At 39.2% G+C, this 144,179-nt stretch overlaps 5 protein-coding genes and 1 long non-coding RNA gene across 6 annotated transcripts; 3 read left to right on the top strand and 3 right to left on the bottom strand.

The window, feature by feature from the left end:
* Positions 1–5,014: 5,014 nt before the first annotated feature.
* LOC104239622 (cysteine desulfurase, mitochondrial) lies at positions 5,015–6,743 on the bottom strand. The gene has a single exon (XM_009794300.2). It carries the CDS (start codon positions 6,707–6,709, stop codon positions 5,339–5,341), a length of 1,371 nt encoding a protein of 456 aa, XP_009792602.1. The 5' UTR covers positions 6,710–6,743; the 3' UTR covers positions 5,015–5,338.
* Positions 6,744–7,412: 669 nt separating this feature from the next.
* LOC104239621 (uncharacterized) lies at positions 7,413–10,932 on the top strand. Its single transcript, XM_009794298.2, has 2 exons — positions 7,413–7,762; positions 8,475–10,932. Exon 2 carries the CDS (start codon positions 8,509–8,511, stop codon positions 10,660–10,662), a length of 2,154 nt encoding a protein of 717 aa, XP_009792600.1. The 5' UTR covers positions 7,413–7,762; positions 8,475–8,508; the 3' UTR covers positions 10,663–10,932.
* Positions 10,933–68,384: 57,452 nt separating this feature from the next.
* On the top strand, positions 68,385–71,837 carry LOC138885314 (uncharacterized). The gene is made up of 6 exons (XM_070166251.1): positions 68,385–68,835; positions 68,953–69,103; positions 69,281–69,403; positions 69,592–70,534; positions 71,102–71,366; positions 71,503–71,837. Exons 1-6 carry the CDS (start codon positions 68,385–68,387, stop codon positions 71,835–71,837), a joined length of 2,268 nt encoding a protein of 755 aa, XP_070022352.1.
* Positions 71,838–81,067: 9,230 nt separating this feature from the next.
* On the bottom strand, positions 81,068–81,882 carry LOC104235823 (uncharacterized). Its single transcript, XR_713280.2, has 2 exons — positions 81,596–81,882; positions 81,068–81,502 (listed from the first exon to the last, which is right to left on the bottom strand). It is a non-coding gene; the product is annotated as an uncharacterized lncRNA (long non-coding RNA).
* A 753-nt stretch (positions 81,883–82,635) lies between these two features.
* On the bottom strand, positions 82,636–86,385 carry LOC104235828 (cytochrome c oxidase subunit 6a, mitochondrial). Its single transcript, XM_009789658.2, has 4 exons — positions 85,970–86,385; positions 85,165–85,271; positions 83,861–83,903; positions 82,636–82,876 (listed from the first exon to the last, which is right to left on the bottom strand). Exons 1-4 carry the CDS (start codon positions 86,085–86,087, stop codon positions 82,842–82,844), a joined length of 303 nt encoding a protein of 100 aa, XP_009787960.1. The 5' UTR covers positions 86,088–86,385; the 3' UTR covers positions 82,636–82,841.
* Positions 86,386–104,884: 18,499 nt separating this feature from the next.
* LOC138885313 (uncharacterized) lies at positions 104,885–106,246 on the top strand. Its single transcript, XM_070166250.1, has 4 exons — positions 104,885–105,064; positions 105,259–105,600; positions 105,649–106,079; positions 106,165–106,246. Exons 1-4 carry the CDS (start codon positions 104,885–104,887, stop codon positions 106,244–106,246), a joined length of 1,035 nt encoding a protein of 344 aa, XP_070022351.1.
* The last annotated feature ends 37,933 nt before the right edge of the window (positions 106,247–144,179 follow it).

Here is a 144,179-nt window from a genome sequence, read left to right as displayed (position 1 = left end):
AGCTAGAAGGCCGAATATGAGTCTACCTCCGCCTAAAGCTTTTATTCAAAAAAATGTATTTGTGTTAAGAAATTTATTTAGAATGTGTATTAAATTTAAAACCTAATCATTAACGTATGAAATTATCGTTCTAAAATTTAGAATCCGTAAAGTTGAAATCATGGCTCCGCCTCAGTTTAGTCCTAAGAGTGTACCCCTTCCCTGGCTTCAATCAATTCAGGAACATATTCCTGCCTGAATCCAGTGAAAATTTTTGTATGTACTGAGACAAACGTGTTGGCTGATCATCATCATATATTAGTTTCGCCGCAAAGCGGCAACACAACTTCACATGGTGGTGCACTATATCGTCTTCCATTGGCTGTCAAATTCGCTACATGTTCAACAACACCACTTTCATCATGATTATTAAGCTTCCTGCATATTTTGGAAGTACTTGAAAGGTTGGTGAGCTTTCTTGTATGAAAATGATCCTAGTGTCAGGAAGGCATTACTTCTTCAAGGTGAGTCAGGGAAGCCTAAAAGAAACTAATTTGAATGTAATTACGATTCATTATATAATTACTTTACCTGTTAGTCTAGCCAAGTAATTGAATTCGCTCAAACTATAGTTTTCCTTCAAAGGAACGTGATTACACTTGCTTATGCTAATGTGGGAAGAATATGTTAGCTGCTTAATTGCACACCCCTCTGCAGGTGCTACAGCAGAAAGAGCATTTGCCTTTCGCTCTAACTATGGTTTACCTCACCTTTTATTTTATTACAAAAGATCCTCTGTAAGTGTTACTAAGCTAACGGAAGATGGCATTAAAGGCCAATCCAAGACTTGAACTTGATGAATTTAACTTTTAAATTAGTTAGCACAAACCTATTGTACTCAAAACACAATATTATTAAATTTTGTATTTTGCCTTTTCACATATACATCCAATGTTTGTGTGGAAACGATTGAATTCAATACCGTAGCTTAGGGGTGTACAAAGGAAACCGACAAACCGCACCAACCCGATAATTCGAGTCGAACTGGAAAAAAAATCCGACTATGATTTAATTTGATTTGGTTTGGTATTGAAAAAAAAACCCGACCATAATTGGTTTGGTTTGGTTTTAACTAAAGAAAGTCAAACCGAAACCAAACAACCCAACATTGCATATATAGAAATTTTAGATATATTTAATATATAAATATACTTATTGTGATCTAATTTATAAATATGTTTTAAACTTTTGCATAATTTTATCTTTTAAGGTATTATTTCAAAGTTGGACTTAGAACTTTTGAATGTTCTAATAAGTTTTATAGCCATTAATATTAGTAACTTAAATAATGCTAACAAAAGCCCAAACCAAAATTAAATCAATACTAATGCTAACAAAAGACATTCAATTTAATACTATGAACAACAATGTATTGAATATTTATTTTTATTTTGCAATAATTTAGATAAAAATGCATAACTTATTTTTATTTTTCTTTAGCGTTAAGTCATGTAACTAATACGCCCTTATTAGTCTACTTATTTTAGCATGACTTAGTACTTTTAGATTATGTTTATTTTTATTATGGCTTTTTAGTTAGCAATATTTATATTACATAATTTTATTGTATTTTTATTGTTGAATATTTTAGGATAATGCCATGACACATCTTATATTTTGTATTATTTTCTTGAAAAATACCTTATATAGTTGGATCTTACTAGGATTAAAGAAATATTTTGAGAACAAGTTATATGTTTTGTGCTACGAAGATTTTACCGGGAAAAAACCCCGAAAAAACCCGAATAACCCAAGATTGAAAAATCCGAGTTTTATTGGTTTGATTTGGTCTTTAAATTTAATAACCCGACACAATTGGTTTGGTTTGGTAATTACAAAATCCGAACCAACTCGACCTACGTACACCCCTACGCGTAGCTAATAAGCCACATGGATGGCAGCGTCCTCCGGACAGTCGTACATTAGACGGATTTGCCATGCTAAGTTGGCAGATTCCCGTGGATGTTCTACTGTGACAGAGCATATTGTTTCCAAAGGAAAATCATAAGCACAAACATACAAACATATGACGAATTCGATCACATGTCCAGAAAGTATTGAAGAGTAACATATTATTTCCATCTTCCAAAAGTCCAAATTAGAGGTAATTAATCCTCACAATGTAAAGAGCCAGGTTAATCAACATGGAAGGGAAGAAAAATTCAACAACATTTATTCATAACAAGCGTCGACTAATGATGATAATCCAAATAAAAAGAAAAGTAAGTCTATTATGACCGGTTATCAATGTAGAAATTCTTGAATAACCTGTCCTGTAACATGATCAAGTCCATCCTAAGAATGATAAATGCTATTCCATTTTTATTTTATCTTTTCAAAGTTTTCTTGCCCAAACAGACATGAAAAGCTGCAACCCAAAGCATTTTTGCTCTATAGGCTTTTTACAGGAAGCAATCAAATCATCAAAACCTTCACCTACTCTTCAAATGACGGACAAAATCGACTCACCTTTAACCAATGTACTTTTGGAAAGAGTGGAAACAAAGCAATCTTTCGTGAAAGTCTCAGCTCGAAAATGACCCCTAATTCCAGATATATTAATGAAGGTAACATTAACTTGTCACGCATAGCATAGTACTCTTCATACATTCTTGAGTCATTCACTTCTTAGATAGTATATTACTATTCATCACCTACGCTGCTACGCTCGAAGAATACAGAAACAAGGGTGTAGGATAGAATACTTGAGTTCCAATTGAAAACAGACACAAAATATTAGTGGCCAGAAGCATACCATAGCTTGTTGACACTTCAAAGGACTAGAGATAGCTCGAAGAATCTATTTGCCAACAAGTAACCAACCCCTCAATGATAGGCAAGTTAGGCAAGGATATCTCTTTTTTTCCTTTTAACCTAAGAAACTGGCGGTTGATCTAGCGATGACAAACTATCAGTGACCTCCTACATAACATATGCGAGCCTTATGTGGACGATTTGGTAGTCTTTTCAAAAGAAAAAACCAACCACATCAAAAATTCACGTAAGGTCTTCGAAAGGTTAAGAAAACATCAATTGAAGATGACCCGGAAAAAATGTGCATTCCGGATTGGGCGGAGGCCTTAAATAAGTATTAGGCAATAGCATAGCTATTATTGACCCGACCCCTATTACATTACTTAAGCCTATTCTTTCTTCAAGATACCAAATGAACAGCCAAAAACAGGCTGTCCCTATTGTATTTTAGATAGTCATCTACCATGCTCTTCCGTGATCGTAGGTTGACTCACCCATGCATCCCGACTAAGGTCTCACAGATGTGCACTTCCCTTATGCATCCAACTGCTTCACTAACGTGAATTGGTTATGCAGAAAGGTAGGTTTGTTATATACTCTCACTACCAACCGGCAGACAGAGACATCATCTGTCTTCTTCCTTCCAGCAGCCTTGTGAACCCTCATTGGTAGCAGCTGTGAGGCCAGAAGGCCTCCAAAATACTTCTCAGGTGACGGGATCTACAGTTCTTTACAGAATGCAGCATGCAGCATACAGCATACAGCATACAGAGGGCCCATAATTGATGGCATCAAGAGCCCCTTTTTTCTTTGGATAAAGGATTACCGACACCAACTTGTACACCTCGACTAGTTCACTTAATGAATGACCTTCAACCAGCACGTGCCGATAATCCTATTCACCAAGACTTAGATCGAGAAAACTCGCCCAGCAGTCAGTAAATCCTGTTCACCTTGACTTAGAGGGATCGAGAAAACTCGCCCAGCATATTCTCACCTATGCTCAGATTTGAAGCTTATTCCTCTATTTGTGTTTCTTTTCCTAGTTTCGACTCGATTACTTAATCACCAATTCTCCTTTGAAACCTTCTATTTAATGTTGAGCCAAATATGTAAGCCATGTATCTGGGAGATCTCCCGTGATCCACAAAGCTTAATCTACCGTAGACCTATGCTGAGAGCACTCCCCCATTACAGTTTACATACAATTGGAATTCAAGGAATAACATTTGAAGAGCAAAACGTGATGAGGTTTTCAAGATTTCTAGCGCAGGATCTGGCTATTCTTAATTTAAAACATAAATGCCTTAAAAAGATCAACAACCTTGCATGCACCAAGATTAAGCTTATTAAAAGCCAGCAAACATCTCTTTCTTCACAAGGGCGCTCCCCAGCATGATATCGATACAACCAACACCATAAATCCATTTAGCAGCCTTGACCAGTAATGACCACCAATGTTACATCAACTAACAATAATGGCAATGCATTAATGAAGATCCACTTTTACCTTACAATGTAAGACTACATTTACAAGCTCACCAACAACTAGCCTCAGTACAAGGGCAAATGGTAGATGCTGGTAGAGGGAGGATTTCATTGAGAAATACAACATGAAGATATAATAACATAAGGAAGCAACTAGAACTAGCAGAAATCAAACTTCAATCATGATTTGAAATAGCAGGAACACACACAAATTCACTAGATGAAAGCATTAATAAGGCAAATGTTGACACCTAATTGAGATGTTTCACTGCCATGACATCAAATCTCGAAATCTTCAAACGTGAATCCCTCAGATTAATTTGTCATAATTTCACGAGTTTCAGTTATTTGCAAAAACTAACCAGAAGCAAAGCATCTTAAACAAAGATGGCCTCAAGCAAACAGCAACGAAGGACACAAGGCAAGGCCACCATAATATCCAAACCAACATAATCAAAGGGTACAAGCAACATTCATTCTGTGTCCCTTGATATTCCTCCACATAGCACATAACTTTGTTGAATTTAAACCACCGATGGCGATGAGATGATTAAAGTCTCTGCTATATCACAGGCAATCATCCAATCTTTGGCAATTATCCAATCTTTTTATACCCTGACATGTAAAGTATAGGCCAGTGCAGAATTGTCGAATGCAGTAAAACAATGTAAATTATTTCCTAAAACAATCAGAAACACCATAAACTTTGCTGAAATAATCATGCAAACACAAATTGGTCTAAATCATAGTATAAGCTTTTCAATGGTCGCGAGCAAAACTTAAACAAAGGGCAGAAACAACCCATCATTTATACTAGAATAGATGCTATGCTCTGTCACTAAAGCACAACTCTACCACTATATCATGCACAATTACAGTGCCAACTTAGAGTAGATGACAGTAAACATCTTATTGAAGAAACTTAGCTCATAACAATAGCCTTGAAATTCAGGGACATGTACTAGATATTCTGAAGCAGAACCTGGACCGTCAACTTCATTCCACATCCCCATGTAGTGGCAGTTATCGTCCCAATTCCAATCAATCAGCAATCAAACTAATGCTGCGCCCACTGGATACTCTTTATATCAATCCCCTCTTTAACCATTTCATAAAGCGGGCTCATTTCCCTCAACTTCTCAACCTGTTTGACCGTAAGATCCATCGCACGATCAATCTCTTGCTCAGTAGTAAACCTCCCAATTCCATATCGAATCGATGTATGGGCCATGTCTTCTTCAACTCCCAACGCCCTCAACACATAGGAGGGCTCCAAACTTGCACTGGTACATGCACTTCCACTTGATACAGCAACTTCCTTCAAACCCATCAACAAACTCTCACCTTCCACATATGCAAAAGATAAGTTCAAATTCCCGGCATATCGCCTTTCAACACTTCCATTAACAACAACCCCATCAATCTTAGACCTTATCCCATTCAGCAACCTCTCTTGCAAACCCTTAATCCTCTGGCCATCATATTCCATCTCCTTCATTGCAAGCTCACAAGCTGCCCCAAACCCTACCACCAACGGAGTAGGCACTGTCCCACTCCTAATCCCTCTCTCTTGTCCACCCCCATTCATCTGTGGCTCAACCCTAATCCTCGGCCTACGCCTAATATACAAAGCTCCAACACCTTTCGGCCCATAAATTTTATGCCCACTTAACGACATCAAACTTATATTCATCTTCTCCACATCAATTGGAATCTTCCCCAACGCTTGTGCAGCATCAGTATGAAAAGGAACACTAAATTCTTTGCAAATTTTTCCAATTTCCTCCATAGGCTGAATCACACCTATTTCATTATTCACCATCATAACTGATACCAAACCCGTATCAGGCCGTATAGCAGCCCGAAGCTTTTCTAGGTCCACAAGTCCATCGGACTCAACTGGAAGGTAAGTTACATCAAAGCCCTCTTGCTGTAAGTGACGGCAAGAATCAAGCACGCATTTATGCTCCGTTTGAGTAGTAATAACATGTCTCTTCTTATCCCTATAAAAATGTAAAACCCCCTTAACTGAAATATTATTGGACTCAGTAGCACCGGAGGTGAAAATTATCTCCTTGGGAGAAGCATTAATTAGGGCTGAAACTTGGGCTCGGGCTGCCTCAACGGCCTGATCTGATTCCCAGCCGTAAAGGTGAGTTCGGGAATGGGGATTTCCGAAACGGGAGAGATGGTAAGGCAGCATAGCGTCGAGAACCCTAGGATCAATAGGAGAAGTTGCTTGCATATCCAAGTACAGAGGTCTACCGGAGATTTTCACACCTTTCATCGTGATGCCCGTAGTTTCTTCCTCGTACGGTTCCACAACCGCCGCTGCCACCGTGGAAAACGGGCGGAGACGGCCGTGGCCGCCGCAGGGTTTAAGGATATTACGCTGTAGCGCGGTGGTTAGAAATTTCGAGAACATCATTTCAACTCACCGGTTTCTGACTCAGTTTTTTGTTTAACATACTAAATACTGTATATATTTATTATTTATAAAAAAAAAAGGTCACCGAATCACCGACGAAAACTGCCTTCGTTATTCGGTCACACGTGGCAGTTTCTCCACTGTACATTAACTCATTAACCCTTTGGTCGATTGCAACGACGTCGTTATCTTCTGTAATGGCGTCGTATTAGTGTCAATTTGTGTGTTGACAATTTTAGGCTTGTGGGAAAGGGAGTGTTAAGGAGATGAGAGATGCCAGTGTAAACGCAACAGTTGTTTAAATTATATAAAACGAGGGGAATATGTGTGGTTTTTAAGAGTCCGTTTGACTTAGCTGATTTAGAGTAGTCGATAAGTATTAAGTGATGAAAAGCACTTTTAAGTGCTGAAGTTGATTATTAATAATAAGCAGTTGAAGAACTGGGTATACAAAGAGTTTTGTTTTAAAAAAAAATATTTTAGGGATAGAATAGTAAATATTTTTGTCAAACCTAAAGTGCTTTGATAAGTTGTGGAGAATAACTTACGGCTTTTGGCTTATTTTTAGCTTATAAGCACTTAAATTATAAGCACTTTTAATTTTAACAAACGCGTAGATAAAGCCAAAAAATAAGTTTGACCAGCTTATAAACTTAGCCAAAAACCCTCTAAATACGTAATAAAGTGAGAAAAACTGGATCTTGATCTGAACCTAAAAGGAAAAAAGAAGCATTTAAGTTTCAGGGGTCACGTCTTCACCTCTTCTGATAGTTCGTGATTCAACCTCTACAAAAACTACTGGCTACCCATAAAACACTTAAACCATTTCTCTTTGGCTTTTTCAACAATATTGTTTATGGGGTTCCGGTAATACAATTATAGTATTGTTATTATTACTAAGTTTGTGGTTTAAGGATCTTATTGAAACTTTGTACCTTTTCTTCCATTCTAATCATTTGACCAAATTTGCCTATAAAGTTACCTACTTTTGCTTATTTACAATAGGGATCTTGAATCCAGACGCTGAGACTCGCTTCTATTACTGCATATCAGGTATGCTCTTTCTCTTTTAGTATTGTGGAAAGATTTCTAATTTATGTTTTTTTGACTTGTTGGTAAGGGTATTTATTCACGACTGTTCCGTGCTTATATACAAATTCACATCTTTTGAGAACAATGTGGGCGTGTATTTCTGAGTGTTCTTTAATGGCTGCAGTTTCAATTGTATGTTTTTGCCAGCCTTTTGTCTTTAAAAATTTCATGCTGGTTTGCCTTCAATATGTAAAATCATAACTTGATTTTACATAATGTAACACGTCAACATTTCTATGAATTGTACTTGGAGAGGTTTTGTTTGGGTCTGATTGTTGAGGTTTTCTTTGGAGTTGAATAGATGATAAAAACCTGTTTTTTTTTTTTTCACTTCATCGAAAAATGAATGTTTTAGCTACTCTGAACATGTTTAGATCTGGATGAAGTAAATAAGTAGCAAGTCAGATCCAGCAAAAATAACCAATTCCGTAGTTTTAACTGAGTTGATTATATTGGATTGTCTAACAGATTAATAGTGTCTGCAAATTTATCTAAACTCTTGGTCTCTGTTAACCAGTGTCGCTGTTTTGTTTTCTTTAGATGTACCCATCTTTAGTGTTATTCTCTTGATAGGTCAGTATTTTTATCAAGAGAATTTTTTCTCTAGATTTCATGGATTCTTGCTCTGGCTCGAGCCCTTAAATTACCTTTTATTTTTGGATCTTTTTTGAAGTTGTGGTAATTGGATTCGGAAAAAGATCATCATCATGTTCAAGTATTCACCACGTAGAAACCAGAGAAATAAAGGATTCAAGGTGAAGCATGCCGTTCAGATATGTGTACTTGTAGGTGTTTGTATCTGGCTGCTTTACCAAGTCCAGCACTCACGTACCAAGAAAGCATCTTATGAACAAAATACAAGTGTTTCGGAGAAGGTACAGAGTGAGAATGATGTTATCAGGTTAGGAAGGAAGGATCTCCAACCTCAAGAGAGGGAAGAAGAAATTGACGATGAGAAGCTGAAGGAGGTGACAGAGGAAGAAGAGGGTAAAAGTTTCAACGACGACACCAAAGTGGACGAGCATGATCTTGATCTAGAAAAATCAGCACAGGATACTGAGCAGAAAGGGGATTCAGTGGATGAGGATGCAGGGACGGAGAAAATCCAGGAGAAGGAAGCGAGAAGAGAAGACAATGCTGAACCAAAAAGCAAAGAGAATACTGAAGAGGGCAAAGGTGATAGTAATGAGGAAGCCACTGACATGAACACCAACAACAGTGAATCTAGAGAAGAAGATAGGGAGAAAGACCAGGGAAAGCTAAGTGGCGTTGAGGGTGAAGAAAATAAGGACCAGGAAATAGAAAAGGAAGACAAAGATGTAAAAGAAAACAATGACAAGGAAAGTGAAAGTGACGATGGTAAAGAGAAGGAAACTGAGGGAAACATTGATGCAGAAACTGATGTGAAGGAAGAGAAGGTAGAAAGTGAAGAGAGTGGAGGTGAAGAGATCTCTAAGAATCAAAGCGAAGAAGCAGTTGAAAATGAAAGCGAAAAGAAGTCAGCAGAGTCGGAGGAAAGTAATGAGGAAAAAGTAAAAGGATATGATGAGAGCAAAGAAGAGAAGAATGAGGGAGATAGTAGAGAGAACGATGAAGTCAACAAAGAGAAGGAAGAGAACCAAAACAAAAATGAAGAATCTGGCTCATTAGGAGAAGATAAGGTTCATGATGAAAGCGATAGGACTAATGAGGCTGCAACAGTAGAAAATGGCAAGGAAGAGAGTTCATTGGTCAAAGAGACTTCAGATTCTGAAAACATGACAGGAACAGAAGGAGATGGTAATGTAGCCTTGAACAATGAGGAGCAATCCAAGAAGGGAGAAGATGAGTTGCAGGACAATAAAAACAAGAACGAGGGAAGTGATGAAAGTCTGAAGAAGTCGGAGGCAGATGCTGGAGAAAATAAGATGATTGAACAAAGTAGTTCTGCAGATGCGAATGCTGCTGGAGAAGCGAGTAATGGAAGCAACACCGAGGACAATTCAAATCCCGTGGCAGGAAACAATGAAGCCACTAGCCAGCAGACAGAAACTGGCAATGCTGCCTCTGAGACCAATCAAAATGAGAACAACAGTAGTGATAACTCCAATGCTGCAGCTGGAACCAATGAAGCCAATGAACATCAACAAGGAAATGAGAACTCTGCCTCTCATACCCAAAATGAGAACAACGCTAGCGATAACTCAAATCCTGCAGCAGGAAATGAGAACAACTCTAGTGACGACTCCAATTCTGCAGCAGAAACCAATGAAGCACAGCAGCAGGACAATAACAGTTCTGCCTCTGGTACCACACAAAATGAGAACAACGCTGGTGAAGACTCCAATTCTGCAGAAGGAACCAATGAAGCCAATAAAAAGCAGCAGGAGAATGAGAAGAACTTAGCCAATGAGGCTGCTTCTGTTGGAGATGGCACACAGAACATTTCAAATGAGCAGCAGTCTGAGAAAAGTGATTCAAACACCTCGGCAAATGAAGAATCAGTAACAAGTTCAAACAGCTCTGAATCTGTTGTATCAGTTGACCAAAATGGCAATTCTGTTACAGCTGGGGCAACTGAGAAATCAACAGGAAGTGGGAGCGACCAAAATGAGGCAAACCAGAAATCAGATGCTAATTCAGATCCTGGCTCTGAGAATAAAATCAATCCCTCAAATGACAATGACGAGACAGACACAGATCAAAACAAATCGACTGATACTTCCAGCTCAAATGGGAATTCTGATGATAGCCAGCAAAGCCAAGTCGAGTCAACAAATTCTGCAATTCCTCAAGAAGAGACAGAGGCTCGTACGGATCTGGGTACATTGCCACAGACAGGAACCGAGGGGAACAGCCATGAAGAAGCTGCAGCAGAGTAACATAGATACCTCTTATAATTTCTTTGTTCAAGGTTTTATTCTACATTCTTTTCTTTTGTTGCCTTATTTTAAATTCTAAGGCAAATGTGAAAGTAAGATAACTTGGGTTGCTTGCTGGTCAATGCTGAAGAGCCCATTATGTAACAAATATAAAGTTCGATGTTGCGCCAGAACTTTGTGAATTGGTTATCTCTATCGCATAAGCGTGTATCTGCATGTCTGAATCTTGCAATGTTCCATTGTTAATGATAAGAGTCCATCTTTAGAGCATACTGCCAAAAGCATCTGATTTATCAATTTTGATCATTGATAATGGTTTATTGCATTTTCTAGAAATTTTGACTCTTATTAGCTTTTTAATGAACTCGCCAGTAATCTCCCATTTACATTTGGTGACCGCTTATGTCGTAATTTGATAATCGCCTATTTGTAATGTTATATTGAAACGACGATCACAAAGATTGCTTATTTGTCGATTTTATGTTTTGGTTGATGATGGTCCTTGAGCCGAGGTCTATCAGAAATAATCTCTCTACCTTCTCAAGGTAGGGGTAAGGTTCGCATATATACTACCATCCCCAAATCCCACTTGTGGGATTATCAGAAATGTTTTGGTTGTTGATGCTGGTAATACGCCTGATAGGGTGAATAAGATCAAGCTTAGAAACTGTTTGCTTTAACATTTTCAGAGACTACTGCCTTTCATGTAAAAATGTGAGTGGATCATTTTCATTATTTTCTAATTTGGACATGCTATGTTCTCTACTTTTTCGGTTTGCTTAGCTTCTACAAAAGTAATTATACCTACTTGTGGCATAGGTCCTGAAACACTATCGGAGAAGAGGTGCTACCTAAAATGAGAGCACCTCCAGTTTATGTGACTTTGCTATAGTCAAATCCCAAATTCCTAATCCCCTGGTCGTGGACTTGATTGCTTAACTAGATGTTTGTGGCATGAGATTGCCGTGGACGTGCTTAAAAGATACAGCACTATTCATAAGCAGTTTTTGAATTAGTGTCGCAGTTTGTATATCAATAAGCTTGAACAAGCCTGTGTATAAGCTATTTGAGGCTTCACTTTAAAATACCAGCTGTCACACCTCCTTTTTGCGCGCCCCGCCCCGAAGGGTAAAAATGCGAGGGAGTTTTTCCAATTTAAGTGACAATATTCGAAATGGGATTATTTATTTAATTCAGAGTCGCCACTTGGGAAAGGTTTGGCTTTTGGTGTCCCAAGTCACCGGTTTATCTTGAATCCCAAATCGAGGAAAATATTCGACTTTTCCAAATGAAGTCTGCGAACCAGAAATTCTAAGTAAGGAATTCTGTTGACCCGAGGGAAGGTGTTAGGCACCCTCGAATCCCGTGGTTCTAGCACGGTCGCTTAAATTGTTATAATGGCTAAATATTTGATTTAAATATATGTTATGACTTACGTGCTTTTATTAAGTTTAAACCGCTTTTATTATTATCATTTATTTTTATAGAATTGCAACGTCGTGAAAATGCATCTCGAACCACGTCACAATCAATGCACCCGTGGTCGTCGACACATTTTGACTCCGTTGAGATTCGGATTTGGGTCACATCAATGTGCACCCGTGTTTAAGAAGGTTAAATTATTAAAGGTGCGCCTAAAGCAACTAGCGTATTGTTATTTTGGGAAGGCCGTAAAATTCGCTAAACGGCCTGTCCCGAATTCTAAGTATTTTAATATATACATTTAGAGGGCCCCGCAGCTTGTGCATTTTTGTTTGTCGAGGCTCGTCTCATTTTTATTTAAAAGGATAAACCTACAGTGACTATATTTTCTATTAAGTTCATCTCTAAAATAAAAGAAAATTTCTTAATTATTTACATGCTGAAAAACGTAACTTATTTATTAAGTTACGACTAATGTGAACGGAAAATTGCGATCGCGTTTGTACAAGGAAAAACTGCTTTAATTCTACATTCTATTATTTACTAATACTAGAGCATGAGATAGATACACAATAATATCAAAAACAGATTAATTCAACTAACATTATTAGATGAAGAAGTTATATATATGCAATCCATTACTTATTAATAAATCGACTACATTTTTATATAAAGAAAGGAAAATTATATTCAAACAACAAATCTAAACAGTTCAGATTCAACAGGAACAAAGCCTGATTAATATTTCATTTTTTGCTTCAAGCCGAGATTGTACAAATGTGTACCTGGAAACAGCAGTACAAGAACAAAAGAAGTAGGAGTCAGCGACAGTAATAACGCGGCAACAGCAGGTTCAGCAACACCGCAAAACCAGTAAAAACCAGTAGAATAACCCAGTAACAGATTGAAAACTCAGCAGTGCAAAAGTACAATCGCAGTCAAAGCAGAAGAGAGAAAAGATACGAGATGCAGTAGTTTCTGACTTTTGAATGACACTCGAAGAAAAGCAAACAGAATTGTTCGAGTGAAAGTTCAAATTGTCTTTCTCTTTTATTATCACAAACTCTCTCCCAGTATAAAAGTATGTCAACTCTCAAGTGTAAAAAGAATCTGTCAACTCTCTCTAAAAATCCTCTCAATAATATTCAACTCTTTTTTCTCCCCCCCCAAAAAATCTCTCCTTTTAATGTCAAGAATCACTCTATATATAGCAAGACAAGTCTTCAATTCCCAACCCCCAAATTATTCCCCCAATGGCATGCTTTGTCCCACTATCAAATGTCTTCTTTATTTTAAAACTTTGTCCCCCATGCCTACATTAAATAAATGTCACATTACCAACCCATTACAATATGTCCCCCATGCCTACATTAAACAAGTGCAAGATTCCTCCCCATTATGTTTTGTCTTGTCCCCCATTATATTAAACAAGTACATCAAAAACCCCACCCCATTATATTTGTCCCCCATGCTTAACATAAAGAATCAAAATAATGTTCAATTACCAAACTACCCCTCCGACCTTATTGCAATTACAAATCTACCCCCGAATGCAATGCAATTTACCAAATTACCCCCATCAGCTCTAAACACTCAATTAATCATAACTTGACCAAAATATGATCAAGATGACCAATTTCTCAACAATCTTCAACAACAATTATATGAACACCATGAACAACACAACTCAAAATTAATGGAATGAATTAACCATATCGGGAACCAATCCTAGTTAATTTAGACCATGAATGTATGAGCAAGAACACAACAATACAAACAACAAAATACTAAATTAACAAATCAAAGACAAACATAAACTCACATTAAATCACTGAATTTAAACATGAACTTCAAACAAAGATGAACATGAATTAAATCTGTTTTTTAGCAACAAACATGACGGATTCTAACGATTCAAACAACATTAATATTTTCTGGAAAATACATAACACATGAAACAAATTGAAGAAATAATTAATTAAATTTCAATTTGAATCTAACAAACATTAAACTAACAAATATTCACTTCAACAATAATACGAACATGAAATAAACATGAAAAACAAGTAATTAATCTTTCATTTGGAATCTGAAAAATTAATTTAACAAACAACACATGAACATGAACTAAAAATTAATTCAAACGATAAACAAAACAAACATTTGCCGATTTTAGATTCGAAAATATCAAAACAAAATACGGGCAAAAAATAAAACTCGAAAATCTACTAACCGGAGATGAACAACGACGAATTCGATTGTATTGACTATTTCGACAAACCTCAAATGGGAATAAATCTGCCCGGACTCGACAACGAACTCAACGACGAACGAACGAATGACCAAAGGAGATGGTCGTTTGGCATCGTTTGAAAACGAAGCAGAAGGCAGCAGCACCCCGAGTCGTCGATGCTTGCTCGACTGGACGGGCAGTAGTGAAACAAAGACGCGACAGCTGGGGACGGGGCAGTGCAGACTGGATGTTGCGAAGATGATGAAGGCAGCCACCATGGACGACGATGGCAAAGCCTGAAGCAAAGCCTGAAGCAGCCTGCTTGGTTGATGACAACGCAAACGGCGAGCAAGCAGAAAGCTCGACTAGTCGGGCAGCGTCAATGGCGGGAAGGCAGTGCCGCCATGGACGACGATGGCAAAGCTCAGAGACGACTGAGCAAACAGCAGTGACTGAATGGAAAAGCTCAGTTTAGGGTTTAAAACCCTAATGCTGGCTGAATGGAAAAAAGTTCAGTTTAGGGTTTAAAACCCTAATGCTGACTAAAGGAAAAATTCAGTTTAGGGTTTAAAACCCTAATGCTGATTGCATGGAAAAGCTCAGTTTAGGGTTTAAAACCCTAATGCTGGCTGAATGGAAAAAAGTTCAGTTAGGGTTTAAAACCCTAATGCTGATTAAAGGAAAAAGGTCAATTTAGGGTTTAAAACCCTAATGCTGACTGAATGGAAAAGCTCAGTTTAGGGTTTAAAACCCTAATGCTGGCTGAATGGAAAAGTTCAGCTTAGGGTTTAAAACCCTAATGCCGATTAAAGGAAAAAGGTCAGTTTAGGGTTTAAAACCCTAATGCTGATTAAAGGAAAAAGGTCAGTTTAGGGTTTAAAACCCTAATGCTGACTGACTGGAAGGAAAAGTTCAGATTAGGCTTTAAAACCCTAATGCTGACTAAGGGAAAGGTTCAGTTTAGGGTTTAAAACCCTAATGCTGACTAAAGGAAAGAGTTCAGTTTAAGGTTTAAAACCCTAATGCTGACTGAATGGAAAAGTTCAGCTTAGGGTTTAAAACCCTAATGCTGACTAAAGGAAAAGTTCAGTTTAGGGTTTAAAACCCTAATGCTGACTAAATGAAAGAGTTCAGTTTAGGGTTTAAAACCCTAATGCTGACTAAAGGAAAAAGTTCAGTTTAAGGGTTTAAAACCCTAATGCTGACTAAAGGAAAGAGTTCAGTTTAGGGTTTAAAACCCTAATGCTGACTAAAGGAAAAGTTCAGTTTAGGGTTTAAAACCCTAATGCTGACTGAATGGAAAAGTTCAGTTTAGGGTTTAAAACCCTAATGCTGACTGAATGGAAAAGTTCAGTTTAGGGTTTAAAACCCTAATGCTGATTAAAGGAAAAAGTTCAGTTTAGGGTTAAAACCCTAATGCTGATTAAAGGAAAAAGTTCAGTCTAGGGTTTAAAACCCTAATGTTGACTGAATGAAAGAGTTCAGTTTAGGGTTTAAAACCCTGATGCTGACTAAATGGAAAAGTTCAGTTTAGGGTTTAAAACCCTAATGCTGACTGAAAGGGAAAAGTTAAGTTTAGGGTTTAAAACCCTAATGCTGACTGGTTGGGGGGTAAAGTTCGAGAATGCTAGCTAGCCTCTCTTTTTTTGGATTTTCTTGTTTTAGTAGAAGATAAAGGGGAGTCTCGCGGAAACTTACCTTTCGAGTGAATTCCTTATTGTCAAAATATTTCTTGTACCCATGTACCTTCTTCTTTGGGTGACACCTGCTTCTTGCACGGTTGTCTTGGATTATACCTGTTTCAACTTTTCAAACAAAGAACAATTGTTAGTTCGGAAATGACGGTCGGTTTGGTGACATTGATCGTTCCTGTTGCTTTGTTGTGTCCTTATTTCAATTGCGAAGTCCCGCCGTTGATTGGATTCAAATGGCGAAACTCTTTTGACTACTCAGGCTTTGTATTTCCAGATTCTGTGATGATTTGCCTCGTAAGGCTCTTTTTTTTCTCTTTTTTTTTGTGTCCCATCTTCCTTGGAGATTCTCAACGGGGATTTTATTGGGGATACTCTGTGGGGATTTGTACAAAAGGAAGCTCTGTGGGGGGAATATTTACAAAGTGGATTCTTTGTGTGGATTTTTGTACAACGGGGCATGCTGGGGATTTGTTTCAAAGCGGGCTTTCTAGGATTTGTTGGGGTAAGCTTGTTGGGGAATTTTTACAAAGGGACTCGCTGGGGATGTGCTGGGGAAATTCCAACAGGGATTTTTTTTTATATTGGGGAGACTCTGTGGGGGATTGTACAAGGGGAGACTCTGTGGGGATTTGTACAGAACGGACTTGCTGGGGATTTGTTGGGGCAAGCTTGCTGGAGAATTTTTACAAGGGGAGGCTTTGTGGGGATTTCTTTTGTGGGGATTTCCTTCGTGGAGGCGATTAACCATGTGAAACCCAAACCTTTCAACTTCAATTGCCTTTATAGGCTGCCATGACCAGTCGAGGTCGTCTTGATGCCCCCTGCTGAGGCTGGGTGCCCTTTGCACATTAGCGTGTATCCAACGAAAGCCCTGTAAATCAGTCTTGCCATCCTTTCTTTGTCTTGGTTTTGGAACAGTGTTAGACCAAAAGGGATTCAAAGAGAAACAAATAATTGAATGGAGAATGAGTTTAAAACTAGAAGTGTCCCTTTCGGGGAAAGGAGAGAAGGACTTATCCGGAGTACATGCGGACTTCAATGAACATGACATGCCTTTTGGACTGGATGCCTGATCTGTGTAAACCGTCTGACTCCCAAAAATTTATCACAACTTTGCCTTGAATACCGAGGAACCTTGCTAGGACTCTGATGATGACGGTGGTTGTGAGGATCTCATTTTCGGTCATGGGCGCCCTTTGTGGGTTTTCACGAGCTGGCATTTTCATTTCGTTTCTTACCATCTCCTTATAGTGCCCGGGTGGGTGTTCACTAAACAAGACTTCTCATTTTGATTTTCTCTGCTTAGCGTCGCCTTACGGTGCCCGTGTGGGTTTTCACCAGCAAGACTCTCTCATTTTATTTCCTCATTTTGTTGTATCAGACCCAAATAAATCCATCCTCCCATTTTGAACCGCTTTGCCGATTGATCAGAAGGAGTTGAACAAGGTTTGGGGTAAAAGGAATTTGGATTGAACTACAACTTTAGAACCTTTTGGGCGGGATCATTGCCGAACCATTATAACTTCTGCCCCAGTTTCACTTTTGGGGGACTTCTTGTATTTTTGTTTTGGTGTGACTGAACCCCAAGGAGAGGTTGCCTACGTATCCTTTCGGAATCAAGTCAAACGTAGTTCAGGCCACTTTTGTTTTTGGATTTTTTTTTGTATATATATTTTCTTATTTTTCCAATTCTTTCTTCTTCTTTTTCATTTTTCTTTTTCATTTTATTTTCAATAATATTTTCAGGTTCCAAAGAGGGTAATCAAAGAAGAGTAACCAGCTCAAATGGGTTTTGCAAAGGGTTGATAGTGTTTGGGTAGCGAGAATGAAAGCCTTCGTCATCTCAAACGGACAAGATTTTATTATATAAAGGATCCAACATAGTACCTTTTGACTGCATTTGCATTGACAGTTATTTCAAGGACATTTCCTTCGATGTGTCCCGAGTACAACACACTCTTTTTGGCAGTACTCTTGTTGTAATGTATGGACCTTTCCAATTTCGGGAGTCAATTTTCCTTGAGTTGTTCCAACTCTTTGTCTTGTTTCCTTAAGCTATTCTTCATTGCGACCCAATTCTTGATTCATTATTTCGAGGTCTGACAGAGTTTTAAGATCCGGTCATGAAGTCCGCAAGCATGTCATATTATTGAAATCTGCATTTAACAGAAACTAAAAAGAGAATGAGAAAATTGACAAGATTTAAGAAAAGAGACATTCCGGGAAAATGAAATATCAATTTCATTTGATTTTCTTTTCTTTTTTTTTGTTTTTTTTTGTTTTTTTTTTAATTTTTGAAGATAGAAGGGTTTACATTAGAAAGTAAGACAATAAAGTAAAACATCCGGATCACACCCTGAGATAATCCAGATGCAGAAAGGATAGCAAGACTGGCTACCGAGACTCCCGTCTGATGGGGAACTTTCAGGCTTGACAATCGTTTTTTGGCCTTTCTTCTGTCTCAGCAATGGCTGCAATAGCCTTCAGTGCCGGATCAAATTCCTCAGCTTCACAGATCATTCCATCTATTGGCCCATTTGTGAGAGTAGGCAGGGGAATGTTCATTATGTTAGGAACCTTTTCGTCCCGGTGAACGATTCTTTCAGCTTCAATCAAGTCCTCAACTGCTATTTTGAGGGTCCAATGACCAACAGTCCTTTGTACCGTGCCCCACTGCTCCAGAGTGGCATTCACATCTAGTATCAGCTCGATGCGGGGAGGGGGGACTCGGTGTTTGGCCGATTTGGGGCCACTGGCTGCAGCAGACTTCGCCTGACTAGCTTTTGGAACAAGCCTGAGTATGATTCACCAATAGAGGTGAACTGATTCCTTTTGAAAGACTCTCTTGGGTGAGGATTGTACTGATGAACATTTGATTGGGGGATTATATGGAGCTTGGTAAGGATGGGCGTTTCTGGGAGGTGGAGCTCAGTTTTGTGTATAATGTTGTGGCCGCGTGCAGGGCTGCATGTTCATCACCGCATACCAACAAAACCAATCACCTGAACAGAACCTGGCTGATTACTCACACACACAACCTTGTTAGTTTTGAGGCATTTAATCATATAGGAAATCGCACGTTGGGATGCAATGCACCTAAACAGTTAAACGCTTCTACCATGTGTTTGAACGGGTTGCATGTTTCAACCCGGCCTTAAACTAGCCTTCTTCACTATGTACCTCTTTTCTTTTATTCCTACCTCTCTTTAACCACTCTTGATCTTGTTTTTGCCGCTCTTTTATTTTTTTTGCACTCTTTTTTTTTCTTTTTTTTTTTCTATTTTCTTTTTCACTCGATTTTCTTTTTTCTTTTCTTTCAGTTTTTTTTTTCAATTTATTTTATAGCTATGATCGAATCCGATGGAGATTGCCTACGTATCATGACCCCGCATGAATCAGATCTTGCGTAGTTCGGGCCGAATGAAAGGTAAAAGCAATGAAACATTTTTTTTCTTCATAATAAAAAATTGGGTTTCAACACTCACAAAATGCAACCGAACGGTTATTTTTTGCAAACGTGGCCCCTTCCAAATTTCACATGAATTTTGAGGCCGGGGAGGATCATTTTACAAACTTGTCCGTTCTTTTACGAAAATAACCTTTCGACAACTGAAAGATACTCTAAGGCTACTTCGGCAAGAACGGTTTAAGACGCGACCGAAGCTGGCTCGGCTCATTATGACAAAATTCAAACGGTATTCACCCGACCGCTCCCTCTTGCTTTTTTTTGTTTTTTTTTTCAAATTACAATAAAAACCTGGCGTTGCAAACACGGCCCTTCAGCGCCTCGGGGCGAAGATTTTTAAGGCTGTGTGGGTCAACTGGACAAAAATACTAAACAAGACCCAAATGTGGTTGTTTATGCAAAGTCAGCCTTCCGGTGTCCCTTTCGGGAACATTCGGCTATTTATGACAAAACAGCATCACCTGACTTATTTATGACTCTTTTTATCATTTTTCAAATTAGAAAACTCAATATTGCCAACACGGCCTTTCAACGCCTCGGTGACGAAGATTTTAAGGCTGTGTGAGTCAACTGGACCAAACCTTAAAAAATGACCCAAAGGTGGTTGTTTATGCAAAGTCAGCCTTCCGGCGTCCCTTTCGGGAACATTCGGCTATTTATGACAAAACAACATCACCTGACTTATTTATAACAGATTTAAAATTTGACATATGTTTTTGGCTATTTTTAGCAAAAGGGAAGGTTGAACACCACCCAACTTATTTATGGCAAAATTTAAAATTTGACACGTTTTTATTTATTTATTGACTTTTGGCTATTTTAGCAAAAGGTGGGGTTGGACCCGATGAGGGTTGCCTATGTATCTCACATCCGGTGAGAATCAAACCCGCGTAGTTCGGGCATCAAAAATGGAGTAACTAAACTAACCCTTTTTTGGAATTTTTGAAAGAAATGCTTTTAAAAGAAGAAAGAATTTTTTTTTATTTTGATTTTTGTTTTATTTTTTAAAGAAAGACTTCTAAAAAATTTATTTGCTTTTGACTTGAACTTTGGGAATTTTTTTTGTCTTTTTTTTTTATATTTTTTTGTTTAAAACACAAAAAGAAAATGTGTTTGATTGATTTTTTTTTCCATTTGTTTCACCTTTTCTACGGAAGAAAGAATGTATATTTTTTGATTTATGATGTTGCCTCTTAAATTTTGAAAGAGGGACTTTTAAGAAAATGATGTGGAATTTCTGAGTTTTATTTATTTACAAAAGCACTTCTAAAGAAAAGTCCTAATATTTTGGAATTCAATTTTTCAACTATTTTTTTTTTGAACATTTTACAAAAGAGAGACTAAAAAGCAAAGAGTATTTTTTTTGGATTTTTATTGCTGATTTTTAATTCTTATTTCATTATTTCACATGAAAGACTTCAGAAAGAAGGAGACTATTTTTTATTTGAGTTTAAAGAAAACTTCTATATTATTTTTTATTTCTTTTTTTTTGTATTTTCTAAAGAAAGATTTATAAAGAAAGAACTAAAGGAAAATATATTTTTTTTGATTTTTGAAAATTGGGGCCGAAACCGATGAGGTTTGCCTACATATCTCACATCCGGTGAGAATCAGACCCGCGTAGTTCGGTCAAATTAACCGAATTATTTTAGAACAAAATTCTTTCCTTTTCAACAAACAACTTTCCAAAAATAAAAGACTACTTTTCTATCTTTTTGTTTTTCTTTTTCTTAGTAAAGCAAATTACTGAAAACAAAACATTTTCCCTTTTATTATCGTAATATTTCAGCAGAGTTTTGACAATAATTGGGCATTGCTATTTTTCAAAGTAGAAAATTAGCCCTATACACTGTTATTTTTTTTTGTTTATTTTTCAAATACTCCAAAGTCAGGCAGCATGCATGTCCGAGAGAAATAAATGCACGGAAACAAATAGGATGCAACAGGATGGTCTTTTCATTTCAGGTTGCTAATCCTAGACGGACCCAACCCCTGTGTTGAGTCCCCTAAGTCAAATGCAACATGATGCAAATAAGCGTTCCTACTAGGGATCCGACATGAAGTCAAGTTATTCTAGGTTCGTAACCTGGGTATTTGTTCTAGATTGTGTACCCGAGCGGACAACTCGAGTCGAGGAGGGGGCTACGTACCGGGGACCCGCGAGATCGTCCGGCTTTGTAACTTGTCCGACCTCTTTCTTATTTCAGGTATTGACACTAACAGAATAGGGAGTCTCGACCAGCGAGCTTCTCCCCGGAGGTAAGAAGAGAAGGGTTTCGGCACAGTTTATATACAGTTCAGATAATATCAAAGCGGTAAAAGACAACATTTAGCACGTTATGCAAAAACATGTAATAAAGATCAGATAATAAAGCCAAATATAACAATTATTCTAAGCTCGAATTCTTGAACCCTGAACCAGAGATTATGGGTTCGTTTCCCCAGCAGAGTCGCCAGAGCTGTCACACCTCCTTTTTGCGCGCCCCGCCCCGAAGGGTAAAAATGCGAGGGAGTTTTTCCAATTTAAGTGACAATATTCGAAATGGGATTATTTATTTAATTCAGAGTCGCCACTTGGGAAAGGTTTGGCTTTTGGTGTCCCAAGTCACCGGTTTATCTTGAATCCCAAATCGAGGAAAATATTCGACTTTTCCAAATGAAGTCTGCGAACCAGAAATTCTAAGTAAGGAATTCTGTTGACCCGAGGGAAGGTGTTAGGCACCCTCGAATCCCGTGGTTCTAGCACGGTCGCTTAAATTGTTATAATGGCTAAATATCTGATTTAAATATATGTTATGACTTACGTGCTTTTATTAAGTTTAAACCGCTTTTATTATTATCATTTATTTTTATAGAATTGCAACGTCGTGAAAATGCATCTCGAACCACGTCACAATCAATGCACCCGTGGTCGTCGACACATTTTGACTCCGTTGAGATTCGGATTTGGGTCACATCAATGTGCACCCGTGTTTAAGAAGGTTAAATTATTAAAGGTGCGCCTAAAGCAACTAGCGTATTGTTATTTTGGGAAGGCCGTAAAATTCGCTAAACGGCCTGTCCCGAATTCTAAGTATTTTAATATATACATTTAGAGGGCCCCGCAGCTTGTGCATTTTTGTTTGTCGAGGCTCGTCTCATTTTTATTTAAAAGGATAAACCTACAGTGACTATATTTTCTATTAAGTTCATCTCTAAAATAAAAGAAAATTTCTTAATTATTTACATGCTGAAAAACGTAACTTATTTATTAAGTTACGACTAATGTGAACGGAAAATTGCGATCGCGTTTGTACAAGGAAAAACTGCTTTAATTCTACATTCTATTATTTACTAATACTAGAGCATGAGATAGATACACAATAATATCAAAAACAGATTAATTCAACTAACATTATTAGATGAAGAAGTTATACATATGCAATCCATTACTTATTAATAAATCGACTACATTTTTATATAAAGAAAGGAAAATTATATTCAAACAACAAATCTAAACAGTTCGGATTCAACAGGAACAAAGCCTGATTAATATTTCATTTTTTGCTTCAAGCCGAGATTGTACAAATGTGTACCTGGAAACAGCAGTACAAGAACAAAAGAAGTAGGAGTCAGCGACAGTAATAACGCGGCAACAGCAGGTTCAGCAACACCGCAAAACCAGTAAAAACCAGTAGAATAACCCAGTAACAGATTGAAAACTCAGCAGTGCAAAAGTACAATCGCAGTCAAAGCAGAAGAGAGAAAAGATACGAGATGCAGTAGTTTCTGACTTTTGAATGACACTCGAAGAAAAGCAAACAGAATTGTTCGAGTGAAAGTTCAAATTGTCTTTCTCTTTTACTATCACAAACTCTCTCCCAGTATAAAAGTATGTCAACTCTCAAGTGTAAAAAGGATCTGTCAACTCTCTCTAAAAATCCTCTCAATAATATTCAACTCTTTTTTCTCTCCCCCCAAAAAATCTCTCCTTTTAATGTCAAGAATCACTCTATATATAGCAAGACAAGTCTTCAATTCCCAACCCTTAAATTATTCCCCCAATGGCATGCTTTGTCCCACTATCAAATGTCTTCTTTATTTTAAAACTTTGTCCCCCATGCCTACATTAAATAAATGTCACATTACCAACCCATTACAATATGTCCCCCATGCCTACATTAAACAAGTGCAAGATTCCTCCCCATTATGTTTTGTCTTGTTCCCCATTATATTAAACAAGTACATCAAAAACCCCACCCCATTATATTTGTCCCCCATGCTTAACATAAAGAATCAAAATAATGTTCAATTACCAAACTACCCCTCCGACCTTATTGCAATTACAAATCTACCCCCGAATGCAATGCAATTTACCAAATTACCCCCATCAGCTCTAAACACTCAATTAATCATAACTTGACCAAAATATGATCAAGATGACCAATTTCTCAACAATCTTCAACAACAATTATATGAACACCATGAACAACACAACTCAAAATTAATGGAATGAATTAACCATATCGGGAACCAATCCTAGTTAATTTAGACCATGAATGTATGAGCAAGAACACAACAATACAAACAACAAAATACTAAATTAACAAATCAAAGACAAACATAAACTCACATTAAATCACTGGATTTAAACATGAACTTCAAACAAAGATGAACATGAATTAAATCTGTTTTTAAGCAACAAACATGACGGATTCTAACGATTCAAACAACATTAATATTTTCTGGAAAATACATAACACATGAAACAAATTGAAGAAATAATTAATTAAATTTCAATTTGAATCTAACAAACATTAAACTAACAAATATTCACTTCAACAATAATACGAACATGAAATAAACATGAAAAACAAGTAATTAATCTTTCATTTGGAATCTGAAAAATTAATTTAACAAACAACACATGAACATGAACTAAAAATTAATTCAAACGATAAACAAAACAAACATTTGCCGATTTTAGATTCAAAAATATCAAAACAAAATACGGGCAAAAAATAAAACTCGAAAATCTACTAACCGGAGATGAACAACGACGAATTCGATTGTATGGACTATTTCGACAAACCTCAAATGGGAATAAATCTGCCCGGACTCAACAACGAACTCAACGACGAACGAACGAATGACCAAAGGAGATGGTCGTTTGGCATCATTTGAAAACGAAGCAGAAGGCAGCAGCACCCCGAGTCGTCGATGCTTGCTCGACTGGACGGGCAGTAGTGAAACAAAGACGCGACAGCTGGGAACGGGGCAGTGCAGACTGGATGTTGCGAAGAAGATGAAGGCAGCCACCATGGACGACGATGGCAAAGCCTGAAGCAAAGCCTGAAGCAGCCTGCTTGGTTGATGACAACGCAAACGGCGAGCAAGCAGAAAGCTCGACTAGTCGGGCAGCGTCAATGGCGGGAAGGCAGTGCTGCCATGGACGACGATGGCAAAGCTCAGAGACGACTGAGCAAACAGCAGTGACACTGCTGGAGCAGGCTGAAGAAAATGAAGCAGTAGCAAACACACAAAACATGGCATCCATGGCGATGGGTTTTCCTTCCATTTTGGCCGAGGGTTTTCCGGCGAAACAACGGCGAAGCAGACGGGGAGGTCGACGTGGATGGTGGTGACGTTGGTTGTTCTGAGTAGACGAAGAGTTAGGTGAGGGCAGCCATGGTTGTGAGCTTGGAGTTTTGAGAGGATGAAGAGAGGAGGCGGATGAGTTAGTGTTTTAGGGTTTTTGGTTTTATTATTTTTTGTTTTTGTGTTTAGACCAAAAAATGATGAAAGGGGTTGGGTATTGGGTTAATGGGGCGGACCGGGTCGACCCGTGTGAAGTGGACTGGGTCGTGGACAATTGTTTGGGCCTGGGGTTGAAAATTGAAGAAGTGGCCCAATCCGATTTTTATTTGTATTTTTGTTATCTTTTCTTCTTTTATTTTCTAAAACTAAATTATAAAAATACTTAAATTATTATTAAGAACTAAATTAAGTTATAAAATCGCAAATTAACTCCCAATAACAATTAACGCACAATTAAGTAATAATTAAGCATAAAATTGTTCATTTGGACATTAAATGCTAAAAATGCAAAAGATGCCTATTTTTTGTAATTTTAATTTTTGTAAAACTAATTTAATTACTAACAATTGTAGAATGAAATCCTACATGCAAAATGCGACATATTTTTATATTTTTTATTAATTTAACAAATAAGCAAACACAGACAAATACAAATAATTATCCAAAAATATCACAAAAATACTCAAAATTGCACACCAAGGAAAATCATTTTATTTTGCATTTTCTGGGAGTATTTCTCATATAGGGCAAAAATCACGTGCTTACAGCTGCCCCTCTTTGCCCGAAGACACGAAGGGTTTTCGCGCAAAGATAAAGTGAGCGATTTTTGCCTATCCGAGTACTCCGTGTGAAGCATTTTTTTTTGAAAAAGATTTAACCGAACCTCTGCTTCAAAGGTTTCCTACATATCCCTGGCTAAAGGGGAATCAGGTTAATGTAGTTCGGGAAACTTTGGGTAGCTGGGACTACCATGGGATTGCAATGCTTGTTGTTACTGCTGTTGCTGTTGTCACCGCTGCTTTACTGACCGCCTTATTACAACCAAAGAAAAATTGAAACTGAACTAAACACTTATATGCATGTCAACTGCTAGTTACAAGATTCCTATCTATGATTCTTTTGCGACTTGATCTTGGGTCTTAGCTGATTCTGCTTGTAGACTCCGATCTGAATCTTGATGCTTGCAAGTTGTAGGTGCCTATTTATTTCTGCGATACTGAATAGGACGGGGTTGGTAGAACTCGGGACCTTGATCAAACCTTTGAACGATCCGCCTCTCGCCTTTCCGAATATCTCGGGACATCTTCTTTTTGTCTTTTTCTTCTTAGATTCTGAGTTGAGACTCATCTCGTGGGTTATTTCGATCCGTGTGGCTCGAGGTTAGACCTGCGGGAAAAACAAATGAACGAAAGTTTTTGCCCCAGTTTTACTAGGAAAATTTCGTGAATTATTCGCCAAGAAGTTCATAAAATTGATGAAAGAAGATATGAATGCTTAGTTCAGGGTTGGAGCCCTAATACCGACTAGCTGGGGAGAAATTCAGTTTTAGAGTTGAAACTCTAATACTGACCAACTGGGGAAAAGTTCAGTTTAGGGTTGGGGCCCTAATGCTGACTAAAGGAAAAGTTCAGTTTAGGGTTTAAAACCCTAATGCTGACTAAAGGAAAAAAGTTCAGTTTACGGTTTAAAACCCTAATGCTGACTAAATGGAAAAGCTCGGTTTAGGGTTTAAAACCCTAATGCTGGCTGAGTGGAAAAAAGTTCAGTTTAGGGTTTAAAACCCTAATGTTGACTGAAAGGAAGAGAGTTCAGTTTATGGTTTTAAAACCCTAATGCTAATTGTATGGAAAAGCTCAGTTTAGGGTTTAAAACCCTAATGCTAGCTGAGTAGAAAAAAGTTCAGTTTAGGGTTTAAAACCCTAATGCTGACTGAAAGGAAGAGAGTTCAGTTTAGGGTTTAAAACCCTAATGCTGATTGCATGGAAAAGCTCAGTTTAGGGTTTAAAACCCTAATGCTGGCTGAAAGGAAAAGAGTTCAGTTTAGGGTTTTAAACCCTAATGCTGATTGCATGGAAAAGCTCAGTTTAGGGTTTAAAACCCTAATGTTGGCTGAATGGAAAAAACTTCAGTTTAGGGTTTAAAACCCTAATGCTGACTAAAGGAAAAATTCAGTTTAGGGTTTAAAACCCTAATGCTGATTGCATGGAAAAGCTCAGTTTAGGGTTTAAAACCCTAATGTTGGCTGAAAGGAAAAGAGTTCAGTTTAGGGTTTAAAACCCTAATGCTGATTGCATGGAAAAGCTCAGTTTAGGGTTTAAAACCCTAATGCTGGCTGAATGTAAAAAAGTTCAGTTTAGGACTTAAAAGCCTAATGCTGACTAAAGGAAAAATTCAGTTTAGGGTTTAAAACCCTAATGCTGATTGAATGGAAAAGCTCAATTTAGGGTTTAAAACCCTAATGCTGGCTGAATGGAAAAAAGTTCAGTTTAGGGTTTAAAACCCAAATGCTGACTAAAGGAAAAATTCAGTTTAGGGTTTAAAACCTTAATGCTGATTGCATGGAAAAGCTCAGTTTAGGGTTTAAAACCCTAATGCTGGCTGAAAGGAAAAGAGTTCAGTTTAGGGTTTAAAACCCTAATGCTGATTGCATGGAAAAGCTCAGTTTAGGGTTTAAAACCCTAATGCTGGCTGAATGGAAAAAAGTTCAGTTTAGGGTTTAAAACTCTAATGCTGACTAAAGGAAAAATTCAGTTTAGGGTTTAAAACCCTAATGCTGATTGCATGGAAAAGCTCAGTTTAGGGTTTAAAACCCTAATGCTGATTGCATGGAAAAGCTCAGTTTAGGGTTTAAAACCCTAATGCTGGCTGAAAGGAAAAAGTTCAGTTTAGGGTTTAAAACCCTAATGTTGATTGCATGGAAAAGCTCAGTTTAGGGTTTAAAACCCTAATGCTGGCTGAATGGAAAAAAGTTCAGTTTAGGGTTTAAAACCCTAATGCTGATTGCATGGAAAAGCTCAGTTTAGGGTTTAAAACCCTAATGCTGGCTGAATGGAAAAAAGTTCAGTTTAGGGTTTAAAACCCTAATGCTGACTAAAGGAAAAGTTCAGTTTAGGGTTTAAAACCCTAATGCTGACTAAAGGAAAAGTTCAGTTTAGGGTTTAAAACCCTAATGCTGACTAAAGGAAAAATTCAGTTTAGGGTTTAAAACCCTAATGCTGATTGCATGGAAAAGCTCAGTTTAGGGTTTAAAACCCTAATGCTGGCTGAATGGAAAAAAGTTCAGTTTAGGGTTTAAAACCCTAATGCTGATTGCATGGAAAAGCTCAGTTTAGGGTTTAAAACCCTAATGCTGGCTGAATGGAAAAAAGTTCAGTTTAGGGTTTAAAACCCTAATGCTGACTAAAGGAAAAATTCAGTTTAGGGTTTAAAACCCTAATGCTGACTAAAGGAAAAGTTCAGTTTAGGGTTTAAAACCCTAATGCTGACTGAAGGGAAAATTCAGTTTAGGGTTTAAAACCCTAATGCTGATTGCATGGAAAAGCTCAGTTTAGGGTTTAAAACCCTAATGCTGGCTGAATGGAAAAAAGTTCAGTTTAGGGTTTAAAACCCTAATGCTGACTAAAGGAAAAATTCAGTTTAGGGTTTAAAACCCTAATGTTGATTGCATGGAAAAGCTCAGTTTAGGGTTTAAAACCCTAATGCTGGCTGAATGGAAAAAAGTTCAGTTTAGGGTTTAAAACCCTAATGCTGACTAAAGGAAAAATTCAGTTTAGGGTTTAAAACCCTAATGCTGATTGCATGGAAAAGCTCAGTTTAGGGTTTAAAACCCTAATGTTGGCTGAATGGAAAAAAGTTCAGTTTAGGGTTTAAAACCCTAATGCTGACTAAAGGAAAAATTCAGTTTAGGGTTTAAAACCCTAATGCTGATTGCATGGAAAAGCTCAGTTTAGGGTTTAAAACCTTAATGCTGGCTGAATGGAAAAAAGTTCAGTTTAGGGTTTAAAACCCTAATGCTGACTAAAGGAAAAATTCAGTTTAGGGTTTAAAACCCTAATGCTGATTGCCTGGAAAAGCTCAGTTTAGGGTTTAAAACCCTAATGCTGGCTGAATGGAAAAAAGTTCAGTTAGGGTTTAAAACCCTAATGCTGATTAAAGGAAAAAGGTCAGTTTAGGGTTTAAAACCCTAATGCTGACTGCATGGAAAAGCTCAGTTTAGGGTTTAAAACCCTAATGCTGGCTGAATGGAAAAGTTCAGCTTAGGGTTTAAAACCCTAATGCTGATTAAAGGAAAAAGGTCAGTTTAGGGTTTAAAACCCTAATGCTGATTAAAGGAAAAAGGTCAGTTTAGGGTTTAAAACCCTAATGCTGACTGACTGGAAGGAAAAGTTCAGTTTAGGGTTTAAAACCCTAATGCTGACTAAGGGAAAGGTTCAGTTTAGGGTTTAATACCCTAATGCTGACTAAAGGAAAGAGTTCAGTTTAGAGTTTAAAACCCTAATGCTGACTGAATGAAAAAGTTCAGTTTAGGGTTTAAAACCCTAATGCTGACTAAAGGAAAAGTTCAGTTTAGGGTTTAAAACCCTAATGCTGACTAAATGAAAGAGTTCAGTTTAGGGTTTAAAACCCTAATGCTGACTAAAGGAAAAAGTTCAGTTTAGGGTTTAAAACCCTAATGCTAACTAAAGGAAAGAGTTCAGTTTAGGGTTTAAAACCCTAATGCTAACTAAAGGAAAAGTTCAGTTTAGGGTTTAAAACCCTAATGCCAACTGAATGGAAAAGTCCAGTTTAGGGTTTAAAACCCTAATGCTGACTGAATGGAAAAGTTCAGTTTAGGGTTTAAAACCCTAATGCTGACTGAATGGAAAAGTTCAGTTTAGGGTTTAAAACCCTAATGCTGATTAAAAGAAAAAGTTCAGTTTAGGGTTTAAAACCCTAATGCTGACTGAATGGAAAAAGTTCAGTCTAGGGGTTTAAAACCCTAATGTTGACTGAATGAAAGAGTTCAGTTCAGGGTTTAAAACCCTGATGCTGACTAAATGGAAAAGTTCAGTTTAGGGTTTAAAACCCTAATGCTGACTGAAAGAGAAAAGTTAAGTTTAGGGTTTAAAACCCTAATGCTGACTGGTTGGGGGGTAAAGTTCGAGAATGCTAGCTAGCCTCTTTTTTTTTGGATTTTCTTGTTTTAGTAGAAGATAAAAGGGAGTCTCGCGGAAACTTACCTTTTGAGTGAATTCCTTATTGTCAAAATATTTCTTGTACCCATGTACCTTCTTCTTTGGGCGACACCTGCTTCTTGCATGGTTGTCTTGGATTATACCTGTTTCAACTTTTCAAACAAAGAACAATTGTTAGTTCGGAAATGACGGTCGGTTTGGTGACCTTGATCGTTCCTGTTGCTTTGTTGCGTCCTTATTTCTGTCGCGAAGTCCCGCCGTTGATTGGATTCAAATGGCGAAACTCTTTTGACTACTCAGGCTTTGTATTTCCAGATTCAGTGATGATTTGCCTCGTAAGGCTCTTTTTTTTTTCTTTTTTTTTTGTGTCCCATCTTGCTTGGAGATTCTCAACGGGGATATTATTGGGGATACTCTGTGGGGATTTGTACAAAAGGAAGCTCTGTGGGGGGAATATTTACAAAGTGGATTCTTTGTGTGGATTTTTGTACAACGGGGCATGCTGGGGATTTGTTTCAAAGCGGGCTTTCTAGGATTTGTTGGGGTAAGCTTGTTGGGGAATTTTTACAAAGGGACTCGCTGGGGATGTGCTGGGGAAATTCCAACAGGGATTTTTTTTATATTGGGGAGACTCTGTGGGGGATTGTACAAGGGGAGACTCTGTGGGGATTTGTACAGAACGGACTTGCTGGGGATTTGTTGGGGCAAGCTTGCTGGAGAATTTTTACAAGGGGAGGCTTTGTGGGGATTTCTTTTTTTTTTTTAACTTCGTGGAGGCGATTAACCATGTGAAACCCAAACCTTTCAACTTCAATTGCCTTTATAGGCTGCCATGACCAGTCGAGGTCGTCTTGATGCCCCCTGCTGAGGCTGGGTGCCCTTTGCACATTAGCGTGTATCCAACGAAAGCCCTGTAAATCAGTCTTGCCATCCTTTCTTTGTCTTGGTTTTGGAACAGTGTTAGACCAAAAGGGATTCAAAGAGAAACAAATAATTGAATGGAGAATGAGTTTAAAACTAGAAGTGTCCCTTTCGGGGAAAGGAGAGAAGGACTTATCCGGAGTACATGCGGACTTCAATGAACATGACATGCCTTTTGGACTGGATGCCTGATCTGTGTAAACCGTCTGACTCCCAAAAATTTATCACAACTTTGCCTTGAATACCGAGGAACCTTGCTAGGACTCTGATGATGACAGTGGTTGTGAGGATCTCATTTTCGGTCATGGGCGCCCTTTGTGGGTTTTCACGAGCTGGCATTTTCATTTCGTTTCTTACCATCTCCTTATAGTGCCCGGGTGGGTGTTTACTAAACAAGACTTCTCATTTTGATTTTCTCTGCTTAGCGTCGCCTTACGGTGCCCGTGTGGGTTTTCACCAGCAAGACTCTCTCATTTTATTTCCTCATTTTGTTGTATCAGACCCAAATAAATCCATCCTCCTATTTTGAACCGCTTTGCCGATTGATCAGAAGGACTTGAACAAGGTTTGGGGTAAAAGGAATTTGGATTGAACTACAACTTTAGAACCTTTTGGGCGGGATCATTGCCGAACCATTATAACTTCTGCCCCAGTTTCACTTTTGGGGGACTTTTTGTATTTTTGTTTTGGTGTGACTGAACCCCAAGGAGAGGTTGCCTACGTATCCTTTCGGAATCAAGTCAAACGTAGTTCAGGCCACTTTTGTTTTTGGATTTTTTTTTTGTATATATATTTTCTTATTTTTCCAATTCTTTCTTCTTCTTTTTCCATTTTTCTTTTTCATTTTATTTTCAATAATATTTTCAGGTTCCAAAGAGGGTAATCAAAGAAGAGTAACCAGCTCAAATGGGTTTTGCAAAGGGTTGATAGTGTTTGGGTAGCGAGAATGAAAGCCTTCGTCATCTCAAACGGACAAGATTTTATTATATAAAGGATCCAACATAGTACCTTTTGACTGCATTTGCATTGACAGTTATTTCAAGGACATTTCCTTCGATGTGTCCCGAGTACAACACACTCTTTTTGGCAGTACTCTTGTTGTAATGTATGGACCTTTCCAATTTCGGGAGTCAATTTTCCTTGAGTTGTTCCAACTCTTTGTCTTGTTTCCTTAAGCTATTCTTCATTGCGACCCAATTCTTGATTCATTATTTCGAGGTCTGACAGAGTTTTAAGATCCGGGCATGAAGTCCGCAAGCATGTCATATTATTGAAATCTGCATTTAACAGAAACTAAAAAGAGAATGAGAAAATTTACAAGATTTAAGAAAAGAGACATTCCGGGAAAATGAAATATCAATTTCATTTGATTTTCTTTTTTTTTTGTTTTTGTTTTTGTTTTTTTTTTAATTTTTGAAGATAGAAGGGTTTACATTGGAAAGTAAGACAATAAAGTAAAACATCCGGATCACACCCTAAGATAATCCAGATGCAGAAAGGATAGCAAGACTGGCTACCGAGACTCCCATCTGATGGGGAACTTTCAGGCTTGACAATCGTTTTTTGGCCTTTCTTCTGTCTCGGCAATGGCTGCAATAGCCTTCAGTACCGGATCAAATTCCTCAGCTTCACAGATCATTCCATTTATTGGCCCATTTGTGAGAGTAGGCAGGGGAATGTTCATTATGTTAGGAACCTTTTCGTCCCGGTGAACGATTCTTTCAGCTTCAATCAAGTCCTCAACTGCTATTTTGAGGGTCCAATGACCAACAGTCCTTTGTACCGTGCCCCACTGCTCCAGAGTGGCATTCACATCTAGTATCAGCTCGATGCGGGGAGGGGGACTCGGTGTTTGGCCGATTTGGGGCCACTGGCTGCAACAGACTTCGCCTGACTAGCTTTTGGAACAAGCCTGAGTATGATTCACCAATAGAGGTGAACTGATTCCTTTTGAAAGACTCTCTTGGGTGAGGATTGTACTGATGAACATTTGATTGGGGGATTATATGGAGCTTGGTAAGGATGGGCGTTTCTGGGAGGTGGAGCTCAGTTTTGTGTATAATGTTGTGGCCGCGTGCAGGGCTGCATGTTCATCACCGCATACCAACAAAACCAATCACCTGAACAGAACCTGGCTGATTACTCACACACACAACCTTGTTAGTTTTGAGGCATTTAATCATATAGGAAATCGCACGTTGGGATGCAATGCACCTAAACAGTTAAACGCTTCTACCATGTGTTTGAACGGGTTGCATGTTTCAACCCGGCCTTAAACTAGCCTTCTTCACTATGTACCTCTTTTCTTTTATTCCTACCTCTCTTTAACCACTCTTGATCTTGTTTTTGCCGCTCTTTTATTTTTTTTGCACTCTTTTTTTTTCTTTTTCTTTTTTTCTATTTTCTTTTTCACTCGATTTTCTTTTTTCTATTCTTTCAGTTTTTTTTTCAATTTATTTTATAGCTATGATCGAATCCGATGGAGATTGCCTACGTATCATGACCCCGCATGAATCAGATCTTGCGTAGTTCGGGCCGAATGAAAGGTAAAAGCAATGAAACATTTTTTTTCTTCATAATAAAAAATTGGGTTTCAACACTCACAAAATGCAACCGAACGGTTATTTTTTGCAAACGTGGCCCCTTCCAAATTTCACATGAATTTTGAGGCCGGGGAGGATCATTTTACAAACTTGTCCGTTCTTTTACGAAAATAACCTTTCGACAACTGAAAGATACTCTAAGGCTACTTCGGCAAGAACGGTTTAAGACGCGACCGAAGCTGGCTCGGCTTATTATGACAAAATTCAAACGGTATTCACCCGACCGCTCCCTCTTGTTTTTTTTTGTTTTTTTTTCAAATTACAATAAAAACATGGCGTTGCAAACACGGCCCTTCAGCGCCTCGGGGCGAAGGTTTTTAAGGCTGTGTGGGTCAACTGGATAAAAAATACTAAACAAGACCCAAAGGTGGCTGTTTATGCAAAGTCAGCCTTCCGGCGTCCCTTTCGGGAACATTCGGCTATTTATGACAAAACAGCATCACCTGACTTATTTATGACTCTTTTTATCGTTTTTCAAATTAGAAAACTCAATATTGCCAACACGGCCTTTCAACGCCTCGGTGACGAAGATTTTAAGGCTGTGTGGGTCAACTGGACCAAACCTTAAAAAATGACCCAAAGGTGGCTGTTTATGCAAAGTCAGCCTTCCGGCGTCCCTTTCGGGAACATTCGGCTATTTATGACAAAACAACATCACCTGACTTATTTATGACAGATTTAAAATTTGACATATATTTTTGGCTATTTTTAGCAAAAGGGAAGGTTGGACACCACCCAACTTATTTATGGCAAAATTTAAAATTTGACACGTTTTTATTTATTTATTGATTTTTGGCTATTTTAGCAAAAGGTGGGGTTGGACCCGATGAGGGTTGCCTACGTATCTCACATCCGGTGAGAATCAAACCCGCGTAGTTCGGGCATCGAAAATGGAGTAACTAAACTAACCCTTTTTTGGAATTTTTGAAAGAAATGCTTTTAAAAGAAGAAAGAATTTTTTTTATTTTGATTTTTGTTTTATTTTTTAAAGAAAGACTTCTAAAAAATTTATTTGCTTTTGACTTGAACTTTGGGAATTTTTTTTGTCTTTTTTTTATATTTTTTTTTTAAAACAAAAAAGAAAATGTGTTTGGTTGATTTTTTTTTTCCATTTGTTTCACCTTTTCTACGGAAGAAAGAATGTATATTTTTTGATTTATGATGTTGCCTCTTAAATTTTGAAAGAGGGACTTTTAAGAAAATCATGTGGAATTTCTGAGTTTTATTTATTTACAAAAGCACTTCTAAAGAAAAGTCCTAATATTTTGGAATTCAATTTTTCAACTATTTTTTTTGAACATTTTACAAAAGAGAGACTAAAAAGCAAAGAGTATTTTTTTGGATTTTTATTGCTGATTTTTAATTCTTATTTCATTATTTCACATGAAAGACTTCAGAAAGAAGGAGACTATTTTTTATTTGAGTTTAAAGAAAACTTCTATATTTTTTTTTTTTTTGTATTTTCTAAAGAAAGATTTATAAAGAAAGAACTAAAGGAAAATATATTTTTTTTTATTTTTGAAAATTGGGGCCGAAACCGATGAGGTTTGCCTACATATCTCACATCCGGTGAGAATCAGACCCGCGTAGTTCGGTCAAATTAACCGAATTATTTTAGAACAAAATTCTTTCCTTTTCAACAAACAACTTTCCAAAAATAAAAGACTACTTTTCTATCTTTTTGTTTTTCTTTTTCTTAGTAAAGCAAATTACTGAAAACAAAACATTTTCCCTTTTATTATCGTAAAATTTCGGCAGAGTTTTGACAGTAATTGGGCATTGCTATTTTTCAAAGTAGAAAATTAGCCCTATACACTGTTATTTTTTTTGTTTATTTTTCAAATACTCCAAAGTCAGGCAGCATGCATGTCCGAGACAAATAAATGCACGGAAACAAATAGGATGCAACAGGATGGTCTTTTCATTTCAGGTTGCTAATCCTAGACGGACCCAACCCCTGTGTTGAGTCCCCTAAGTCAAATGCAACATGATGCAAATAAGCATTCCTACTAGGGATCCGACATGAAGTCAAGTTATTCTAGGTTCGTAACCTGGGTATTTGTTCTAGATTGTGTACCCGAGCGGACAACTCGAGTCGAGGAGGGGGCTACGTACCGGGGACCCGCGAGATCGTCCGACTTTGTAACTTGTCCGACCTCTTTCTTATTTCAGGTATTGACACAAACAGAATAGAGAGTCTCGACCAGCGAGCTTCTCCCCGGAGGTAAGAAGAGAAGGGTTTCGGCACAGTTTATATACAGTTCAGATAATATCAAAGCGATAAAAGACAACATTTAGCACGTTATGCAAAAACATGTAATAAAGATCAGATAATAAAGCCAAATATAACAATTATTCTAAGCTCGAATTCTTGAACCCTGAACCAGAGATTCTGGGTTCGTTTCCCCAGCAGAGTCGCCAGAGCTGTCACACCTCCTTTTTGCGCGCCCCGCCCCGAAGGGTAAAAATGCGAGGGAGTTTTTCCAATTTAAGTGACAATATTCGAAATGGGATTATTTATTTAATTCAGAGTCGCCACTTGGGAAAGGTTTGGCTTTTGGTGTCCCAAGTCACCGGTTTATCTTGAATCCCAAATCGAGGAAAATATTCGACTTTTCCAAATGAAGTCTGCGAACCAGAAATTCTAAGTAAGGAATTCTGTTGACCCGAGGGAAGGTGTTAGGCACCCTCGAATCCCGTGGTTCTAGCACGGTCGCTTAAATTGTTATAATGGCTAAATATCTGATTTAAATATATGTTATGACTTACGTGCTTTTATTAAGTTTAAACCGCTTTTATTATTATCATTTATTTTTATAGAATTGCAACGTCGTGAAAATGCATCTCGAACCACGTCACAATCAATGCACCCGTGGTCGTCGACACATTTTGACTCCGTTGAGATTCGGATTTGGGTCACATCAATGTGCACCCGTGTTTAAGAAGGTTAAATTATTAAAGGTGCGCCTAAAGCAACTAGCGTATTGTTATTTTGGGAAGGCCGTAAAATTCGCTAAACGGCCTGTCCCGAATTCTAAGTATTTTAATATATACATTTAGAGGGCCCCGCAGCTTGTGCATTTTTGTTTGTCGAGGCTCGTCTCATTTTTATTTAAAAGGATAAACCTACAGTGACTATATTTTCTATTAAGTTCATCTCTAAAATAAAAGAAAATTTCTTAATTATTTACATGCTGAAAAACGTAACTTATTTATTAAGTTACGACTAATGTGAACGGAAAATTGCGATCGCGTTTGTACAAGGAAAAACTGCTTTAATTCTACATTCTATTATTTACTAATACTAGAGCATGAGATAGATACACAATAATATCAAAAACAGATTAATTCAACTAACATTATTAGATGAAGAAGTTATACATATGCAATCCATTACTTATTAATAAATCGACTACATTTTTATATAAAGAAAGGAAAATTATATTCAAACAACAAATCTAAACAGTTCGGATTCAACAGGAACAAAGCCTGATTAATATTTCATTTTTTGCTTCAAGCCGAGATTGTACAAATGTGTACCTAGAAACAGCAGTACAAGAACAAAAGAAGTAGGAGTCAGCGACAGTAATAACGCGGCAACAGCAGGTTCAGCAACACCGCAAAACCAGTAAAAACCAGTAGAATAACCCAGTAACAGATTGAAAACTCAGCAGTGCAAAAGTACAATCGCAGTCAAAGCAGAAGAGAGAAAAGATACGAGATGCAGTAGTTTCTGACTTTTGAATGACACTCGAAGAAAAGCAAACAGAATTGTTCGAGTGAAAGTTCAAATTGTCTTTCTCTTTTACTATCACAAACTCTCTCCCAGTATAAAAGTATGTCAACTCTCAAGTGTAAAAAGGATCTGTCAACTCTCTCTAAAAATCCTCTCAATAATATTCAACTCTTTTTTCTCTCCCCCCAAAAAATCTCTCCTTTTAATGTCAAGAATCACTCTATATATAGCAAGACAAGTCTTCAATTCCCAACCCCCAAATTATTCCCCCAATGGCATGCTTTGTCCCACTATCAAATGTCTTCTTTATTTTAAAACTTTGTCCCCCATGCCTACATTAAATAAATGCCACATTACCAACCCATTACAATATGTCCCCCATGCCTACATTAAACAAGTACAAGATTCCTCCCCATTATGTTTTGTCTTGTCCCCCATTATATTAAACAAGTACATCAAAAACCCCACCCCATTATATTTGTCCCCCATGCTTAACATAAAGAATCAAAATAATGTTCAATTACCAAACTACCCCTCCGACCTTATTGCAATTACAAATCTACCCCCGAATGCAATGCAATTTACCAAATTACCCCCATCAGCTCTAAACACTCAATTAATCATAACTTGACCAAAATATGATCAAGATGACCAATTTCTCAACAATCTTCAACAACAATTATATGAACACCATGAACAACACAACTCAAAATTAATGGAATGAATTAACCATATCGGGAACCAATCCTAGTTAATTTAGACCATGAATGTATGAGCAAGAACACAACAATACAAACAACAAAATACTAAATTAACAAATCAAAGACAAACATAAACTCACATTAAATCACTGGATTTAAACATGAACTTCAAACAAAGATGAACATGAATTAAATCTGTTTTTAAGCAACAAACATGACGGCTTCTAACGATTCAAACAACATTAATATTTTCTGGAAAATACATAACACATGAAACAAATTGAAGAAATAATTAATTAAATTTCAATTTGAATCTAACAAATATTAAACTAACAAATATTCACTTCAACAATAATACGAACATGAAATAAACATGAAAAACAAGTAATTAATCTTTCATTTGGAATCTGAAAAATTAATTTAACAAACAACACATGAACATGAACTAAAAATTAATTCAAACGATAAACAAAACAAACATTTGCCGATTTTAGATTTGAAAATATCAAAACAAAATACAGGCAAAAAATAAAACTCGAAAATCTACTAACCGGAGATGAACAACGACGAATTCGATTGTATGGACTGTTTCGACAAACCTCAAATGGGAATAAATCTGCCTGGACTCAACAACGAACTCAACGACGAACGAACGAATGACCAAAGGAGATGGTCGTTTGGCATCGTTTGAAAACGAAGCAGAAGGCAGCAGCACCCCGAGTCGTCGATGCTTGCTCGACTGGACGGGCAGTAGTGAAACAAAGACGCGACAGCTGGGGACGGGGCAGTGCAGACTGGATGTTGCGAAGAAGATGAAGGCAGCCACCATGGACGACGATGGCAAAGCCTGAAGCAAAGCCTGAAGCAGCCTGCTTGGTTGATGACAACGCAAACGGCGAGCAAGCAGAAAGCTCGACTAGTCGGGCAGCGTCAATGGCGGGAAGGCAGTGCCGCCATGGACGACGATGGCAAAGCTTAGAGACGACTGAGCAAACAGCAGTGACACTGCTGGAGCAGGCTGAAGAAAATGAAGCAGTAGCAAACACACAAAACATGGCATCCATGGCGATGGGTTTTCCTTCCATTTTGGCCGAGGGTTTTCCGGCGAAACAACGGCGAAGCAGACGGGGAGGTCGACGTGGATGGTGGTGACGTTGGTTTTTCTGAGTAGGCGAAGAGTTAGGTGAGGGCAGCCATGGTTGTGAGCTTGGAGTTTTGAGAGGATGAAGAGAGGAGGCGGATGAGTTAGTGTTTTAGGGTTTTTGGTTTTGTTATTTTTTGTTTTTGTGTTTACACCAAAAAATGAAGAAAGGGGTTGGGTATTGGGTTAATGGGGCGGACCGGGTCGACCCGTGTGAAGTGGACTGGGTCGTGGACAATTGTTTGGGCCTGGGGTTGAAAATTGAAGAAGTGGCCCAATCCGATTTTTATTTGTATTTTTGTTATCTTTTCTTCTTTTATTTTCTAAAACTAAATTATAAAAATACTTAAATTATTATTAAGAACTAAATTAAGTTATAAAATCGCAAATTAACTCCCAATAACAATTAACGCACAATTAAGTAATAATTAAGCATAAAATTGTTCATTTGGACATTAAATGCTAAAAATGCAAAAGATGCCTATTTTTTGTAATTTTAATTTTTGTAAAACTAATTTAATTACTAACAATTGTAGAATGAAATCCTACATGCAAAATGCGACATATTTTTATATTTTTTATTAATTTAACAAATAAGCAAACACAGACAAATACAAATAATTATCCAAAAATATCACAAAAATACTCAAAATTGCACACCAAGGAAAATCATTTTATTTTGCATTTTCTGGAAGTATTTCTCATATAGGGCAAAAATCATGTGCTTACACCAGCCAACATTCTTTGTACTTTGAGACAATAGTCATGTGTCCTTTGATGAATGACAACTCAATAGTGAACTTCTACCAGTTGTGCACTGTTTTTTCCTTTTATTGAGGCAATTTTATATTTTTCAGGTATTTTTCTTCCCGATATTAACGCCTTGCAGAGGAAGGAAAAAAAAATAGTAAATGGATACTGAAATTTAAATTTGAATATCGCCTACTCGGTTACTAATATTTGGTATTATTAACAATAAGTTTCTCTTTTATATTTTTATAGGTAAAATTACTCTTATACCCCTGTAAGCATATAAATTTAGTTGGATTTTAAATTACAAATTATTCGAATCATATTAAATTCAAGACACTAGTCCAAACAAATATTGTGGCTAGTAAATTGGGTTAATTATTTAAATTCAAAATATAAGTGTTGGGCTAGTACATTTAATTGGACTACAAATTAAATGATAAGCCCACTTCATTAGCCCAAGGTCCAAATGGCTATTAGCCCATCTTAAAGCCCAGGCTCATGCCACATGTCAAGTGATGTGGCAATCCAAGTCAAAAGAACGAGCCAACAAAATCATGCCATGTGTCAAGTGATGTGGCAATCCAAAACAAGTAAATGAGCCAATGAAATCATGACATGTGTCAAGAAATGTGGCAATTCAAGTCAAATAAATGAGCCAATTAAATCATGCCAAGTGCCTGGATGGTACTGGTCAGTTCAAACGGACCAATCAAATCGCAGAGCCACATCACTCCCTGCAACAATAAATAGAGGTCTTCATAAAGCTAGAAGATACCAGAAGTGATAACAAGAGGCAAGCAGAGAGCTCATGGATCAAACACCGCAGATTTCTCTACAAGCTACAAGTTCAAACACTCAAGCTACAAGTTCAAGTTCAAGATCAAGAACGAAGCCAAATCAAATACCAAGGCGTTCAAGATCAAATTACTTGTTCATGATCAAACCCAAGTTCAAGTTCAAGTTCAAGAAGGAGATTCAAGACCAAGCTTTACAAGCCCTTGAATCAAATCAAAGTCAAGTTCATTAAGATACTTTACATTCTTGAAGAATCAGAGGAATACCATAGAGATTGTAACACTTTTAGTTATTGAAATCAAATACTACATTTGTTACGCAATTTTCCAGTCTTGATTATTTATTTTTCTCGACGCGAAAATTTGTTGTTACAAATTTCTGGCACGCCCAGTGAGACAATCTCTACCTCTCATCTCTTCAAATTACCAAATTTCAAGAACACAGAAATGGCTCCTTAGAAGATCAACTTCAAACTCACTACTGCTAAGGCTATGGATTCCAAGTTTTCTTCTGATGTGGAAAACTTGTTGGATGCTACTATGGAAAGTGTAGGACCTGTCACTAGGAACAAAGCAAATTGGCTAGGACAAAAAGTATTTCAAATATCGTCTGCGTCGGTTCCTATCTTTGATTTTCAATCCTCAGAGGGGGAAAGATCCTTTCCAATTGAATTGGAAGAATGAGCAAACATTGTTGAAATTATTGAAAAGACATTGGCTCTACTTAGCCCTTCTAGATCTAAGGATCTCATCACACAGGGCGATGATGATGTCTTGATCACTGGATCTGCTCCAAGCACTCCACGTGAGTTGTTCCACTCAAAGTATGGTGTAAGAGAAAATCTGTGCTTTGCTCCACCATCCACGATGGTTATCCAAGCAATGGTGACTAATACCTCAACTGTTGAAGAACAACTTGCAAATTTAACAAAGGCAATTGAAGGGTTAACGAAGCATATGCAAGATCAAGATAATCAAATTGTCAATCTAACAGATACAGTTGAAAGCATGATGGAGGGAGATTCAAGTCATGCACCTGGAAAGCTCCCAATAATGCAAAATAAGGGAGACTCTTCTGCAAGGCAGACAACGGCTCCTAAAGAATTTCAGATTTCATCTTACGGGGTTATTCCCATTGACTAATTGAAAGACTTCTTTATGGGAACCATCAAAGATAAGTACGATGTTGCTGCCAAGTCTTCTCTCGTATATGCAAAGCGATACACTGCGAGAATTGGTAGTTTGAAAATGCCTGCAAGTTATCAACCCCTAAAGTTTTAATAATTTGATGGTAAAGGAAATCCAAAGCAACACATTGCACACTTCGTTGAAACTTGTAATAACGCTGGAACCTATGGAGATTATCTTGTGAAGCAGTTTGTCCGTTCTTTAAAAGGAAATGCTTTTGATTGGTACACTAATCTCGAGGCTGGTTTCATTGATAGCTGGGAGCAACTTGAACATGAATTTCTCAACCACTTCTATAGCACAAGGCGAACCGTAGTCATGGTTGAACTCACAAACACACGTCAGTATAAAGATGAACCAGTTGTTGATTTCATCAATCGATGGAGGAATGCAAGCCTTAACTGCAAAGACAGACTTAGTGAAGCTTCTGGAATAGAAATGTGTATCCAAGGAATGCATTGGGGACTTCGCTACATCCTACAGGGTATCTGTTACGCCCCGCAATATTACGTCAATATTACATCCCGCAGTATTATATTACGACGATGTTATGCTCTGCAGTAATATGTTACGATGGTGTTACCCTCTGCAGTAATATATTACGATGGTGTTACATCCTGCAGTAAAATATTACAACAGTGTTATACCCAACAGTAATACATTACGGTGATGTTATGCTTCGTAGTAATAAGTTACGACGATGTTGCACCCTGTAGTATTTTACGTTGAATTTGTCGTAAGGTAATTGGCATCAGTCCAAGGAAAATATTATTTGGAGATTATAAGGATTTGTAAGTGATAAATAAATTCGTGAAGGTGAGAGGGGAAGCAAGTCGAAGAAAATGAATTTTGTTAAAATTTGGTATTTTAGGATAAAATACGGCTCAAGCTAAAATACTCGGTATTTATGAACTAATACCATACAAGGTACCATATGACCATAATAGTAAGGCATATAAGGTATGTGAAAAGTGAGTAATTTTTTAAGTAATTTGTGATAATTTTTAAATTATGCGGGTAATAGATTAATTACCGGGTAACGAAATATTACCCCGGTTAACTAATAAGTGGATAAAGAACAAAATTAACCCCAAAAAAAACGTGGCATCCATGCCACTTTCCAAACAATGACTACTTAGTCATTTGCATATGTGACAACCTAATAAACTTGTGTCAAGACACCCCACCTTTTACACTTGTATACATATTAGTATATTGACATAAAAAGGGGGTTTTAGCATTTTAAAGCTTTAAAACGTCACTTTCTTGTCTTGAAAAATAAAGACCAACTCTTCTACCAAAAAAATCATTTGATATTTTAATTCCACTACCTATTGAAGAACCAACACCTAAAGGCACCATTTCTGTTGAAGAAAAGTCTACAACGTAAGAATTTCTTCTTCTACCAAAGTAAACAAAGACCAACAGCACGTTAGAAACGTTACCGTTGAAGCCTACAAGACGTTAGCAACAAGACTTTTTGCAATCAAATTTTCCTACGAGAATATTATACGCAGTTTTCCCTACTCCAGGTATGTTAAGGCCCTCCCTTCTTTCTTTTGGCATGGTCAAAACTATATTGAAGAAACGAGCAAATATACAGTTTCTATAAATTACTCTATTCATAGAAATAGTAGAGATGTCTATATTCTTGATTCCTCAGGAGAATTATCATTATCTTCTGTTCATGGGTCTCAGAATAATATGCAGTTGAAAAAAATTTATCCGGAAGAAATATTGAGATTATTATGTGTTTTTCATGCATTTCATACATGTGCATTGACCCATGACCAGATGGTGTTATATACGCGTATATATGTAAATATATGTATATGGGATATGGGAAAAGGTTACGGCGTTATATACGCACCATCATCTAATCAGCTGTTATATGATGATGATGTTGCCCACAATGGCTGAAATATGATTCAAACGGTGTTATATACGCATATATATGTATGTATATGTATATGGGATATGGGAAGAGGTTATGGCGTTATATACGCACCACCATCTGATCAGCTGGTATACAATAATGATTTTGCCCATAATGGCCGATATGATATGATGGGATGCCCTCAAAGGCTGATGATGTTATGAAACATGTACCTATATATGACATGACATTCATACGCATATGCATGACGCTAAAAGTAATTTATGATTTACAAAGTTATTCAGACTTACATGTTGAGTCATGTACTCTATATGTCTTCCATGTCTCTTATGTATTTATTTATGTGCCTTACATACTCGGTACATTATTCGTACTGACGTCCTTTTTGCCTACCGACATTGCATTTCATGCCCGCAGGTCCCGATAGACAGGTCGAGAGCCCTCCAAGTAGGCTATTAGCTCATTGGAACATGTTGGTGCGCTCCATTTGCTTCGGAGTTGCTCATTTGGTTAGTATGATTCAAACGTGTATTGTTTGGTATGGCGGGACTCTGTCCTGGCCTTTATGACATTTATGTATTCTTAGAGGCTTGTAGACATATGTTGTGTACATAAAAGATTGTACGGCCTTGTCGGCCTATGTTTTGAGTTTCTAAAGGATCATTTGGCCTATTAGGCCTGTATGTCATGTGTATATGATGATGTTATAAGAAAGATATGTTACATTGGTACTCGGTTGAGTAAGGTACCGGGTGTCCGTCGCGGCCCTTCGATTTAGGTCATGATAAAAGTGGTATCAGAGCAGTTCTTTCCTAGGGATGTCTACAAGCCGTGTCTAGTAGAATCTTATTTATGGGTGTGTCGTGCACCACACTTATAAGTAGGAGGCTATAGGGAATTTAAGATTGTCACTCTTTCTTCTTACTCTAGATCGTGTGGTAGAGCTCACTTATAAGAATTCAAGTCCCGAGCTTCTATTTTCATTCGTAATAAGACGATGCCTACGTTTAGAAAGATAATCAATAAGAGATATAGCTGTGGAAGTGTTGAATTAGAGGAACTCGACTTAGTATCATTCTTATGATAAGTAAATGTGAGGTCTTCAGCAGATCATGTGCATACTGAAAGATGTAAGCCTCTTGATAAGGAGCCTTAAGACAAGAATGCCTACCCACCTTTATGGTGAAAGACAATGAGAGATTAAGAAGATAAATACAAGTTTCAACAAGCAAAAGAAGCAAGATGAAGAAGGGTACGAGGCGCTCAGTTAATGAAGGTTAACAACGTTTATAATTGAGGCAGAGGAACATAAGCTTCTTGAGTTATATTTAACAGTAACAGAGGTATGTACAATTGGTCACACCCATTTCAGTTATGCCCTGTGGAGGAAAACATGTATAGTTAAGAGAAGGATGGGATATCAAGATCCGGCTGGGGTAAGAGTAACCAAAATTGGTAAATGTGCCATTTCCGAAGGGTATTACAAATGTGCTAATAGATCTTCTTGTAAGACACCCAGATGGTTCACCCTAGAATATTATGATTAGATGTGAATACTAGCATTCAGAAGATAGGCACTGAAAGCCTAGATGGGATAAATATTACCTTAAGTGTGGCTCTCATCCCTAGTAGAGCAAGGATGTTGAGCAACCCAAAGAGCCATTGGATGGAGCAAAGGGAAGCTAAGAGCAAAAGAATGTATTGTTCAAGTTTTCAGAATAAAGTGATAGGCATAAATGTTAGTGGGAAATAAGAAAAGAGTTAATGAAGCATTATGAGTAAGATGTGATATATGGATGACAACGGTAGATCAAAAGATGACAATGTTACAAAATCTATAGTCAAGTGAATGAAAAAACGAGAAGTGACAGGCCTTAGGAAAACAAAAGAGTATAGGCCATACAATCATGTACTCATTTTGAGAAATAAATTCGCAACTCCAGCGTGATTACCAAGAGGAAAAGTTAGACCCCAGAGTAATAGAACCAGTATGGATTGGTAAACAAAATAAACTAAACATGAATTAGGGACTGAGTGACTGGTGATAGTCGCCATCATAAGAACTTCAGATTTTGTTCCACTAATAATGGAATGTACGACAAAAGAAGATTCATGAGAAACTCAGAGAATGATCATTCAGGAAGACGCTTCCGTACAGCAAGCAATGTGATCAAAGTTCAGCTTAAGGGACTGTATGTGCCAGATATACTAAATTTCACCCTCGTGAGTAAGGGATTTTGCTATGCTTGGTACGGAAGTATTACTGCAATGCGAGTAAGAGTTATCGATGATGTGAAAGGATCTCAAAGATGAAAAGGTGAAACATCTATAGGCAGGTCGTCGTAGCTCCAACTTTTAGTACTCCCCTAAAGGGGGGAATATGGAATGATAAAAGGAAGAATGCGATAAAAATAAGAAAGGGATGAGATTGCACTTATCCAAATGCTACAGATATGCTACGATTCTAGAACATTGTGCAAATGCGACGTCAAGGAGAAGAAGTAAGGGCTCCTACCCGAGATGTTATTGATAATTAAGGAGCCAGTGCGAGACGTAAGTTAAGACCAAGGAAATAACCCAAGAAAGATTTCGTGGAATATTGACATGAGGATGGGCCAACGAGTAGTTAGTAGTTGATTCAGAAAGAGCCTAGTTATGGCTAGTCAAGAGGATACAGAACAAGACAGCAGGTCGTGCAAGATAAAGATAGTAAAATCCAATATAGTGAATTTAGCCCTACAGTTATGACATTGTAATACTTGAGAAATATTCAAATAGGAGTTGGGGTAGTTAAAGGTACCGTATGAGTGTTACGGAAATAAAGATAGTTCCACTGGAAAAATAGTCAAAACTTTAGTTCAGATGTAGCCGTACGAGCAGATGAGTATAGAGGTAAGTAACTAAGGATAATTACAACTGAGCACGAACATCAAAAATTCTATCGGGAATACGGTATAATAAGCTCACAGCTTTACGAGAGTCAAGGGTCCTCCCTAAGTACTATAACGAAAGACTAGCTGAGGAGATAAGAAAGAAGGCTTCAACCTAAGCACAACGACCTAAAGAGGAAATGGTCATGTAACAACAATCTCGCAACAACATTGTAAGCATTCCAAAGGAAAGTGGCACCTATCGGGCTAATGAACGGGAAGTAAGAATTAAAACTAATATTCGAGATCATATGAGTTGTGTGAAAACTCTGGCAAGTGTGGCCACTAAGATAAGCTAAATATGGACGCAACAAGGGACAAAAAGACCAGGAAAAGTAATTGCACACATTTAAAGAATGTTGAGAATGAACGAAAGGAATTATTCGATAAATGATCCTGAGTTACTACGTTATGGATACACTCAAGAATTTGGAGCATTATCTAGACAGCATATTTGTTGATAATCATACAGCCATAGAAGACTCCGATATAAGTTAAAAGAAAGAATTGAGCCCAGGGCCTATACAAAGGATTGAATTATTAGAAAACTGGACCATGGATATTCCATAACACCCATGAAAGGCTAAGGTAATAACTGATACGATGAGCCACAGATCGGAAGATAGCTTAAGCCTACGTAAAGGCTGATCAGAAGGAAGAGGAAACTAAAAAAATTACATCACCCAAATAAATCAGAAGTTTGATTATTGGACCCAGAAAAATAGAACCATCGTGATCGAGAACATTGCAGGATCTCCCTTAAAATCAGGGGTACAAAAGAGATAGAAGATGTGATGTGAGGCTTTAAGGAAAGTAAAGTAAATGTGAACAATGTACGAGATACTCAAAAGCAGAAGGTTGAGGATATTCCATACTTGGGATAGAAGGCTAGAAGTACGAGGATTCGATATCCAGGAATGATAGCGACATCGTCAGTGGCATATCTTCTAGTCAGTGATTTCTAGGTATCGAGAGGTCTAGTTAAGAAAGTAAAGAAGAGTTAGAGACGATGCGATGTCTCGCTTGATGTTCTAATATAACACAAGGAAATTCAAGAAAGTTGAAGGAAGATTACGAGTAGTATAAATAGATATGTATAGGTCGCAAGCTAAAGTATAGTAAATCAACAAATTTTATGACAGGATGTAAGAACGACAAAAGGCGAGTGAGAAGGTGACGAGAATGGATTAGTCCTCAGGAATAGGCCCATGAAAACAAGGGAGCTAATGGATTCTCTATGTTATACAAAGCTCACTATAGCCTTAATGAACTCAAAGGAGTCTAAGATTAATAGCATTTAGAAGGAATGAAATGCTGACATGGTAATAAAATGAGGATATAATTGTGACAGACAAAGAATGACGTTTGGGCCTTTGTTTGAATAATGATTTGAAAAAGAAAAAAAAAGAGAAGGAGAAAAGATTTCGCTGGCGGCACAAAATTAAGATACCCCCATAAGGTGAATCACATCGAGACACTATGAAATATGATTATGGGAATCACTTCGAATATACCCTAAGGGAACGTAAGCCCTATGGGAAAAGTATTTCGTAAGAAGTTTCAAGTTATCTGTTGTAAGTTGTAGATCAATATTGAGGTGAATCAACAATGGATGGACAAAAGTCACAAAGTATGAGATGAGATTAGGCCGTCATAATTTATACATATGGAATAAGCAACGAGAGTAAGCTAGGATTTGGTAGCAGACCTCAGCAACGATAAATTAAAGTAAGTGTTATCGCAGTAAATTCATACGGATGGCTAAACGGACCTATGCGATAAGATATAGCAATATTCATGAATTCAACAAAGTACCGAGCGAAGAACTTCAGTATACTCATAGTTGCCCAAAGGGACATCTTATCAAGTGCTACATATGAAGCCTAGAGATTGGACACACTTACAAGGTGAAAATCGTACAGGCAGCATGATGAAAGTTAGCAACAGTTACGAGATTGGAAGGATTCCGACTATAAGTTGTGGTGTGAGAAGGAGGTCTAAGGGAGGAATGCCCTGGACTTTGGATTTACTCATATAACGGTCGCCTAGATGGCAAGGGAAGTTCTAAAGTATTCGGAAGATATAAGTTATGAAAATGATAAATGCATCAGTCAACATTCGAGGATGAATGTTCCAAAAGGGGGAATAATGTTACGCCTCGCAATATTATGTCCCGCAGTATTATATTACAACGATGTTATGCTCTGCAGTAATATGTTACGATGGTGTTACCCTCTGCAGTAATATATTATGATGGTATTACGTCCTGCAGTAAAATATTACGACAGTGTTATACCCAGCAGTAATACATTATAGTGATGCTACGCTTCGCAGTAATAAGTTACGACGATGTTGCACCCTACAGTATTTTATGTTGAATTTGTCATAAGGTAATTGACATCAGTTCAAGGAAAAGATTATTTGGAGATTATAAGGATTGTAAGTGATGAATAAATTCGTGAAGGTAAGAGGGGAAGCCAGTCGAAGAAAATGAATTTTGTTGAAATTTGGTATTTTAGGATAAAATACGGCTCAAGCTAAAATACTCGGTATTTATGGACTAGTACCATACAAGGTACCACATGATCATAATAGTAAGGCATATAAGGTATGTGAAAAGTGAGTAATTTTTTAAGTAATTTGTGATAATTTTTAAATTATGTGGGTAATAGATTAATTATCGGATAACGAAATATTACCCGGCTAACTAATAAGTGGATAAAGTAACAAAATTAACCCCCAAAAAAACCGTGGCAGCCATGCCACTTTCCAAACAATGACTCCTTAGTCATTTGGATATGTAGCAACCTAATAAACTTGTGTCAAGACATCCCACCTTTTACACTTGTATACATATTAGTATATTGACAAAAAAAAGGGGTTTTAGAATTTTCAAGTTTTAAAAAAGTCACTTTCTTGTCTTGAAAAATAAAGACCAACTCTTCTACCAAAAAAATCATTTGATATTTTAATTCCACTACCTATTGAAGAACCAACACCTAAAGGCACCATTTCTGTTGAAGACAAGTCTACAACAGAATTTCTTCTTCTACCAAAGTAAACAAAGACCAACAGCATATTAGAAACGTTACTGTTGAAGCCTACAAGACGTTAGCAACAAGACTTTTTGCAATCAAATTCTCCTACGAGAATATTATACGCAGTTTTTCCTACTCCATGTATATTAAGGTCCTCCCTTCTTTATTTTGGCATGGTCCAAACTATGCTGAAGAAACGAGCAAATACACAGTTTCTATAAATTACTCTATTCATAAAAATAGTAGGGGTGTCTATATTTTTGATTCCCCATGAGAATTATCATTATCTTCTGTTCATGGGTCTCAGAATAATACGCAGTTGGAAAAATTTATCCGGAAGGAATATTGAGATTATTACATGTTTTTCATGCATTACATATATATGCATTGGCCCATGACCAGATGGCATTATATGAGTGTATATATGTAAATATATGGGATATGGGAAAAAGTTACGACGTTATATACACACCACCACCTAATCAGCTGGTATATGATGATGATGTTGTCCGCAGTGGCTGAAATATGATTCAAATGGCGTTATATACGTGTATATATATATATATGTATATGTATATGGGATATGGAAAGAGGTTATGGTATTATATACACACCACCACCTGATCAGCTGGTATACGATGATGATTTTGCCCACAATGGACGATATGATATAATGGGATGCCCTCAGAGGCTGATGATGTTATGAAACATGTACCTATGCACGACATGACATTCATATGCATATGCATGATGCTAAAAGTAATTTATTATTTACAAAGTTATTCAGACTTACAGGTTGAGTCATGTACTATATATATCTTCCATGTCTCTAATGTATTTATTTATGTGCCTTACATACTCGCTACATTATTCGTACTAACGTCCCTTTTGCCTGGGGACGCTGTGTTTCATGCCCGTAGGTCTCCATAGACAGGTCGAGAGCCTTCCAAGCAGGCTATCAGCTCAGCGGAAGATGTTGGTGCTCTCCATTTATTTCGAAGTTGCTCGTTTGGTTAGTATGGTTCAGACGTGTATTGTTTGGTATGGCGGCACTCTGTCCCAACCTTTATGACATTTATGTAGTCTTAGAGGCTTGTAGATATATATCGTGTACATAAAAGATTGTACGGCCTTGTCAGCCTATGTTTTGAGTTTATAAAGGATCATGTTGGCCTATTAGGCCCGTATGTCATGTGTATATGATGATGTTATAAGAAAGATACGTTACGTTGGTACTCGGTTGAGTAAGGTACCGGGTGCCCGTCGCGGCCCATCGGTTTGGGTCGTGACAGTTGATAAGTTAGGATTTTAACATGTTTTATGCCCCTACTTGCCTATGCTTTGATCATATATTATTACAAAATAGTCCTAAAAGGCTCACAAGTTGTTCTTGATCGCAGGTTTGATCGACAAAGTGACGAAATGTCAAAGATCGGCTCAAAAAGAAGTGAAACCTGCTCAAGTATCAAAGACCAAGAAATATTAAGAAAAGAAGGCCTAGTGCGGACCGCGCAAAGTGGAATGCGGCCCCACTGGGTGGTTCAGAGAGTTGGTGAATCAGGACTAGAAGAAGCGCGGCCGCAGTACATATCTCGTGGTCCGCGGTGAAGGCTCCGTAGCCGCACTACTCTTTTGTGTTGTCCACGGTCATGAGGTTCAGAGAGATTGAGTTTGCAAAGCTAGTGCCATGCGATCCACAGTCGTGGTTGTGCGGACCACGCCAGCTCCCTCCGCGGTCGCGGTCCATTCTACGCGGTTCGTATAGTCCAAGTTCAGAGAAGCAGGAGTGAGCCCAGTGTGGCCACGGTCCATTTAATGCAGCCCGCACTGACCCTGCAGGGGTATTTTTATCCAATTTTTCCAGCCTAGTATAAATAGAACATTTTACCATTTTTTAGGGAAGGAGATACATCAGTGGAAAGCTGCGCTCGTGATAACATATTTTGTAGCCATTTTTGGCACTTTTGCTTTACATTTACGATACATTCTTGTAATTTAATTTTAGCAATTAATTAATATGCTTAGTTCTTCATCTATTTCTTCAATTTCTTTATCTAGCAAGAGTAGCTAAACCCATTAGTTAGGGTTGTGGCTCAACCCTAGTGCGGGTAATTGATGGGTGTTGTCATCTAGTGTTAGATTGACTATGGGTGTTTGCTATTTGGGTTGATTTTATGTTTTAATCTAGGATTGGTGGTTGCAAACACTGATTCAACCTTTGTGGGTTTAACTCTTCTTAAGAAAGAGAGTCTATAACCCCAAAATTGACCCAACAAGGAATTGGGATGGACTCATGAGAAATGATAGTCCTAATTAACGGGTTAAACTTCGAGAGAGTAATTACCCTACTTGAACCCTAGTTGCTTGGTCTAATTTGCCTACCCATTTGGTCTCGAGAGAGTCAATTGGTAAAAGTCACTTTCTCTACCGAGAGGTGTGAGAGTGGGTAAAATTATGCAACGGTTATAGCATAAGCCCTAATTATGTCAATCGAATCTTAGTAACATCTACCCGTCAATTAGCCACCTAGGTAGTGTCACGACCCTAGTGCCCTTCTTCCCATTAGATACAACTTAGCAATATTTTCGTAGCATAATTTAGTGTTAATAAATAATTTTACAAAAATAGTTATAATTTGAAAACCCAAAAATGTTTGAAGTGACATTAGGAGTACAACCACACCTCTGGGATAGACAGACAATCCAACTTCACTACTAGCTCCCTGAGGAATTCGATCCCGACCTTCATATCGGGTAAACGCTATTGCGACCCGCTCTTCCTACCTTAGTGTAGCGTCGAGTTGGCAGTGATCACTTTTTGGCGCCATTGTTGTGGAGCTACGGTGTTGACTATCTGTTTATTTAGTTTTGTGTTTTGCTTCTCTTTCCTTCTTTTTTACTAATTTTGTTTGTGTCGATCAATCAGGTACAAATGGCTCTTAATGCAAATGACCCTCTCGGCAATGTGATAGCTGGGGAGGAGGTAGAGGATCTAGAACAAGAAGAGGTCTTACCTCAAGTTCCACGGAGGGGCCTAAATGCCAATATAAATGCAAATGAGAACAATAATATTCCAGACCCTTCTCCGCAACCACCGAGAGTGGCTCCCGGAGTTTTACCAGATCAAGGATACGCAAGTGCTATTGTGCCTCCCTAAATCTGGGCGGGGAACTTTCAAATCACAAATGTTATGTTGACCTTGCTCGAGCAAAGAGGGTATTTCACGGGCGCCTTCGATCAAAATGCCTACAAGCACTTGAAGGGGTTCGTGGATACATGCTAGGGTAGTAAGTAGACAAACGTGTCCGAGGATGCGTTGAGATTGAGGTTTTTCCCGTTCTCTCTTCGAGGTAAAGCATTGGATTGGTTAGAAAGGCTCCCTAATCATTCAATTACAACATGGGATGAATTGGCGGATAAATTTATTGCCAAGTTTTTTTCTCCAAGTCATATGGCAGCTCTTCGGGATGAAATTCTAGCCTTCAAGCAAGAGCCAACGGAACCTTTGCGCGAGATGTGGGAAAGATATAGAATAATGGTGAAAGAGTGCCCTAATAACGACATGACCGAGGCTATGATTCAACAAACCTTTTATCGGGGCATCATCACCATGAATCAATGCATTGTGAACCAATTGGCCGGAGGGAACTTTATGAAACTTTCTTACCAAGAGGCATGTGATGTACTTGATGAAATGGCCGACACCTCTTCGGCATGGCAAAGCGGAGCAAATGTGCCCCAAGGTGACCCTGCGGTCATCTATTTGCACAAGGAATTGCACGATCATGTCCAAGCTATTGCCGAGCTTACAACAACTATGAATCAATTGGCAAAGGTGCAATTGCAACAAGTCCAAAACCCGCACCAAGTCAATGCAATGGAAGGTGTTTCTATGTTGAAAAGGAGGCAAAGAGGGTAACATCCTCAAGGTAATTGTGAACAATATGACAACAACAATGATGGTGGTGGTTATTCAAATGAGTGCTATGATGACCAAAGCAAAGAGGTCCAATATGTCAATAACTACCAAGGTAATAGAGGAAACTCTTCGAATCAACAATGGTGTCCTCAAAGAAATTGGGGCAATCAACAATAAGGCGGAGGTAATTGGAATAACAACAATCAACAACAAGGTGGTGACAATTGGAATAGTAACAACCAAAACAACAATTGGGGTAATCAAAGCAACCAAGGGAATTGGAATGGTAATAACAATAATTAGGCCAACAACAACAATCAAGGAGGGTGGAACAATAGCGGGAACCAAGGCAACCGGGGGCAAGGCTTTCAAAGGTCCCCCATGTACCAACAACCGAACAATCCACCCCCCTTTCCTTCTCAAGGTACTAATTCTTCCGGGAGTGATATGGGGCGAATTGAAAGAATGTTCGAGCAAATGATGAAAAAGAACCAAGATTCTGATGCCCAATTAGCTTCTCATAATACATCTATCCGGAACTTGGAGGTGCAATTAGGCCAAATCTCTCAAACGTTGAATACTCATCCCAAGGGTGTGCTACCAAGTGATATGGTAGTGAACTCGAAGGGTGGGAATAATAATCATGTGATGGCGGTTACATCAAGAAGTAGGAGAGGCGGCGATGTGAATGCCTCAAAGCAAAAGCAAATTATGGAAGAAGATATTGAATTGCGGGATGATGATGTACCTTTGATTGTTGATGATGTGGTTAATCAAAATGTGAATAATGATGTGCGGATTGATATTGATGATGAAGCCGAGGTAGAGACTCAAGATGCCGTGAACCCGTCTAGGGAACACGTGATTGACATGCCCCCGCTGGTTGTACAAAAGGCCAAGGCACCTTTGCTTAGGCCACCTCCACCTTATCCTCAACGGTTACCAAAGCAAAAGAGTGACAATCAATTCAAAAAGTTCATTGACATGATGAAGAGCCTCACAATCAATGTGCCTTTGGTGTAGGCGCTTGAGCAAATGCCGGGGTACGCTAAGTTCATGAAAGATTTGGTAACAAAGAAGAGGTCGATGGAGTGTGAAACAATTAAAATGACTCATCAAGTGAGTGCCATAGTGCATTCAATGGCACCCAAGCTTGAGGATCCCGGAGCTTTTACTATCCCTTGTACTATCGGAAGTGCAAATTTTGCCAAGGCCCTTTGTGACTTGGGGGCTAGCATAAATTTGATGTCGTACTCGGTCTTCAAGACTTTTGGGAATTAGACAACCTCGACCCACTTCAATGAGACTTCAAATGGCGGATCGATCGATAAAGCGACCTATGGGCATAATCGATGATGTACTTGTCCAGGTGGATAAGTTTATACTGCCGGCCGACTTTGTCATATTGGATTGTGACGTGGACTTTGAAGTGCCGATTATTCTTGGTAGGCCTTTCCTAGATACGGGGAAGGCATTGGTTGATGTTGAAGCGGGTGAGTTGACTTTCTGAGTGGGGAATGAAAAGGTGGTATTCCATGTTTGCAAATCAATGAGACAACCTAATAGCACGGAGGTGTGTTTATTTGTAGACATTGTCACAGCTGTGATAGTGGATGACACAAGTTCCATGATCCATGTTGAAGATCCCCTTGATGCTGTGCTTATTAATATGGATGTCAATGATTATACTAGTAGAGTGGAGTGCGTGAGTGAATTGCATGGTATGGGTTCATATTCATATGAGCCTAGGAGGCTATCTTTGGATCTTGAAAATCGCAAAACTCCACAAACAAAGCCAACGATTGAGGAGCCACCGGTGTTGGAGTTGAAGCCACTTCCTCTACACCTCAGGTATGAATTCTTGGGTACAAATTCTACTTTACCGGTTATTCTTTCTTCTTGCCTTACTAACATGCAGGTTGAGGCCACCTTGGCAGTTCTTCAAAAGCGGAAAAGAGCCATCGGATGGACTCTAGCTGATATTCGGGGAATAAGCCCCGCATTTTGCATGCACAAAATCATCTTGGAGGAGGATGCAAAGCCTTCCTTGGAGCATCAAAGAAGACTAAATTAGGCGATGCAAGAGGTAGTGAAGAAAGAGGTTATCAAGTGGCTAGATGCAGGGGTAGTTTATCCTATTTCTGACAGTTCGTGGATCTCTCCGGTGCAATGTGTGCCGAAGAAGGGTGGTATGACCGCGGTGACCAATGACAACAATGAGATCATTCCCACTAGAACGGTCACCGGGTGGAGAGTTTGTATGGATTACCGGAAGCTGAACAAGGTGACTAGAAAAGATCATTTCCCATTGCCATTCTTTGACCAAATGCTTGATCGTCTTGCGGGCTGGGCTTTCTATTGTTTTCTGGATGGTTACTCGGGGTACAATCAAATTCTAATTGCCCCGGAGGACCAAGAGAAGACCACCTTTACTTGTCCTTATGGCACATTCTCCTTCTCTAGAATGCCATTTGGATTGTGTAATGCTCCGGCGACCTTCCAACGTTGCATGATGGCTATGTTCACCGACATGGTAGAGGATATCTTGGAGGTCTTCATGGATGATTTCAGCGTGGTTGGGGATTCTTTTAAGGAGTGCTTGGTAAACTTGGATAGAGTGTTGGCCCGATGTGAAGACACCAACCTTGTTCTCAATTGGGAAAAATGCCATTTTATGGTAGAAAAAGGTATAGTGTTGGGTCACAAGATCTCGAAGCGAGGAATTGAAGTTGATAAGGCCAAGATTAAGTTTATTTCGAGGTTTCCTCCCCCTGCTTCTGTCAAAAGGGTGAGGAGTTTCCTTGGGCACGCAGGTTTCTACCGGAGGTTCATAAAAGATTTTTCTAAAGTGGTACATCCGTTGTGCAAGTTGCTAGAGAAAGATGCAAAGTTCTTGTTAATGAGAGTTGTATGCACGCATTCGAGCTTCTTAAGCTCAAGTTGACTTCTACCCCCATCATTACCGCACCAAATTGGAGCTTGCCTTTTGAGCTCATGTGTGATGCTAGTGACGTTGCGGTTGGGGCTGTCTTGGGCCAAAGAATCAACAAGATGTTTCATCCAGTGTACTATGCAAGCAAGACCATGAATGAGGCTCAAAGAAACTATACAGTCACCGCGAAAGAATTGTTGGCTATTGTGTTTGCTATGGAAAAGTTTCGACCTTACCTTGTGGGGGCCAAAGTTATAGTGCACACCGATCACGCCGCTCTTAGGTATTTGATGACCAAGAAAGACTCCAAGGCGAGATTGATGAGATGGGTGTTACTTCTTCAAGAGATTGATCTAGAAATTATTGACCGAAAGGGTAGTGAGAATCAAGTGGCGGACCACTTGTCCCGTCTGAAGGAGGAGGGGAGGCCTTGTGACGGCCTTGAGATCAATGATTCATTTCCCGACGAACAACTCCTTGCGGTGTCAATGAAGGATGTGCCATGGTTTTGCCGATGTTGCCAATTACCTTGTGATCGGAATAATCTCGTGTGAGCTCTCTTCTAACCAAAGGAAGTAGCTCAAGCGGGATAGTTTGGATTTCTATTGGGATGAGCCATACTTGTTCAAGATTTGCATGGATGGTGTGATTCGACGATGTGTCCCGGAGGAGGAACAATTAGGTATTTTCGAGACTTGCCATTCCTCTCCCTATGGTGGCCATCATGGCGGGGTGAGAACGGTTTCTAAAGTGCTTAGTTGTGGATTTTACTGGTCTACCTTGTTTAAAGATGCGGGCGATTTGGTGAAGAGATGTGATGAGTGCCAAAGAGCCGGCAGAATTTCTAAAAGGGATGAGATGGACCTCAATACAATTCTCGAAGTGGATATTTTTTATGTTTGGGGCATTGATTTCATGGGTCCTTTTGTGAGCTCTTATGGGAACACTTACATTCTCGTGGTGGTGGAATATGTCTCAAAATGGGTTGAAGCCGTGGCTTTGCCCAACAATGAAGCATGTAGTGTTGTGGCATTTTTGAAAAAGAGTATCTTCACAAGGTTCGGCACTCCTCGTGCTATCATCAGTGATGAGGGGTCCCACTTTTGCAACAAGGCTTTCGACACGTTGCTTTCTAAGTACGATGTCAATCATAAGGTTTCGACCCCTATCATCCTCAAGCTAGTGGCCAAGTGGAAGTCTCCAACAGAGAAATTAAGAGTATCTTGTCTAAAACTATCAATGCTAATAGGACCGATTGGTCGAAAAAGTTGGATGACGCTCTTTGGGCTTATCGGACGGCTTATAAAACTCCGATTGGTATGTCACCGTATCGGTTGGTGTTTGGGAAAGCTTGTCATCTTCTGGTGGAATTAGAGCACAAGGCCATATGGGCTTTGAGGAAGTTGAACTTAAAATGGGATGTTGCGGCAAATCTGCGGGTTGAACAACTTAATGAGCTTGATGAGTTTAGATTCCATGCCTACTCCATCTCGTCCTTGTACAAGGATAAAATGAAGTACCTTTATGACAAATATGGTCAGGGAAAGGAGTTCAAGATTGGAGATATGGTACTCTTGTTCAATTTTCGGTTACGTCTATTTCCGGGTAAGCTCAAGTCAAAGTGGAGTGGGCCGTTTGAAGTTATGTTTGTGACCCCATTTGGTGCTCTTGATCTAAGGAACAAGAATGGTGAATTATTCAGAGTCAATGGACATCGGGTCAAGCATTATCTTGGGAAATTTTATGATAGCCACGTGGTGGCACTTCTCCATCTAAAGTAAGGTGTTGTTAACATGCGTCGTGCCGCGACGTTAAATCAAGCACCGTGTAGGAGGAAACCCATATCTTTTCCTTTTTGTTGTTTTCTGTGTTTTCTTAGTAGTGTAGGTTTGATTTTTGAGCTAACTGATTGTGAGATGTTGTAGGGATTGAGTTGATGCAGTGCAAAATAGTTTGAAAAAAAGAAGAAGAGTTGAACAATCTCTGAAGATTGCCAGTGCGACCGCGGTTGCTTTTGTGCGGTCCGCACTGGTGATGGTGAAAAGTGGTACTCTCTGAAGTTTGTCACCGCGGCCGCATTCCATTTAGTGCGGACCGCGGTGGACCTCTGTGGTCGCGGTCTATTTTGTGCGGACCGCGGAGGTTGCCTGCTCAAGCTTCATTCTAAATAAACCCAGCACGGTCCGCGGTCGGTTTTGTGCAGCCACGCTGGTAGGTAAGGTTGGGTCCCACTGTTTTTCTGTAAATAGAGCCCAAGGGTCACAGCTTACACTTTTCAAATTTTAACACTCAGACCCCTAAAAGCTACTGTCCACTCTCTCTTCTGATAGTAATTCTTGTTTAGCCTGATTAATTGCATCTCATCATCACAATCTGGTGACATTTCATCATCTTTCTTTGTTTTATATTATAATTTCGTTTTGTTTTTCATGCCCAGTAGCTAGAGTCTATTCTTCTTCTCATTTTTATTTCATTTGTTAGCCTCGGAAAGTGTAATGGTTGGATATTGTGTGTTTAGAGACCTTTGTGAACTGGGTAAAATGAGTAGGGACAAGTTAGGTGGAAAACTTAAACAAAAATAGCAAAAACTTAAACCCTAACTTAGTGCCTATTCAAAGTACTCTCCGCGGCCCGCGGTCGCCTTTGTGCGGTCCGCATTACCATTTTGTTTGGACCGCGGTGCCCATGTGATTGAATTGAACCTATGCCCAGCGCGGCCGCATTGCACTTTATGCGGTCCGTGCTAGCCCACCGCGGCCACGGTGCTACTTTGTGCGGGCCGCGGTGGTTGGATTCAGAGAGGTGGTGTTACAGTCCTTACATCAGTGCAGACCGCAGTCGCTTTTATGCGGTCCGCGGTGCCCCAATGCGGCTGCACTACTTTTTGTGTGGGCCGCAGTGGGGAGAATCAGAGAGATGTTGTCCAGGGCCTTGTCCTAATGTGGACCGCGGACCGCGGTGCCCCTAGTGCGTCCGCACTCCTGTTTGTGCGGGCCGCGGTGCCATGTTCTGCAACTGTTTCTGCAACATTTAACTTGCTGCCTGCAATTCAATTTCAAGACTTGTTTCACTGCCTGTGCTGATACTAACTATGTTAGATGTGTATGCTTGCAGATAATGGTCAAACGGCGAGGTAAAGGTGCCAAACAACCCGGCCGAGGTAATTCCTCCCAGGGAGGAAAGCAATTGATGGTAAAACTCACTCCCCAGGCTAGACAAAACATAAAGGACATGATGAAAGTAATCAAAGCGGCTGATAGAGCCCTTGACACCTCGGGGAGTGAGTACGAGCCCTCCCGGGAGATCTCCTCAGATTCAGTCCCTTTATACATCCCATATCCGAAGAACGCCATACATAGAGACACTCCCCCATCTTCCCCCGATGCTCGAGCCTCAATCAACATTTCTTCTGGGTCGTCTGAGGGCTCAGCGGCAGGTAGTGGGGATGAATGCTCTACCTCTCCCACAACATCAATATCTGGAGAGGGTGCTAGAGGTGATGAGGGAGATGGGGAGTTACCGGGGGATGGTGTTCCACAGATTGGGGGTGTTGACCGGACTAGGAATCCCACTATTTGGGAGGATAGATTCGTCAGCCAGGTGGCGTTCCACAAGTTTAGGGAATGGTGGCCGGCAGAAATTGATTCTTGAGAGGAGTTTCATTGACAAAGACCTCCTACCCCTACACCCCAATGTACATAGACAGCTTCAGGCTCGAGTGGGTTGGAAGTTCTTTAAAGATAATTGTGTGAAGGCGAATGAGCATATGGTCAAGGAGTTCTATAGCAATATGGCCCACATCTTGAAGGGCACTAAGGTGACCAAGTGAGAAACAAAAATGTGATATTTACCGGGAAGGCACTAAATGAATACCTGGGGTTCGATGATGAAGATGAGTCCCTTTACAATGAAAAGTTGGCAATGGGCGAGGAGGTTCGTCCGTGGTTAGCTTCCTACCTGGCAATCCCAGGTACGGTTCCAGAGTGGTTGCAAGCAGGGGCCAAAATACTTTAGAGAAATTTCAACTTTGAGGCTAGAGGGTGGTTGACTTTTGTATGCAGTCGGCTCGACCCCACTACCCATGATCAGACTATTCCACTTGCTCGAGCTGTTCTTGTTGCTTCTATTATGGCAGGATATCCTATCAACATGGGCAATGTGATGTCCCGCATCATTTCTGCAGTGGGGGTTGAGCATGACCAGAACTATCCTTTTCCCAACACCCTCACTATGTATTTTCGGGACCTGAAGGTGGAGAAGAGACCTTTTGACGTAAAGGTCAAACTTGTGGCTCCGTTCTCATGGTACAGTTTGAAGGGGTCACACAACCCCAAGGACAAAAATTACAAGCCGACTGCTTCTGCCCCAATCGGAGGCTTCCTCCAGTCAGCCACAGGATGTTCCTGATATTTAGCCCGTACAGGTCTAAGCCCCAGTCCCAGCAGCTGAGCAGCAGGAGACCGAGACCAGTCCAAGGTTCCCGTACATACAGAGGACCAGGGGACCATTCATGTTCCCATGAAGACAGACGAGGCTTAGGGAGCTCCTATATCCTTTCCTCTTGATTTTTTTGATGCTTATTTGTTTAGTTGGCATTAGGGACAATGCCAGCTTTTATTTGTGGGGTTGCGCCCTACTTTTTATCTAGATGGTTGTATATATTAGTTGACTTAGTTTATGTTTCTGTTGATTTTTTTTATTTGGTCTGTATATAACTTTACATTTAGTTACTTTTATCGCACTTTTTATCTTCTCTTTGGTCTGTATGTAAAGTTACATTTTTTGTATATATATTCATCTCCCGTTGTATATCCTAATCCCCTATTGTAAATATTCATTCTATTTTCTATTTTCGTACAAATTTTTCATTCTTAGCTTAGTAGATAGGCTCGCAGCCTTTTTGTTTCGGTTTTGGCGCTTTCAATAAACCCTTGGTTTTCTTAATGCCACGGTTCTTTCCAAGGGTGGAGTATTGTGCGAACCGGGTGGCTTTTCCCGATGATGGATGGCGTGACAACCTTCTTAAGGGTTTGAGTCCGTTTTTTATTTTCCCCTCATTTTTAGTAGTTTATAGTTAAGGGTGCTTCAAGCAAAGCTTCACTTGGGCCTAACACATTTACCTTTGATCCCATGGTCAAAGACAAGTGGTTGTGTTTAGGATGGTAAAAGTAGTGACCTTGAGACTCTTGTTTTGACCAAACAAATATCATGTGGTCTTTCAGGACTATTGTGTGCTCAATCGCATCTAAGGTTGTTGTGGGCCCCCGACTCTATGTCTTTAGCAATCCTTGAGTGTGTATGGTGAGAAATCGAATTGTGAGTCCAAGTCCCGAGCCAATGGTCTAGAACTTGCCTGAATGTTTGTTGAGGCGAAATTTTGAGTGAAATTCGATTTGAGAAGTGATTATAGGCTCTCCTTGATCCAAACAATAGTCGAACAATTCCATAGCCTACCAATAATATAATCCTTAGCTAACCCTTTTGAGCCTTAAACCTTTTTCTTTCAAGAACCAATGCTACAAGCCTATACCCGTTCTAAATTATACCCTCTCTTGGCACCCAAATCTTCCCTTAAGTAATGGCAAAAGTCTAAGTTTGGGGGGAGAGACAAGAAAGAAAACAAAGGGGTAAAAGGAACAAAAGCAAAAGGAAAGGAAGGCGATGAAAAAGAAAGAAAAGAAAAAGACTAAAAGAAAACCCAATGTGCAAAGAATAAAATGGGATTCAAGAAAAACAATAGTGAAAAAGGTGTGGAAAAAAGTAGAAAAAGGAGAAATGCTTTGAATTTCATAAGAAAGAGTGACAATGTGTCTCTCTAACCCCTTGAAAAGAAGTGGAATACTCAAAGAGTCAAAGAGAATTATGCCAGAATGAATCAAAAGAAGTACTTAAGGGAAGATGGAACCCATATAGACCAACAACTTTTCCTATCCTGAACCAAACGCCTTCACATTGACTCCATAAAATCCCTATATGATCTTGAGTTGGATGACGCTCGCATTAGTGGATACTTACATGAGGGTCAAGCATATGGTACTTAGAACCGGACTTGTGACCTTTCCTTGAGAGAGACGAGTGACTTCCCATTAACCTTGGTTTGCGTGCTTATACTCTAAAAAGGTGAGGTTTGCTTTAGGAGAGTTGAGGATGTGTGAGTTTGGGGTCCACAACGACTAAAGTAATTGAGAGAGTTCTTTGATGTAATGGGTCAATTCTTAATGCTCTTGTGTCACACTTGATCCATAGTTTTTCAAAGTTTGATTTGTGTTAATGATCCATTCGTATTGAGGGCAATTGTTAGTCCCAATTGATGCTTGTTGAGGTTACTTTAGAACAACTGGAATTACTTGGATTTTCCTTTAAGGGGTGGGTCTTATTTTGATTGCTTGAGGACAAGCAAAGGTTTAAGTTTGGGAGAGTTGATAAGTTAGGATTTTAACATATTTTATGCCCCTACTTGCCTATGCTTTGATCATATATTGTTACAAAATAGTCCTAAAAGGCTCACAAGTTGTGCTTGATCGCAGGTTTAATCGACAAAGTGACGAAATGTCAAAGATCGGCTCAAAAAGAAGTGAAACCTGCTCAAGTATTAAAGACCAAGAAATATTAAGAAAAGAAGGCCTAGTGCGGACCGCGCAAAGTGGAATGCGGTCGCACTAGGTGGTTCAGAGAGTTGGTGAATCAGGACTAAAAGAAGCGTGGCCGCGGTACACATCTCACGGTCCGCAGTGAAGGCTCCGCGGCCGCACTACTCTTTTGTGCGGTCCGCGGTCATAAGGTTCAGAGAGATTGAGTTTGCAAAGCTAGTGCCATGCGGTCCGCGGTCGTGGTTGCGCGGACCGCGCCAGCTCCCTCCGCGGTCGCGGTCCGTTCTACGCGATCCGCGGAGTCCAAGTTCAGAGAAGCAGGAGTGAGCCCAGTGCGGCCGCGGTCCATTTAATGTGGCCCGCACTGACCCCGTAGGGGTATTTTTGTCCAGTTTTTCCAGCCAAGTATAAATAGAATATTTTACCATTTTTTAGGGAAAGAGATATATCAGTGGAAAGTTGCGCTCGTGAGAACATATTTTGTAGCCATTTTTGGCACTTTTGCTTTACATTTACGATAGATTCTTGTAATTTAATTTTAGCAATTAATTAATATTCTTAGTTCTTCATCTATTTCTTCAATTTCTTTATCTAGAAAGAGTAGCTAAATCCATTAGTTAGGGTTGTGGCACAACCCTAGTATGGGTAATTGATGGGTGTTGCCATCTAGTGTTAGATTGACTATGGGTGTTTGCTATTTGGGTTGATTTTATGTTTTAATCTAGGATTGGTGGTTGCAAACACTGATTCAAGCTTTGTGGGTTTAACTCTTCTTGAGAAAGAGAGTCTATAACCCCAAAATTGACCCAACAAGGAATGGGGATGGACTCATGAGAAATGATAGTCCCAATTAACGGGTTAAACCTCGAGAGAGTAATTACCCTACTTGAACCCTAGTTGCTTGGTCTAATTTGCCTACCCATTTGGTCTCGAGAGAGTCAATTGGGCAAAGTCACTTTCTCTACCGAGAGGTGTGAGAGTGGGTAAAATTGTGCAACGGTTATAGCATAAGCCCTAATTATGTCAATCGAACCTTAGTAACATCTACCCGTCAATTAGCCACCTAGGTAGTGTCATGACCCTAGTGCCCTTCTTCCCATTAGATACAACTTAGCAATATTCTCGTAGCATAATTTAGTGTTAATCAATAGTTTTACAACAATAGTTATAATTTGAAAACCCAAAAATGTTTGAAGTGACATTAGGAGTACAAACACACCTCTAGGATAGACAAACAATCCAACTCCACTACTATCTCCCTGAGGAATTCGATCCCGACATTCATATCGGGTAAAAGCTATTGTGACCCGCTCTTCCTACCTTAGTGTAGCATCGAGTTTGCAGTGATCAACAGTATCAAGCCTAAGTTTTTTGACGAATTTGCTACACGTGCTCATAATATGGAGCTAAGTATGTCTTCAAGTGGAAATCAAGGGCCACCTGTGTATGAACCTCGCAAAGCGAAGGATAAATAAGAAATAAAGAAAGGAGGCAAGTTTTTGCCAAAGTCTGAGAGCAAGGAATCAATGAATGTTAATGTCTCACCATTAAAGGTCACTACAAAAGTGAGTAAGAATCAAAGTGTGAAGACAACGTCCTTACAGGATAAAGTTGGCCGAAAGTTAACTCTGAAGGAAATGCAAGCGAAAGAATATCCATTCTTGGACTCCGATGTCCCAGCAATTTTTGAAGAACTCCTTGAGTTGAAACTCATTGAGTTACCCAAAATGAAGAGGCCAGACGAAGCTGGAAAGACTAATGATCCAAATTATTGCAAGTACCATCGGTTGATTAGCCACCCTATTGAAAAGTGATTTGTCCTCAAGGAGAAAGTCATGGACTTGGCCGCTGAAGGAAAAATCTTGCTTGAGGATGAGAAAGACAGTTCGAATCAAGTCTCTTTCATTTTTGGTTCACTTGATCCCATTGTCCTTTGCAATTTTGTCAAAGTACATGAATATGATGACATCCAAATTGCATCATCACCAAATATGATTAAATTTGGTGACTTTAAACCTATCGATGTAAGCAAACCATTGCTTCTCCCTATGGCGTATAAACTAATAGTAGAGGAAAAATATCAAGAGAAAGGTGAATCACGTGATGATCAAACTAATGATGAAGGTTGGTGTCACGACCCAAACTGATGGGCCGCAACGGGCACCCGGTACCTTACTCAACCGAATACCAACGTAATGCATCTTTCTTATTACATCATCATATACACGTGACATACGGGCCTAATAGGCCAACATAATCATTTATAAACTCAAAACATAGGCCGACAAGGCCGTACAATCTTTCACATACACGATATATGTCTACAAGCCTCTAAGAAACATAAATATCATAAAGGTCGAGACAGAGTCCCGCCATACCAAACAATATACGTCTAACTCATACTAACCAAACAAGCAACTCCGAAGCAATTGGAGCGCACCAACATCTTCCGCTGAGCTGATAGCCTATATGGAGGGCTCTCGACCTGTCTATCGGGACCTGCGGGCATGAAACGCAGCGTCCTAGGCAAAAGGGAAGTCAGTACGAATAATGTACTGAGTATGTAAGGCACATAAATAAATACATAAGAGACATGGAAGACATATAGAGTACATGACTCAACCTGTAAGTCTGAATAACTTTGTAAATCATAAATTACTTTTAGCATCATGCGTATGCGTATGAATGTCATGTCATGCATAGATACATGTTTCATAACATCATCAGCCTCTGAGGGCATCTCATCATATCATATCGGCCACTGCGGGCAAAATCATCATCGTATACCAGCTGATCAGGTGGTAGTGCGTATATAACGCCATAACCTTTCCCATATCCCATATACATATATACATATATGCGTATATAACGCCGTTTGAATCATATTTACATATATATGCGTATATAACGCCGTTTGAATCATATTTCGGTCACTGTGGGCAACATCATCATCATATACCAGCTGATCAGGTGGGGGTGCGTATATAACGCCGTAACCTTTTCCCATATCCCATATAAATATATTTACATATATACGCGTATACAACGCCATCTGGTCATGGGTCAATGCACATGAATGCAATGCATGAAAAGTACATCAATAAAATCATTCGGAATGTCATAAGACCACTTTGCCTCTTGAGAAATATCATAAAGTAACATCTTTTCAACTTTCGTATTTTTCTGAGATCCATGAATAGATGATAAAATATTATGACACATGGGAATTAAAGAGCATAGATATTTCTATTACTTCTATGAGTAGAGTCGCTTATGGAGTTTGTGCATTTGCACGTTTCGTTCATATCGTATGGATAATGCCAAAAGAAAGAAGGGATATCCTTAACATACCTGGAATAAGGAAAACTCCGTATAATACTCTTGGAAAAGATTGCACCGTACTCCTTTAGAATAGCAAAATTTCACGTTACATCTCCGACCATTGTAACTCACATATGCAGTCACTTTGAAATGCGATGTTATATCTACTGATCTCGTACATACACCTAATACTATAACTAGAATTCCTCTGAGGCGTGGAATAAAACAGTTTCGAACGAACTGATTCACACCATTCTTTTTTTTTGAAAACTTTGACACTACTGGACTTCCCAAAATCATGAACAACATACTACCACAAGTTGCCATCTTTTTATAAACACCCAAAAATGCAATAGCTAGATTTCACTTTTCTTAGCAAACAAAAAGACTTTGCTTTCAAAGTAAAGAGATCAATCAAATTCTTAAACAAATTAACCTACTTTCAGAAGGCTTTCAAGAATTCTAAAATGAATACCTATATGCTTGCACGTTAGAAGGCTTTAAAGAATATAAAACTTGTTGTGTACTAATGTGACACCTTTTCACTTAAATGCAAGAGTCATTATAGGTATATCCATGTGGCTGTCACGCTTTGTTTTGGAGATAATTATAAATTTTTATCCACTTATTAGTTAACCGAGTAATGTCTCGTTACCCGGTAATTAACCAATTACCCAAAATTACTTAAAATTCTATTTATTACTAAAATACTTCATATATACTTTATATGTTATACTACCGTGGTGATATGGTATCTTGCATGGTACTAGTCCATAAATGCCAAGTAATTTTAGCTCGGACCGTATTTTATCCCAAAATGCAAAACTTTGACAAAATTCATTTTGTTAGACTTTCTTCCCCTTTCACCTTCATGAATTTACTAATCAGTTGTGAAATAGCATAATCCTTATAATCCCCAAATAATCTTTTTCTTGGACTGATGTCAATTACCTTATGACAATTTAACGTACAACATTATAGGGTGCAACATCGTCGTAATGTAATACTGCGGGACGTGACATCTCACTTCCGGGCACTCATTAATTTATTTATGGGGTATTTTCATGTACGAAAATATAGGGTGCAACAGTTGGATTCTTGTGACTCGGCAGAGACGCTGCACGACAAATTCACAAAGGGAGTCAAATAAGCAGTTGACTAGGGTAAAAATGGTGAAAAGACCCAAGAGGAAAATGATAAAGAAGAACTGGAAGAAAGCAAAAATGGCGGAGAATCACTATTAAAGGCTATGTCGTCCAGTGACACTGGAGGAATTCCTGCCAAGTTGGTTACACCCACCCACGAGCTTCCTGTGAATATATCAAGACCTCATGTTGTAAGATAGATGAAGAAGAGACAAAGAAGGAGGATCCATCATTGATGCCACCTCCCTTGCTTGAAAAACTCATTGGGAATTTTGAAGAAGTGGAAGTTTGTGATGCAAAAATCACATTTACTATTGATGATCTTTTGCTTGGTGAAACACACCATAATCGCCCCCTATTTATGGTTCGCTTTGTGCGAGAATAGAGAATCAGTAGAATCTTGATCGATGATGTGTCAATATTCTCCCAATTCGTACTATCAAAGAGCTTGGCATACCGATGAATGAACTATGTGAAAGTCGTTTGATGATTCAAGGGTCCAATCAAGGGGGCAAAGAGCTATAGAGTCTATCAAATTGGAAATAAATATGGGAGATTTGCATTCGAGTGCATGGATGCACGTGATTGTTGCAAAAACCTCATATAATATCTTGTTAGGAAGGCCATGGTTACATGAGAACAAAGTGGTTTCATCTACCTACCATCAGCGCTTGAAATACTGCGAAGATGGGGTCGAAAAAAAGATAATTGCTGATGATAATCCCTTTACCGAGGCTGAATCATACTTTGCCGATGCAAAATTCTGCTTAAAGAATTACGTCTCAAAGGAGGTTAAGGTTGATGATGTGATATTGACCAAAAGTGTTGCAAAGAAGGTTGATGCAACAACTAGCAAGGAAAATATTACAGTTGAGAAAGAGCAGGTGTTTCATGATAGGAACAAGTTGAATGAGGCATCTTCAAGTAAGAAAGTGACTCTTGTTCTTCGCTATGTCCCAAAGGCAAGAAAGGTCGAAGATCCATCTTCTGAACTACAAGGTAAGGTGTTAGGAGACTTGACCTTTCTTATCAAATGAATTGATGCAATTAAGTCATCTACAAAGTTGCTTGAAGGGTTTGTCAAATCATCAAACCACAATTCGCTTCTAAATCTAGCACTTCCTGCAAAGCACACAAATGAGGGCTTTGACCCAAACGCCTACAAGTTGTTGGCAAAAGCTGGATATGATCCCAACGAACCATCCAAGTTGGGAAAGCTCCCGCCTAAAGCTTCAAACCCTACTCAAAAGATGATGATGGAGAAAAGGTACCCACTGAAGCAATCACGTGAAGGATTGGGTTACAAACAACCCCCGCCAATCCGTATCTCCATTAAAAGGGCAAGTTGTAACTACATTACTGCTAAAGAAGTGTTTACGATGCTTAATAAGAAGCCTTATATGTTTGATCGACTTACAAAGCCAAAGACCTAAGTCTTTGATAGGTTGGGACCACTGAAGAAGGAAAACAAGCGTCATGGAAGTGATAGAAGGATTGGAGCACCTATCTTTGCTAAAAAGGAGATTTTGACCACACGTTGTCCCAGTCTGATTCCTTTTAGAATGAGGTGAGAGACCAAACTTGTAGTTTCATGTGAAGAGGCCCTCAAAGCAAAGGCTCCTACTATAATACACACTAAAGAACTTGAGGAAGATGAAGAAAGTGTGGGGTCATCATATCATATCACCATTCATGATGAACAAAATGCTTCATCTTATACGGAAGTCGAGGAAAAGTGCCTTGATATTCATGTAGTCATATATCTTTCAATAATGGTGATCCTCAAAAGGATGAAGACGCTAAAGATGCACCACCAGAGCTTGAAGAAGGAGTGAAGACAACGGTTGATGCACTAAAAGAAGTCAATCTCGGAGTAGTTGAAGATCCAAAGCCCACATATATAAGTGCCTCTCTAACTGGTGATGAAGAGAGAAAATATATTGAGCTACTTAAGGAGTTCAAAGACGTATTTGCTTGGAGCTACAAAGAAATGTCAGGTTTAGACCCCAAGGTGGTTGTTCATCATCTTGCTGTCAAACGAAGTGCTCGTCCTGTAAAGCAAGCACAACGTTGCTTCAGACCTGAACTGGTTCCCTTGATTGAAACCAAAGTTAACAAACTTATTGAGGCTGGTTTTGTTCGTGAAGTTAAATATCCTACATGGATTTCAAGCATCGTCCCTGTAAGAAAGAAGAATGGCCAAATCCGAGTTTGTGTTGACTTTAGGGACCTAAATAACGCTTGTCCTAAAGATGAATTTCCTCTTCCTATCCATGAGCTCATGATTGATGCAATAACTGTATACGAGGCGATGTCTTTCATGGATGGTTCATCTGGATATAATCAAATTCTCATGGCACCGAAGGACGAAGAACTTACTACCTTTCGCACCCCTAAAGGAATATACTGCTACAAGGTAATGCCTTTCGGTTTGAAGAATGTCGGTGCTACATATCAACATGCCATGCAAAATATTTTTTATGACATGCTTTATAAAAACGTGGAATGTTATGTTGACGACTTGGTGGTAAAGTCAAGGAAGAAGGATGATCACTTGCAAGATTTGAGGATGGTATTTGAACGGCTTTGGAGATACCAACTCAGAATGAACCCGTTGAAGCGCGCTTTTGGAGTTACTTCTAGGAAGTTCCTCGGTTTTATTGTTCGACATCGAGGTATCGAAATTGATCAAGCTAAGGTGGATGCTATCTTGAAAATGCCCGAGCCTAAAGATATTCATGAATTAAAAAGCTTTTAGGGTAAGTTGGCATATCTTAGGAGATTTATTTCGAATCTGGCTGGAAGATGCCAACCATTTACTCGCCTCATGAAGAAAGGGGTTCCTTTTGAATGGGACCAAGCTTGCAGAAATGCTTTTGAAAGCATTAAGTCTTATTTGATGAAATCTCCAATACTGGTAGCCCCCATACCTGGAAAGCCATTAATATTGTACATTTCAGCATAGGAAAGATCAGTAGGAGCGTTTCTCACTCAAACAAACAATGAAGGCAAAGAAAATGTGTTTTATTACTTGAGTAGGATGATGACGCCAAATGAGATCAAGTATTCGCCTATTGAGAAGTTATGTTTGGCACTTGTCTTCTCTATTCAGAAGCTGAAGCATTAATTCCATGCTCACGTTGTGCGAATCGTCTCAAGAGCGAACCCTATCAAGTTTGTCATATCTAAACCAGTCCTAAGTGATCGATTAGCGAGATGGTACCTCCAATTTCAACAATTTGAAATTTTGTATGTTCCTCAAAAGGTAGTAAAAGGACAAGCATTAGCAGACTTCCTAGCTGACCATCCGATTCCAGATGATTGGGAGTTGTCTGATGAATTGCCTGATGAATATGTAATGGTCATAGAAATTCAGCCTCCTTGGAAGATGTATTTTGATAGCGCTGCACATTGTGAAGGGGCTGGCGCTGGAATAGTGTTTATCACTTCTCAAGGAAAAATTTTGCCCTATTCTTTCACTCTGACACAACGGTACTCCAATAATGTTGCTGAATATCAAGCGCTCATACGTGGGCTTGAAATGTCTATAGATATCAAACAGTTGCAATTACAAGTTTTTGGAGATTCCAAATTAGTGATCAAAATGTGTTACTTCATCCGAGTCAATATGTTGACATTTTGGCATTCCTCGATATATATTGATAGACAATGGTAAGCCATTTGATAACAAGTTGATGAATAAAATATGTGATCTTTTGGCTTCAAGCAACGCAATTCCTCCATATATTATGCGGCTGCCAATGGACAAGACACTCTGTAACTTGTTGAAAAAAGTTGTTTCTAAGTCTAAGAGAGATTGTCATGAGAGAATGGAAGAAGCTCTTTGGGCATATAGGACCACATATCGCACACCAACGCAAGCGACTCCTTATTCGCTTGTTTATGGAGTTGAAGCAGTCCTTCCACTTGAGCGTCAAATCCCATCATTGTGGCTTTCCATTCAAGAAGGACTCACTAATGAAGAAAATGCTTGGTTATGACTTGAAGAATTGGACGCCTTAGATCTTTCCAAGTGGGTGACCAAGTTCTTGTGGTCAAAAGGCCTATTATTACCTCTCGTCGATCTGGGGGCAAATTCTCTGCTAAGTGGGATGGACCATATATCGTACAAGAGGTATACTCAAGTGGCGCTTACAAGATAGTTGACTCGGAAGGTTTGCGGATTGGCCCCATCAATGGGAAATTCATGAAGAGATACTATCCTTGAAGAAAACAAATACGTTCCTTAACGCACGAGCATAAACTGCATGTTACTCCTGGCCCGCAAGAGTATAAACTGTGCTCAGCCCATAAAAAAAGGATCTGCTAGGTTAAAAACCTCGAAAGAGGCAGCCTAGGCAAAAGTTAGGACATAAAAAGAACTCACCCATTTCGATCTGCGGAATGACTTGATCCTCTTCACCGAGGTACGTAGGCAGCTTAAAGTTTCATTCTAAGTTCAATCATATGAGTTCAAAAATATAAATTACCCAAAACATTATTCAAATGAGGTATGATGGAATATAATTCACTTGATTGACACTTGAAAATTAGGTGTACATGTATTCTTTTGTTGAACTCTTTGTCTTATCTTAATGGGTCAATAGGGGCAAGCCCTCCATGTCAAATTGAGGTCTTTGATGGAATTATTGTAGTTTCTTTAATAAGAGGCTAAATATTCAAGTTGAAGGCTCCAATTCTAAGCCAAGTTAATTTTGTCAAGTCTATTACATCATCAATTTGAAGTATTCAAGCCCGCTAGGTCTTAAAGTTGCAGTATTCAAGTGTGCCAAGTCATCAAATCCATAAAGTATTAAAAACAAAGAAGCTCACTTGTTATAAACTGCAGAATGACTTGATCCTCTTCACCGAGATTGTTATCTTCAAGACAATTATAGTCTTTAGTAGGCTGCAAAGTTTTCAAGACCGTCATGTCTTTTAGCTGAATTCTTCAAGTTTTCCAAGTCGCCAAGTTGAATTCTTCATATTTTCTATATCATTGATTTGAAGTCTCTGCATGCTAAATCTTCAAGTTGAAGTTGAGTTAAATTCTTCTAGTCCGCTAAGTCTTCAACTATCCAAGTCTGCCACGTCTTCGAGTTGAATTCTTCAAAGTGGCTACTTCAAGTTTAACTCTTATACTTTAACCTTCAAATCGAATCATCAAGTTAAAGTCTTCAAATCTACTAAGTCTTCAAGTCGAAGTCTTCAAATCTGTCAAGTTTTCAAGTAGAAGCCTTAAAGTCTGCCATGTCTTTAAGTTGAAATGTAAAAAAAAGATTCTTTGACTATGAGGTTATCTTTACTAAAGTAGTATCTTTGGAATTGATTTCTTCTTCTACCTGCAAAAAAAAAGGAGAAACGTATCTGTATAAAGGAGATCATAAAATTACCTGTGAAGATTGAAGTTGAAGAGATATTCTTGGTGGACAGCTTTTTGAAAAAAGATAAATCATGCTTCATATAATCTCTGATTCATATATCTCGAAATGAGGACGAGTTTTCATTCCTTTGCGCTGAAAGGTCAAATCTTTTAGTGGTGAAGTAAAATCTTCAAGTTAGACTGTATAATGGACTTTGCTGGTCTTCGTCTAGGACAAAGTATAGTCTTCAGCTCAGACGGTATAATGGTCTTAGCATCGGACAAAGTAAAGTCTTCAGCTTGGATGGCTGTCTTCGCCTTTGCAAAATAAATCTTTGGCTCATACGGAGTAATGGTCTTTGCCTTAGATAAAAAGTAAAGTCTTTAAGTCAGACGGTGTAATTGTCTTCGCTTCAGACAAAATAAATCTTTAGCCCAGACGGTGTAATGGATGCCTCAGATAAAATGAAGTTAAATCTTCAAATAAGATGAAGTCATTAGCTTAGACGGTGTAATGGTCTTCGCTTCAGACAAAATAAATCTTTGACCCAGACGGTGTAATGGTCTATGCCTCAGATAAAATGAAGTTAAATCTTTAAACAATATGAAGTCATTAGCTTAGACGGTGTAATGGTCTTCGCTTCAGACAAAATAAATCTTTGGCCCAGACGGTATAATGGTCTATGCCTCAGATAAAATGAAGTTAAATCTTCAAACAAGATGAAGCCATTAGCTTAGAAGGTGTAATGGTCTTCGTTTCAGATAAAAGTAAAATCTTTGGCTTAGATGGTGTAATGGTCTTTGCCACAAATAAAAGAAAGTCAAATTTTCAAATAAAGTGAAGTCTTTAGCTTAGACGGTGTAATGGTCTTCGCTTCAGATAAAATAAATCTTTGGCTCAGATGGTGTAATGGTCTTCACCTCAGATAAAAGTAAAATATTTGGCTTAGATGGTGTAATGGTCTATGACTCAGATAAAAATAAAATTTTTGACTTAAATAATGTAATGATCTTTGCCACAGATAAAGAAAGTTAAATTTTCAAATAAAATAAATTTTTCGGCCAACATGATGTAATGTTCTTTGCCTCATATAAAATAAAATTTTCAGCTCAAACGATATAATGGTCTTTGTCGTAGCCAAAGAAAGTCAAGTTTTAAATAAAATAAAGTCTTTGCCTCGGACGTTGAAAACTTTCACCTCGTACGAAGTATAGCCTCTGCCTCGTATGAAGTGATGTCTTTGCCAAAAAAGGGAATCAAAAACATTAGAATAAAGAATTAAGGACCATGACCCTCGGAAAAAAATTAGCTCCCATGATATATTTTATCTTGCTTGGCGGGTGGTGCAAGTATTTGGCGATTTATGTGTTGATATACAGCCAAATATAACATGACTTAATTATCCAGAGGATACATCAAGATTAATGCATACGTTTGAGGTCATTGAATATAATAGTCATTATCACTCTAACACATAAATATGAGGATACAATCTCACTGTGATTTCTACCGTCTCAAATAGTTAGAAATTACAGTACTTTGTATGTTGACACTTTAAGATCAGAACATGCAAATTTCTATGGCATTGAAATCTTACATATATATATCCATGGAATGATGATGGTCAACACCAAGCTTTTCAAAAAATTAAATAAAGAGCCTATCTAAAGTGGAAATATACAAAGAGAAACAAGCCAAGCATTCAACAAAGATAATTCTGAGGACAAATGGCATTTCTTTTTCTTATCATAGAGGGAAGCACTAAGTCTTACATGTACCTCTTAGCCGTAATAGAAACAAAAAAGGATCGCCTTCTAAAGAAGAAAAAAGGGACTCTTATGCTCTTTTGAAATTGCACAGTAAAAAACGGTGTTATGCTTCCATATTTATAGAGATGGAAATTGAGTAAGACATAGAGTCCTAGATGGAGATGGATATTTTTATCTGATTCTACTTGATCTCAAATGATAAACATATCAAGGATCCTAATTTGATTAGGAGATAATCTCCCGGATAATATTGAGCAGAAACTCTATCCATAATTCAAATTCTTAGATATGGGTTTACAATCTAGCTCAAATAAAATTTGCAGAAGCATAAACTCACGTGGAATGATGCAAGTATTTCCTATAATCATGGAATTTTGCTATATTAAAAAAAAGGGGGACTCAGATGACTTCTTATTTTTGTTTTAAGAAGGGATGCTAGATAAGGAGGCCATTTTGGAGTATTAAATTTGTGTCAAACACAAATTCTTACGTAATTCCTAAATAAGGCAATGATTGCCTCACGCGCTTGATCAATCAACGTGTAAACAAAACAAAAAAACAAATTACTCGTTACTTCAAGCCTAATCTGCAAAGTTCACGCCACGATAAGCCTTGAAGCAGAGGACATTTGTAAGTATTAAATTTAGTTGGATTTTAAATTACAAATTATTCGAATCATATTCAAGACATTAGTCCAAACAAATATTGTGGCTAGTAATTGGGTTAATTATTTAAATTCAAAATATAAGTGTTGGGCTAGTATATTTAATTGGACTACAAATTAAATGATAAGCCCACTTCATTAGCCCAAGGTCCAAATGGCTATTAGCCCATCTTAAAGCTCAGGCTCATACCACGTGTCAAGTGATGTGGCAATCCAAGTCAAAAGAACGAGCCAACAAAATCATGTCATGTGTCAAGTGATGTGGCAATCCAAGACAAGTAAATGAGCCAATGAAATCATGACATGTGTCAAGAAATGTGGCAATCCAAGTTAAATAAATGAGCTAATTAAATCATGCCAAGTGTCTGGATGGTACTGGTCAGTTCAAACGGACCAATCAAATCGCAGAACCACATCAACAACTATAAATAGAGGTCTTCGTAAAGCTAGAAGACACCAGAAGTGATAACAAAAGGCAAGCAGAGAGCTCGTGGATCAAACACCACAAATTTATCTACAAGCTACAAGTTCAAGTACTCAAGCTACAAGTTCAAGAACAAAGTCAAATCAAATACCAAGGCGTTCAAGATCAAAGTACTTGTTTGTGATCAAACCCAAATTCAAGTTCAAGAAGGAGATTCAAGACCATGTTCTACGAGCCCTTGAATCAAATCAAAGTCAAGTTCATTAAGATACTTTACATTCTTGAAGAATCAGAGGAATACCATAGATATTATAACACTTTCATTTATTGAAATCAAATACTACATTTGTTACGCAATTTTTCAGTCTTGATTATTTATTTTTCTCTAACGCGAAAATTTGTTGTTACAACCCCTAATTTAAAATCCCATCTTCTTTTGCCCTCAGCCGTCGCCGGAGACCACTGAAAAAAAGAGCCATAACCACCTTCTAAGCTTCACACATATGCACTTTTGCAATGATACCTCCCATAACAAACCATAGACAAAGAACGGAAGACATAAAAAGTAAATTGAAACTTCTCCATTGTTCACCCTTGAGAAAAAACCAGAGAGGTAAACGATAACCCCAGGTCAAATCTCAAAGGACCTTTGTCAAAAACAATAACTGTATTTTTCTTCGTTTTGGTTCTTAAGATTTATCACACGTTTCCCCAAATTTTTGAGAGAAAAGCATTACTCACAGAGAAGAGTAATATACGTTTTCACAGTATTTTAATCTTTTCTGGAATTGAAAATTTTAAAAATAATACAGAAAAGAGTATTTTATAGATGCTTCTCTTTTAGTAGTAAAAACCTTTTAGGTTAGTTGGATGCTTTAACTCCCCATAGCTTTTTATTTTGTCCCTATTTTTAGGGTTAGGGGTATGAGGAAGAAAAAAAGGAGAAGGAAGGGGTGGGTTTGTGGGAACTAGGAGTGGTAAACGGGCGGATCGGGTCGGATATGGTTCAAGTTAAAAACGGGCAATGAAAAAACAGATCAATTATCCGATCCGACCTATATTTAATACGGATAAAAAAAGGTTAACCGGCGGAACCCATATTATCCATGACTTCTTGTATATGTCACTTTTGGGAGAATTCTTAGTCTCCTTAACTTGAGGAACCCCCAATTTGAGGCTTTACAAATGTAAAAATTAGACTCATTGGTTACTCATTGGTTATCTATTTTCTAAATGGATAATATGGTTCTTATCCATATTTGACCCGTTTTTAAAAAGTTCATTATCCAACCCATTTTTTAGTGGATAATATGGGTGGTTAACTATTTTCTTTGAATCATTTTGCCACCACTAGTGGGGACCAATAATTTTTTTTTAAAAAGGAAAGTATATAAACGAGGATTTGGGAAAAAAATTTAAAGGGTTCAAGGTCTTATTTATTTGGTTCACACGCGTAGACCACATAGCAAATATGGTTTGTCTTAAATACACTTTGAAATAAGTTGGGTGTGTAAAAGGTTAATCGTGCTCAGAAAGTGTGTCACATGGATTTGATCCTAAGTTTCGATGGTAAACTATATATATTGTCTATTTTTATATAATAAAGTGCATCGCCTAAGTTGTGTTTCAAAAAAAAAATGCTTAAGAATAGATATAATAGCCTATGTTATATGAAAGACGATCTTAAAATCAAAATATTGTCGAGATTGTAATTTGAACATACTTAAACAAATTTTTTTTAATAAATCATTTGTTTATATATCTAAAATGGCATATTCAGTTACTAATATTTATTTTATAAACAACTGAGTTTTTTTTATTCCAATGTTGTGAAGTTAAATCGCGTAAGTTGTGTTTCATAAAAACGCTTATGGAGGGATACAATCCTATGTTATAAGAAAGACAATCTTATAATGGAGAAATATTATTGAAAAATATTTTGGAGATTGTGATCTCAATATACTTAAATAAGTTTCTAAAGGTCCAAATTTTGCCAGTAAACTATACGAAATTGTACATATTTGCCCGTCGCTAAAAAGTGGATTCAATCTTGCCCTTGCCGTTTATGGCTAGTTGGGTCACATATGCCTTTTTTAACAGACCTCACTAATAAAATATTTAGCACCGAATTTTGACACGTGTCATAATATGGTGCATTCCATCTATACCCTGATTTAAATAATAAATCAACTCGACCATCACTCTTATTTTATTAAACCGACCCGATATTCTATTTTAATAAATCTCTATTTTATTTTATTAACTCACTCTCTCACCTTGATTTCTTCTCTCAATTTCTCCTCAGCCGACCACACTACAAAGCTGGACCTCTAGGGTTTCCTTTTCAGAGAAAATTCAAAGGTTGTATGCTTTTTCAAGGTATGTTATCTTTTTGTCTTGTTTTTTCTTCTATTTGTGGGTTAGGGTTTGTTTGTTTGTATTTTATATGTGGGGTTAGGGTTTCTTGTCTTATAATAGGGTTGTTGTTTATTGATATCTATATTGTACTTTATCCTACTAAAGAATAAAATAAAGTAAATAATGTGTTGTAATTGATGATTTTGTTGTCTGATTGTGGTCCTGCATTGAAGCCGTTTATTTTTAGGTTTTTTTTACGTGTGTCATGATTATGGCTTTCTATTTACTGTTGTGGACCCTCACTTGTCCATCTTTTTATACCTTTGCATATGATACAAACTGAAGATGATTGCTAAAGTGGACCTGGTATTTCACTATGGAGGTAATTGGGTATTTTCACATGAAATAGTATATGATCAGAAGCATGTGTATACTTTAGCTGGTTATGATTCTTGCCTTGTCAACTATAAAAGTTTGTGTGAAGAATTTATCAAAAATTTAGGATTTAGCTCAGTCGAGCAACTTTTAGTGACTGGACCTTCGGGAGGTACTACCTGGTAACTGATGATGATGGTGTGAGGACTCTTCAGTACTTATTCTCTAAAGAGTTCAATGTCATTAACTTTTTTGTTGTGGATGAGTTTGATGCTATGGTGTTTGCCCAAATATTATTCATCATAAAGAGAATATTTTGTAGACATTGATGCAGCTTCTAAATGTGAAAGTAGTTTGGGTGGTGGTAGTTTTGATGATTCAAAAGGTTCTAAATATGACTATTCAGAACTTAAAGCTATTAGTCTAGAAGAAAAAAAGGGCTGTAAATGATAGGTTAGAACATTTTAAGGAGTTGGATTTAGGTATAACATTTAAGGATATTGAAGAAGCTAGAAGAATATTCAACCTCTATGCATTGGCTAGTAGAATAGAGTTGCAGGTGATCAAAAACTGATTCAACTAGGGCTAGCTATAAGTGTGCTACTGGTTGTTCATTTAGATGTTATATCTCACAGGATGGCAATAGTGATAGCTATCAAATGAAGACATGAAAAGATGTCCATACATGTGATCCTTGCTTCAAAAATTCTAGAGCCCATCAGAATACTTTAGCACACCTATTAAAGAGAAAAGTACAATATAATTATCAGTATAGCCTGAAGGAAATGAAAGATGATTTAGAGACTGAGTTTGAATTAAATATGTCAATATCTAAGCTTAAAAGGGCCAAGAATTTGGCACTTAAGAAGTTAGAGGGCAGTTTTATTGATGATTATAAGAAACTTGAGGCCTAGGGCCAAGAACTTAGACAATCTAATCATGGAAAGTAGGGGGAAAGTTTTTTGGAAAGTAAAACCATCTCAGACAAGGGAACCTCCTGATGTTTCCAAGAATGCGGGAAGACCTAGAGAAAAGAGAACCAGGGAATCAGATGAAGCAAGGAAAAGGGTTGAAGAGTGGAGTTACTCAAGAAAGGGAGTTGTGATGACATGTAGCAATTGTTGTGGGAAAAACCACAATGTTAGGGGCTGTTTCAAGGTAAAGAATTCTGATTTGGCTTTTATGATTTGTCACAACTTCGAATAATTTTTTTTGGGTGCCAGGAGAAACTAATGCAGACACTTCAAAATAAAGGAAAAGGAAACACCTAAAAGGTGGTTCAAGTTAGACCTCAGCTCCAGATTTTTCACTTGCATCTGCTGCTTCTAAAGATGAAGGAATGGACTTGGATAGTGAACCTGCAACATAACAGACACAAGAATCCTCTTATGCCGCAAATGGTTTATCACAAGGCTATGGTCCTGTTATTGGTACTGATGAAGATCCACCTCTGAGGCCAATGATTATTGTTGAATCAGAAATAAGACTTGCAGTTAGAAAGCTGCATGTAAGGCCACCAATAGGAACAAGAAGAATTCAATTTTGTGAAGATGCAGATGAAGTGACAATGCCATCAAATTTGCCTTACTCACCAGCTAAGGCAATTTGGAAGGGAAAACCAACTGTCACACTCAAGCAGATTCAAGATGAAGCAAAAAAAAAATTGAAGATGACATCAAATTGTGAAGTTTAGCAAGTTTAGAAACCTTTTTGGGGTAGATGTCTTTTTGTTAAAAACTTACATTATGGATGAAATTCTGGCTGTTGGTTTTTGGTAATTTCAGACCTTTGGGATAGATGCTTTTTAGTTAAGAACTTACATTATGTATAAAATTCTGGCTATTGGTTTTTGGTGAATTCAAACCTTTTCTATTTGACTTGAAATAGTTTTATGCAAATGAATATTGTTAATGTTGTTCTGGTTGTTGTTCTCGCTGTTGGTTTGTAGCTGTTGGATTTTGCTTGACTTGAAATGGTTTCAGTAAGCAAGCATGTGTATGTTTGTGGTTTTATTGTATAGATTCCGAAAGAACTTATATGTATGGAGGGCATATTTGATCAAAATCATTTAGTTGAAGGGCATATTTGATCAGAATCGTTTAGTTGAAGGGCATATTTGATCAGATTGCATTTACACGTTGTTAACAAGTGAACTAGTTTTGTTGAAACTCATTCTAAGTTGTACATTATTAGTTCAAACCATCATTTTTGGTTAAACATTTCATCTAGATTGTTGCAAACTCATTACATAAAGATCAAATCATTACACAAGAAAAAATTACATAAAGTCATTACATTCCATTCATTCGTCACAAAATATGATTACATTCCATCTAATATTCAAAAGCTACATAACTTAATTATGTAATACATAACCAACAATAAACCCAACAAGGATGAACAATAACATAACAAATATATTTTCTCTCTTCTTTGCATATCTCCCATCATTTTCAGTTGAGGAAGGAAGATTATCAAAACAGAAGATGCCTCCAAATCAACAACTATATCCTCCAACAATTTAGTTTCAAGCTGAAACATCAACAACTTTTTCCTTCAAATACATGGTTTCTCTCTAAAAAAATTAGCTTTTTTTTAAGTAATCATTTTCACCAACAAGAGTATCCTTTTCCCTTTTCAATTTGTTGATGACAATAGTGGCTCTTGGATGAAATTTGTCATCATCCCATTCCCAATAGGCGCATGATATTGGCTGCAACATAACAACTAAATTTGGTTAATTCAAACAAAAAACAAAAAACCTATAAACACAAAATTTAAAATTTAAAAGAAAACAATAACTTACATCACGTTTATAGCACTTAAAGAAACGTCTCCCAGGATTTTCAGGCGTCCACGAAGTGAGATGGAGCACAACATTTCCACAGAGACAATTCCTTACACTCCGGTTAGAAGAGCTCAATGTTTGCGGCATTTCACGAACGAAGAAAAGAAATAAAAGACCAAAGTTGTTGGAAATCAAAGACTAAGCCCTAAGTAATGCTGAAATTGGGTCAACGATTTGGGAAAAACCCCTAATGGAGCATCTATGATGAGAGGAGAAATCGGGAGAAGAAAGCTAGGTGAGATAGTGGGTTAATAAAATAAAATTGGAATTTATTAAAAAAGAATAGCGGGTCGGGACGGTTTAACAAAGTAAGAGTGATGGGTCCGGTTGGTTTATTATTTAAAATCAAGGTATAGATGTAATGTTCTCCGGATTGTGACACGTGTCAAAATCTGGTACTAAATATTTTATTAGTGAGGTTTTTAAAAATAAGACATATGTGATCCAACTTATACACGGTAAAAGCAGGATTGAGTCCATCTTTTAACAATGGGCGAATGTGTACAATTTCGTACAATTTATTGGCATATCTGGACCTTTTCCGTGCATAAAGTACTTAAGTTTGGTAAACAATTTGAAGGTTGTGAAGTAGAAACAATGAATTGCCAAGGGAAAGATACCGGCACTAGCAGCAAAGTCATCAATACAGTCCTTTAAGCGTTCGAAGAAGACCTGTTTACCGTTATCTTTCAGCTCTTAAACTATATGTATACCAAAAGTTCGGCGAGGGTCATTGTCGCGAATACCAAATTATATCACATATATCAGCACGCTTACTCGAGCTAAATAACCAACCTCCATCACTCGAAAGATACACTTCAATCATATCTTAGAAGATTTACAAAAACCATGAATCACCAGACACGCACCCTCCTATGTCAATAATATCCAGTAAATGAAGGTCATGCATCAAGGCATTCAGAATGCAAATTAGTAGAAATTCAGCTCCAACCTAATTATAATTCCCTCTAATAATGGGACATTTAAGAGCAACCATATCGAAACGAATAATTATCCTGAATTCTTATTCTTTAAAGCACATTGTAAGTATACAGCAAAAGATGGAAATATGTCAAAGAAAAGGCAAAGGTTTCTTATAAGCAAAGAACCAAAAGTAGACATCTAATGAAAATTCAACAAATGTGATCATCCTCGCGGATGGACAGGAATTATTTTAACGCCTTCACAGAGAAACCACGCAGTTTCAGTGGTGCTTGACCTCAAAAAGCCCATCTGGACCTGCATTCACCAAAGGCCAGAGAGAAAGTATGGTATTAAAACATTGTGTAGCCAGACGGAAGATCTAAATGCAAACACAAAATATGGCAAACATGGATATTACATCCTCAGAGAGATGTATACCACAGAAACTGTATAATAACATGCTATAAGCACTGAATTAATTATTAAAATAATGAGAATACGTGAAATCATGTTTAAATTGAAAACAAGGCCTGTAGCACAGGCAATTCAGAGCTTGGATTGATCAACCAAAACAGGAATAGATATGCAGCAGAACATGACATTCTTGATTTCAGATCACAGTTTCCTATTTGCAACAGATGCAACTAGAAGAAAAATCCAGTCATTTCATTATCTGGGGATGGTGCCAACAATATGTAATTAGTTCAACATATGACATAATCAATTTATGCAATTCCAAAAGGGACTAGGGATCAAGAGAGCAATCACATAGGTAAAATCTTGAAGAGCAAAATGCATATATTGTACCTAGTTTCAAGGGCCAAGCAAATTTTGTCCTACATTTTTGAATTGTTCATATAATGCACTATCTTCTAAAACTTTATGTGAGATTGAGACAAATTCTAGCTTTAATTAGTGTAATTGTAAAAGACTACTTGGAGGCACATGATCCAAATCTTTCTTTAGTTCAGTATTTGCAAATAATTGTTTGACAATCAGTAATTGCAAATTTTGAACTTCACTATTTAAAATTCTGGTGAAATATTGAAAAACATGTTTGAGCATTTCAAGTGAAATATTGATTTTCATTCACAAAACGTCAACTTTTTTTCCAGATGAAATGCATATCCAAACATAACAACATCCAAATACTCTTTCAACTTCAACCAAATATGGTCCAAACGCCAACTTAATTTTTTTAAACCATCACGTTTAAATAAGTTAATCCATAAAGTAAGAGCCCGTAACATGAAATTATCGAGAAGCAAAATGAAAAAATGACTTATGTTACATAATTACCCCATGGAAACTCCTTGTTGCGAATGTGCAGATATGAGTAAGCCTGCGAGCGGAATAAGCAACGGTATAATTGAAGTTGTAATATTAAGTCACACAGGATGAGGGAAATAACATATTACACACTTGAATTCAAAAGCATATGACAATAGAACGGTTTTCCACATTGTCATCGTGAAGTTAACAGATCGAGACACTTTACTCCTGTAACTATCCTTTTAATCTCATCAAGCCACTTCCCTCTGTGCAACCCCAAATAAATCACCAAAACATGCATAACAGGAGTAAACCTTGTCGGGAATAAAAGTTAGATATTTGCTTTTCAGGAGGCCACTTGCAGCAAGTGTCTCTATACTATGACTCAACTGTTCAAAAGTCCCTTCTATAACAGAAATCCCGCAAACCATTTAAATAAGAGAAAAAAATGAAGAAGCTACTCCGCTCATATCAATTTAACTTCTCAACTACTATTTTAATATTTTATTCAACTACGACTTATATAACACAAGTCAAATTGTCACATAACATAGAATTGCTGGAATAACATTCTACCATTTCTTTTCTTTTTTCCTGATAAGTACATTCTACCCTTTCTTTACATTGGATCTATCAACAAATAATGAAAATTTAACAATATGAAATTAAAACCATATTCCCGCATTTTGTCTTTCTTAAAGAAGGCATTCAACCTCCTCTTTAACTGCACCTCCCTACTTACTGTCTCCTACTCCCCCCGCCAACCCTATTGCGCTTTATCCACTATTTTTAGGGCATTGATATCTTGCTTCAAATAGTATTGTTAACTACCTTCTTAAATTATTAGAGTTTCTCAAGCATAGAAGAGGAATAACTGAGAGATTTCAGAATAGAGAGAACTTATGTCATCTTATTCATAGTTGTATATATTTTCGATGAAAACCAACCAAAACCTCCATTATGGATTTATAATGTTCTGTCACAACTCTCTTTTTGAATTAATACAAAAAGAACTTAAATATCTTCCTTGCATTCGTAAGTGTTGGCAATTTTCCAGCTGCTTAAACCTTTTAAGGCTGACGGCTCACTGAATATGTGATATATTTCTACACATTGCACTTATGTGGTGAATTCATTGTTTCTAGGCCATTAAGAGGATTTTTTCCACTACTCGAAGGGAAGAAGTGAAAATCCCTCTGATAACGCCAATATGACTTTCTAATTTTAGCCTAAGGTCGGCACCTAAAATTGAAAGATAGACAGAGGAACATACTGTTGAACACAAAAAGTTCAGATTCCTGACATTAAATAAAGTAAAAGAAAATGCTTACAGGAGGCTCATCAGAGTGAGGGTGACCCTTTGACAGACAAATCGCAGCAAGAATAGAGCAGGAAACTATTCCAACATAAGTAATTTTCTCCCACTTAGAGGCTTCACCTGGCCACATCATATGAAAGATACACATCCAAGTTAATCACTTTAAGCACAACGAATCAAGCAACTAGGACTAATCACAAACTAGTTAGGATCAGCTATACATATCTTCTATATTAATTATGCTCAGGCCAATTTTATTCCAAGTAACTTGTCTTTTCTACAGAATGTAACTCTAATTCAATTTCACTTTAATTACATTCCAATAAAACATGTAAATATAGCACTTTAAACACAACAAATCAATCAATTGAGCCTCAATCCCAAACTAGTCGGGATAAGCTATAAAAGTCTTCTTTACTAATTCAGCTCAGGCAAATTTTATTCCAACATCTTGCCTTTTTGGCCAAACACTAATTGCTGCTTAGAAGCGCTTTTCAAACTAATTAGTCAAACACAAACTGTTCTCGCCAAAAGTACTTTTGAGAAAAGCAATTCTGAAAAAAGCACTTCTCAAAAAAAGCAATTTTTGCAGCTGGGCCAAACGGGCTATAAGTCAATTTCACTTAATTACATTCCAATAAAACATGTAAATACAGCATACACGGAGCATAAGATCTAGACAAAGTGAATAAACAATAGCATATGAAAGCGCATCCAGAAAGAAGAAAAAGCTGTATATTGAAAATTAAAGATCGGATTCAATGCAAGTATGAACGAATAAAACCTAATTCAAATTAAAAATGAATGAGACTACATACGGGCCTCTTCCTCAACGGATGAGTGAGAAGAGAAGGTTCTCTTGGAAGCCGGAGTTACACGAGGAGCGCCGCTGCGGAGGGCGGAGCGAATACTAGATCTGAACATCGCCGTCGCCATTTAGGGATTTCTCTTGTTCTCTGTGCTGGTGGATTGAACTTTCCGTCTCTGTGTAGACTACTGCCCTTGCCCTTGTTAAACACCAAATTCGCACACTTTCCGTTCTCGCGCGTGTCAAGATCTTTTAAGGGCCGGGTTTGTAGCCCACTTGGACTGTTGACCAAGTTTAAGGTAGCGTTTGCTTGAGAATTTCCAAAAGAGATTTTTACCTTCATATACAATATTTAAAACTTTATTATCCTCCCTAATCAAGTTTTAATTTAATTATATGGTCATATACAATTTATCAATTATATACAAATTAGTTTTAAATAAGTATTCCTTTATATTAGGAATTGAATAAGGAATTAATTATTTCTTATCCTTGTTCTCTGTCCCATCTCTCTCCTGCGTTCTCTCTCTCCGTCTCTTTCCGTCTCTCAATCTCTCATTCTCTGTTCTTTCCCTATTTTTTCTTCCTAAAATGTTCTCTATTTTTTATCCTTTCATGTTGTATATAGTTTAAATGGATTTCAATCGTTTTATTATAAACTTTTAACTTAGCAATTTCATTTCATGTTGCACAATTGGTGTTAAAATTTAAATTGTCAATCAATAAATTTTGAAGGTGTTTGACTCTCCACCATTGACAACCATTAAAAATCTTTAAAGCTTTGAATTCGAATTTGGGTTTTCAATCATTATTTATTTGGATTGGGTGTTGTTGTAAACAATTGAGAATATTGTTTGGAGTTTATATCTCAATTTTGAGGGTGTTTCGTGAAGATTAGACTTGATAGAAGAATACATGACATACAATTGTGATGACCTGATAGGCCACCTTATGTTTTAGAACCTAATCCTGTGTTTCGAAGCCTCAAATACCTCATTTTAGCGTTTCTCAATTTACGTGTACAGTCCGGGTATTTTTTGGAAAGTTTTTATGTTAAAAATTGATAAAATATAAATTTTTGCTTCAAAAATCCATTTTGAGTTGACTTCGATCAACGTTTTGAGCAAATGGACCCGGATCCATATTTTGACAGTCCCGGTGGGTCCGTATCGTTGGACCCAAATCCATTCCCTAGTCCAACACATACCAAAAGGAATCAAAGAATATATTGCTGCCTCAAAACTTGACCAACATCCTATTCTTGCAACACGAGAGGAACAATTTATCACCCTTCAAATCTTAGAAGATTTTCCTAGACAATGGAGAGATCATGGTTTTACCCATATCTATTTTAGTGCTATCCGAATCGCTTTTAACATATCACAGAAGAAAAGGTCAACATGTTGTAGCTCGACTTTCTCTTCTAGATACAAGATACTTGGAGTACCAACATGTAAATTTAGGTACTACAGAAGTTACCTTGAATGTTGGGACTGTCTCCATAACTATATTTCCAAATTTAACATTTATGACCCATACTTAACCGAAGCACTAAAAATCCAAGTCCAAATCCAAGGAGCTCCACAAGCAAAAAATTCTATCCAAGCCACTCTTCATCACCAAATGGCATGGCGGGTACAAAAAATCATGCCATGGATCTCTGCCTTCCTAGAGGAGAAAATGCTTTACTCTTGAATATTGATGCTACCAAAGGAAACACCATGTGAACCCAAATACCCAGACAAATTTCCAGAGATGAACTAGTTAAAATTCTTCCTGATTCCTGGATCACAAATTATGAAAAGTTACGGGAACCAGAAGAATCTCTGCAATCTGGTGAGCTAACTTTTACCAAAAGAAATGACAAAATCGTTTCCATAAGCTTTGACCATTCCCATCTCAAAAAATCTAATAAAACTATCCTTTCTTGCCAAATGATCTAACCCAAAGATACAGACCCTGATCCTGAAAGTGAACCCTTATGGGAATATTTTAATGATCCAACCAAAATATTGACACATGACTAGTGTCAATATTTTAATTAAGAAGGAAAAAGAATTTGGTTGTTCAAATGCCCCTTTACGGGACACTGCCCTTGGGATCTTGGTTGCGACTGCCAAGACTGTTTGGAAGACCCAATTGGAAAATATGATGAACACCACCTGCGTCATTGAGAAAGATTTGGCCCTAACGAGACCAAACCAAAATCCAAGAAAAAAGGGAAAACCACTAACAAGCAATTTCGAGCCAAATATAAAAACAAAGATCCTTCAATTGGCTCATTAAGCCGTCCAAGTAAATATGAATTTCTCGTCAGTTACAAACCATAGGAATGGCCAAAATTACCAGAAAAATTCACTCAAAGCTGGGAAGATAGTGAAATCAGACCCAAACCCAAACCACCATCACCTCATACCCTAGAGTCCAAAAAGCCACCTAAACCTAAAACTTTACCAACTCAAAAAAAAACCCAAATTCTACATTACCACATATATTCATGCTAAGCCCTTCAAGCTCCAGTCATATCCAAGATTTTTCTTCGCTTTAACCTTTTGAAAAAGAGGGTATAAGCCATGCTCCTAAAATCCCCAAGAAAAAAATAATGCTACCTACTGGAGAAAAACCTCCCAACAAGTGACATCGAAGCAACAATGAGCTGGCAATCAGAAAATTCCAACTGCCAAAATAAAGTGCTGAACAATATTGGCAACACCATAAAGAACGTGGCCCATACACAAAACAAAATGATGAGCAAAGTGAAAATAATTGAGAAAAAGGTGGAGCAGACATCGTCTCATCATGCAGGACTAATCAAAGCCTTTGAACTAAGGTTGGCAAATTTACTATATGGGATTTATTCGCCAGGAACTTCAATTTTCCAATTCTTCCAACAACAACAAAAGGAGACGATTTTCATCAGAGAAGAAATTCAACTTTTGAAAAATAACCACTTTGAGTCACAAAAGACCCCAGTTTTCCCCTCAAAACCTACCTTCTTCCCTATGTCGCCACAAGCATATTCTCCACCAAAATTGGACTACACCTTTTCTATTTTTCCAACTACCTCACAAAATCCTATTTCTTTACCTAATCCTTAAAAGAAGAACATGATTTTGACATTGCAAAAATGGTTTGGGAAAGAAAAGATGCTCTTGCAGCACAAAAACAAACAAAGAAAAGGCGAGATCATGGTGAAAGTTCAAAAGGGTCCAACTCCGAAAATCTGATGATTTCTTATCAGAAGGCTCCAGACCTCTATGTCTCCCAACCAAGAAACATGTCAGAAGGAGATACCACATGGTCAGAATGCCTAAATTTATCAAATGATGAAACAATGGAAGATAGCTCTCAATTAAATAATGAATCCACTATGAACTCTTCCGAAGATGACGATCCCCCAATATTTGTAAACCAGCCAAAAAGCCAGAAATATCTGAAGTAGATGATGAACAAGAATGCATGACAGATGAACCAATCCCAGAAAGAAGATATGAACCCATTGCGTCAAAACCAGTTGGAACTGGTTTCCACACTTTCACTTTAGATGACGTCAAGGTTTCAAAATGGCCTCAAAGGATCCAAGAATTCTGTACTTGGATGGTGACCAAAAATTTCGTGGAACAAGAAAAGTATATCATCCTGTCAGAACTCACTTCACGGTTCTCAGGAATCCTTAGAGATTAGTGGAACTCAATTGGGATTCAAGATAAAAATACTTTTCTTACTTCCCAGGACTTTGCCTTCAACATCAAAATCCTACATGAAGTTTTCTGTGGAGATACTAGACAAAGACAAGAAAAGATACGAAGACAACTCTTTGAGATGAAGTGTGTGTCATTCGACAGAAATGACATTGACAAGCATTTTCAAAAAATGGCGAAGAAATACTTCGAGATCGGTGGAGACATCAATATGAAGTAAGCCTTTGTCTCTTCCCTTCCAAAGTTGTTGGCAAGACGAACCATGACCATTATTGAAGAAAAGTTTCAGTCTATAACAATCCCACAAGTTGGCTACATTAGGCAAGCTATTTTCGTCGCATTGGATGACATTTGTACGAAGCGTTATGCCCTAAAACAAATTATCCAACACAATCCAATGCGTGACAAAGCATGCCGCAAATCTGATCTGATCACCGGATCAGGATGTTCCTGCCACACATCTAGGCGACGAAGAAGATTTAGGAGGTTTAGATGGCCAAGAATTCCAGACGGGAAATCAAGATCCAGGAGGCGCACAAAATATTTCAGACGAAGAAGGCCATGAAATTTTCACAAAACAACAGATGCTTTATTTGCCACAAAATTGGACATATCACAAGAAATTGTCCTCAATCGAGGAAATCTGTCAAACTCTTGCAAGAAATTGAAAATTACACTAGCATACATCTCGAAAAAGAAGAAGACCTCGAGTCCATATTCTCTATGGATGATGAACCCACTGAAGACACCTTATTCTCTCTTGATATATACGAAGATCATGGTGATGACCACTATCAAATTTTAGAACCAGCAGCTAAAGCCCAGGAAGAGATCAACGCTCTCATAGTCATCCCTCAAGTGGAACTCAAGGTTTATTCATCCAAATGGGATAAACCAACTCGAGTCATTGTTGTCATTGACACTGGAGCTACTTGTTCACTCATGAATCCTGTTGTTCTCCCGGAAGATCAATGAGTGCCGCACTTTAAGGATTTCAACACTGCATCAAATGGAATCTTGACTACCACCGTCATTACAAAGCACCCGGTCACAATTGAGTTATTTCCAGGATTGAAGTACATAACCAAGCTGATAGGGCCCGATGTACCAGGGAAAGATCTTATTGTTGGATTCGACCTTTTTAGACAACAAAAAGATCAACTCTATATCAGGGCTAATGGAATAACCTTTATGAAACAATTTAAACCTTATTCTGAAATTCCAAGGCTATTCCAAATCACCAATGACGAACAAATCAAAGAGATTGAACAAAATCTCATTGAGCATTCATGTGCTGAATCGCACAAGGATTTTATGAAAAAAGAGAAAAGCCCGTTATGAATGAATGAAGAGTTTTTTTTATCAAGCTCCCATTCAAGAAGAATGAAAACATCAATCTAACAAAAGCAGTCATTCAGGCATGAATCCAGATAATCTTCAGCTTGCAAGGAAAGAATGCAAAGAACTTTTGGAATTTGATCAAATAGAGCTATCAGACTCGCAATGGGCATGTGAAGTATTTTATGTCAACAAAAACTTGAGCAAACAAGAGGAAAACTCAGGTTAGTCACTAACTACCAACCACTTAACCACTTCCTCCAAGATGATAAATTCCCTATCCCAAATAAACTCACTCTTTTCTCCCACTTAGCCAAGGCCAAATATTTTTTCAAGTTTGATCTTAAATCTAGATTTAGGCAATTGGGAATCCACCATGAAGAAAGAGCCAAAACGGGATTTGCATCCCTGATCATCACTTCCAATGGAAAGTCATGCCCTTCGAATTAAAAACCGCACCTCCCTTATTCCAAAAACCATGATAAAAATATTCCAGCCCATCCTCCATACCTCTTTAGTTTATATTGATGACATCCTGTTATTCAGTGATAGTTGGAGGAACATGTCAACTTGCTTCGTCAATTTGAGGCATTGGTAACACAACATTGGATCATGTTTTCAGTAAAAAGGATGGTTCTTGCTCAAAAGGAGATTGATTTTCTCGGAATGCATTTTGTCCAAGGTGCATACAGTCCAGGACCACATATATGCCAGGAACTACTCTAATTTCCAGATACCAACCTCACAACAAAGCAGATCCAATAGTTCTTGGGTGTAGTAAATTATGTAAGAGATTTCATCCCAAATATCTCTATATACATTTCTCCGCTCACAGAGATGCTCAAGAAAAATTATCCATCATGGGAAAAGAAACAAGATGAACCAGTTAGAAAAAAGAGGAGATATCTAAAAATGTCAAGTTCCTCTACATCCCTTCAGAAGGCAAGAAGATACTACAAACTGATACCAGCAATGAATATTGGAGTGTCGTTCTATTTGAAGAAAAATATGGCAAGAGGAAAATATGCGGATATCCCAACGGAAAGTTCAAAGATGTCGGGCAACATTATCACTCCACTTTCAAGGAAATTCTTGCAGTAAAGAATGGAATCAAAAAATTTAATTTTTTCCTTATTCATACATAATTTCTGATAGAGATGGATATGAAGGCCTTCCCAAAGATGATCCAGATAAATGCAAAAATTATTCCCAATCCTCAGATTCTCAGATAGGCTCAATGGTTCTCTCCATACAAGTTTCAAGTCAAGCACCTGAAAGGAAAGGATAATATTATCGTAGATTTTTTGTCTAGACCAGAAGAATTCTCAAAGAGATTTTCTCCAGCGAAGATGATGTCAAAGCAAAAGTTAATCAGCCACATCTTCATGTTTTCAAATGTACCAAGAACAAGTTCATTGAAACCAACGGATCATCCACCGGAGTTGTTCAACCTCATGGATCCCTTTGATCCATCAATTTTAATAGAAATAAGAACTTATTATAAGCTCCAAGTTCTTCGACAACATGAAGGATCCATTCTTAAGCCTTATGGGATCAATCCAGAATATCCATTCTGCCATATATTCATAGCACAAGCCAAGGATTTCCCAGAGGAACTATTGTGGTTTTTTTGGTACCTATGCCATCAGTATTATATTTTCATGGAATTCAAATGCAACGTCTTCAAGGATTTTGATAATATGAACCAACTCTCAAAGTAATTTTACTATCGTTAAAGCCTAGAAGATATTGGATAAAATGTTCAACGATTTCTACACAACAAAGGTATTCATGTTCCATAGGCCAGTGAAGAATATTAATAGAAAAGTCCAGGCGCAAGCAGGGGCATCATTCTGGTGGAAATTTCTCGTGTCTATTTTATCCATGGAAGAACAATATAGTGAAGCAAAAAGAATTATCTTCCAGCAAAACAGGTGCATCCCGAGAGAGATATGGCCAAAAGATTGGGCAAGCTAGAACTATACCAGCACTCATCCGCACTGGGAAAGGGTACAGGAAGCAACAAAGGAATATCAAACCCCATACGAGGTCATCCGAGAAAAAATCACTCACGCCATCTCCAGATTAGGTTGCGAATTACATCTCTCAATCTAAAGGAGAAAGAACACAGCGAAGAAGGATCGTCAAGTTCCAGACGTTACTACACTTGGTCTTTGAAAAGATGCCTAGAAGACAAACCTAGAAAATCAATGGAAGATAATTATCTAAATCCCTGCTAATCCTACTGTAATCCTACATTACCTACCAAAACACCCTAAAAAATCATCTACCTATGCCAATACAAATTTCTACATCATTCCACACTATCCGGCCCACTTCCACTTGCTTTCACATTCTTCCACATGCTTCGTCACATGAAATACCCTACTTTCACATGCTGTCACATGATCCCGCATATTTTCACATGCTATACCATGTATATTTCACCTCTTTCACATGTTTCAGGAGCTTTTTAGTTGCTTTACCTAAGGTCCTTCACATGCCAAAAGGGACCCACTTGTAGATATGTTTGCCATGTAAGATAGGTTTATTTTATAATATAGGTACCAAAGTATAAGGAACAGAGCAAGAGACTCAAAGAAAACAAACTAAATCATAGATACGAAAGTTTCCCTACAAAGGGGCTGGCTTCAACAACCCATAAGGGACAGCTTGCCAAGCTACACAAACAGTTAATTTGCTTATAGTCGCAAAAGTTTTCCTACAAAGGGGATGTCTTCAACAACGCATAGGGGACGACTTTCCAAGCTACACAACTCAGAAAACTTTTGTACTATAACTAACTTTAGCTGTTATAACTCAGAAAACTTTCGTACTACAATAAGCTAACTTTATTAGAGTATTCTTACTCTATTTTCATACATGGACCGGCCTTTCCATCCATTCGAAAGAAACAAGAGGGAAGTTTAGAAAGAACTCATATGTAATATATCACAAAGATTTACAAAGGTTACAAGATGATCTTACAACTACTACATGGCCTCCTTTATATAGGACTAGGAGGTTATTACAAGACAAACTTATATTATAAAATAAATCTATCTTACATGGAAAACCTATCTACAAGTGGGTCCCTTTTGTCATGTGAAGGACCTTAGGCAAAGCAACTCAAAAGCTCATGAAAACATGTGAAAAAGGTGAAATATACACGGTATAGCATGTGAAAGTATGCGGGAGCATGTGACGACATGTGAAAGTAGGGTATTGCATGTCTCGAAGCATGTGGAAATGGGGCCCGGATAGTATGGAAAGATGTGGGAATTTGGCTTGGCATGGGTATATGATTTTTTAGGGTTTTTTGGTAGGTAATGTGGGATCATGGTGAGATTAGCAGGGATTTAGATAATGATTTTTCATTGATCCTCAGGGTTTGTCTTCTAGGCATCTTTTTAAAGATCTTGTGTAGTCATGCCTGGAACTTGATGGTCCTTTTTCGCTGTGTTCTTTCTCCTTTGGATTGAGAGATGTAATTCGCAACCTTAATCTAGAGATGTCGTGAGTGATATTTTTCTTGGATGACTATGTATGGGTTTTGATATTCCTTTGCTGCTTTCCAAACCCTTTCCTAGTGAGGATAAGTGCTAGTATAATTCCAACTTACCCAATCTTTTGGTCATATCTCTCTCCGGATGCACCTGTTTTGCTAGAAGATAATTTTTTGTGCTTCACTATATTCTTCTTCCATGAATAAAATGGACACGGGAAATTTCCACCAGAATGATGCCTCTACTTGCGCCTGGACTTTTCCATTAATAATCTTCACTGGCCTATGGAACATGAATACCTTTATTGTGTAGGAATCATTGAAATATTTTATCCAATATCTTCTAGGCTTGAACCATAGTAAAAGTACTTTAAGAGCTGGTTCAATATTATCAAAATCCTTGAAGACGTTGCATTTGAATTCCATGAACATATAATACTGATGTTATAGGTACTAGGAAAACTATAATAGTTCTTGTAGAAAATCCTTGGCTTGTGCTATGAATATATGGCAGAATGGATAATCTGGATTAACCATATAAGGCTTAAGAATTGATCCTCCATGTTGCCGGAAAACTTGGAGCTCATAATAAGTTCTTCTTTCCATTAAAATTGATGGATCAAAGGGATCCATGATGTGGAACAACTCCGGTGGATGATTCGTTGGCTTTAATGACTTGTTCCTGGTACATTTGAAAACATGAAGATATGGCTGATTAACTTTTGCTTTGACATCATCTTCACTGGGGAAAATCATTTTGAGAATTCTTCCGGTCGAGATAGAAAATCTACGAGAATATTATCCTTTCCTTTTAGGTGTTTGACTTGAAACTTATATGGAGAGAACCATTGAGCCCATCTGAGAATCTGAGGATTGGGAATAATTTTTGCATTTATCTGGATCATCTTTGGAAGGCCTTCATATCCATCTCTATCAGAAATTCTGTATGAATAAGGAAAAATTGAATTTCTTGATTCCATTTTTACTGCAAGAATTTCCTTGAAAGTGGAGTGATAATGTTGCTCGACTTTTTTAAACTTTCCGCTGGCATATCAACATATTTTTCTCTGGCTATCTTTTTTTTCAAATAGAACGACACTCTAATATTTATTGCTGGCATCAGTTTGCAGTATCTTCTTGCCTTTTGAAGGGATGTAAAGGGACTTGACATTTTTACATATCTCCTTTATTTATCTGACTGCTTCATCTTGTTTCTTTTCCCATGATGGAGCATTTTTCTTGAGCATCTCTATGATTGGAGAAATGTATGTAGAGATATTTGGAATAAAATCTCTTACATAATTTGCTACACCCAAGAACTGTGGATTTGCTTTGTTGTGAGGTCGGTATCTTAAAATTGGAGTAGTTCCTGGCATATATATGGTCCTGGACTATATGCACCTTGGACAAAATGCATTCCGAGAAAATCAATCTTCTTTTGAGCAAGAACCATCCTTTTTGTTTAAAGCATGATCCCATACTGTGTTACCAATGCCTCAAATTGACGAAGCAAGTTGACATGTTCCTCCAATGTATCACTGAATAACAGGATGTCATCAATGCAAACTAAAGAGCTATGGAGGATGGGCTGGAATATTTTCATCATGACTTTTTGGAACAAGGAGGGTGTCGTTTTTAATCCGAAGGGCATGACTTTCTATTGGAAGTGATTATCAGGGATACAAAATCCCGTTTTGGCTCTTTCTTCGGGGTGGATTCCTAATTGCCAAAATCTAGATTTAAGATCAAAATTGGAAAAACATTTGGCCTTGGCTAAGTGAGAGAAAAGAGTGAGTTTATTAGGGATAGAGAATTTATCATCTTGGAGGAAGTTGTTAAGTGGCTGGTAGTTAATGGATAACCTGAGTTTTCCTCTTGTTTGCTCAGCTCTTTTGTTGACATAAAATGCTTCGCATGCCCATTGTGAATCTGATGACACTGTTAGATCAAATTCCAAAAGTTCTTCACAATCTTTCTTTGCAAGCTGAAGATGATTTCGATTCATGCCTGAATGACTGAATTTTGTTGGATTGATGTTTTCATTCTTCTTGAAAGGGAGCTTGATAAAAAAACTCTTCATTCATCCATAATGGGCTTATCTCTTTCTTCATAAAATCCTTGTGGGATTCAGCACATGAATGCCAGTGAGATTTTTTTCAATATCTTTGATTTATTTGTCATTGGTCATTTGGAATAGCCTTGGAATTTCAGAATATGGTTTAAACTGCTTCTTAAAGGTTATTCCATTAGCCCTGATATGGAGTTGATCTTTTAGTTGTCTAAAAATATCGCATCCAACAATAAGATCTTTCCTTAGTACATCGGACCCTATCAGCTTGGTTCTGTACTTCAATCCTGGAAAGAACTCAATTGTGACCGGGTGCTTTGTGATGACGGTAGTAGTCAAGATTCCATTTGATGCAGTGTTGAAATCCTTAAAGTGCGGCACCCATTGATCTTTCTGGAGAATAGCAGGATTCATGAGTGAACAAGTAGCTCTAGTGTCAATGAAAGCAATGACTCGACTTGGTTTATCCTATTTGGATGAATAAACCTTGAGTTCCACTTTAGGGATGACTATGAGAGCGTTGATCGCTTATTGGGCCTTTATAACGATCCGGTGGGTCATTTTGAGAGTTATAGCCCCGATCCCCTATTAACTTCTTTCCCTATATCTTTCTTGCTTATGTGACTTGCCGGGAGGTTTCGTTTTGGTTTTTGGAGTGTTTTGGGACACTTAGTCCCTAAACGGAAGCTTAAGTCTTAAGATTTGGACCGTAGTCAAAACTGTGTGAAGACGACTTTGAAATGGAGTTCCGTCGATTCCATTAGATTTGTTGGGTGATTTTGGGCTTAGGGGCATGTCCGTATTGTGTTTTTGAGGTCTGTAGCTCATTTAGACATGAAATGGTGAAAGTCAATTTTTTGGAGATTTGGACCGGTAGTGGAATTTTTGATATCGGGGTCAGAATTCAATTCCAAAAGTTTGATTAGGTCCATAATGTTGATTATGATTTTTGTGCAAAATTTGGGGTCATTCGGACTTGGTTTGATAGGTTTCGGCATCGATTATAGAAATTTGAAGTTTCAAGTTCTTTAAGTTTGAATTGGAGTGTAATTTGTGAATTTAGCGTTGTTTAATGTGATTTTAGGGCTCGACTAAGTTTGTATGATGTTTTAGGATTGTTTGAAATGTTTGGATGAGGTCCCGTGGGCCTTGGGTATGTTTCGGTTGCTTAACGGATGAAATATTGGACTTAGCATTTCTAAAGTTGTTAGTTTTTGGTGTTTTCGCATCTGCGGTGGGGAGATCGTAGGTGCGGACTCGTACGTGCGGAGTGAAGGGCGCAGATGTAGTGTTTGGAGGCTCGACCAAGGATCACAGGTGCGAGGGAAGTACTGCATTTTTGATGCCCGCAGATGCGCCTAACGAATCACAGGCGCAGAGAAGGACCGTAGAAGCGGACAGTGCTCCGTAGCGCGCGCACGCAGGTGCAGCGCCCTTTGCCGTAGATGCGGACCCAACCCTCATAAGTGATTTTCGACCTGCGATGGATTTTCCACAGGTGCGGTTGAAGCTTCGCAGAAGCGAGTTCGCTGGGCAGAAAAGAGAGGATTTCGAGGGTTTTATCCCATTTTCAATTTTGGGACTTGAGAGCTCGGATTAAGGAGATAATTTGAAGGATTTTCAGAGAAAGTTATTGGGTAATGATTCCTAACTCTCTTTTGGTTGTATTCCATTAATCCATTGTTGATTTCATCATGTAATTACGGATTTGAGTTGGTAAATTAGGAAAAAATGGTAGAAACTTCATAGTCTAAAATTTCAAGTTTTGGAAGTCGATTTGGGGTCAGATTTGAGTAATTCTTGTATGGTTAGACTTGTGAGTGAATGAGTATTCATATTTGGTGACTTTTACCCGATTCCGAGATGTGGGCTCGGGAAGGCTTTTTGGGCGATTTTTCAATTTCTTGCTTTAGGTTTTACTTCATTAGCTAAATTAGCTCCTTGTAGTTATATTTATGTTATGTAATTGATTTTGGCTACATTTGGGCCACTTGGAGCCAGATATTCGCGGGAAAGGCATTGTGACTGATTGATTGAGCTTGATCGAGTTAAGTGGCTTGCCTAACCTTGTATGGGGGAACTCTGTTTATCGTGAAAATGGTAATAACAATTAAATTTGTTGATGAGACTCTAAAAATACATGATCTATTTTTATGATAGTTTGTTAAGCAGTTGTATCTGAGATTTAAAGATGAAATGGAGTTAAAGAGAGAGCTATAATCAAACCGATAGGCTAGCTACTCGGGGCCTGAGGCTTGTCTATTCTGGGCCTTGAGGTCGATCTCAGGGCTTGGATATGAGCTATTGAGAGTAATCGGGGTAGGGATAACAGTTATGGGATAATTGAGGGAGGCTCTTTATGGCCAATGATAAGCAATAAATGAAGAACAAGTATGAAGACAATAAATGAAAGCAACAATATCAAGAGAGTATGTTAGAGGGAAAAGAGAAATTTCTTGTATATTTTTTATGAAGCAGCTGGAGCACTAGAGTCCTTACAAAATGTCAAAGACCCCCTTTATATAGGAGGGGAATCCCAACATAGTACAAAAACATTAATTACAAAAATAGGGGGATGGGACAACTAGATGGCACCAGGCTCTGCCAGTACTAGCTGCACGCCTAGGGAACTCCCCATTCCCATCATGACCGCGACCAACATTATCATTAGGTCGGGCGTCAACAAACCTCGAGGGAGGGAACTCGACCACAGTCTTGCAACCTCGAGGTCTCGAGGTGATTTCCTGAAATGCCTTAATGACGAGAAATTGGACCCTCTGATTTCACCGTATACAGATAGTTTCCACGTTTCATAGAACGAAGTAATATGAAACGATTTTGAACCTCCATTCCGAGGACATCATTGCCATGACGTCAGTCTACCAGAGCATTAAATGCCATACCCAAAAAACCGTGCGGGGGTCGCCGTCAAATGGGACTATCGAGAAACTCACGAATCGCTATTGGCTCATCCGTTCCGCTGCTCATATGGCTCCTATAAATATATCAACCCTTTGATAATCCTTATTTTCCCAACACCTTCCAATTCGCGAATCCAGACCCATCTCCTTTTACATTCTTCCTTCTTACTCTTTTAAAGAAACTTTTACCATCGCAATGGCTAGAATTTCCAGGACAGTTCCTCGGCGGAACGAAGTCGCCTATTCATCTTGGTCGTCTAAGGAGAAAACAAAAGTGATACCCACTATGGGACAATGTACTCCCCCCGATCTTAACATATCGAAAGATTATACGATCTATAAACCCCCCTGCTACACCGGGCTGATGCAAACACGTATCCCATTACGTCAGTGTCGTGACCGATATGAGGACGGTAAAAAAGGACTTCCGATGGAAGAAGGTGGTAGAGGTGGAGATTCTTGGCCCGGATAAGAACATAACGGATTACAAAGACGGTTTCCTCTACGTGTATACTTATCCCTTTACTTTGAGTCCGGTTGAGCCTTTTGGATCCCCTCTCCCCGGAGATAGACCCGGTCATTCTCGACTTTTGCGATAAATATCAGGTGACACTTGGTTCAAATCTATCCCTTCTTTTGGAGGATAGTCTTGATGCTCCATTATTTCACCGACCAGGTTGGGGGCGAGACCTTTATCCTGAATCACTTGATCAGGATGTACAGCCCCCGGTTCTATCGAGGCTTGATTAGGCTTTGTCATCGATCCAAGAAGTCATTTTTCTCGAGCACCAACGAGGAGAAAGATCGGGGATGGATGAGCAGGTTCATCCGGGTTAAAACCTCGGACATCATTCCAGCCAGGAGGATACCTTTCCCGGAGAGGTGGAACATGCAGCTTAAGCGTTTTCCCCTTCGGACATGTTTCGTGACCCTCTTTCCTTTCTTCCAAAAAAGATGACCTCTTTTTGTTCTCTGCAGCTGCCACTTGGTATCCTGAAGCGGTCCCGGATCTGCTGGGGTGGATTGGGCTATTGGATAACAAGTTTCTGTATCTTGCCCGATCTTGGACCGACCTGGCCAAGACATTGTGGTTGGCCAAGAACCATGGTAAAGTTTCTCTTGCCACCTACGTCTTAACCCTACTTTCTTTCATGTACTTTCTTATGCTGATAAGCTGTTGCCGCTATGCTTATGCAGGCCTTGGCGAGAATGTGCTAATGAGACCACTCCTTGGAGGCAGGACGAAGGTTTCGAAGCCTGTCGAGGGTAATAAAAGGAAAGGCAAGGAGACTGCCGACCCTTCTGTGACGAAGAAACCCAATCCATACAGGCCTAGAACCGCCATTGGGACCTCAACTTCTGCTTTCGAGGCAAGCCTCATTGCTGGGGACCAAAATGGGATGAGAATGGATACCGTTTGGAGGAGAGGCCAAGGCCGGACACGGGAGTTCCGCAGATACTCCGACCGGAAGCTGCTGAATTAGGGACGGCTAACTTAGGTCAACCCTGTGCGGCGGAGACCCTCGAGGAGGATGCTATCGTGGTTCCCGGTCCTGTGGCCGGGCATGGTGCAGTTTCTGGTAGGGGGACCATTGTTGCTGGTCCCGAAGGATCTGGACTCGGAGCTATTCAGGAGCAAGAACTGCCCATCGTGGACATTGGTGACATAGGCGATTTCATTTTCGGCTCCCATTTATCATCAAGGGAGCTAAGGGATGCTCAAGATGCGAACGCCGTCAAAGTCGGGGGTCCTATCAAGGGGGGAGGCACGTCTGGCAATATCTTTGACAATGTTAGCGGAAACGTCGACCTTGACGCTCCCGGCTCTATCAACGTGACCGAGAGGTTCATATAGTAGGTGATAGCTGTTTTAAGTATATTCCTTTTAGCCTTGGGCATCTTTCTTCATTCTTCTAACTCTTCTGTTTTGCTGTAGTGCAAGAAGATGTATGATCATGCCCTCTTCAGGCTTAACGAGGAGCTTTCGGGCCATGAGAAGGAGCTTGACAAGCCGTCCTCAAGACTGCGAGAGTCGAAGGCTCGTTCTGTCCAGAAGGAGAAAGAGTTAGGCGAACTCCGGGTTACTTTTGAGGGAGCACTCCGAGAAAAAAGTGCCCTAGTCAAGCAGGTATTTTGTTATGCATGAGTCACTCCTTCATTCCCATAATTTGATACTGACTGGTTTACTTTTCTTTTTGTAGGTCGAGCAAAACGACTCGCAAATTAGGCGACTGAATATGGAGGTCCTCGGGCTGAGGAAACAAAATGAGGCAGTGACCTCGGAGTTGGCATCGACCCGTGATCTTCTGAAGGATGCTCGAAAGGAGCTAGCTGAGCTGGTTGTAGCCAAGTCCGAGATCGAAAGAAATGTAGCCACTTACCTGAAGGACGCGGCCACAACACATCAAATAGCTCGTGACATATCGATAAAGGTGGAGCAGAAACTGACTCGGGCTGATAGTAGGCTATATAGACGCTATTTACACTCTAAATGTACCATACTTTATTGTTGTTTTAAAGGCTAAATGATAACGAAATACTCTAATTAGTGTTCTTTTGCTTCGCATGGACTAATTCAAGTTAGGAAGATACTATAGAGTGTTTTGGAGTCAATAATATGGAGAAAACACCAATCAAGAAGAACCCAAGCGAAAATAAGCAAGAAAGAGGCAAAGGAGGACTGGGCAAGATGCCACCGCGACCGCGGTTGGACCGCGGTAGGCCAAGAAAGTGAGGCAGAATAGTTGCGTTTCATCGCGGCCGCACTGCGTTCTTCCGCGGTCGCGGTCGACTGTGTAACTGCCCAGAAATTTTGGGACTAAAGTGTAAATCAGGGGAAACTTATGCCAACCCTTTATAAACTCAACAAACTCGCCCAAGCTAAGGAAAAGCTTGTTTTTAGACTGATTTGGAGGAACGAACAAGTGTGAGAAGAGCAATCAACCATTAGAGTTTTTCAATCTTCTCTTTGTTATTTCAATTGCACATTATGAATACTTTTGTATTTTTATCTTGCTTTGCTATGAGTAGCTAATTCCTTAGTCTAGGGTTTTGATGGAACCTGTTGAGGATGAACTTCTTGTTATATTAATATAGTTGCCTAGTTTAATCTCTATTTGTTCAACTACGTTTTTGTTGTAGTTAATTAATAGGATCCTTAATTTGCTGTGCCTATTTAGTATGTATTACTCGGGAGAGAGTGCATATTTAGGTAATTGTTGAACATCACCACTCCCAAAGCAATATGAGGGATCAATAACCGAGGGTTTAAAGGTGGGATTAGGGATAACAAAGCCTTAGGTGTGATCTAAAGTGAGATGAAATCAAGGCCAACTAGCGTAACTCGAGAGAGTGCATCTAGTAAATTGTTGTAATCACTCGGGAGAGATTTACGGTAGTAAAAGTGCTCATGATCGATAGAGATAATTAGTCAAATCTTTATGAAACATAACAGGAAGAGATTTCATTAATAGGGGAAATCACAGCCTTAGATCCTTCTCTTAATTATTTACAACTTAATCATAGTTAGTCTTTAGTTACTTAATTGCAGTCAGTTATAGTTAGTAGAAATATCCTTAATTGTTATTCAAAACGTTTGGAAGTGATTCCCTAGAATTTAGTGAGTTTAACAAGAGTAATTGATAGGTTAATTCCTTGTGGGTTCGACTCTGGGCTAAATACTCAGATTATATTTGCAACGTCCACTTAGTCCTTTTAATAAGGCATAGTTGGGCGTGATCAAATTTTGGCGTCATTGCCAGAGAATTAACGATGTTATCAATTACAGTTGAAAGAAATACAAAAATTCTTAGTGTAGTCAGTTTTCTCTATATCCAGTCTATACATTGAAATTTTAACGTCTGTTGACTTGGTTGTATAGGTGCATGCCTGGAAATTCATCGAGAACCGGTGAAGTATTTGAAGCATTATTAGATCCTGAGAAAGTTTTGAAGGCCTTGAATCGGGCCAACTAGAAAAACAAACAACAACAAACAACTGAAAATTCGAACCAGACATGAGGGATAACGTGGTAGACCCAGCTCTGCTATTAGCTCCAGTGGCACCTCTTGTGCCAGAGGCTGCTCTATATGACTGGGCACAACCCACATTAGAGAACTTGGCCACAACGATTTTAGTCCCGCAGATACATGCTGAATAGTTTCAAATCACGAACAACATGTTGCACTTGTTGCAAAACAAGGGACTATTTTCGGGGTCACAAATCGAAGATCCTCAACAACACTTGAAGAATTTCCTGTCAATCTGCAAAACTCAAAGGCAACCCAATGTAACTCAAGAAGCAATAAATTTGTTGTTGTTGTTGTTTCCATTCTCAGTAACAGGAGCTGCCCAGACCTGGCTAAACTTACTCCCCATTAATTCCATAACGACATGGGAGGAGTTAGCCAAGCAATTTGTGAACAAGTTTCATCCACCCAACAAGACTGCTCAACAAATTGATGAAATTTTGAGTTTCAAACAAAAACCAATGGAGACACTGCAAGAAACATGAGAACGATTCAAAGGGATGTTGGTTATATGTCCGCACCACGGTATTCCAGATCAGATGTTGGGGCAGCGGTTTTACATGGGTTTGGAAGATGGTGTGAAGGATAATGTTGATGCTTCAGCTGGTGGAGCATTTTTGAGCAAAACATGGATAGAAAGCCAGAGTTTTCTTGACAAGATGGCACAGAATTTGGGGTGGACAACCAGGAATGCACCGATCACTCCAGTGGATCACTCAGTGCCCTTAGATCCATCCAACACTTTTGCTGAAAACATGGCCACATTAATGACACATATGAGTATACTCACCAAAAAGGTGGAAGAGTCAGGGCAGAAGCAACAGGTACACATTGTAGATACTACCAATGGGGGCTTATGCACATCTTGCATTAGTCAGCCAATTGGTAACCAGTGGAATGCAGAAAGTGATCATTATCACTACCTTGAGGACATGAATTATGTGTCTAACTATGGAGGCCAGAGATAGGGTGGTCAAAATTGGGGCCAACAAAATCAGCAGTATACGCCAGTCCAGTCACAGCTCAACAATAGAAACATGGGAGGTATGAGACCTCACAATAATATGGCGACTTACCAAAGGCCACAGGGATATAATAATCAAAATCAGCAGCAGGGTTATCATCCTCCTCAGCAACAGCATGGTGGAAGATAGGAAGATGGGTTTTCTAGACTCGAGGCAATGATGCAATAGGTTATTGGGTCAAATGCAAAAATGAGTGAAAAAGTAGACGCACATGAGTCAGCTATTAAGAATATTGAAGTGTAGATGGGCCAGATTTCGATGTTATTGAATAATCGTCCTCTTGGGACATTACCTACAGACACACATGTAAATCCAAAAGATCAAGGCCCAAAATAGCTGATGGCAGTGAGTCTACGTAATGACAGAGACTTAGACTTGAAGCAAGATAGGGCTCGAGAAGGCAAACAAGCTGAGACACTTATACCCGTGCCCATTGAGCTAGATGAGTCAACGAAACTGACAGAGGTGACAGTACAACCTGCCCAGGAAGAACATAACACACAGATTGAGGCTGAGAAAGTAGCTGAGACAGCCTAGGAACCAGTAGTTGAGGTGGTAGCTAACAAAGAAAATAACCAAATCATTAGGAAGAAGAGACCCCCCGCACCATTCCCACAGAGGCTGGCTAGTACAAAAAAGAAGAACAATACAAGAAATTCTTGGAGATGCTGAAACAAATCTAGGTAAATATTCTATTGATTGATGCTTTGAAGGAGATACCTGGTTATGAAAAAGTGATGAAGGACTTGATGTCCCGAAAATTCGATTTCCAAGACTTGGCCATAGTGACTCTTACTCAGACCTGTAGTGTGGTGGTGACTAGACCAATTGCTGAGAAGCTGTCTGACCCAGTGAGTTTCATAATTCCCTGCACTATTGGTAACTTTGCTTTCGCCAAAGCACTTTGTGATTTGGGGGCTAGCATAAATCTTATGCCCCTGGCGATCTATAAGAGGTTGGGGATTGGAAGAGTTAGACCCACTTCTATGTTGTTGCAGCTGGCGGACAGGACCGTGAAAAAACCCTCTGGTATCTTGGATGATGTGTTGATTCAGGTAGGGAAATTTGTGTTCCCTGCAGATTTTGTGATTCTAGATTGAAAGGTGGATGAAAAAATTCCAATAATATTGGGAAGGCTATTCTTGGCCACTAGGAGAGCTCTCATTGATTGTAAAACTGGGGAGCTCAAGATGAGGTTGAACGATGAGGAGATAACATTCAATGTGCAGAAATCTATGAGGCAACCGAGTGAATTCGCCAATTGCTCTCTTATTGATGCCGTGGATGTAATCGTAGAAGCTGATGATGAAATGTTGACTATTGAGGACCCTCTTGCTGCATGTCTGGTAAATTTAGATGAGGTGAATGGGGAAGAACTGGCAGAATGGGTGTTGGCTTTAGAGGGCAGAGGGTTTTGGGATAGAACTCTTGAATTTGAGCTCCTGCACTTAGAAAACAGAGAAAATCCTCCAGCCAAGCCATCCATAGAAGAACCACCAATGTTGGAATTGAAGCCACTGCCCGCCCATCTCAGGTATGCGTTCCTAGGACCTAACTGCACATTACCTGTTATTATCTCATCTAGTTTGTTAGATGTGCATGCACAACAACTTTTGCAGGTACTCAAGGAGTGCAAGACTGCCATTAGGTGGACCATGGCAGACATTAAGAGGATCAACCCGGCATATTGTATGCATATAATTTGGCTGGAAGAGGGACACAAACCTTCCAGGGAGCACCAAAGAAGGCTGAACCCCAACATGAAGGAAGTGGTAAAGAAAGAAGTGATTAAGTGGTTGGATGCAGGAATCATTTTCCCAATCTCTGACAGCAACTGGGTTAGCCCGGTGCAATGTGTTCCTAAGAAGGGTGGCATGACGGTGATAAAAAATGGTAACAATGAGCTGATCTCTACAAGAACTATCATAGATTGAAGAATTTGCATGGACTACAGAAAATTAAATCTGGCCACCCGAAAAGACCACTTCCCACTTCCCTTCAGTGATCAGATGCTAGACAGATTGCCAGAGAGGTCTCACTTCTATTTTCTGGATGGGTACTCAGGGTACAATCAAATCTCCATTGCACTAGAGGACAGAGAGAAGACCTCTTTCACTTTCCCATATGACATTTATGCTTTTCGGAGGATGCCCTTTGGCCTATGCAATGCACCCGCCACATTCCAAAGGTGCATGATGCCCATATTCACTAACATGGTCGAAGACATAATAGATGTATTCATGGATGATTTCTTAGTGGTGGGAAACTCATTCAACGAGTGCCTTATAAATCTAACCCGTGTGCTGAAAAGATATATTGAAACTAACCTGGTACTTAATTGGGAGAAGTGCCATTTCATGGTACAATATGGCATAGTCTTGGGACACCAGGTATCAAGCAAGGGAATCGAAGTGGACCGTGCTAAAGTTGACATGATAGCAAAGTTGCCACCTCCCACTTCAGTAAAGGCAATCAGGAGTTTCCTCGGGCATGCCAGTTTCTACCGGAGATTCATAAGAGACTTCTCAAAAATTGCCAACCCTCTCTGTAAGTTGTTAGAAAAAGATCACCCCTTCTTGTTTTTTGATGATTGTAGGGTAGCATTCGAGGAGTTGAAAAAGAGGCTAGTCATAACACCCATCATTGTTGCCCCCGACTAGGAGCAACCATTCAAACTTATGTGTGATACCAGTGACTATATAGTGGGGGCAGTGCTGGGACAGAGGAAAGACAAGCTAATGCACTCAATCTACAATGCCAGTAGAACGCTGAGTGGAGCCCAGCTGAACTATACTGTGACTGAAAAGGAGATGCTGGTTGTGGTGTTTGCATTCTACAAATTTAGATCATACCTGATTGGCTCTAAGGTAATTGTATATACTGATCATGCAGCTCTCAGGTACTTGATTGAGAAGAAGGAGTCTAAACCGCGCCTGATTCATTGGGTGTTATTACCGCAAGAGTTTGACCCCGAAATTCGTGACCGTAAGGGCACAAAAAACCAAGTCGCTGATCATCTATCAAGACTTGAGGGAGCTGAAAACTCAGTTGAGGTTGAGGATATTCTGGAAACCTTTCTAGACGAGCAGCAGCTCGCTACAAACCTTGAGGAAGTGCCATGGTATGCAGACTTTGCAAATTACCTGGCAAGCAGTATAGTTCCCTATGACCTTTCTCTATACAAAAGAAAAAGTTTTATCGTGACTGCCGCATGTATTATTGGGATGAACCTTACCTGTTTCGAATATGTGTTGACAATATGATCCGGAGGTGTGTTCCTGAGATAGAACAATATTTTGTTTTGCAGGCATGTCACGCAACAACGTATGGAGGGCATTTTGGAGGAGTTAGGAAGGCCGCAAAAGTGCTAGAGGCCGGTTTCTTCTGGCCAATAATGTTTAAGGATGCACATCAATGGGTGAAGGGCTGTAATGAATGTCAGTAAACCGGGAACATTTCCCGTCGCCATGAGATGCCTATGAACCCAATTCAAGAGGTTGAAGTGTTCGATGTCTGGGGGATTGGCTTCATGGGCCCCTTCGTCAGCTCCTTTGGCAATAAGTACATACTTGTTGCTGTAGATTACATGTCCAAATGGGTAGAAGCTGCAACATTTCCCACTAATGATGCAAGAGTGGTGGTGGGATTTTTGAAGAAGAATATATTCACCCATTTTGGGACCCCGAGAGCTATTATCAGTGACGGAGGCACTCACTTCTGCAATCGAGCGTTCGAGAAGTTGCTAGCGAAGTATGATGTGCGCCACAAGGTGGCAACTCCATATCATCCTCAGACCAATGGACAGGTTGAAGTGTCAAACAGAGAGATAAAAAGTGTGCTAACCAAGACTGTGAACGCCATAAGAACTGATTGGGCGAAAAAGCTAAATGATGCACTCTGGGCCTATAGAACTGCTTTTAAAACACCGATTGGTGTCACCATATAAGTTGGTGTTTGGAAAGGCCTGCCACTTGCTAGTGGAACTTGAACATAGAGCTTGGTGGGCACTGAAACAGCTGAATCTAGACATCGAGGCTGCGGGCACAACGAGAATCACAGAATTGCATGAGCTTGACGAGTTCAGATATCTTGCTTTTGAGAGCACAAGGTTGTACAAGGAAAAAATGAAGAGGTTGCACGACAAGAATATTGTGGAGCGAAATTTGAACCCCAGGGACATGGTACTGCTCTATAACTCAAGATTAAGGCTATTTCCGGGTAAGCTTAAGTCACGATGGTCTGGACCATTTCGAGTGGTCGAAGTATTCCCTTCAAGGGCTGTAGAGATTGCATCAGAGAAAGACTCTCATACATTTAGAGTCAGTGGGTAGAGATTGAAACTATATGCGGGCATGAATGAACCAAAGGAAGTGACAGAGATCCACCTGACTGAACCTCAGAGGTCGAGCGAACCTTAAATGCGCTTATCTACGTCGTGCCGCGACGTTAAACCAGGCGCTGCGTGGGAGGCAACCCATGAATATTGTTGTTTTTCTTTTCTTTTGTAACTTCCTTATAAAAAAATAAAAAAAATTCCTCGTGACTGCGACCACGGTAAATGAAGAGTATTCTGTCTCAGGATTGCGTCATCCACCGCGAGCGTGGTGGGACTGCGGCAAAACGCAAATATTTTGTCTCTTGTTCATTCAATCACTGTAGCCGCGGTGGGACCGCGGTCGACCATGGTGATTTGCGCTTTTTCGGTCGCCCAGGTAAGTTATATTTAATTTTTTTATTTTCTTTTCTTTTCTAAATTCCCCCCCCCTTAATAAACCTAAAACACCCGCCCCCTTAATTTTCCCCATCTCCTCTCTCTCTAAAACCTAAATCAACGCCCCTTCCCCTTTCTTCTTCTTGTTCTTCTTCTTCTTCTTCTTCTTCTTCTTCTTCTTCTTCTTCATCTCTCTCATAATTCCACACACACACATCACCCACTTTACCCTCTCTCTTCCACAACCTCCATTCCTCTCACCCTCTACTCGAACTAGGTATGGCAAGCTTCTTTCTCTCTTCTCTTGTATTATTTTTTTTAGTATTTTGCAAGTTCAATGCCTTAATTGTATAGTATTTATAGTAGATTTTTTCTTTTGATTTTCTTTTCTGCTTTGTAGTGGGTTATGTGCACAATGTTGTAGAGAAGTGTGTGCACAATGTTGTAGAGAAGTGTGTGACTTGGTGTGTAAAACTAATTGTGGTGGGGTGGAATGGTGAAGTAAGAATAGTTGATTTGGGGGATGAATTGATATTTCCATGGGGCTAGGTGTGTTAGGATAGAACCTTACTCACAAGGTGTTTGTGAAATTGCCCCAATGAAGTTGTAATGGCTAATGTGACCACGGTAGTGGTGAAGTCTGAGTGACTACCCAGGGTTCACACAACTCAAACCCTCACTAATAGGAGGCTCTGTTTTTGGCAGCATCAATCCAGGAAGAGACGTACCACATGGTCCTCCGCTAGTGGACCGGGCCGTTCTTCTAGAGCTCGGGGTCAAGCTAGTACGGAACAGTTTGACTACGCTAGGTTTGTTTCCAAACCAGCCGAGGACAGGTATAATGCCAAGGCATCCAAGAAATTGTTACCTAAAGTACATATTGACAGGCAAGCCTTGCAAGTGGAATGCCCAAATATCTTTGTAGAGTTGAAGAGGTGTCAGCTGGACATCTTCTTTGATGAACCGGAGGAGGCGAATGTATTGATGGTTAGGGAGTTCTACGCTAACTGCCCGGAGCATAAAAATGGGGTGGTCACAGTATGAAACACCCGGGTAAATGCATCCCTTGAGGCCATCTTCCGAGTGTACCGGCTGCCAATATTCACTGGGGATAGAGATACTTACATTGCTTAGCATCGCACAACTATCTGGTGGGCGTCGATTCTTGAAGCAATATGTGTGCCTAACAGAGAGCATATATGGATAAAGCACCAGATCATATTAAACTCACAGTCTCTCAATTGGGAGGCTAAGTGCTGGCTCAAAATTATCAACAGCCATTTGCTACCCTCCAGCAACACTACTGATGTCAATGGGCCACGAGCAGTAGCTATCTAATGTTTTATGACCCACCAAGATTTTGATGTCGCCAAGCTCCTTCATGATAAGATGTTCATTCGCTCCCCAGAAGTACTCAAAGGGTTTTACTTCCCCTCTCTGGTTACCAAGCTGTGCTGTGCTGCACGAGTTCCTAAAACTCCCAGGGTAGATGGGAAATTTCCATTGAAAGCCCCATTCCGGGGTAGCAAAATCACAGTTGGGAGAGAGTCGGTAGTGATGGTTAATGATGATGATGAGTCTGATGAGGATGCTGCTACCCCACCACCGTCGTGAGATGATGAAGCAGGCCCATCACAAGCCCGCCAAAGTACCCGCATGACAGCCCTGGAGCAAGATATGGCTGGCCTCCGCACTTCGGTCACTGACCTGGGCACTAGAGTTGACAATTTGACTACTCAACATGCCAAGTCAGAGAAAAGATCATGGGCTGGCTTCGGGCACTAGGACGAGCATGTCACCTCTATCCTAGCACCGTATCTGATCAGGATTGAGCATTAAGGAAGTCCCCTTACCTTACTCTGCTTTATATTCGTTGACATGTGAACATGCCAAAGCTTTAAGTGTGGGGTGGGGGATGGTTGTTGTTGTAAAATTGTATAACTTTGTATGGTATTTTTTTGTTTGTTTGGTATTGTTGGTTTATGTTAGTTAACTTCGACTTGTCCCGAAGACGAACACCTCTCGACAGGTCTCTTGAGGGATATAAGTCGAACAAAAAAAGAAAAAAAAAGATTTTCGTTTGATTAGGTAGTGTATCAACTCCCCCTTGGTTTTTTTAAACCACGGTTCTTTTTCAAGGGTTTCTATTTGAACCGGGTGTAGTTAGTTTTTCTTTTTTGGTTTAGGAAGTCTTGGGCGAAAAGCAAAAATAGAAATAGGGACCCTTAACTCTATGGTACCTTGAATAAAGACTGCTTTAGTGTGACACTTAGGCTCTTTAGTTGACTCAAAGAAGGCCTTAAATTGTGTGTTCCTGAATGGCTCAAGTACTTAGAACAAAGTGTCTGATGATCCTAACTGAATTGAGTCATGTGCCGTGTGTGAGTGAGGTTTTCTGTATTTTGTGTTAACATTCAATGCCTAGAACTTGCCCTGTGTGTGTGCAAAGCGAAATGGTAGCCCTGTTTGGTTTGGAAAGTGATATAGGCATTTCCTTACTTAACCCTTCTATGTATGCTTGTTCCCACCTAACTGTGTATACCCTAGTCAACCCCGTTGAGCCTGTAAGCCTATTTTTCTTGGCAACCACATTACAAGCCTAACCCGACTTTAAATAGCCTATCTTGTAGAACCCTATCACCTCTTAGAAGCACTCAAAGTGTAACGGATATGGAAAAATATAAGTGTGGGGTGGTTGGTTGGGCTGTTAAGTGGAATTAAGGGGACAAAAAGAAAAAAAAAGTGCACTGGTGGATAAACAATATTAGAGGCCACCAGAGGAAAAAAAAAGAAAAGAGAAGCCTCAAAGTGGTGGCAGCTATTAAAAGAAAGGTGTGCTTAAGAAAAAAAATAAGAGGTTAACACAATAATGTAATAGGGGAAGGAAGGTGTGATAAAGTGAAGAGCTTAAACGTACACAATGTAGTGGAGTGCTTAGGGAGGTATAGTCACTATACCCAGATGTATCATACCCGTCCCGCAACCAAGATTACAACCAAATTAAGTCCTATTTGATTCTAGACCGAATGAGCTCGATTAGTCGAGTATTACACTACGAGCTAGCCTATGGTGTGTTGTTTGTGGCATAAGAATTTGTTCTGAGGGTGAGTGAAATATTGGATTCGAATTCTCAATGTGTGGTTTTTAATCGATATAAGTCTCTTTTGTAGTGAGTAGGCACATGATTTATGAAAGGAAGGTAAGTCTGGACCTCTGACTGAGAGTAGGAGAGTTGTTTAGGGGCATTGCGTGGCTAGGAAGGAGTCCTCTCTTGAGGCAAGAAAGTTGCACTGAAGTAGTCTATCCATGTGAATCCAAGCGAAAATAAGCAAGAAAGAGGCAAAGGAGGACTGGGCAAGATGCCACCGCGACCGCGGCTGGACCGCGGTAGGCCAAGAAAGTGAGGCAGAATAGTTGCGTTTCATCGCGGTCGTGCCGCGGCCGCGGTCGATTGTGTAACTACCCAGAAATTTTGGGTCTAAAGTGCAAATCGGGGGAAACTTATCCCAACCCTTTATAAACTCAACAAACTCGCCCAATCTAAGGAAAAGCTTGTTTTTAGACTGATTTGGAGGCAAGAACAAGTGTGAGAAGAGCAATCAACCATTAGAGTTTTTCAATGTTCTCTTTGTTATTTCAATTGCACATTATGAATACTTTTGTAGTTTTATCTTGCTTTGCTATGAGTAGCTAATTCCGTAGTCTAGGATTTTGATAGAACCTGTTGAGGATGAACTTCTTGTTATATTAATATAGTTTGCCCAGTTTAATCTCTATTTGTTCAACTACATTTTTGTTGTAGTTAATTGATAGGATCCTCAATTAGTTGTGCCTATTTAGTATGTATTACTCGGGAGAGAGTGCATATTTAGGTAATTATTGAACATCACCACTCCCAAAGTATATGAGGGATCAATAACCGAGAGTTTAAAGGCGGGATTAGGGAAAACGAAGCCTTGGGTATGATCTAAAGTGAGATGAAATCAAGGCCAACTAGCATAACTCGGGAGAGTGCGTCTAGTAAATTTTCATAATTACTCGGGAGAGATTTACGGTAGTAAGAGTGCTCATGATGGATAGAGATGATTAGTCAAATCTGTATGAAATATAACAGGAAGGGATTCCATCAATAAGGGAAATCATAACCTTAGATCCTTCTCTTAATTGTTTACAACTTAATCATAGTTAGTCTTTAGTTACTTAATTGCAGTCAGTTCTAGTTAGTAGAAATATCCTCAATTGTTATTCAAAACGTTTGGGAAGTGATTCCGTAAAATTTAGTAAGTCTAACAAGAGTAATTGATAGGTTAATTCCTTGTGGGTTCAACTCTAGGCTAAATACTCAGATTATATTTGCAACGTCTGCTTAGTCCTTTTTATAAAGCATAGTTGGGCGTGATCACGGGCCATCGAACATTCCAGGGCAGAGGCTAGGAGAAAAACATTGGAGGAGATCAAGGCTGGAGGCATCAATCTATCAATTGAAATTGAGGAGGCCCGGTGGCTGGGGAGAAAGTTGGCACTTTTGATCGCCCCAGACGAGGATCTCGGAGATGGTTCGGAGGATAGTGGCGATGAAGAGTAGGCCTCGTGGCACTTTTGCTTTTTTTCCTTTTTCTTTTTGTGCATGTGTTTCCGGGGGAGTGAGTCTTGTAAAGACGTCCCTTGTAAATATATTTTTGGTAATGAAAAGAAAAGGTTTTTCTTCTCTCTGTCTTTTTATTCTTTTTTACCTTGCTGCTCGAGCGGAATTGACCTTCGACTCTTGGCGTTAGCTTTTTGAAAACCGTATTCGGAGCGACCGGGACCCCTAAATCGGGTCCTGTTCCGAAGTTTGATCAGCAACTTCTTTAGGGCCGGTGCTAGTAATAGCGAAGAGCCCTCGAAGCCTCATTGCTTCTCGAATATCGTGGGATGGTAGCATTCGAGCAATCTGTTGAAGGGACCCCGGGGTGGTCCTGTTAGTACATTTCCCTAGAAAAAAGGTGATGTCAATGCGGCTAGAATTAATTGGCCCTCTGGGTAGGCGAGCAACCGCTGCCTTGCCCCAATATATTCATTCATTTGCCTCTCAATTGGAGATTCCGCTGCTTTGAGTAACCATAGGACCTAGCGCTCTGTTCTGGTTCTCCCGTTGTTCCTACTCAAAATCTTTGCTCAAATTCATATTCCGCCTCCTCATTTCATCATAGACGTGACTGATACATTGACATCTACCCACCAAGGAGAAGGAAGTTCTGCTTACGTTCCGCATTCGGTTGGTAGTACACCGCCGGTGCCCGGTGAGCGGGCCTCGAGGTGCCTTTCCTCGAGAAAAGACATAATGTTGGGGAGACCCCCTGCTGTTCCAGGACATCGGGAGCATGCGTCGAGGTTTATCTTATCAGTGAGAGAGGAAAATCTCGAGATGATCAGAAAAGATTGTGGATGGGGGGAAGGCGTGGTATTGCAAGTGCCTTCTTTCTAGGAGAGCATTATGACCTATGTCAAGGGATTTTTGAGCGTGTACACTTATACTTTTGCATCGGGTCCCCCCGACCAGGTCGTACTTGAGTTCTGTAGGAGATATCGGGTTACCTTGGTGCAAGCTCACCCATTCTTTTGGAAGATAGTGCAGACGATAAGATATTTTGCCAATAAGGTCGGGATTGAGTTTACCCTCAGTCATCTCGTGAGATTATATCGGCCACTGCGCTATTGAGGTTTGATTATTCTGCAACATCGATCCACCCGGGCTCCTGTCGTTAACATCGTAGAGGATGAGGATCGTGGATGGATGAACCGGTTCATTCGAGCTCGAACGATCGATATCATTCCTGGAGAGTTTCTGCCCTTTCCTGAGAAATGGAACTTCACGCGTAAGTGCCGCACTTGTTTTTTTCATTGTTTTGACTGGAGGCGGGCTCCATAATGACATTTTTCTATTTCGTTTCTGTAGCGACTCCCTGGTTGCCGAACGAGGTCCCTTATTTGGCCGGGTGATCTCGTTAGCTAGCAGTCTGCTTGACTTGAGATAGGCGCAGGTGGCGAGACCTGTCCAAAGGGAGGTGGGAGGCAAAGCATCATGGTAAGCGCCTGGTGGCTTGTTTCCCCAAAATGGTGTTTTTCTTTTCAACGTACTAACTTAGTTACCGTAGGTGCCGGAGATTCTTCTGAATTGAGACCGTGATCTCTAGGAGAGGAGGAGAGACTGACAACCTCGAGGTCGAGGGTCGATGATAAACAAAAAGAATCTCCGGGGTGTGAGGAGGCTTGCAGCGGGGCGAGTCCTTCTCACCGAATCAAGAGAGGCGATCCGACCAATCATTTGGTTTCAGAGGCTTCCGTTCTCGAGAGAACATTCCCTGTTTCTACTGATGGTGCTTCTAAGAGCGAGGGGAACGTGGTGCCTTCTTTTTTTGACAAAGGCACTTCGGAGGATACTAAGCCATCAGACATTGGCTTAGCCTTTGGTCCCAGCGGCTTGGCATTATGGTAAGTTTGGTAACCGGCATAGGAATATTCTGGTTTCACACCCTTCCTTTCTCATTGAATTTTCTTTCATAGGCCTTTGATAGGCTCAAATCTGAGCTACTTCATTATGAGGCTCGATTGCAGAGAACTTCAGATAGTAAGAAATCCCTTAAGCTTTTTTTGTGAAAAAAGAAGGCGAGCTAGTATCCTTGCGGTGTGAGGCGGATCAAAGCCGGAGTCGCGAGAGCTGCCTCGAGAGACAGGTACCATGTATTTCATGTTGACATATGCTCCTTCTCTCGCTTTCGGAGGTTAACATTTTGATATTTCAGTTGGAGAGCAAAATGGAGGAGCTGGAGTAATTCTGGGGCGAAGTTGGCAGGGTCAAACGTGAGTTCGATGAGCTGCAAACCCATGTAGATGCCCAAGTTGCGGCCAAGGAGAGTGCTTTTGCTAAAGTTTCCACCCTAGAAATGCAAAGCCGGACCGCTCGTGCAAGTGATTCTACACGGGCAAACATGATCGCAAGGCTCGAGTTTGAGCTTTCGAAGGCGAAAGCCGATGTGGTGAATACCTGGGCCGAGGCTGTGATGAGCAGCACTAGGGCGGATCAGAAGGCAGCGGCCCATTTGAAGAGTGCTACCACGGCTAGAGCTGAGCTAAGGAGAACTATTGGTCGAGCAAGCAGTAGTAAAGTGTACACAAAGTGCAAATCTCGGAGGGAAGCTATCGAGGAAGTTCACGCTAGGGGTTTCAATCTTTCGGAAGAGATCGAGCAAGCCAAGGCGGAGGAGTATGATGCCAAGTTCCTTTTGTTCAATGCCGAAAATGGCAAGGATGGGGCCATTGGGCCATAGTCTCCAAGGGAGGCGTTTGCTTTCTTCTTGTTCTTGTGTGTATAGCTTTCATAGTATGTTGTAAACGGAGCTTGTATCCTATTACCTGTATGTATAAGAGGGGAACCTCGCAATTTTGTATCGTCTGGGTTTCTATTTGCCAAGATTTTAGCCATATCAATCCGATCTCTTTAGTTAGCAGGAGTCTTTATATTCGATGATACGACCCTGGGGCTTATTAGACTGGCACAGGGTGCTCTTACGCTCTAGGTCGGTGCGACCTTTAGTATAAGCTCGCGTTTGAGCTCTTATGATTTTGTTCAACCGTTTCGGGCTTAGTCTCCGAGTCGGGTTTCGACTCAAGCTCATTTGACCCTCAGGCTTTTTCGTTTGCGTGGGCTAGCGACAATGGCTCTTACGCCTCGGACCGAAGTGGCCTTTTAATGTAAGTTGGTACGCTTTGCCCTTAGGCATATATAGTTAACTATTTTGGGTTCAGTCTCCGAGTCGGGTTTCGACTCGAGCTCAATCGACCCTCAAGTTTTCCAAATTGTGTGGGCTGGCGACAATGGCTCTTATGCCTTGGGACGAAGTGGCCTTTCGTGTGTGCGGCTATGAGGCTCATTAGGCTGGCGACAATGGCTCTTACACGCTTGGTCGATGAGACCTTTTATGTAGGCTTTATTTTCCTCTCGTTAAGGACTTTTGAAGTAATTTTTGCCTGACTCGTCGGTTCGGGAAGAACCTCAATTTCAAGTAACTTGCGGCGATGTTTGAGCACCTCGGGAGGTTTGGCTCGGAGGTTGAGTAACTCGAAGCCTGTGATTTGGAGCCAACATGGTCGAAGCTCTTTTGCCTATGACGAGGGTAGCCTGTTTAATCGATTCTTTTCAAAGTAGATTCAGAGTAATTGAAGGCCTGTGTGGGTTGGCGACAATGGCTCTTACGCCTTGTAGCGACGGTCGGGCGTCCCCGAGTCACATTAGTTCGGTTGGTACAGCCATATGACCGAAATCATTTGTGTTTGGCCGGAGCCTTTGAGTCCCGAGTGAAATAGTTTCGGCATCTATATCGAGGGTATGCCTTTTTAGGGGTCTTGCAAGTTCGATATATAGCCGAAACTTTGAGATCGGGTTTATGCCTTTAGTAAGGTCTTACAAGTTTTTCATGTCATTGAGGTCTTATAGGTTTTTCATGCCGTTGAGGTTTTACAGGTTTTTCATGCCATTGAGGTCTTACAGTTTTTTCATGTCGTTGAGGTCTTACAGTTTTGTCGCTTGGTACAAGTGTGGTTCATGCCTTGCTTGAGGTCTTACAGATATAGTTGCTGCCTTGTATAGGTCTTACTAGACCGAGTTTTCCCGCTCGGGGTCGTACAGCCTCGGATCTTGATAAGTCGATGGAGATGGCGCTTGACGGCAGTCCCTGAGTCATCGAGGGTTTCTTGACTCGGGAGCCATTATTAGCAAACTTTGTATTGCCTCGTCGAGGGCTTAGGATTTTGGAGATCCCGACCTTAAGGTCGTGCGCTTTTGGAGATATCGGTGCCAGTCCCCAAGTGTTCGGGGCACTTTTGGTCTTGGAGATGTTTCGTGCTTTTCATGCTGCCTCATTGAGGGCTTATGAGTTTGGAGTTCTGACCCTAAGGTTATGCAGGTATCGAATTGTCGACGCTAGTCTCTGAGTATTCGGGACGTCTTTGATGGAGGAATCGTTTTAGCGAAAATGCTGAGTTTCCTTTGGAGTATGAGATGCTTTGACAAAAGATATCCTTTGATTGCTTGACACAAGTATACATAGTTTCGTTATCGGTGGACCGACTATATAGGCACTGTTCGTTCGACCGTTTGGCCAATAGAGGACCACTTACTCCCGGAGTTGCCGGCAATTTTCGGTCCTATGCCTGTGTGTGTTGTGAAATTCACATACTAAATTGTAGTTTCTTTGCGAAGGATCCGATTGTACAGGTCTGGGCCATCTGGCACCTCTGATCTTGCTGATGGCGAACACGATGTCCGATACATCAACATTGAAGTTGTATTCTAATAAGCGAGGCACCTCTGTTGGCCCCACGTTCCTATCAAATCCGGCTCTGCTGATGAGTCTCCGAGGATTTTGTCCTCGGTCTATCCTTCGATTGTTGTGAGGTGGGTTGCGCCTCGGAGCGTTCCTTCTGTCTTTGGTGTATGGTTGGTATCTTTCTTTGTTTGGATTTGGCTCTTTTGCCAAGAGCCTTCTTGGATATACTGAGCCCGATGGGGCTCTCGGCTGGTCATTCTCGACCCTGATGTTTGACTGTTATCGGTTATGGACGTCCGACTAGGTCACGACGGGATATTTGATCAGATTCTCTTTCAGCTGTCTCGAAGCCACCGAGCTTCATTCATTCAAGCCTTGAGTGAAGGCTTGCGCCGCCCAGTCATCAGAGACCGACGGTAGTTCCATTCGTTCTATTTGGAAGCGAGACACGAACTCATGCAGCATTTCATTTTCCCTTTTCTTGATCTTGAACACGTCAGATTTCTCGGTGCGACTTTGATAGTACCGACATGTGCCTTTATGAAGGAATCTGCTAGCATGGCAAATGAGTCTATGGAGTTGGGAGCTAGGTTGTGATACCACATCATGGACCCCTTCGAGAGTGTTTTCCCGAACTTCTTTAACTAGACAGACTCGATTTCGTCGTCCTTTATGTCGTTGCCTTTTACCGCACAGGTGTAGGCAGTAACGTGTTCGTTGGGGTCTGAGGTCCCGTTGTACTTCGGGAGTTATAGCATTCTAAACTTCTTTGGGATGGGTTTCGGGGCTGCTTCCTCGAGGAACAACCTTTGTATGAACTTCTTCAAATTCAAACCTTTCAGGACCGGGGGTGCGCTCGGAATTTGGTCGACCTTGGAGTTATAGGTTTCAACCCTTTTGTCGTTGGCTTATATCATCCTCTCGCCCGAATCGATCCTCCTAGTGAGGTCCTCAAGCATTTTTACGATGGCGGGATTGGTCATCGACTCGTTATTGCTTGATCTCTTAGGTACCTGTTCAGCTGGGGGAGCTCTCCCCGGTGCTACCGTGCTGAGAGTTTTCTAGTGACTTTGCACCTGAGCAATAGCTAGCTGTTGTGCCTGCAACATTTCAAAAATAACGTGAAGGCTAACCTCACGTTCTTCCCTGGTCGAGGTTTTCTGAGCTTCTGGTGGATCTCCCTAACGCACGCTCCTGTCAGTATGCAAGCTTATATTGATGCGTTGGGCGTCGCGCGAGACCGCATCCATGGGGATTGGTTCAGGCACATTCCCAGGGTTTTGTGGTAGCACGCCAACACCCAGACATCCTTACCATTCTTCCCGTGTTCCACGAGATTGTTGTTTTCGCCTCCATTCACCGAGTTAGACATATTGACCTGAAATCAAAGATCTTGGACAAGAAAAAGTGTGAAAGATAACTTGCGTTGAGTGACGAAACCAGCAAGAAAATAATCACTATTATTTTTAGCCCCATGGTGGGCGCCAAACTGTTTACCGTGAAAATGGTAATAATAATTAAATTTGTTGATGGGACTCTAAAAATACGTGATCTATTTTTATGCTAGTTTGTTAAGCAGTTGATGTTAAGTATATGAGATTTAAATACGAAATGGAGTTAAGGAGAGAGCTATAATCAAACCGATAGGCTAGCTACTTGGGGCTTGAGGCTGTCAATTCCGGGCCTCGAGGTCGATCTCAGGGCTTAGCTACGAGCTATTGAGAGCAATCGGGGTAGGGATAGCAGTTATGGGATAATTGAGGGAGGCTCTTTATGGCCAATGATAAGCAATAAATGAAGAACAAGTATGAAGACAATAAATGAAAGCAACAATATCAAGAGAGTATGTTAGAGGGAAAAGAGAAAGTTCTTGTATATTTTTTATGGAGCAGCTGGAGCAACAGAGTCCTTACAAATATATAGGAGGAGAATCCCAACATAGTACAAAAGTATTAATTACAAATATAGGGGGATGGGATAACTAGATGGCACCAGGCTCTGCCAGTACTAGCTGCATGCCTAGGGAACTCCCTATTCCCATCGTGACCGCGGCTAACATTGTCGTTAGGTCGGGCATCAACGAACCTCGAGGGAGGGAATTCGACCACAGTCTTGCAACCTCGAGGTCTCGAGGTGATTTTCTGAAATGTCTTAATGACGAGAAATTGGACCCTATGATTTCGCCGTATACAAACTCCCCTTAGGATCTGGTACTATTTTTGATATATGTGCGCCGTGTATGTGAGGTAACGAGTGCATAGACGGGCTATTGTTGCAAACCCTATTTTCATTAAGTAAAATACATGTTTTCCTTTTAACTGAGCTATACTAGCATATGTAATTATCCTGTTTAGTTTAGAACAGTATGTCTATGTGTCTTAATTGTTTATTTGAACTCTGTGCAGCATGCTTAGTGAATTTCCTGCTTCTTCCTTGACCTGCACTTAGTCTAAACTGTAGGATTCCGTGTTGTAGTTGTGTTTCTATTATTTGAGTTGCATATTTACTTTGGGACTATGGAACAGTATTCCGAGAGATCCCTCTGTACTGAATATTTACTTTGGGACTACGGAACAATATTCTGGGAGATCCCCCTGCATTGCATATTTACTTTGGGACTACGAAACGGTATTCCAGGAGATCTCCCTGCACATTTACATTTGGGACTACGAGACGGTATCTCAAGAGATCCCCTGTTGTTATCTCTATGATCTTAGCTGTTGCCTTTCTATGATTATATTCTTGTTAAATTTTAGTATTTATTTTTACTGGGATATTTCATTCTGTCTTATTTTATTATATATATACCACTAGGGCCGTGACCTGATCTCGTCACTGCTCGGCCGAGGTTAGGCTTGGCACTTACTGGGTACCGTTGTAGTGTATTCATGCCCTTCCCTGCACATGTTTTTCGTGTGAAGATCTAGGTACCACTTATTAGCCACATTATTAGTATGGCGAGACAGATTTAGAGACTTCAATGTATATCTGCTGCGTCCGCAGACCTCGGAGTCCCTTTCTACTCCTCCCCATGTCAAACACTTCTTGTATTTCCTTTTGTAGGACTCTGGAGTATAGAAATACTGTTTTCTTTCTGTAGTTTGTGACTTACGATGTTCGAGTTTTGGGAGAGTTTATGTACATTTCGAGAGTGATTATTGTATATGCTGAGCGACATCTTAATTTCTTATTTAAAATTCCCTGTTAGTTGTTAGCTTTTATGTTTTCATTTCATCTTTCCGCAAATGTTAGGCTTACCTAGTCGTAAAGACTATGTGCCGTCACGACGGTTCACAGAGGGATAATTTGGGTCGTTATAGCTTTAGCTGCTGGTTCAGAAATTTGATAGTGGTCATCACCATGATCTTCGTATATATCAAGAGTGAATAAGGTGTCTTCAATGGGTTCATCGTCCATAGAGAATATAGACTCGAGGTCTTCTTCTTTTTTGAGATGTATGCCAGTGTAATCTTCAATTTCTTGCAAGAGTTTGACAGATTTCCTCGATTGAGGACAATTTCTTGCGAAATGTCCAATCTTGTGGCAAATAAAGCATATGTTCTTTTTGTGAAAATTTCCTGGCCTCCTTTGTCTGAAATATTTTTTGCGCCTCCCGGATCTTTATTTCCTATATGGAATTCTTGGCCATATGAACCTCCTGAATCCTCTCCATCGCCTAGATGTGTGGCAGGAACATCCTGATCCGGTGATTACATCAGATTGCGTCATGCTTTTTAAGCGCTGGATTGTGTTGGATAATTTGTTTTAGGGTAGAGAGCTTCGTACAAATGTCAACCAATGCGACGAAAATAGCTTGCCTGATACAGCGAACTTGTGGGATTGTTATGGCCTGAAACTTTTTTTCAATGATGGTCATGGTTCAGCTTGCCAATAACTTTGGAAGGATAGAGGCAAAGGCTTGCTTCAGATTGATGTCTCCACTAATCTCGAAGTATATCTTTGTCCAGTATCTCCACAAAAAACTTCATGTAGGATTTTGTTGTTGAAGGTAAAGTCCTGGGAAGTAAGAAAAGTATTTTTTTCATGAATCCCAAGTGAGTTCCACCAATCTCTGAGGATTCCTAAGAACCGTGAAGTGAGTTCTGATAGGATGATATACTTTTCTCGTTCCACCAAATTTTTGGTCACCATCCAAATATAGAAGTCTTGGATCCTTTGAGGCCATTTTGAAACCTTGACGTCATCTAAGGTGAAAGTGTAGAAACCAGTTCCAACTGGTTTTGATGCCATGGGCTCATATCTTCCTTTTGGGATTGGTTCATCTGTAATGCCTTCTTGTTCCTCATCTACTTCAGATATTTTTGGGTCTCTTGGCTGGTATATAAATATTGGGGGATCGTCATCTTTGTAAGAGTTTGTTGTGGATTCATTACTTGATTAAGAGCTATCTTCCATTGTTTCATCGTCTGATGAATTTAGAGATTCCGACCATGTGGTATCGCCTTATGACATGTTTCTTGGTTGGGAGACATAGAGGTCTGGAGCCTTTTGATAAAAAATCATCAGATTTTCGGGGTTGGACCCTTTTAAACTTTTACCATGATCTTGCCTTTTCTTGGTTTGTTTTTGGGCCGTAAGACCATCTTTTCTTTCCCTAACCATTTTTGCAATATCGAAATCATGTTCTTCTTTTGAGGGTTGGGTGAAAAAAATAGGATTTTGTGAGGTAGTTGGAAAAGTAGAAAAGGTGTAGTCCAATTAAGGCGGGTAATATGCTTATGGCGGCATAGGGAAGAAGGTAGATTTTGAGGGGAAAACTGGGGTCTTTTGTGACTCAAAATGGTCATTTCTCAAAAGTTAAATTTGTTCTATGAAGGAAATCGTCTACTTTTATTATTGTTGGAGGAATTAGAAAAGTGAAGATCCTGGTGGACACATCTCATATTGTATATATGTCAACCTTAGTTCCAAGGCTTTGATTAGTCCAGCATGGTGAGACGATGTCTGCTCCACCTTTTTCTAAATTGTTTTCACTTTTCTCATCATTTTGTTTTGTGTATGGGCCACGTTCTTTACGGTGTTGCCAATGTTGTTCAATACTTTATTTTGGCAAATGGAATTTTCTGATTGTCAGTTCATTGTTGCCTCGATATCACTTGTCAGGGGTTTTTCTCCAGTAGGTAGAACTATATTTTTCTTGGGGATTTTTGGAGCATGGCTTGTACCCTCTTTTTCAAAAGGTTGAAGTGAAGGAAAATCTTGAGTATGACTGGAGCTTGAAGGACTTAGCATGAATATCTGTGGTTGTGTGGAATTTGTGGTTTTTTGAGTTGGTTAAGTTTTACGTTCAAGTGGCTTTTTGGATTCTAGGGTATGGGATGATGGTAATTTAGGTTTGGCTGTGGTTTCACTATCTTCCCAGCTTGGAGTGAATTTTTCTGGTAATTTTGGCCATTCTTGGGGTTTGTAACTGACAAGAAATTCATATTTACCTGGACGACTTAATGAGCCAATTGAAGGATCTTTGTTTTCATATTTGGCTCGAAATTGCTTGTCAGTGGTTTTCCCTTTTTTTCTTGGATTTTGGTTTGGTATCATTGAGGCCAAATCTTTCCCAATGACGCAGGTAGTGTTCATCATATTCTCCAATTGGGTTTTCCAAACAGTCTTAGCAGTCGCAACCAAGATCCTAATGGCAGTGTCCCCTAAAGGGGCATTTGAACCACCAAACTCTTTTTCCTTCTTTGTCAAAATGTTGACACCAGTCATGTTCTTCTATAATAGTTTGTATATTCCAAAAGGGTTCACTTTCAGGATCAGGGTCTGTATCTTTTGGTTGAATCATTTGGCAAGAAAAAATGGTTTTATTGGGGTTTTTTGAGATGGGAATGGTCAAAACTCATGGGTTTTGTCATTTCTTTTGGTAAAAGTTGGCTCACCAGATTGCAGAGATTCTTCTGGTTCCCTTAACTTTTCACAATTTGTGATCCAGGAATTAGGAAGAATTTTAACTAGTTCATCTCTGGAAATTTGTCTGGGTATTTGGGTGCACATGGTATTTCCTTGGGTAGCATCAATGTCCAAGAGTAAAGCATTTTCTTCTCCGGCAAGGCAGAGATCCTTGGAATCATTTTGGACCTGCCATGCTATTTGGTGATGAAGAGTGGCTTGGATAGAATCTTTGGCTTGTGGGGCTCCTAGGATTTGGACTTGGGTTTTTAGTGCTTCGGTTAAGTATGGTTCATAAAGGGTCATGTTAAAATTTAGAAAGATAGTTATGAAAAAAGTATCAACATTCAAGGTAACTTCTGCAGTACCTAAATTTGCATGTTGGTGGACCTGGCGTATTCCCGGAATCGAATTCAGAGGTCCCTAGCTCGTGTTATTAATTTTTATTGGAAATTGAAAGTTTGAAAGGATAATAATTTTAAGAATTTACTAATATTTGGTTTTGTCGATATCGGGTCTGTATTTTAGTTTCAGAGTCCGGTATAGGTCCATTACTATATTTATGACTTGTCTGTCAAATTTGGTGAGAAACAGAGTTGGTTTGATGTGATTCAGATGCCCAGTGGTTAAAATAGAAGTTCATGAGCTTTTCTTGAGAATTTCATTTGATTTGGAGTCCAATTCGTAGTTTTAGGTGTTATTTTGGTGATTTGATCGTGTGAACAAGTTCGTATGATGTTTCTGGACTTGCATGTATGTTTGGTTTGGAGACCTGAGGGCTTGGGTGAGTTTCGGATAGGCTACGGAGTGTTTTTGAGCTTAAATGAACTGCAAGTGCATCAGGTCTGCAGACTACGCAATTTTGAGGTAGAAGAAACCACCACATTTGCGAAAAGTGGGTTGGGGTGGATTTTTCGCATTTGCAAAAACTGGTGTCGCAATTGCGATCACCTCAAGTTCACATTTGCAAAGGCAGCAGGATTGTTGAGACTTCACAATTGTGAAGCGTCTCTCGCATTTGCGGGGTTCGCATTTGCGGGGTTCGCAATTGCGACATTTACAACTGGGTAAAATCTAATCTTGATAGGATTTTTCTCTCATTCTTCAAATTTTCAAATCTAGAGCCCTAGAGGTGATTTTTCCCAGACCCTTTCTTCCCCAATTCATTGGTAAGTGATTCTAACCTATTTTATTTCAATCTTCCATTATATTTCATAAGTTTCAACCAAAAATCTAGTGTTTTCATGGTGGAAATTGGGGGTTTGGGTAGAATTAGGGATTTTTGTAAAATTGAAATTTAGACCTCAAATTAAGGTCAGATTTCCAAACAAATTACATAACCGGGCTCAGAGGTGAATGGATAATCGGATTTTGTCCGAATTTCGGGTTTGGACCAAGCGGGTGCGGAAGTTGACTTTTGTTGACTTTTGTTGACTTTTTCAATAATTATAACAATCTAGCCAGTCGTTTTGAGAGTTAGAGCCCCAATCCCCTGTTAACTGCTTCCCCCATATCTATTTCTGCTACTGTGACTTGCCGGGAGCTTTCGTTTTGGATTTTGGAGTGTTTTGGGACACTTAGTCCCTAAATGGGAGTTTAAGCCTTAGAATTTGGACCGTTGTCGGAACTATGTGAAGACGACTACGGAATGGAGTTCTGTCAATTCTGTTAGTTCCATTAGGTGATTTTGGGGTTAGGGGCATGTTCGGTTTGTATTTTGGAGGTCCGTAGCTCATTTCGGCTTGAAACGGCGAAAGTCGAATTTTTGGAGTTTGGGCTGGAAGTGGAATTTTTGATTTTGGGGTCAGAATCCAATTTTGGAAGTTGGAACAGATCTGTAGGGTTGAATATTACTTGTGTGCAAATTTTGGGTTTAAACGGACGTAGTTTGGTTGGTTTCAGCATCGGTTGTCGAATTTGGAAGTTTCAAGTTCATTAAGTTTGGATTGGAGGGTGATTTGTGTTTTTAGCGTTGTTTGATGTGATTTGAGGGCTCGATTAAGTTCTTATGGTGTTTTAGGATTGGTTGAGGTCCTGGGGGCCTCGGGTGTGTTTCGGATACTCAACGGGTTGAAATTTGGACTTAGGCCATTGCTGAAGTTTCAGGCATCTGGTGTTTTCGCACCTGCGGTGGGAAGACCGTAGGTGCGGGCTCGCAAATGCGGAAAACAAGCGTAGAAGCGGATTTGGACAGACCAGGCTGGGATCATAGGTGCGAGGAGATTTCCGCATCTCCAATGCCTGCAGATGCGCTAGGGTATTCGCAGAAGCGGTTAAGGACCGCAAAAGGGGGGGGACTTTCTGCAAGTGTGCACACGCAGGTGCAACCACCTTATTGTAGATGCGTCCCTTTGAGGACTTAAGTGATTTTCCCACTAGCGATGGATTTCCTGTAGGTGCGGGACCGCAGATGCATTTGAAGGCTCGCAGAAGCGAGTTCGTTGGGCAGAAAAAAGAGATTTTGAGGGTTTGAATTCATTCTCCATTTTTGGACTTGGGAACTAGAAAATTGGCGATTCTTTGAGGGATTTTCAGAGAGAGTTGTGGGGTAATGATTCCTAACTCGTTTTTAGTTGTATTTCATTAATCTAAAGTTGTTTGCTCCATTTAATTTTGGATTTCGATTGAAAAGTTGGGAAAATGGGGGAAAAGTTCCCCAATCGAATTTCTGAGTTTTGATTGGGATTTAGACATTGGATTTGGATAATTTTGGTACGAGTGAACTCGTGAGTGAATGGGTGTTCATATTTGGTAACTTTTACCCGATTTTGAGATGTGGGCCCGCGAAGGGTTTTTGGGAGATTTTTCCAATTTCTTGCCTTGGCTTTAATTTTGATTTGTTAGATTAGTTTCCTGTAGCTATATTTATGTTTTGTAATTGATTTGGCCAGATTTGGACCATCTGGAACCGGATTTGTGGAAAGAGCATTGTAACGGATTGATTTGAGTTTGGTTCGAGTTTGAACTACACTAGCATATGTAACTATCCTGTTTAGGTTAGAATAGCATGCCCACGTGTTTTAACTGCCTATTTGAACTCAGTGCAACAAGTTTAGTAAAATTTCCTGCCTTCCATGACTTGCACTTAGTCTAAACTTTAGGTTCTCTAGCTGTAACTGTTATTCCTGTTGTTTGAGCTATATATTTACTTTGGGACTACGGAACGATATTCCAGGAGATCCTCATGTATTGCATATTTACTTTAGGACTACGGAACGGTATTCCGGGAGATCCCCATGTACTACATATTTACTTTTTGACACAGAACGATATTCCAGGAGACCTCCCAATTCTGCATATTTACTTTGGGTGTACGGAATGGTATCCCGTGAGATCCCCCTGTACATTTACGTTTAGGAGTACGAGATGGTATCACGGGAGATCCCCTATTGTTATCACTATATTATGAGCTATTTTCTTTCATTGATTCTATTTTTGTTAGATTTCCGTATTTATTTTTACTGCCTTATTTCATTCTGTCTTATTTCATTATATTTATACCAGTAGGGTCCTGACCTGATCTCGTTACTACTCGACCGAGGTTAGGCTTGAAAATTGCTGGGTACCATTGTGGTGTACTCATGCCCTTTCCTGCACATGTTTTTTGTGTGCAGATCCAGGTTCATCTGACCAGCCTCATCACTAGTTGCAGTCAATGCTGCTTATTGGAGACTTGAAGGTACATCTACCTGCGTCCGCAGATCCTCGGTGTCCCCCTTTATCCCCCTCTGTTCATATTTTTCCTTTTTTCTGTAGAGATGATGTATAGAACAGTTAAGACTTCCTAGTAACTTGTGACTTACCGTATTCCGAGTTTTGGGAAATTGTTTGGTACATTTCAAAGGTGATAATTGTATATGCCGAGTGGCATTTAGTTGCTTATTAGATATTTGTTACTGATAGTAGTTAATGTTCATACTTTTATTTCATTTCCGCAAAGTGTTACACTTACCTAGTCATAGAGACTAGGTGCCACCACGACAACTCACAGAGGGAAAAATTGGGTCGTGACAAGTTTGTATTAGAGCTCTAGGTTCATAAGAGTCGTGAGTCACAAGCCAGTTTATTAGAGTCTCGCAGATCGGTACAGAAATGTTTGTACTTATCTTCGAGGGGCTATGGAACTATTAGGAAAATTCCACTTCGTTTGAATTCCTAGTCGTGCGAGATTATTGACTTTGAAATTCTAAACTTCTGTCTTCTGTTCTCTCACAGATGATGAGTACACATGCTACCGGAGAGGACCAGGCACCCGCACCCCTACTAGAGCCGCCTGAGGCCGGGGTAGAGGTCGATGAGGCACACATGGTACACAGAGCACCCGAGTGAGCTGCTACCGAGGAGCCACCAGTAGCTCCAGTCGGAGCATAGGCACCTGATATGCCTACTACTACTCCAGCTCTTCTAGAGACCCTTGTATAGTTCATGAGCATGTACAACACTCTAGCTCAGGCAGGGTTGATTCCCCTTACTGCAGCCACATCTCAGATCGGGGGAGGAGCACACACTCTCGCTGCCCACACCCTAGAGCAGCGAGTCCACATTGATCGGATTCTAGAGGTTATAACGGTACCACCTATAGCCCCAGTTCAACCCGAGGGTAGGGCAGCAACTTCAGAGGAGGAACATCGTAGGCTTGTAAGGTACAAGAAGTATGACCCTTCTACATTCAGTGGTCTAGTGCTAGTGGATGCCCAGGGATTTCTGGAGGAGTGCCACCGTATCCTCACACTATGGGCATGGCAGAGTCGAATGGGGTTTCTTTCACTACCTTTTAGTTTCAAGGAACATCATATCAGTGGTGGCATACTTATGAGTTGGACAGTCCAGCTGAGGCAGCTTCCCTTACATTGTCTCAGTTCTCGAACATGTTTTTGAGAGAGTATGTCCCTCTGAGCCTTAGGGACGCATGGCGAACGGAGTTTGAGCAGTTATGCCAGGGTGCTATGACGCTTTCAGAGTATGCAGTCTGTTTTAGTGACTTTTCTAGACATGCACCAGCCTTGATTTCTATAGTTCGAGGAGGGTCCGTCGGTTTATTGAGGGACTCATTCCCAGCATCAGTACTAGCATGGCCCGAGAGTTAGAGATGGATATCTCGTATCAATAGGTAGTGAGTATTGCTAGGAGAGTAGAGGGCATACTTTCTCGGGATAGGGAAGAGAGAGAGAGGCCAAGAGGTCTCGAGAGTCGGGCCATTATTCTGGTGCCCGTGCCCCAACTACAGTTTGTCATGGTAGGGGTTATGTGAGTCGCCCCGTTCATTTATCTCTTCTAACTGCCAGTGGTATTCCAGCTCCTCCTAGATCTCAGGAGCCTTATTATGCACCTCCAGTATCTAGTATACCTCTTACACGAGGTGCTATAAGTGGTCACTCCAACAAACCTGACATGAGCCAGTCACAGCCGCCACGTCTTCCCAGAGCTTGTTTTTTGAGTGTGGCGTCACTCTCCATATGGTGAAGGATTTCCCCAGACTTAGGAGGGGTGAACCTCCATAGACTTCTCAGCCACAGCGTGTTCCACCAGGCCCTCAAGCTATGATTACAGCACCAGCTGCCACCCCACCTACTCAGCCAGCCCAAGGTGGAGGTCGGGGAGGTAGAGGTCGCCCTAGAGGGGGAGGCCATGCCAGATACTATGCCCTTCCTACTCGTACAAAGGTTGTTGCTTCCGATTCAATTATTATAGGTATTGTTTCGGTCTGTCATAGATATGCATCAGTTCTATTCAATCCACTCTCCACTTATTCTTATGTGTCATCCTATTTTGCCCCACATTTGGGCGTATCTCGGGATTCTTTGAGTTATCCTGTTTATGTGTCTACTCCTGTGGGAGATTCTCTTATTGTGGACCGCGTGTATCGGTCATGTTTGATTACTCTTAGTGGTTTTGAGACCAAAGCCAATTTATTATTGCTTAGCATAGTAGATTTTGATGTTATCTTGGGCATGGACTGGTTGTCGCCCTATTATGCTATTCTTGATTATCACGCCAAGATCGTGACGCTGGCTGTTCCAGGTTTACCACGATTAGAGTGGAGAGGTACCTTAGATTACACTCCCAGTAGAGTTATTTCATTTCTTAAAGCTTAACGAATGGTTGAGAAGGGGTGTGACGCGTTTCTAGCTTATGTGAGAGATGTCAGTATTGGTACCCCTACAATTGAGTCAGTCCCAGTAGTGAGGGATTTCCCTGATATATTTCTAGCTGATCTTCCGGGCATGCCACCCGGCAGAGATATTGATTTTGGTATTGATTTGTTGCCGGACACTCAGCCCATATCTATTCCTTCTTATCGTATAGCCCCTTCTGAGTTAAAAGAGTTGAAGAAACAGTTGCAGGAATTGCTTGATAAGGGCTTCATTTAGCCTAGTGTGTCATCTTGGGGTGCTCCTGTCTTGTTTGTGAAGGAAAAGGTTGGTTCTATGCGTATGTGCATTGATTATCGTCAGTTGAACAAAGTTACAGTGAAGAACTGGTATCCTTTGCCTCGTATTGATGACCTATTTGATCAATTACAGGGTGCCCGAGTATTTCCAAGATTGACTTGCATTCAGGTTATCATTAGTTGAAGATTCGGGAGCCAGATATCTCGATGACCGCTTGCAGGACTCGGTTTGGTCATTACGAGTTCCTTGTGATGTCATTTGGGCTGACCAACGCCCCAACAACATTTATGCATTTGATGCACAATGTATTTCGGCCTTATCTTGACTCATTCATCATTGTCTTTATTGACGACATTCTAGTATACTCCTGGAGTCGAGAAGAACATGAGCAGCACCCGAGGACAGTGCTTCAGACCTTGAGAGAAAAGAAGTTATATGGAAAGTTCTCTAAATGTGAGTTTTGGTTAGATTCCGTGGAATTCTTGGGTCATATGGTATCAAGTGAAGGGATAAAGGTGGATCCGAAGAAAGTGGAAGCAGTGCAAAGTTGGTCCAGACCATCTTCAGCTACAGAGATCCGGAGCTTCCTAGGTTTGGCGGGAGATTACCATTGATTTGTTGATGGGTTCTCGTGTATTGCAGTTCATATGACCAGGCTGACCCAGAAGGGTGCTCCGTTTAGATGGATATAGGGGTGTGAGGAGAGCTTTCAGAAGCTTAAGATAGCTTTAACTATAGCCTCAGTATTGGCATTGCCTTCAAGTTCGGGGTCTTATACAATTTATTGTGATGTGTCGCGAGTTGGCCTCGGCGCAGTGTTGACGCAGGACTGTAGGGTGATTGCCTACTCATCCAGATAGATGAAGGTGCATGAGAAGAACTATCATGTCCACGACCTTGAGTTAGCTGCTATTGTCCATGCCTTGAAGATTTGGAGGCATTATTTGTACGGTGTCCCTTGTGAGATCTACACTGGTCATCGGAGTTTGCAGCATCTGTTCAAGCAGAAGGATCTTAATTTGTGTTAGAGGAGGTGGTTAGAGCTGCTTAAGGATTATGATATCACCATTTTGTACCACCCTAAGAAGGCCAATATAGTGGCCGATGCTTTAAGTCACCGGCAGAGAGTTTGGGGAGCTTAGCTTATCTACCAGCAGTAGAGAGACCCATGGCGTTGGATATTCAGGCCTTAGCCAGCCAGTTTGTGAGATTGGATATTTTCGAGCCTAGTCGAGTATTGTCTTATGTGGTCTCTCGGTCTTTTCTTTATGATCGTACCAGGGAGCGTCAGTATGATAACCCCCATCTACTTGTCCTTAGAGACACGGTCCAACACGGTGATGCTAAGGAGGTCACTATTGGGGATGATGGTGCATTGAGGATGCAGGGCATACTATGTGTACCTAATGTAGATGGGTTGCGTGAGTTTATTCTTCAAGAGGCTCATAGCTCGCGGTAATCTATTCATCCGGGTATCGCGAAGATGTACCAGGACTTGAGGCAGCATTACTGGTGGAGGAGGATGAAGAAGGACATAGTGGAGTATGTTGCTCGGTGCCTAAATTGCCAGTAGGTGAAGTATGAGCATTAGTGGCTGGGTGGATTGCTACAGAAGTTAGAGATTTCAGAGTGGAAGTAGGAGCGAATCACTATGGATTTCATTGTTGGACTCCCACGGACTCAGCGGAAGTTTGATGCAGTTTGGGTGATTGTAGATAGACTGACCAAGTGAGCTCATTTCCTTATTGTGATGACTATCTATTCTTCCGAGCATCTGGCTCGAGTTTATATCCGTGAAATTGTCATACTTCATGGCGTGCTGGTATCTATCATCTCTGATCGGGGTACACAGTTTACATTACGGTTCTAGAGAGCCATACAACAGGAGTTGGGTACTCGAATGGAGTTAAGCACATCTGTTGATATCCAATTTATCCCTCATATATTTTTTGATATGCATAAATACTTTCAAAATATGGTACATGCATTTACAAACATGCACAAGTGTTTTACAATTTTTTATAATTTTTAAAGGCCTTGAATCAATTTATTTCTGCATTTTTAATTATATAAATATTCAATAACCATCCCTTGTATTAGTTTATGATGATTTAATTATCTAAATTCATCATTTAGGCTCATATAAGTGCTCAAATATTTTAATTGCATTTTTTTTACAACTACATTTGCATTTTTGAATTTAATTGCATTTTTTTCGATAATAGTCTATACATATGTATAACTACATTATCCATATAGAAAATGACTTTTTATATTTTTATAATACTAAGTAATTATTTTAAATCACCTTCATGCATGAAAATTATTTTTTATCATTTAATTAGCTATTTTTAAAATTATATTATTTAGTAAAAATTGGTATTTAACAAAGAGCCCCTAACTTATACCCAAAATCGAACCCCCAATCCAATTTAATTAAACCCATGCCCAAATCACCCCATCCCAAACCAAAAGACCTCTAAACGGCCCCAAACCCCTCTAATCTTAGCCGTTGATCTCTAAGATCAACGACCCCCGTTCACCCTTTCCTTTTTAACTCAAATGACCCCCTAACACTAATCATTTCTCACACCCAGCCGCCTTTGAATCCCCCTCTTCTTCTGTTCTCTCTGAGACAAACCCTAACCCTAGCACCGTCACCTAAATTCTCCCCCAAACCTTTCGATTCTTACCCATTCCATGGGATTCCCTGGTGATTTGACGCCCCTACTGGCCTCTTACTTCTTCTGGTTGTTCGATTTTGTTATTTCATAAAGGGATCTGTAAGAGATCCAACCCAGATTTTGTTCGAAACCATTTAAGAGTCTGTCTACTGTCATCTCTGCTTGTGAGTTCTATTATGGTGTGTTTATGGTTCGAATCTTTGGTTCAAAACCAGATTTTTTGTACCCCGCCCCTTTTTCTCAAAACCCTAACCTTTTTAAATGCGAATCTGTCCAGATCTTAGTAGATCTTGAGTGATTCTGAGTTTATCAGTAGTTTTCTTTTAAAAATCTCTTGTTTTCTCTATGTCATTTTCCTTCTATTTTTCCTACTGTTGATCGTTCTTAAAGTTTCCCAGAATTAGGGTTTCACTTCGTCTATTTTCGCAAAAGCTTTTCTAAAGGGTTCCTATGTGTTTGATCATCTCCTCCACTGATTCTTGCATAACTATGTTCAGTCTTTAGTTTGTTTGATCAATTCATTGTTTTGCCCATTCTTTTTTGAATAGTTGAATGGTTAACCAACTGTCTAGGGTTTTGTTTTGCTGAGATGATTATTTACTGTATTTTCGTTTGCTTTCCTTATTCTGAGACCCCTAATTGGTGTTACTTGCCTTAGTTGTTCCTACTAAGCTTAATTTAGGGGAATTGATTGTTTTACCAACCCCGGATGATCACTAATTTACCTATTTACCTTATTTGTGTGACTAATTATCCTTGCTACTAGGCGAAGTTTGGTGTTCTGACTCTAATTTATTACCTACCTTATTTGGACTGACTGTCATACCTAATTGATGGACTGACTGTTTTTTTTGCCTTATTTGCAAACCTTCAAACTGCTTTACTTTATTTACTCTACTCTACTGAATGTTATATAGGCCTCATTCTTTTTCTTTAACACACACACAGAGATATAGAAAAGTACACAAAGTTCTTTCTCTCTTCCTCTATCACAATCTTTTGCTATTTGGTGTTACATTGTCTAGCCGGCTGGAAGCCCAGGCTAGACCTTTGGACCCTGTTTGCTTCACTCTTCTATTGCTATCTCTTAACTGGTATGCTTCCACTACTGCCATTCAATTAAACCTATGTGTTTCCCTACTCAGCATGTTTACTGCTATTCAATTTAACTTTGTGCCCTGTTATCAGCATGTCTACTTTATCTCATTAGATCCCTGTGCTTCATGTTTATTGTTCCTAATCAGCATGTTTACTGCTATTCAATTAGACTATATGTTTCCTGCTATTCAATTTGACCTATGTGTTTCCTTATAATCAGCATGTCTTTCTTCTGTTTAATCAAACCTATGTGTTTACTGCAATAGCATGTCTACTTATGTTTAACCTATGTGCTTACTGTAATAGCATGTCTACTTCTGTTTGATTAAACCTATGAGTGTCCTGTTTACTTCTGTTTTTGCTAAACCTATGTGCTTATGCTTTCAGCAAGTCTGCATGCTTGCTCATATCTAAATTAGACCTATGTCTGTTTACTTCTCCACTAGCATGTTCTTTCTATCTTATTTCTAAAATGTTCACCTCTCACAGACTTCTGACCAATATTGCTCCCAATCCCTGCTAACCATTTATATGTGACTATCTAATTGATCCTAGTTTGTTTAGTGTTTGCTCACCTAGTAACAGCTAGTAAACTAAGTTGAAACTTTAAGTGATCCTGTTTCTGTATACTGTTTGATTATTGGAACCTTTGTTTGAGTTACAAGAGTTGAATGACCCTGTCTGATCCTTACTTCCTAAGAATCCACAACTATTTTCTTAAAACTATCTCCTGTTTGCAACTCCTACTCTTAAAATACCTAGGGTCCTGCCCCTCCAGTGTGAACATTGCCTAGGAGTCTATGAGACTCCTCTGAACTTTGACACACTGGGGCTGGCTTTCCAAACTTGCTCACAAAAGGGTTGCTTTGAAAAGTTTTCTGGTGTGAGCATTGCCCGGGGCCCCTGAGGCCCTTAGGAACTGTGACACACCAGGATACCATTGGGTGCACTATGAGAGTATGAGCATGTTCCTACTTGGTTGAAGGCCTGACTTTTCAGGTTTACTGTTTGGGCCTGTTCAGGCTCCCTATAGTTTTAGTAGTTTCACCTCTATAATTCATTATTTATGTTGGTTTGTAATAATAATTTCTTTGTAAACAGATATTGGGGATATTAGTAAAACTGGGAGGGATTCTTATATATATTTTTGTCGGGAAAGGGTAGATGTCATGCCTATAGGTTGCTGCGATGTTTGTTTGCTTATGTACATTCAGATACTATGCCTATAGGGTTTAAAATCAGTCCTATATTCTAGATACCATGCCTATAGGTTGTTACAATATTTGTTTGGTTTTGTACATTCAGATACTATGCCTATAGGGTTTAAAATTAGTCCTGCATTCTAGATACCATGCGTATAGGTTACTGCGATGTTTGTTTGCTTATGTACATTCAGATACTATGCCTATAGGGTTTAAAATTAGTCCTGCATTCTAGATACTATGCCTATAGGTTGCTGCGATATTTGTTTGCTTATGTACATTTAGATACTATGCCTATGAATTTAAAATCAGTCCTGCATTTTAGATACCATGCCTATAGGTTACTGCGACGTTCTTTTATTAGACACCATGCCTGCAAGCTTAAAATCAGTCTTTGCAGGCCAACAAGGTTTAAATAAGTTTTCTTCATGAAAAAAAGGTTTTAAAACCAATTTCTGCATTTAGATACCATGTTCATAGGACATCTCTGATTCACGCCTAGGCAAGCCTGTAGGGTGATTAAAACCTTGAAATTATAAAACTATGCTTTGTTTACTGCCCAGATTTAGGTAGTCCTAAAATCAGTAGGCAACTGACTAAGTACCTTCTGCTTCTAATAACAACACGATAGGGTATTCAAGAATTACTAAAGAAAAAAAAGAAACGTGTGGAAGCTAAAAGAAAATAAAGAAACGAAAAAGGGCGGAACATTAAAGATAGATTGAATTCAAGAAATGGTTTCTTGAATTCAAGAAGTCTATTCTTGAAATTGAATCCTAACAACAATAATTAGCTAACAAAGAACTAATTGTCTTTGGTAGAGAATTAAAAAACAAGAGATAGATTGTGAAACCCGACCCTTTAGAATAACAAGAACAACAATAAGCCTAAACTTATCACTTTTCTTGAATACCAAGAAGTTATCTAATATTTCGAAAGAGTTTAATCTTACCACCTTTAGTTGAGTCTTGGAGGTTGAAGAATAAATCCAAGAGTAGTCACACATAAGAGTGCAAGAAAAATCTCACAATTTTTATTGTTAATAATCTGAATAATCTGAGTCTAAAAATAAAGAAGATACCCCTTATATAGGTAGGAGGGGGTCACGAAATTAAGGCTAAAAAAACAAGGAAATAAAGTCCTAAACTACTTTGGACAACAAGTCCAACTACCTTAAGAAAAGAAAAATACTAGGAAGCAAAAACCAAGTCATTCTTGGAAAGTAATACCAAAAATCTTAGGAAAAGGAAACATTACCTTAACTAACTAGGAAAGCAATAAATATAGTCCTAAAATATATGGGAATAAGTCTAAAACCAGTCTTGGATAGAATCTTGGAAATCTTGAAGGAAATTTGCAAGCAATTTGGTACCAACTTGCACTCAACATCTATCACGACTATTGTACCATTCTTGGACATCAAGTAAGTCCTTTTTATGCTATAACAACGTGGCTTTATGTAGGACTTCATGGGCTGCAAATTTGGACACATTTTAGGTGCTAAATTGGTTCAACAGTGGCCTGATTTGGACCTTCTTCAGAGGATGTTTCTTGGGATCTAATCCACCTCTTATTGGACATGAATTTGGTCCATAAAATAATTATAACACCTGATAACTCATATACTTTATCCTTAAGCTCTTCCTCTCAACTAACAACTTCTTTGATTGCTCCTGAAGTCCAATGACCTTGTTTTGTAGCGTTTGAGCTTGAGATCTTGTTAAAGGCCCTCTTTGAGATTCCAAAGCTTCACCCTTGTCCTTGAATAGATTTGAGCTTCCTAGGATGCTATCATTCCCCTCTTCTTGAAGAAAATTCGTCCTTGAATTTCGACCTTGCAAGAAAACGAAGACAGGCACTGGTAAATGGCATCCTCTAATCTGAAAAAATGGTAAAAATAAAACAAGATAGTTACCATGTGTCCACTTAGCCCAATTAAGCCTAATAGGTGTAAATACTCTTTTATAAAGCATATTGACATCATCATCCCAATAAAATTTATGTCTACTTAGATTTGTCCCATAAAAACCTCTCTTAAGATAGTAAAAAAATGTGCATGACAATGAAATTACAAAAGATTGATCACGCGTGCATTTAAAACTAGTATCTCTACCACATGTATCAAATAAGACACTTTTATAATATAGCCAAGTATCAATTATAAGTTTCATGGATTCTTCTACATATAAGCTATTTAAAGAAGCACATAAATTCACAAGAAGGTTAGAAGAACCCAAAAATTCCAAAATAAAAATTTCAATATATTCAAGCTCATGATTATAACTTTCCCCAATAATATTCGCAATATCAATGGATTCTACATAATTGCTCAAACCGTCATAGAAAGAGTCATAGATAGGTTCATGAAAGAGTATTTGATAACTAATGTCATAATAATCATGCATATCCTCTTTACTAGAAGCAATCACTTTTACAGGTTCATAATCAACATGACTAGAGGAATGATTTCCCATCAAATAACAAAACTTACATTCTAGCAATTTATCACATGAAAACTCATTAGGCACTTGAATAAGAGAATACAGAATATTTAACTCATTAGCAAGTCTCTTCTCATAAATTTCATGCCTCTTTCCACCAAGTTGGAATGCATAATCATCTATGTCATACTCAATTTCAAAAGGAAGCAAATTACTCTTGCACTTGAACTTAGATATTACAGTTAATGACTTGATATGCATCAAAATATCATCATCCACAAAAATTATAAGTCACTAACATAAAAAATTAGAGTATAGTTCATTACCTCCAAAAATACCTTAGGTGTCCTAGAAAGGCTAAGAATTCGAATAAACCAATTATACATACCATACTTGGACTTATTTACCAATGGAACATCTTCACCTTGTATTCTTTTATGCAATGGCTCCAACTTAGCAATGCATTTAGGCAACTCCATGTCATAAACCTGTAAATAAGGATCAAAATAGTCAAAAGGTTCAACAACAAATAAATTAATCAAGCTTTTATCTTCCACCATCCAACAAGATATAATTTCGCCTAATTCATGTTGAAATCCAATGGGATCATTTACCACTATCTCTTGCGCCTCACCTATTCTTTTAGAAGGTCTTTCAACATGTGGCTGCACAAAAACACAAGAACTAAAACAAGAAAGAGTTAATGGGTTAGGAAGTAAAGAACATGTTTTTTTACTTACACTCTCTTTGGCTTTTATCTCAAGACTAACTTTTTCCTCACCCTTAGCCTCTTTTCTCTCACTAAAGTTTTCTACTTTTTTTCCACTCAAACCCTCATATTTTTCTCTCTCTACCTCACATACTTTTGTTATCTCATTGCCTTTCCTCTTTTCTTTTCCCTCAAGCTCACTCTTTTTCTCACTTGACATCCCATTCTCTTCACTCAACACAACCTCTCCTTTTTCATCTCTTGGGATGTCGACATGCACTCCCTTACTCCTCTCATTTTTTTCTCTCTCATATTTTTCCATATTTTCTTTAACTGTCTTTTCATATTCACAAATTTGTGAGGGAGTCAAAGGTCCAAGAATGAGTTTCTTACCATTAATCTCAAAAGAGTATCTATTTTTTCACATGTTATATGAAGCTCTTCTATAAACATACCATGGCTTTCCCAACAAGACATGATAATTATTCATGGGAATCACATCACACTAGATTGTATCCTCATACCTTCCAATAGATAATAGTAATAACACTCTTTTATCTACCTTTACTCCTCCAAACATGTAGGGTTCAATATGCTCAACATAAGGCAAGTTCAATTTCTCAACCATATAAGTGCTAATTGAGTTATAGCCAAACTCTTTGTCAATTCTAAGGGCACAAATGCAGACATCACTTTAGCTCTTGTTTGAAAAATAATTTTACCATTGTCTTCCTTCCATTCGATATACTGTAAGTTCGACTTTTCAAGTTGTTGAGTCATAACTCGCCTCCTTTCACAATAACTACCTGTTTGAAACATCTTTAACAAAGATTAGAAGAATTATGTCTCCTCAAATATTGTTTTTTCCTTCTAATATTCTCACCTCTCTTGCCTTTTTCCACTCAATTCAACTCTTGGTCGTTAATCTTTAGATTTATTAATAAACCTACCTAGTCACAACCCTTAGTGATAAGAATATGGAGTTAGAAAAAGAAAGAAAAGAGAATGACCAAACCTAGGAAGAATAGGAATTGGTTAGTAGAAAAAAAAAAGAAAGAATTTTAGGAAACCCAAAACCCACAAGAATAAGGAAAGAAGTTTTCTTAATCTTCAAGAACACGGATCCCCTCTTCTTGTTTCTTTTCTTGACTTGGAAACCAAATAATACTTGAATTCTAAAAATAATAATGAGCAATAACACCTTTTTGGGGGCTAATTTTCGTTTTTTTTGGGGTTTTTTTTGTTGTTGCTTAAGAACTCCCAAGATTATCAAGATTAAAATCTTGATTAGTCTATGCTCTGATACCACTTGATAACAACACGATAGGGGATTCAATAATTACTAAAGAAAATCAAGAAATGTGTGGAAGCTAAAAGAAAATAAAGAAATGAAAAAAGACGGAAAATTAAAGATAGATTGAATTCAAGAAATGGTTTCTTGAATTCAAGAAGTCTATTCTTGAAATTGAATCCTAACAACAATAATTAGCTAACAAAGAACTAATCTCCTTTGGTAGAGAATTAAAAAATAAGAGATAGATTGTGAAACCCGACCCTTTAGAATAACAAGAAACATAATAAGCCTAAACATATCACCTTTCTTGAATACCTAGAAGTGATCTAAGATTTCGAAATAGTTTAATCTTACCACCTTAAGCTGAGTCTTGAAGGTTGAAGAATAAATCTAAGAGTAGCCACACACAAGAGTGCAAGAAAAATCTCACAATTTTTATTGATAATAATCTGAATAATTTGAGTCTAAAAATAAAGAAGATGCCCCTTATATAGGTAGGAGGGGGTCACGAAATTAAGGCTAAAAAAAGGAAATAAAGTCCTAAACTACTTTGGACAACAAGTCCAACTACCTTAGAAAAAGAAAAATACTAGGAAGCAAAAACCAAGTCATTCTTGGAAAGTAATACCAAAAATCTTAGGAAAAGGAAACATAACCTTAACTAACTAGGAAAGCAATAAATATAGTCCTAAAATATATGGGAATAAGTCTCAAACAAATCTTGGATAGAATCTTGGAAATCTTGAAGGAAATTTGCAAGCAATTTGGCACCAACTTGCACTCAACATCTAGAACGACTATTGTACCATTCTTGGACATCAAGCAAGTCTTTTTTATTCTATAACAACGTGGATTTATGTAGGACTTCATAGGCTGCAAGTTTGGACACATTTTAGGTGCTAAATTGGTTCAACAGTGGCCTGATTTGGACCTTCTTCAGAGGATGTTTCTTGGGATCTAATCCACCTCTTATTGGATATGAATTTGGGTCATAAAATAATTATAACACCTAGATAACTCATATACATTATCCTTAAGTTCATCCTCTCAACTAACAACTTCTTTGATCGCTCCTGAAGTCCAATGACTTTTTGCAGCTTTTTAGCTTGAGATCTTGTTAAAGGCTCTCTTTGAGATTCCAAAGCTTCACCTTTGTCCTTGAATAGATTTGAGCTTCCTAGGATGTTATCAGCTTCACTTAATAAAGCACTGCATATGTTCTGCTTTATTCTCACCTAGATATCCTACTATAGGACTTTAAAAGTGTCTGAAATACTACTGTTTGAGACTTGCAATTGGTTGCTTATTTGTGGAGGTAAATATGAGCCTTTAAATGTTCCTTTATCTGACAGTCCTATTTGTTTTTGTTTGTCGCTTATATTTTATCCTTTTAAGCACTATAAGAAGGATCCACCTTTACTTGAAGTCCTAAACACCTCTAGGACTATAAGTAAGGGACGGGTAATGCACGCATATGGTACGTTTAAATTAGAATCGCTTATATAACCATTAAGGGGAGGGTAATTGGGTAGTAAAAGATATGATGACATGTGCGTTATTGCTATATGTAGCACCCCAACTTGGGGACAATTACTAAGAATTGCAGAGAAGTGATCTTATAGGCTAAGAAACCTAGGACCCCCTTTACCCCTTGTTTTAAACAAAATGTTTGTTTGTCTAAATTACTTTGTTTGCTTAAGACTAATTCACCAATTTGAGTTCGCCCAGGACCCACCGTTGTGGACCTCGAGGAGTTCCTAACACCTTCCCCTCAAGGTTATTTCGAGCCCTTACCTAATCTCTGGTAATGCAAACCTGTTTTATGAGTTACTTGCTTTAGGTGCCCTAACACACCTTAAATCCGTTAGGTGGCGACTCTTCAAATTCCATACCCAATTCCCAAAAGGAAATGAGTTGTTCCTAATGAATGTCGAAACTCAGACACCGCGAGGAAAAAGGGGGCGCGGCAGTCTTAAGCATAACGAACTTATTTTTGTGAATTAGTCTTAAGCATGCTTTATTTTGTTGATACAACATTTCCCTTTCCCCCTTACTTGGATTTAATTGCTTATTTCTCAAGCATTTATTTATGGTTTCCTTTATTTCTTGAAACTGACTTGTCTCATTGTTTTCTTTCTTAACTGTCTTTCAATTATTCAAATACCGTGTTTATCCTATTAACATGCAAATACTTGACAACATGCTATTTATTGTTGCATAAATCATGCTCAACATCATATTCCACTCATGCGTAATCAATCCTATAGAAACGCTTGATGAGTATTTGCGCTCTTCCTATATATGTTACGCACTAAATGTGGAAAGGTGTATTTGCAGTAAAACTAGTCGATCAACGGTGCAATCGACGGTTCTATGCCTTTCCCCCTCAAGTTGTCCGCTTGAGGGTCCTAGTCTAGACCTCTATAGCAAGCTTACTCTAATTAATTGTGCATGCATCATGGTCAAACCTAGCCGGGTTAATATGTTGTCCACATAATAACCCTTTAAGACAAGCCTCATCCAAAAGTCTATCGGGTTTTCCATAATCCCAACGGACGCAACCATGACTGTATGCATTAATTTTGGAGAAATAAGTGCCAATGTACTAATCATTGTTGTATAAATAAACGAACCTGGAGGGGGGAAAGGGCCTAACTATATTTCGTTTTGCAGAAAATGAGGCACAAAATCCCCAGGTTCGGCATAGTCAGTAACATACCATCACCATAGCTAGATTGGTGGAGGGATCTTCCGTCAAATGACAAAAATCATGTGAAAAGGGTCTTAGGAAACTTGCCTTCTTTGTTGGATCTTCAGCCGAACAAAATATTGATCAAGGCTGCTAAGAGAGGGCTATGTTCCGCTTTGGAGACATAGAAATGACCCCTTTCATGAAAGAAATAGGGGGATTTGCTGGGCTACCTTGGGATAGCCCTGGTTTATTGGCACCTGAAAATCGCACCACTAGGGGTTTCTTAAGATGATGGGGTTAAAGAAGAATGATGACTTGGAGTTCCTAAAAAACTCCTACATACCCTTCGACTTCCTCTATGAAAGATACGGTCACAACAGGTCTTACTGTATTTTCGATGATGAATTCTCCATCACCTCCTTGGGGTGGATTCACTGCAGGGTCTTGTGTTTCTTGGGCATGCTAGTGTTCCCGATCTAAAGGGACATAATCCACACCAGACTGGCCATGGTGGCCAAAACTTTGATGGAAGGGATCGAGGGGCAGACATATACCATTGTCCCTATGATCATTGCAGATATGTACCGGGCCTTGGAGCGCTGTCAGAAGGGATACAGATACTTCGAGGGTTGCAATTTGTTGTTGCAAGTTTGGTTGTTAGAACATCTCCAAAGGGGTCAATATCGCCAAGAGTTTCCGCGAAGGCCGTGGAATGATCACATAGCCTTCCATCACCCCAAGAAGATGACCTATATCCCAAACAGGTTTGCTCAACCACGGAATACTGTAGAATGGGTGCAATTTTTCAACAATTTGACCAAGGATCAGGTTTAATGGATGTTCGAGTGGTTCCCTACCGACGAGTTCATCATTAGATCTAGGGATGTTCCCCACTTGGTACTGATCGGGTTAAGGGGCATATACCTTTATGCTCCTCTCAGGGTTATGAAGTACAACACATGTGGCACTTGAAGATTATTATGGAAAAGGATACCATCGAGCCAGATCGATATCACGCTGATCATGCGTACTTCTACCCCTCAAAGTTGGATGATAACATAGGGGTAATCTTCGAGCCAAGAGTTGATCCGGGAAATAGGGTCATAGATGAAGTTGCCAAAGCACATGTGAAGTATAATAAATTGCGCAAAATAGTTCGCAAGTCTGAAGCCGAGCATATGGAGTAACATAAG

The sequence above is a fragment of the Nicotiana sylvestris genome, chromosome 2 (genome assembly GCF_000393655.2).
Source record: "Nicotiana sylvestris chromosome 2, ASM39365v2, whole genome shotgun sequence".
NCBI lineage: Eukaryota > Viridiplantae > Streptophyta > Magnoliopsida > Solanales > Solanaceae > Nicotiana > Nicotiana sylvestris.
Note: the sequence above shows the minus strand (reverse complement) of the source record. Positions and strands in the feature narration are given on the sequence as shown.

Coding starts and splice junctions, on each gene's coding strand:
- LOC104239621 (XM_009794298.2), top strand. CDS start 8,509: ATGTTCAAGTATTCACCACGTAGAAACCAGAGAAATAAAGGATTCAAG.
- LOC104235828 (XM_009789658.2), bottom strand. CDS start 86,087: ATGGCGACGGCGATGTTCAGATCTAGTATTCGCTCCGCCCTCCGCAGC. Junction 85,272..85,969: donor ATCCGTTGAGGAAGAGGCCC/GTATGTAGTCTC, acceptor TGATGTGGCCAG/GTGAAGCCTCTAAGTGGGAG. Junction 83,904..85,164: donor CTCACTCTGATGAGCCTCCT/GTAAGCATTTTC, acceptor TTCCGCTCGCAG/GCTTACTCATATCTGCACAT.
- LOC138885314 (XM_070166251.1), top strand. CDS start 68,385: ATGGGAGATTTGCATTCGAGTGCATGGATGCACGTGATTGTTGCAAAA. Junction 69,404..69,591: donor CTGATTCCTTTTAGAATGAG/GTGAGAGACCAA, acceptor ATATTCATGTAG/TCATATATCTTTCAATAATG. Junction 70,535..71,101: donor TCGAAATTGATCAAGCTAAG/GTGGATGCTATC, acceptor GTTCCTCAAAAG/GTAGTAAAAGGACAAGCATT.
- LOC138885313 (XM_070166250.1), top strand. CDS start 104,885: ATGGCAGTGAGTCTACGTAATGACAGAGACTTAGACTTGAAGCAAGAT. Junction 105,065..105,258: donor CACAGATTGAGGCTGAGAAA/GTAGCTGAGACA, acceptor GATGCTTTGAAG/GAGATACCTGGTTATGAAAA. Junction 106,080..106,164: donor CCACTGCCCGCCCATCTCAG/GTATGCGTTCCT, acceptor CAACTTTTGCAG/GTACTCAAGGAGTGCAAGAC.
- LOC104239622 (XM_009794300.2), bottom strand. CDS start 6,709: ATGATGTTCTCGAAATTTCTAACCACCGCGCTACAGCGTAATATCCTT.